Source organism: Drosophila biarmipes, chromosome X (genome assembly GCF_025231255.1).
Source record: "Drosophila biarmipes strain raj3 chromosome X, RU_DBia_V1.1, whole genome shotgun sequence".
In the NCBI taxonomy this organism is placed as follows: Eukaryota; Metazoa; Arthropoda; class Insecta; order Diptera; family Drosophilidae; genus Drosophila; species Drosophila biarmipes.
The window spans coordinates 15,843,535-15,985,375 of NC_066611.1; the positions used below are offsets into that span (position 1 = coordinate 15,843,535).

At 41.0% G+C, this 141,841-nt stretch overlaps 13 protein-coding genes and 1 long non-coding RNA gene across 16 annotated transcripts; 7 read left to right on the forward strand and 7 right to left on the reverse strand.

Moving 5' to 3' along the window:
* Window positions 1-9,506: 9,506 nt before the first annotated feature.
* Window positions 9,507-10,759, forward strand: LOC108021994 (uncharacterized). The gene is made up of 2 exons (XM_050890493.1): window positions 9,507-9,630; window positions 9,702-10,759. The coding sequence occupies exon 2, from the start codon at window positions 9,779-9,781 to the stop codon at window positions 10,472-10,474; it is 696 nt and encodes a 231-aa protein (XP_050746450.1). The 5' UTR covers window positions 9,507-9,630; window positions 9,702-9,778; the 3' UTR covers window positions 10,475-10,759.
* Window positions 10,760-27,930: 17,171 nt separating this feature from the next.
* On the reverse strand, window positions 27,931-28,832 carry LOC127011079 (uncharacterized). Its single transcript, XR_007764132.1, has 3 exons — window positions 28,465-28,832; window positions 28,135-28,339; window positions 27,931-28,073 (listed from the first exon to the last, which is right to left on the reverse strand). It is a non-coding gene; the product is annotated as an uncharacterized LOC127011079 (long non-coding RNA).
* Window positions 28,833-29,624: 792 nt separating this feature from the next.
* Window positions 29,625-35,131, reverse strand: LOC108022024 (zinc finger CCCH domain-containing protein 18). 3 transcript variants are annotated; one of them, XM_017090871.3, is made up of 7 exons: window positions 34,848-35,131; window positions 34,331-34,731; window positions 32,859-33,685; window positions 31,197-32,772; window positions 30,990-31,130; window positions 30,788-30,925; window positions 29,625-30,289 (listed from the first exon to the last, which is right to left on the reverse strand). In XM_017090871.3, exons 3-7 carry the CDS (start codon window positions 33,639-33,641, stop codon window positions 29,979-29,981), a joined length of 2,949 nt encoding a protein of 982 aa, XP_016946360.1. In that variant the 5' UTR covers window positions 33,642-33,685; window positions 34,331-34,731; window positions 34,848-35,131; the 3' UTR covers window positions 29,625-29,978. The 3 variants fall into 3 exon arrangements, with proteins under 3 accessions (XP_016946360.1, XP_043949124.1, XP_016946358.1); XM_044093189.2 differs by having other exon boundaries at window positions 34,331-34,783; XM_017090869.3 differs by lacking the exon at window positions 34,331-34,731.
* A 432-nt stretch (window positions 35,132-35,563) lies between these two features.
* LOC108021990 (protein ABHD11) lies at window positions 35,564-37,722 on the forward strand. The gene is made up of 5 exons (XM_017090830.3): window positions 35,564-35,975; window positions 36,038-36,211; window positions 37,007-37,236; window positions 37,296-37,433; window positions 37,495-37,722. The coding sequence occupies exons 1-5, from the start codon at window positions 35,706-35,708 to the stop codon at window positions 37,631-37,633; spliced, it is 951 nt and encodes a 316-aa protein (XP_016946319.1). The 5' UTR covers window positions 35,564-35,705; the 3' UTR covers window positions 37,634-37,722.
* A 1,425-nt stretch (window positions 37,723-39,147) lies between these two features.
* On the reverse strand, window positions 39,148-43,010 carry LOC108022030 (protein unc-119 homolog). Its single transcript, XM_017090875.3, has 5 exons — window positions 42,455-43,010; window positions 42,236-42,359; window positions 40,787-41,439; window positions 40,553-40,725; window positions 39,148-40,080 (listed from the first exon to the last, which is right to left on the reverse strand). The coding sequence occupies exons 3-5, from the start codon at window positions 41,287-41,289 to the stop codon at window positions 39,962-39,964; spliced, it is 795 nt and encodes a 264-aa protein (XP_016946364.1). The 5' UTR covers window positions 41,290-41,439; window positions 42,236-42,359; window positions 42,455-43,010; the 3' UTR covers window positions 39,148-39,961.
* Window positions 43,011-65,132: 22,122 nt separating this feature from the next.
* LOC108022028 (alpha-protein kinase 1) lies at window positions 65,133-68,900 on the forward strand. Its single transcript, XM_017090874.3, has one exon. The coding sequence runs from the start codon at window positions 65,671-65,673 to the stop codon at window positions 67,846-67,848; it is 2,178 nt and encodes a 725-aa protein (XP_016946363.3). The 5' UTR covers window positions 65,133-65,670; the 3' UTR covers window positions 67,849-68,900.
* Window positions 68,901-73,710: 4,810 nt separating this feature from the next.
* On the reverse strand, window positions 73,711-87,094 carry LOC108022032 (autophagy protein 5). The gene is made up of 6 exons (XM_017090877.3): window positions 86,859-87,094; window positions 86,686-86,785; window positions 86,505-86,610; window positions 85,142-85,367; window positions 84,922-85,027; window positions 73,711-74,360 (listed from the first exon to the last, which is right to left on the reverse strand). The coding sequence occupies exons 1-6, from the start codon at window positions 87,009-87,011 to the stop codon at window positions 74,242-74,244; spliced, it is 810 nt and encodes a 269-aa protein (XP_016946366.1). The 5' UTR covers window positions 87,012-87,094; the 3' UTR covers window positions 73,711-74,241.
* Window positions 87,095-87,533: 439 nt separating this feature from the next.
* Window positions 87,534-94,899, forward strand: LOC108022016 (uncharacterized). Its single transcript, XM_017090861.3, has 3 exons — window positions 87,534-88,157; window positions 89,698-90,015; window positions 92,322-94,899. The coding sequence occupies exons 1-3, from the start codon at window positions 88,074-88,076 to the stop codon at window positions 93,828-93,830; spliced, it is 1,911 nt and encodes a 636-aa protein (XP_016946350.1). The 5' UTR covers window positions 87,534-88,073; the 3' UTR covers window positions 93,831-94,899.
* LOC108022019 (uncharacterized) lies at window positions 90,390-92,099 on the reverse strand. Its single transcript, XM_017090863.3, has 3 exons — window positions 91,024-92,099; window positions 90,755-90,966; window positions 90,390-90,702 (listed from the first exon to the last, which is right to left on the reverse strand). Exons 1-3 carry the CDS (start codon window positions 91,981-91,983, stop codon window positions 90,465-90,467), a joined length of 1,410 nt encoding a protein of 469 aa, XP_016946352.3. The 5' UTR covers window positions 91,984-92,099; the 3' UTR covers window positions 90,390-90,464.
* A 633-nt stretch (window positions 94,900-95,532) lies between the features above and the next one.
* On the forward strand, window positions 95,533-98,391 carry LOC108022017 (malonate--CoA ligase ACSF3, mitochondrial). Its single transcript, XM_017090862.3, has 3 exons — window positions 95,533-95,745; window positions 95,802-95,991; window positions 96,705-98,391. The coding sequence occupies exons 1-3, from the start codon at window positions 95,668-95,670 to the stop codon at window positions 98,243-98,245; spliced, it is 1,809 nt and encodes a 602-aa protein (XP_016946351.1). The 5' UTR covers window positions 95,533-95,667; the 3' UTR covers window positions 98,246-98,391.
* A 63-nt stretch (window positions 98,392-98,454) lies between these two features.
* On the reverse strand, window positions 98,455-99,504 carry LOC108021995 (antigen 5 like allergen Cul n 1). Its single transcript, XM_017090835.3, has 3 exons — window positions 99,378-99,504; window positions 98,809-99,230; window positions 98,455-98,745 (listed from the first exon to the last, which is right to left on the reverse strand). Exons 1-3 carry the CDS (start codon window positions 99,483-99,485, stop codon window positions 98,529-98,531), a joined length of 747 nt encoding a protein of 248 aa, XP_016946324.1. The 5' UTR covers window positions 99,486-99,504; the 3' UTR covers window positions 98,455-98,528.
* A 7,676-nt stretch (window positions 99,505-107,180) lies between these two features.
* On the forward strand, window positions 107,181-112,902 carry LOC108022026 (uncharacterized). Its single transcript, XM_017090872.3, is given in 4 exon segments — window positions 107,181-107,704; window positions 110,280-110,501; window positions 111,301-111,609; window positions 111,713-112,902. Coding segments are annotated over 4 exon segments (1,692 nt in total). The 5' UTR covers window positions 107,181-107,563; the 3' UTR covers window positions 112,733-112,902.
* A 4,254-nt stretch (window positions 112,903-117,156) lies between these two features.
* LOC108022006 (uncharacterized) lies at window positions 117,157-117,851 on the reverse strand. Its single transcript, XM_017090846.3, has one exon. The coding sequence runs from the start codon at window positions 117,699-117,701 to the stop codon at window positions 117,387-117,389; it is 315 nt and encodes a 104-aa protein (XP_016946335.1). The 5' UTR covers window positions 117,702-117,851; the 3' UTR covers window positions 117,157-117,386.
* A 13,010-nt stretch (window positions 117,852-130,861) lies between these two features.
* Window positions 130,862-132,127, forward strand: LOC108021996 (myb-like protein P). Its single transcript, XM_017090836.3, has 2 exons — window positions 130,862-131,027; window positions 131,221-132,127. Exon 2 carries the CDS (start codon window positions 131,225-131,227, stop codon window positions 131,894-131,896), a length of 672 nt encoding a protein of 223 aa, XP_016946325.1. The 5' UTR covers window positions 130,862-131,027; window positions 131,221-131,224; the 3' UTR covers window positions 131,897-132,127.
* The last annotated feature ends 9,714 nt before the right edge of the window (window positions 132,128-141,841 follow it).

The following is a 141,841-nucleotide window of genomic DNA, read 5'->3' on the forward strand; positions in this document are numbered from 1 at the left end:
ATATCAGGTATTTAAGTTGATCTTGAAGCCATATTTATCAATTTTAATTATTCGCTTTAATAACCCAATGATGTAAGATTTTGACCCTTTTTATTTCAGGTCTTGATGCCATTTTATATTTAATATAATAAAAACACAAATTGAATTTTATTTCATAATTATGGTTCGTTTATTTTAATCTTCCATTTAAAATTCTTTTTTTGTTAAAAGTGAAGAACCCTCTTCCTGTAGGTGAATTTTTATAGGTAAGCCAACAGTTTACAAATAAGCAAATATTTACATAATATATATATTTATATATTTATTTCAATTAAAATCTATTTAAGATATATGTTACAGCAGTATCTCACTTGCCATTCAATGAGTTCTCTACCACATGACCTTTCCTTCAATGGGGATCAGCGCTTCGAATAAAGTTCTTTGGACTTGAGTTGGACAATCTGGATACCGGATTTTCTCGTGCGATTGGGAGTGGGAGTGGGTGGCTTTTCCTGGGCCGCGGCAAACAAATAAACATGCTGTCAACTGCCGTCTGACATCGCACGTCCCTGCCACCCACCACCCGCCGCCCGGCGCCACCCCCTGGCCCCTCCACCATTTATGCCATTCCCATCGCAGGACACAGCCACATTTGCATACGTGCGGCCAATGTCCCAGGACAAACATGTATGGGAAAGGGCCATGGAAAGTTTTCGGGAAAGAACTTTCATTAAACAATGCGACTCAGCCGCCGAAGGTCCAAAAACTCCGGAACTCCAGGACTCCAGCGCGCATTCAATTCCATGTCCTGCTGCTCTCTCCTGTTCTCCAGGCCTTACACTGAGAGAAATCAGGCTGTAGGTGTTAAAACATTTTAAAAAATATGTAATGGAAATCAAAGAATTTATTAAACTTATTCATTATTATCGACTTGCTTTTTAAAGATTTAAATTGGTATATAAAGTAAATTCAATAAATTTAAATAATATTATAATTTACTTATTCCAATTATAAGGCAATAGAAAAAAAACAATGCTTATTAAAACATTTAAAATTACAAAAATTAAATACATTAAATAAAGATTAAAAATTGTATTTTTTAATACCAATGCTTAATTTCTTTCAGTGTTCAAGTATCCAGTGCGTGATTGTTGATTGTGCGTATATGTGAGTTGTGTTTTGGTCTGTTTTGTCAGTTTTTTGGGGGAAAAGCAGGGGGGTTTGGGCTTCGTAGGTGGGTGGGAGCTTTCCGCGGTTAGCGCCCAGCGCCATTCAGTCTGCCCTCCCCACCGCCACCCCTGTCCCACATACTACTCAAAAAAAAAGAATGATTTTAATATTAGCTAATGGATATAGCGCCAACACAAAACCCAGCCCACACATGGGCGTCCGTCCATGGGTCCTGTTCCGACCCCCTTTCCATCTCCCCCCTTTCCATCTCCCCCCTTTCCATCTCCCCCCTTTCCCGCATGACGGTATGATATTTCAAACGCTTAATAATAGCACTCGAAAATAAGGAAATGACACAGCCATTATTTCGTTGGGCTCTTTATTTATTTTTTATTTCTGCTCCCACACACCCACATTCATATTCATATTCATATTCATATTCAAATTCAAATCGCTGACAGCGTCGCGCTTTTGGTGGCCCAATTATTTTGAAATTGTCTGCGAAATGCAAACGTTTAGTTTTCGCAAATGGTTGCACAGGATTTTTGGATGGGGGACTCGCGATTTACCTCATCAGTGGAGGGAAAAGTTATTTTTTGAAGAAATGCAGAATGGGAAAGGGGGTCAACTTAAAGGGAAGAATCTTAAAAGCAAGCCTTTCATTATATTATATACTTTGCATATTTATATTTATCAAATATTACAATCATATTAAATATTAACAATATAAGAAATCATTCTGAAATCATATTTAACATTCTTTAATATTATAATTAAATTGCTGATCAAACTATTATACATTTTGAAGAAATGCAAAACGGGAAAAAATGTAAGCCAGCTTTTAATTATGTTATAAATTTTGTATATTTATATTTATCAAATATTATTATCAAATTAAATATTAAAAATAAAAGAACTCATTTTTAAATCCAATTTAGAATTCTTTGATAAATTAATTTGTTATCCACACATTTACACAATTTACAAACCATTTCACCACAATTTAGAGTTTTAAGATCCCCAAGAAATCATTATAAAATCAAATTTAATATTCCCTATAAAAGGCTATCATATAATATTATAATTAAATAGTTCACCACACTGTCATACATATTGCAAGCCATTTCCGCACAATTTATACCTCCAAGAGCCCCAACCATTCAGCCCACAATGGAGATACAAATGCGAAATCCAATCGAGCGTATAAATTATGGCTAGTTAACCTCTTCGCAGGACCTGCAGGACCCGGACCCCAAAGTCGCACTCAATCATGGTCAAATCTTGACAAAAGTATTTACTCGCATGCCCCGAATTATGTTTATCCAGCATGCATATTTCATGGGTCTAATGGTCGTCCTACTCCCGCTCCGAGGAATAAAAAACAGGCAGTGTGTGGTATCAGGTGAGTGGAATGCAAACAAACAGATGCCAAAGGATCCGGGAATCAGGGGATCCGGGGAACCGGGGAACCGGGGATCCGGGCACCGAGATCCGGGACAACTTATTCCGAATGCTAAATCGCTCGAATCCTTTTTCCGGCACACTCCAGCGAGCAGGAGAGCTCACGCTCAATAGCACAAGGACAAATGCAACTGGCCCTTGGCCTCCCAGCCCAGGCCCACACCCGGTGTCCTCTTGGCCAGCCATCCATTCAGCCATCGGCATTCTGGGCAGGACCAGGGACCAGGGACCATGGGCCTCTCCGCCCCAACGACACATGTCCCATCCATCATCACACAATCACAAAATGAGTATCATGAGCCCAGTCCGGTCGCAACCCCCCCTGCTAAGCCCCCTTTGAAGCCCAGAGCCCCCCTCTCGCCGCCCCTGCCAGTCGCACACGTAGCATTCTAAGGGCATAAAGCGTACTTATCGGCTTTTCCCCGAGCTCGTCCGAAGACCGACTAAACAGGAGCTGAACTGCTCAAAATACCCAAAACCAAAATCTCGAATGTCCATTAGCATACGACGAATCCACCTATACAGGGTTTTCGGTCCTCAGGGGCGGCGAAAAAGCGCTTTCAGGGGGGGGGGAAATAAAAGTAATATTTAATATGCCATTTTCTAGTTCCTCCTTAGTATAACTTTGTATAACCTTTTTATCTAGGAAAAAGGTTTTACTTTATAAAAAAAACTAATAAGATGGTTTTTTTCTGATTTTAAATTATTTTGTATATTGCTTATTTAAGTCCCTATTCATAACTCGATATAAATTAGTTAAAGAAGCGCTCTAAAATATTTTATATTTATTTATTTTTATATTTTATTATATTTCTTTTTAACATTTCTTTAACATAAAATTTATAAATGAATAAAATTATTTATAGTATTTTAACCCCTTGTTGCCTACGCCCCTGCACGCCTGCAACTGCCCCCGTTAGCCCCCCGAACGCCTTAACCCTCCTGGTTATCCTGGCCACGTCTGCAGCCTTTGGCTGGAAGTTTCTTTCGCTCCTTTCTGCCATCGAACCACTCAGCAACTTACCACCCACACAGATGGTTTTCCAGTTGGGGGCTTGGGGCAAAGGTCTTCGGGTGGCCTCCGCACTTGGCCAGCACACGCAGACACACACGGTCAGGGGAAAATCCACACCATCTGCCACACCTTACACCTAACCCAACAATCCAATTCCGAGGCAACAATATGCTCGGCAGCTTCGTTTTCCCTGGCAGGGGCGTGGCGTGGGGGCCACGGGGTCAGGGGTCATGGGTGTGGGGGAAAAGGGGCCGCTGGTAAGCCGAAGGGGCAGCCATATTGCAATGTATGGCCAGGGCGCTTGGAGCACGCAGCCAGCGAGTGTGGACGTGATGCTCGAACCTGAAAACCAAGCCATCCCCTCTCTAAGACCGCCCTCGAGCAGCAACCCCTTCATCATTTCAAATTTAAATTTAACCTTTTGTCTTAATACGGCCAGGCGAACAACGAGCACGAGCTCCTGTCTTGGGCATCATAAAAACATCGTCAAGTCGATGGGATAAGACCTCGGTCCGCAGTCCGGAGTCCGGAGACCGAAGACCGAAAAACCGGACCGAATAGAGACGTATGTAGGTATGCGAGGCGGTGGGCGGGGGCCAGCTTAGACCCGTATTATTGGGGGAGGCAACTAATTTACGGATTTGCCACCCACACCCGACAAGCGACTTAAATGCCGGCGAAGAATAGGGTTCAAGGGGCTCGGGAAGTGACCAGAAGGAGTTAGGTCTTAGGAATAATTATACCATTTTCCATATTGGTGTAATCGTTTGAAGCATACATTATCCAATAGGTGTACAAAGAATACATACAATACTATTTGAAAATATAATAATTGAAGTTATGAATAAATCATATTTTACCTTATACTTATATAGTTTAATAACACTAAAAATATATACCATCTTAGGATACATATATTATATTTACTTAATACAAATATTTTCCCCAAGTGTACTATAGGATTTATAGGGTTTATGGTCTTTAAAAGTATTTTATTATTAGGAAACTATGTATCGCGAAACTAAAGGTATCTGCGTGTTCCTTCTACTATAATATTATATATATATATTTCATTTATTATTGTAATAACAACAGAATGTAGCACCTTAAAATTCATATACTGCATTTACTACATAACAAGAGTTAACCTAAGAATTTATCATCAATAAAAATATGATTGTATTCCATTATATTATATCATATCCATACGAAAGTCTTACAGGTAAAACCCTTGCTCTTCTGTTAATAATATCTTTCATAATACCTTTGTTATTGAAATAATTGGATGTACCATCTTAATAATACATTTTCTAAATCAATAAATACCCTAAATGCTCTATTTATTATAAAACACCTAAATTATTATAGGTTTTTCCTCTGTGTAGTATAAACTTGAAGGTGGTCAGCTGAATGAGAGGGCTTAAAGTCGCGCCCAAAGTTACCTCAATCAATGAAGTGGCAACAAGGAAAAGGAGGATCCTGCGGAGCACTAAGAGTTGGATAAATAGGGGGGTTTAAGGGGGTTTTTAGGGGGCAGCGTGGGCGTGCCAAGGGGGCGAGGAGTGGGTGGTTGGGCAATGTCCAAAGGGAATGCCAAGGGAAATGGCCAAAATTCAAAATGGCCACTTGAGGGGTGAGTGGAGAGCCAACGGCGAGTTCTCTTCTGTAGTGGACAACTTGTACAGCACATACAAACAAAAAGGGGTAGGGGGTGGCACATGGACGTGGTAGTGGGGGTGGCCGAGAGGCAGCGGGAACAGAACGACTCCGGAGTTATCAACATAAAAGTCGATCTGTTGAGGGGTTGAATGCGAACACGGTCCGCAAAAGGGCTGAGCAGCAGGGGCGGGGGTGAAAAAGGGGTGGCAGGGGCTGGAGGGGATGGTAGGGGGTGGAACGGGTGACCAAGGGGGTGCGGAACGTAGTGGGGCAGTCACAGCCGTTAAAGCCCCCCTTATTGACCCCTTTGTTGGAGCGCTAAAACGCAAAACCAAAGCCACAGAGAAAACAAATTTAACTTTTTCTTGACTTGCGTTTAACAGAAAAATAGTTAGAGATAAGAAATATTTAAATTGCTTTTACAACAAAGAAAATATAGGTGATTGATATAAATAATCATATTTTTTGTACCTAAAACCTAAACAAAAGTGGATTAAAAAGTTATAAAAATATATCAAGTTCAAAGATTTAATGTTATTTAAATTATCATCCTCCAAATATTATTATTGCCCACTCAAATTTACATAATTTACTGTTAACATTAAAAGCCCAATTTATTTTTTATTTTGATAAAAGTTTAGTAAAGTTGTAATAAACTTTTTGAAAATGAAACGTGTAAGATGATGGTTGATTTAAAATCAAAGCTCGTATCGTATACGTAGTTATTATTAGGTGTTGGTTTTTGAGTGAAATATTTAAATTCCCTGTTGAGTTTATTTTACAAAATATTTTAAAAAAAGGCTTATATATATCTATGATTTTTTTAAACATTTCCTAATGAATTTTTGGATTGTGATTCAAAATATTTCTTTCTCTGTCCAAACTGGACTGGCTCGCTCTCTCCCCCCTCATTCCTGACCCACCACCACCCCCTCGCAGGACTCGCAGGACATCGAGCGGGCTGGTCGTTAGTGCTGGTGGCCCCGTGATGGACGGCCCACGGAGCTGAGCTGAAGTGGCTGCCTGTTCCGTAGTTGTTCGTGGATTGAAATCGCACATATTTCACCTTGTCTGCCGTCCCGCTCACACCCCCCGGGCCGGCCATCCCGGACAGGTCCTGAGTGTCCTGAATGCTCCGAGTGTCCTGCGTGGCGTTGCGTATCGCTTCGTTTTCGAATAAAATCGAAAAGTCCACCCCTAATGGCCAGCAGCCAGCGACCAAAAAAGCTCACGACTCCTGGACCCCGGACATCGAACGGACCTGGAGCGGCCATTTGCCATTCAACCCTATGCGGCCGGTGTCCTTGGAATGGGACAGCCCACAGGACACAGCCCACAGAACACAGCCCACTCCCACCACCCCTTCTCACTGCGGCATTTACACAATTACATTTATAAATGCCGCGCTGCGATATCAAACAGGGCGACATGGAAAAACACACTGAAAACGGGGCAGCGAGGACAATCGAGGGTCTCCAAACTCTTGAAATTTCGATTGGGGGCTGTTCCACCCACTTCACCCCTTCATCTAATGGCTAATTTTTGCCATTGAAAGTCTATAAATTCCCCATTACCGGGAGATCTTAAAGCTACCAATTAATCTTGGTCAGTAGACACTAGATACAATAGAATCTATTTAAACTTTAAAATCTGTTATTACAGGAAAGCAAATAAAAATTAAATTATACTAATTTAAAATAGGTCAGCCCTAAGAGTTTTTACTTTGAAAGCTTTACAATATGTTTAATTTAATTTGAGTTACACGCTTACACACTATACTAACCAAAACATTCTGTCTTCTGTATTTTAGCCACTAGAATCATCATTTTTTCGCCAAAATCGGAATTTCAAAAAATTCTGATCCAACCCCTTACAAAAATTGAAAAAAATTTTCAAAAATTAAATTTTTCTATTTTTGATGGGGATCGTTAGCAGAGGTCGCCAGCTGCTCAGAACAGTCGGTCTTTTGGCTGTACGCCTTGATTTGGCTAAGCTACGACCAAAAAACCACTAAAAAATCACATTTTTTCGCCAAAATCGGAATTTCAAAAAATTCTGATCCAACCCCTTACAAAAAATGAAAAAAATTTTCAAAAATTAAATTTTTCTATTTTTGATGGGGATCGTTAGCAGAGGTCGCCAGCTGCTCAGAACAGTCGGTCTTTTGGCTGTACGCCTTGATTTGGCTAAGCTACGACCAAAAAACCACTAAAAAATCAGATTTTTTCGCCAAAATCGGAATTTCAAAAAATTCTGATCCAACCCCTTACAAAAAATGAAAAAAATTTTCAAAAATTAAATTTTTCTATTTTTGATGGGGATCGTTAGCAGAGGTCGCCAGCTGCTCAGAACAGTCGGTCTTTTGGCTGTACGCCTTGATTTGGCTAAGCTACGACCAAAAAACCACTAAAAAATCACATTTTTTCGCCAAAATCGGAATTTCAAAAAATTCTGATCCAACCCCTTACAAAAAATGAAAAAAATTTTCAAAAATTAAATTTTTCTATTTTTGATGGGGATCGTTAGCAGAGGTCGCCAGCTGCTCAGAACAGTCGGCCTTTTGGCTGTACGCCTTGATTTGGCTAAACTACGACCAAAAAACCACTAAAAAATCACATTTTTTCGCCAAAATCGGAATTTCAAAAAATTCTGATCCAACCCCTTACAAAAAATGAAAAAAATTTTCAAAAATTAAATTTTTCTATTTTTGATGGGGATCGTTAGCAGAGGTCGCCAGCTGCTCAGAACAGTCGGTCTTTTGGCTGTACGCCTTGATTTGGCTAAGCTACGACCAAAAAACCACTAAAAAATCACATTTTTTCGCCAAAATCGGAATTTCAAAAAATTCTGATCCAACCCCTTACAAAAAATGAAAAAAATTTTCAAAAATTAAATTTTTCTATTTTTGATGGGGATCGTTAGCAGAGGTCGCCAGCTGCTCAGAACAGTCAGTCTTTTGGCTGTACGCCTTGATTTGGCTAAGCTACGACCAAAAAACCACTAAAAAATTTTGCAAAAAATCTGAATTTCAAAAATTTCTGATGTATCTTCAAAAATTAAATTTTTCTATATTTGATAGGGATTGTTAGCTGAGAAATGAAGAAAATTTTTACAGCATTATAAATGCTATAGACATATATAGACAAAATGCAAAGCGTTCACTTTTTAAAAACTATAAGTATAATGAAAGGTGTTTACATGGCCTTAGCATAAGCTAACAATTGACACAGGACACTCATGATATCGTAAATATTGATAACATAAATAACAAATATGTAACAAAATAGCTAAATAAATGAAATAGCTACGGATATGTATCTTTCGGATAATTATTCAAGAATCTGACCGCAAACTACTGGGAATATAAACGTTTAAGGTCCTCGTGCTCCTAAGGATATTCACAATTAACACAGGCAAACCCCTAAAGCTCTTGAGACCCCATGAGCAAGGGCCCTATCTGCGATCTCTACGGAGGTGATCAGAGGAGCGGGCAACAATGCGAATCGGCTAATTGATGGCACTTCGGCGGACCACTTGACTGGACGGGATCGCTGCGTCCGATCGAGGACCTCGAAAAGAGCAAATCCGATCGAGGAGCTCCGATAGCGATGGGTGTCGGCCGATAATTGCGGATCGTCGGGCGTCGAGCGATAACGCGACCATCCGATCTTCGCGGCAGTCGATCGGCATGTGAGTGCGGCCGGATGACTCGCGGATTTGCCTATTCCGCACTTATCCAGGGGTTAAACAGGCACTTCCCTACCCCAGGACGGGGTTGCTGGGCCGTTCTCCCCTCGGCTCGTTTCTACCTGGCAATGGGAATGGGAATGGGGATGTGAATAGGACACTTTATTGGGACATCTTCGGATCGCGTAACCCTTTCGGGTAAATCGCGTTAATCCCGCCGCCAGGTAAGCGAAATTATCATTTTTCATTCCTGCTGCCTGACATCTGGCTTCCTCGCGGGCCAAGGGACAGCCCGGCCGCCAAGATCGGCATCCTGAAGTGCCCACAAAAAGGAAGGAAGTGCAAAGGGGAGAGATGTCAGCGCAAGGACTCAGCGAATAAAAAAAAACCAAACGAGAAGAGGAAGTGGAAATGTCACACGGTCAGAAACTCTGACTTATTCAACTCGCCTAATTGAAATCACTCGTCCTTTGTTTTTCTCCTCAACAATGAGCCCGGCCTGTCACATGTCAACGTGGGCAAACAAATAAACGCAGGCCGAACAATAAACCACTCAGGGCCTACTCCAGCAGAAATGCAAGGCAAAAAAATTAAAAAAGAAATATTTTAAATAGTAGTCCTTGAATATAGCCTAACTTTCAGTCAGTCTTATTGGTTTGGTAGGCAAAATCAGAGCTGTAAAAGTCACCAAAAAGTTCAGAAGCAATTTTTCTACTTACCCCATTTACAGGACCAAAAAGAGAACCAAATTTGGAGCTAACAAAATTTTAGGAAAATTAATATTGGAAAGTATTCTTGCTGGCAGACATGTCGAAGGCCACGAAGCTGCGCTTTGCCCTGATCACCGAGGATGTGCTGGACAAGCTGCGGCCGCGATCCCAGTCGGAAAATGCCAGATGCAAGTACATCAACGAGATATACACGGTCATCAGGACGGCGGTCAACGAGGCTGTGGACGAGAAGCTGCAGCAGCTGAGCAACACCATCGGTCAGATGGTCGAGGAGCGGGTGCTCCAGCTCCTGGAGCAGCAGGGCTTCCTCAGGTCGGCGGCGGGGGGCAGTGGCGCAGCGGGAAGGAAGAGGCAAAGGGATCTCAAGGATGTCCCGGAGAAGGAGGCGTCTAAGGGAGCAGGCGAGTGCTCCAGTGCCCTAAAGTTGGCCAACCTTAAAGGTCGGCGACCCAAGAAGAATAGTAATCCATCGAAAGACCATGTCAGCTTCGCCGCCGAGGAACAGCCAGCCAGGAAACCGAGGTCCAAGGCCCAGAAGATCACCGTAATGCCCATCCATCGGGAGAACCAGGTGAAGAGCTCTCCCTCCACTGGCAATAATGCACCTTCGCTGTCCACTCCACCACCTCTCCATATGGATCACAACGCCCTGGACGATGGAGACGGCGATGATGATAGCTTCTTGGATGTGGAGGATCCCTCCTTCCTCACCATCGCCGCCAAGTATCTGAAGAAACTCGAGGATGCCCGTCGTCGCAAGCTGCAGCATTAACCCTGCTTCCTTGCTCCTGAAATTGTTGGTCTGGAAAAATAGAAACCCATCTATATGGCAGTTTTCTAACACCTTCAAGGCCCCCAATTTCCGGGAATGCCTTCCGTCGCATTTCTTTAACCCATTCGATCTGGCGATCCATCGGCTAATGGAGTGAGTGATTTTATGTGGTCTAAATCTAAGATGTGAGATGCAAAAACCAAATGTAAACTATGGGAATTATCATTTAGTCGCTAAATTTGTTGATTTACATTTTAATAAAAAATGTTTTCCAAAGAAATGAAAGGTATTTTTAATTTTAGTAATAATTTAGTGGTTTACGTATAGCAATATGGCAAAAACGCCACAAATATCGGGTGTAACGACTTGTAAAATGAATTTTCCGTTCCGGTAAATTTAAAACTAATCAAAGAGCTAAAACAATATGCATTTATTATTTAAAATGCGCAAGAAAATAAGGTGGAAACCATAAGAAAGGCCTCTGCAAATGCGCTGCCATTGGCTTAACCCCCGGCAAACCAATTTCCATTTATGCTAGTTTCCATATCCATCGCAACAACATCCGCTCCATCCCCTTGGCCGCAGCAAAAAACCCACCGTTGAAGTCGTCTAATCCATGAAGTATGTAAAGTGAAAAATTGAATCGCAAGCAATTGTAAAAATCAGCCTGGTTACGTTTCCACGGGCCGCGAGGGGGGCCAAGGGGGTTGGTCGATGGACAGGGGCTGTGTGGGGTTAAGAGTCGCATAGTCTTTGCCGCTTATCAACGAACTGCAGACAAGGCCAGAGCATCAATCAAGAGTTTCCAATGAATGGCTATCGACTGAATTAGACGACCAGCTAGAATATTCCCAGACCCCGTTTGCCAATCTCCTTTTACACGGAGAGAAAAGGCCCAGAACTTTGTATAATTGGGCAAAAAGATAGGTGAATTTGTGCGATAATTTAAGAATATTTGTTTAGTTTTCTGAATCAAGCAATTTACCAATAGAATACACATACTCCAATGTTTTGCCAATACTTAAACTAATATAAAATTAATTAATTTAACTTTTTTACCTATCAAGTTAGGTGAATTTGTCTGATAATTTGGGAATATTTGTTTATTTTTCTGAGTCAAGCAATCCACCGATAGAATACACATACTCCAATGTTTTGCCAATATTTAAATTAATATAAAATTAATTAATTTAACTTTTTTACCTATCAAAAATTTAATTTAACCTATCTAAATGTGTAAATATATATTCCTTATAATTTTTTCAAGTGCTTTTCCGGCACTTTTTGCGTCTTTTGCAAATTCTGGACCACCACCCGAAAAAAAAGATGGAAGTGGAAAGGACAGGCAATATTTTTGCGGCTTAATATGTGTTAAAAAAATGGAAATAAATAAATGCGAACCGCTGGCGAAAAAAATGTTTTCCTCCAGGCTGGCTGGGTGGCTCGCCCAGGGGGAGGTGCCGGGCGGTGGGTGGTGTTTAGTGGGTGTGGCTGGCTTATCGCTATCCTTGTAGCCAGTGACAGGACATAACATAACCCCTGGTATCTCCAGCGAGCCATGCGTGGCCGCCTTTTCTCCTTTCCTCGCCCGCTTTCTTTTTCTTTCTCTCGTGTGTGTGTGGTCACCCCGAAGAGGTCAAAGGGGGCGGCAGCAGGGGGACCGGCGAGGCTGGCAAGCGAAAAGGGGTAAAAATTGCTGACTAAGTACTTTGGAAAATTGCTTACATGTCTGCTATCTTCTGGCCGCTGCCCGCCTTCGTTTAGCGCTAATACATTGTCATTTATGTATAATACTGGGCACTGGATGGGGCTTTGGCCTGGGTTTTCGCCTCCCTCATCCTCCGTGGAGGAGGGCAAAGCTCGTACCGTTGCCCAATCCATTTGCCAGGCCAGCGGACAAGTGTTGGGTGCCATGTTTATGTTTTCTCGTTGTCTATCATTCGAGAGAAATGCGCCCGTGTCCCCCGGCCCAGCGAGAAATTCCTTTTGAAGCCAAGTTCGCGTTTCAATTTTTTGCTCCTTGTCGGTAATATAAAATCCACAAACGCGACGAGAACTTCACATATGACAACAGGGGACAATCGAAGGAGGAGGTGGCTGGGGGGAGTGGGCTAAGGACGCAGGACGAAGGACGAGTTGGCCAAAGACACACGCCGCTGCTCTGGATGTTTGTGATTTTTGAAGCGGAAAATCAAAGTTAAGACCTGTTTATACGTGGAAAAGAAATTGGAAAATAAACTACTCGGGAAAGTTTTGAAACATGTTTCAAACAAATAAAAAATGTAAAAAATTTAAAAAATTAAAATCTATATGTTTTATGCATTATCTTTCAAAAATCTTTACAAATACACAGTTAACCATCATTTAATCAGTAGTATTTGTAGTTATACTGAAAATATACATTTAATCAAATGCAGCAGAATTTATCTCGAGTACATCCCTACATTCCAAAAAATATAAATATTTAACATACAAAAATAAATAATAAGTAATTAAAAATGTTAAAATAGAAATTATGCATTTGTTAAGATAATGTATTTAAATATATTTAAGTATTGCCTGTTTTCAACATTTCGGAATAAAAACATTTGAAATTTCAAGACGTTTGTTAACTTATTCATTTGATTCTTTAAGGTCCTTTTCTTATAAGGCAAGGCCTGTGTGAACGGGGCTTAAGGCGCGACAGGACGAAACGGCGCGCCGCTTTCTTAGTATGTGTGCTTCCGCTCCCCTTTCGCTTTCGCTTGTGCTTGTGAGCGTTCGTTCGAGTTTCAGAAAATTGCATTTTTTCATATCATTAGGTTTTATTGGTTTCTTCCTGTTAAATATTCCCAGCTCCTCGCCAACCACTTGCCACGCTCCACGCTCCCAGGACCCTGGTCCATGGTCCTTGGTGTCCTGCTCCTCTTGGCTCGCCCGTTGTCAAAACAACAACACGGCCACACGCTCCAAAAAACAACCTGAACATCACACATGCATATATGTACAGATACGTATGTATATAATGTGTGTGGGTATATATTGTACTATACATATATACTGATACACATGAGGCACGCATCATATCATTCGGAAGCGACGGCACCGCGAGTCCTGCTCCATTTTCCCAGCCCATCCCTGGGCATCCTTTTATTTCTGCTCCTGCGAGGCGACAAATGCAAGTTGGCGATTTCCCAGAGAGCCTTTGTTGTTGCCCGACCATCCCCCCACCCGGGGCTCCCAATAGCACATCCTTAAGCACATCGTCCACCTGCGAAGAACAATGATTGGAAGACCGAATCGATTATACAGACACTATTGCAATTAAGGACCACAAACAGAGGGCAAAAAAGGGCAAGAATTTGGGGGTTTACTAAGGCACTGAAAAAGACAGTTGTTTAAAAATATGCCAGCTTTCTAAATTCACATTTTAAGGTACTTGGTATTCCATAATATTTTACGAGGATAAAGATTTGTATATAAAAATTGTGCTCCTTTTCAACCGCCTGTTTTTACATTTCCAAAAAAATATATTGTTATGGCGCCATTTCATATAAAAATTATATTTTTGCGTTAATTGATTTATTTTCAAGATACATTCAAAAAAGACCAAATAACATAATCTCTTAAATCATTTAAATAAATTAAATCCACACTAAATATCAACTGGACTATTAAATTATCTCTTTAAAATGTTAACTTAATATAAAAATTGCCTAATGTATAACAAAGTTAAGGCTGTAAGGTTCCCTGAGTTATTTTATCCAGTATTTGCCAATGATTTTTCAAGCCCCCCTTGAAGAACTTACAATTGCAGACGTGTCCTGTCAGCTCATCGCATTCGGAGTTGCTCAACTCCACTCCATTGACCAACTTAAGCCACAGACTGCGCAAAATATTTGTCCAGGCAAACACATTATGGCTGGCACGCAATGGGGAAAACTCCGATTTCCATCCACCACGGCCCAGCGCCTGTGTAAATAAAGGTGGTTACATAGTGGGCGAGGACCACGTGATACATATGGGTCCCACATCAACTGTCCTGGCCACAAGGACAACAATGCCATGGGCCGTGGCAGCCCACCTGCGTAAATCAGCATCTGCAGGACCTCTGATTGACTGCCTGACACATGGGTGGGAGCGAGGGGGCGGGCGGGAGCGGTCCTCGAGAGGATAACTGGTCAAGAGGCAAGGCGACCCAGCAGGCAAATGCAGAAGCTCCTGTGTCAGCGCAATATGCCACTAAGCCAGCGAATCAGCAAAGCCACCTGCAGTGGGTGGCTCTGGCAGTGCACTGCACGAAATACTTAGTACTTTCAAATTAGATAGTTAAAAAAAATGCAAATTTAAACATAAAAAAAATAAATAACTATTGGACTTCACAGTTTTTTTTTTTATTAAATTTCTTAAAAAGTAAAGTAAAGGTAAAATAAAATAAGAATTATAGTTTTTTAATTTAATTAGATTACCAAGGTTAATCAGATAGAAGAAAAATTTAAAAATCCTCTTTCATTAAAAAAATATATTCTAATTATTTAAAATCAAACAAAAACCTCTTTCATAAAAAAAATTATGCCTTTGGTAAAATGGTAAAAATTTCAATAAAGTTATAGGACGTAACAAATTTAATTAATTAATTAATTAAATTTTATTTTTTAGAAATATTTCAGAAATCTTTACAATTTACAAAGAAAACCAAATTTTCATTCTAATATTTTAATGCAAAAATTTAATTTACATTTTATAAAGGTTTTTCCCCATTGAGGTGATACTTTTGAGCGGTGTATCCTTAATGCCGAGGTCCTTTTGGACCTTCCCACATGCGTGTGTGTGTGTGGGTGTGCGCTCCTTGTTGATGATGCGCTTGGGTGGACGCCGCCCAGCGGAAGAGGAAATGAAAAAAATGAAAGAGAGAAACAGGACGAACTGTCCGTGTGGCGTTCCGTCGTCCTTGCCGATTCCGCCCGGTTGGATTGCAAAATTTTGAATTGGATACCGCTGGCACTCCCACTCGCCTTTCGCCATTTCCATCCCTTTCAACGGACCTCCGTCGTCTGTCGTCCTGACCAAAAGGCAGGTCCTGCGACTGCGTGTGTGTGTGTGTGCGTCGTATTTGAAATTTTGCATATTAAAATATTGTCGTGCATGCAAAGGTCGCTCCTTCGAAAGGGAAAAAGGAATACGGAAAAAGGAAAAAGGTGCCCGGCGCCGTGCGTCGCTGCTTGTTTCTTCAGCGAACTGTGGTCAAAGGTGTGGGTTTTTACGGATTTTAATTTAAGAAATATTTTAGGAAATAATAAATAGGAGAAAATATTTTTTTGGGTTATATTTCATTAATACTATTAGTGATTATGAGTGAGAAACCCCTATTATATAGTTAAAGGGATTTAAACAAGTTATATCATATTTAAATTTCTTTAAAAAATTGACACAAAATCCATTGCATTGAGACATATTCTTCTTTAAAAGTGATTTAATCAATATTAAATATTACAAGGCAGTTTAAGTGATGTACCATGTCATATACTATATCTATGTGATTAGGCATGATAAAAAGCCTATCATATTTTTTATGGTATTCAGGATATGTTGTGTGGTATTACCCATATAAATATATTTTTTATTAATCGTGATTAATAGGAATATAAACCATAATTATAAAATAAGTGAATGAGCGTAGTTAAACCTATCGTATATTCTGTTATTTTATAATCTGTAGCTTAAAATTAAAATAATAATTAGGTTTACTTACTCAAATTTTCGTGCCACTGTAAGCTGTTGTTATTGGGAACCGTGGATCTTGATGTGGGCGATGGGCGATGGGTGGTGGGGGAGTGGACGGAGGATGGGGCAACATTGGGACACAGACACATCGCCTGTGGTAACACAATAACGAATTTCCGTAGCAACTTCATCGTCGAGTCCTGCTCCTGTTCGCCGGGCCCCCATCCTCTGCCGATCCCGGGCTCCTTGGACCCGATGCCGCTGAAATGTTATCCAGCTTACATGGTCCTGCTTCATTTGGAACTTTTCTCTCTGCTTTTTCGCATTAGTTTTTTGCGTTTGTTACAGCATTCGCCGGCTAAACTCAGCAAGGACCCAAGGACACGGTTGGGGCAGGACACAAATGAAATTATACACTTTTCCGTGGCTGCACTCAGTCACACACAGCCAGACAGCCCATATGCCAATAATAATAGTAATAATAAAAACAACGAGTAACGAGAATAAATACGATAAACAAACAAACTGGAAATAGGAAAAGTTGCCAAACAAACAAGAATCAAACCGAAAAACATTTTGCATCTTGCGGGGTAACTTGATTCAGCCATTTGGACGCAGAAAACACAAACTTAAAGATGTGTTATTGAAATAATGGGGCACTGCAAAAAAAAAGCCTAGAGTAGGTAAGGGAAAAAACTATTTCTCAAAACCCACTTCCCCCCCAATCCCTTGGCTCTGCCCAAACTCGATCGTAAATCCCAGTGACAGTCCTTTGCAAACACTTTTGCCCATTTGTCGAACGTCAGTCAATGGGTTCCCAATTTTTAGGATTTCTTTTTAGAGGTCCGGGAAATCCGTTACATTTCATAACAAAGAATTATTGCACAAGACACTCGCAGTTTTCCTTCGATCCGCTTTAATGGATTTCCATTTGCCAGCATCCTTTCGTTCGCTTTTTTATAGATCGTGAGAAAGTTGTTAACCCCTTCGAGGCCACAGCTATAATTTATAATGATTAGGTACCGTTCGAGGAAGAGGAAAGGTAACAGTTGCTGCTGCAGCGAAAAGACGGACGGACCCTTGGGCTGGCAGAGGGGGGAGGGGTGGTAGATCCTTGCAGATCCCGCGCGGGATAACGGAGGCTGGCGACCGCGACAGGGGCGTCATCCCTCGGCAAGGGGTCGGCGGCGCAGGACCCGGGGTGCCGCTGCTCCTCAGAGGTCCTTGGCCAGCTGTGATCCTTAATTTCACAGGTTCCAGGGGCCGGGATCCTCGCAGGACAATAAAATAGTCCTCGAGCAGACAACAATGACGCAACGGCACATTCCCTAACGAGATGATTGATCCACAATCGGTTTGCTGCGGGGTTGCCTCAAGGAGCTCGTCCCGGGGTGGTAAGTGGGTAGCTTGGGGTGAGGATTACCAGAGGGATTTCCAGGATATACTCAAGAAAGGTAGCAAAATATTGACTAAGCTTAAAACATCTTGAAAAAAAGGTTATAGCTAAAAATGTGAGCTACTGAAAATCATTTAAAAATTTTATAAATAATTACTATTCTTTCTATAAAAGGAAGCAATCAAAAAGGGTTAACATTTATCATCATTCATAACCCAAAACACTTACTTCAAAGTACCAAGGTCGTATGTGTTGACTGATCTTAATGCTTGAGACAAATACATTGAAATAATTAATAATAATTATTATTATTATATTAAAATGAAATATTTTCGATGTCAGTTTCTTCCATTGTGGCTTTAATTAATTACAAAAATATATATATTTTTTATTCAACATTTATAGTCACTTTAAGGATTTTAAACTATGATTTTAATATGAAACTCATTCTCCATTTATATGATTAAAGTATGAAATCCTTTTTTACTTACATCTTTTTATAAATTAAATCCTAAAATTAAAATAATTTTGCTTAATATATATTTCTTTTTATTAAACTTTATAATATTATGAACCATATTTTTTAAATTCAATATGAATTATTTTAAATATTTTTATTTTGTTATTCGTGAGTAATGGTTTAGGAAAATATCTGAGAAATAAAATAAAAGAAGTATATAATATATATCAAATAAAGAAAAAACATATAATGGCCTTATTTTCACCACAGTAATGATCCAATTTAAATTAAATATAAATAAATGCATAGGCATTCATTAATTTGCAGAATAATAAAGTACAATCTGGCCTGCTCCCCCTTCCCTTAATTAGCAGATTATTAATAAAATATAGCCAATCGATAGATCGTAAACCCTCCCCCGCCAAGCGATTAACCCACCAGGGGTCCCCTTGGCGTCAACTGACCCCTGGTCCGCCGAGTGACCTCTCGCCCTCCGGCCAATTCATTAATCAGGCAATTAGCCGCCTTTGAGTGGCCGCTGCCAAAACACACGCACTCCCGGCGAGGGGGAGTCCCTACATTATACCATAAACGTATAAATATCAATTTGATCTGTCAAATATTGACACATCAAACCCTAAACAAACCAATGACAGGCTACCCCCTGCGCCATTTAGCGGCAATTTATGAGCAACAAAACACCCAAAAAAAAGGACAAAAAATTGGTGGAAAAATAATAAATGAAAGCGGCGAGCAGCGGGCCGGGGCAAAAGGGATTTTTGTCAGATCATTTCAAGGGTCCTTGACTTCCCGGCCCGGCCAACGAGCCAATGAATGATGCTGTCTCTCGTCCCCTGAGCCGGCCAATTATGCGTATTATATAACATCATGTTTGCAGTTTAATGTCAAAAACTTTGTTTTTTACCCCAAAAAAAAAAAAAACAAAAAGAAAGGTAGAGGCTAGGGGATGCTGGGCCTGGACCACATCGCCTGAATGCGAATCCTGTTTTCGCTGCTCTCCGGGTTCAAAGTGCGTGTGAACCTGAGGCCGGGCGGATGCTGCCGCATTGTGTGCAAAGGTGTGAAGGCAGCGATTAGGGCCACAAAGCCAAAACAGGAGTCCGTGTAATGCGATAAGGCGCCAAGCCCATTGTGATCGAGTCCCTCCAGCGTTTTGGGTGAAAAAATACTGGCGAAAAATCTGGGAAAATAGGGGAAATCGGGGCAATACCATTCGAGTTATCCCTTCGCCAGCGCCGAGCACATCGGCAATTAGTCAAGTGGTTAATGAGTTGAGCGAAATCGCAAAATCGGATCGGATAAGGTCGCACAACTGTACGCCCAGTGATGGGCTTGGGATTTGGGATTTGGGTTTCCCAAACAGTAACCCTTTCCCTTTTCCCTTTCCTTTTGCCAATTTTTTTTTTTATGCGATTTTGTGCATTTTCCGGCACATTGGCGAAACTGCAGTTGCAATTGGTCTGGGTTCGAGGGTCTCTCGGTGCGTCTGCCAGGCCGATGGGTGGGCATGGAAGGGTTAAGGGTTTTAGAGGGTTACAGGGGACGGGGATGACGGGGACAATGACAAAAGGCGAAAAATTAAAAAATGGCACAACAGGCAAATTTCGCTGATTTTTTCGCTTTGGGGTTGCAAAGCGACGGCAGCGTACAGAATGGCAGCACATTTTTGAAAAACTGTTTTCGAATACACAAATTGAACGATGCTAATGCCCACCGCGATGCACTGGCAGAAATAGTTGGGGGCTTGCAATTTTTAATAATATTTAAAGCAGTTCGAAATTTGTATCAGATTTTAGTAGAGGATTATAATGGAACCTTATAACTTTATCATTTTTAAAAATTCAAAAAAAATATTTTTTTTAGCTTTGTAAAATTCTTAAATTATTTACTACATCATAAAAGTACTTGGATTTAATATTTACAAATATAATATTTTTTGGCCTTTTTCAAATATTTAATTACCCTAAGTATTTTCTACATCATAAAAGTACTTAAAATTTGAGTATTATTTAAAGTTAAGAAAGGTTCAGATATCAATGAGTGAATTTGTTCAACTGATTTCAATTTTGTTGAATGATAGCTACAACATTTTAATCTTTTTGTTTTTAAAGAAAACTATAGTAAATAAAGTCTCTATTAAAGTCATATATTAGATATTGCGAATTTTGGTCAAGATATTTATTATTTTATTTTATTTAAATAGAAAACCCTATTAAATCAAGTTTCTATTCATTAAATTTTAGAAGATTAAAAAGGGCATATTTGCATATTTTTATTTAGAAAGAAAAATGTAGGAAATGTAGCAAATTTTGTAAAGATATATTTTCCGGCCTAATATTCCTATAAGCAGTATTATATTTTCTGAGTAATATAGCATATAAATTATTTAAAAACCATAACATAGTTTTTTGACTATATTTTTCTATCCAGAAGATATGTAAAGTTAGGACGCCTTCTGGCTGTCTCATCCATTCAGATCAATGGAATTCCTTGCCCCCAGCCCAGGGATATAGTTTCAGATCCCGCATCCTCAGCCCATCCGATTGAATTCCGAATTCGGGCTGGCAACTGTCCGCGGATATCGATTGCCGATGATGTTGGCCAGGTGTTGTGCGTTGGGCAGGCCGGGATGCGGCTTATGAGGTCCGGATTCCGTATTCCGTATTCCGGATATTGGCACCAGCACCTACCCTCCCTTTGCCGCTCCCCTAACCCCTTCCCAGAGAACACACAACCCCTAATACCCACATTGTATCTACATACGAGCGCACATTTGCATGGCCTCATTTCTTTTCATCCATAATTTCAAATTGCGAGCGAATTTTCCCCGCTGCCGTGGCATAGTTTTTCCTCTCCACAGCGGGCTGGCGGGGCAGGGGAAAGGGATTATTTATTTATTACGAAATTTTCGTCATTCGATGCGCGGCTGTGGCGCGTGGAAAGGTGGAAATCAAAGGTGGAAGGACTCGGAAAAGGATGCCGCAAATGTCGAATTATTCAAATGATGATTCCAACCCCCTGTGATATGCAAAAAAAATAAAAGAAGGAAGCGAAACCCAAATAGGTAGAAATACGCACACAGGACGCGGGACGACAGGACATACAGGACATGCGAGATACTCGCGTCGCGTTGATTTTGTGTGCACTTTTTTACCTTGCGGCAATCTGGCGGCACACACACCAGCACACACTCGCACACACACACCAACACACACACCCGGTGTGGAAATGGCCCTCATGTTGCCGCGTTGTTGTTGCTGCTCGTCCTTTGTAGTTTGCATGTCCCGTTTCGTCATATGAGATCGCGAGCGTTTACAAATTTTTCATTTTATTCAAAAACAAGAAAGGCGACGAGCTGCCTTCGAAGCACCGCGGCGGGGAAATACCCTAGCCGAGGCTATTTATTTTGCATTTTTAATTAAAAATTATATTTAATTAATTATAAAAAAAAGATAGATCATTTTACATTAGCCTCGGATTTATTTTAGATTTTTAGTTTGTAATTTTGTCAAAGAAAAGGAATGTTCCATTTTCGCAATAAAAGGAAATGAAGTAACTACATTGACTTTAAATTATAGTTTCTCTTTACCCTAGCTTCGGACTTATTTTACATTTAAAATTTTTAAAAATAAATATTATGTATTTATTTCTTTTAATAAATACAGATAAGTATAGTTCGGGGTGTATAAGTAAACTATTTTTATAGAATTTATTTACATGTTTATTATTTAAAGGACAATAAAGAAGTAGTACAGTTAAGGGTAAGCATTGACTTTAAGATAAGGTATAATGTACTAAGTAAATTTTTCAAATAATATTTTAGGTTTTAAACATTGTCTTTGCAATCCCATTTTTCCTTTCATTTTATGACCATTACTACAGTGTATTTACTGCATAATTAAATCACTTACGTAAATTTGTGTTAGAATAAAACAAATTATTAATATATTTATAATAAATAATAATACATAATATTTATTAAAAACATTAAAGTATTAAGCGACATACCAAGACATCAATTGATTCCAAAATTTTTAAATATCACAATTACATTATTTCCAGGTATTTCAATCGTTGAAGACTACATACTAACACACTTTATTTTGAAATATACAATAATTATAATAACAAATAGAATCCCACCTGGCAGGCCATATACCCCGCGTCCTTAAACATCACCTCCAGCCAAATGGACAGATACGAACAGGACTCGCTGGAGTGTGTGTGTAGTAATATATAAAAAGTCGCTTTTAAAGACATCTGTCCCATATGGGTGCATTTCCCCCTGATCGCCCAACTCCCCTTCGAAAAAATAGTGGCGACCGCAGTCGAAATTTGAATTCATTTAATTTGCACCTTGTTGGGCAATTTTTATTTATTATTTGTTTTGTTATCTTTTTTGTAGGTAACTTTATATATTATGCTGGCCAGCGACATCTGTTCTTATCGATGGGGTGTGGGGGAAAAAGGACACGGGTAAATATGCTGGTTAGATTGGTAAAAAGATATCAAGGTGCTGAGGGTAGATAATATAATATAATATGTTTAGAAATTATGATCTAAAAAAACCAATGATATCACAGATTTTACTATAACTTCGTATATAAAATTCTTTAAAATATTTAAATCCATTTTACTTGTTCGATCTTTGCATTATTACCTTTCTCCTCAGGCCCACTGAATACACATTAAACCCAAATCGAATCTAAATCAAACTTGAGTAAAAGCCACCAAATAGGCAAACACACAGACCTTAACCCCCCGGCACACACATTCCCTGGCTGGACCCACATCCTTAACCCCCCACTGGCCCTCGCCAGCCGAAACCAAATGCGCAAAAGAAATGCGAAAAGTTTGCATAAATGTCCACAAACATGTGGGCCAGTCACAGTTGCCTTCGTTCTGGGGGAACCCCCTTCGTTCTGAGAACCCAAACCCTTAACCCCCGATGGCCGCCCCCAGCCCCAATCATAAGCAACTCCTTTATTTTGCCTCCTTTCTTATTTTTCCTGGCTGCTCATTGGCGTCGTCGGCGACTTTATAAAAATGTTTGCCCTTCGGTTTGTTTGTTTGTCTATGCCTCGATTTGTTTGTCTGTCTGTGCAGTGAAAAAAATAATATATATTTAAAATCCAAAATAAAATACCTCAAAAGTTTTGCTGGAAAAAACTTTTTACTTTTGAGCCACAAAAAATATTTATCGAAATGTTTTGATACTACAATATTATTTCTATAATTCGAATTATTTGTTCAGTGTTCATACTTTTGTTTGATAATTTTTTCTTTAATTTTTTAAAGTTATATAAAAGTTTCTTTATAAGGTATATATATTTTTGAACATTTATTGCTAATACTTTTGATTCGATGTCATTATTTATTTTATTTATCATAACAAAGTTTAGCTTGACTTTGGTCCGAACTTTTTTTATAAATCATAAAATTTTTCGCAGTGCATGGCATGCGTGAGTGTGTGCTGTTGTTTGTTTGTTTGCCCGGTTGCGTTTTGTGTCGTAAATTTAATGGGCAGTCGCAGTGGCAGAATCGAAAAGGAATCGAAACGAATTGAATGGCAAACTGGGAGCCATGCATAAAAAATTGCCAAAGCCAACGGGCGTGCGTGGGGTTAAGGGGCTGGCAGCCAGGGGTTAACTTCGATTAGCCCGAAATGTTGTCATGGCCTGTGGTCGCACATATGTGCCGTCCTTCGGTTTTCCCTTTTCCAGGGGGGGGTCCACACACACATACGTGGTCATGGGGCCAAGGCTCAAGTAATAACCGCCCAACACCCCCTGATTTCCCCGTCGAGTTTCTGCAGACGCGGCAAAAATAAATAATAAGAAGCGAGGACCGTTCGAAGAAGTTATCCGCTGCTAGGGGAAATCCATGAAAAGGCGACGAGAAAGTGCCATGGATTTTTTAAAAATATATTAGATACTTTATAATTTGTTATACCAATATTAAAATTCCAACATTCAAATAATTATAATTAAAAACAACTATTAAAAATATATATCCTAAGATATTAAAGAAATTGTTTTTTATAGTTCCAAGTATTTTTAATATACATAATATAATATAGAATCTTCGTTTTACATATTTTAGGTATCGGAAAATTTATAGATTGAAGAGAAGAATTTTAAAAAATATTTACTATATACAACTATAATTTAAACATAATGTTCATTAATTATTTAATTATAAGTAATATTTAAAAAATTTGGAAGACACGAATAATTAATTATTTAATAAAAATATTGTATTGTAATCAACTATACTTCTTAGTTTGTTTTCTCTTTTTGCTGGTTTTGAAAAAGGTTTTTAAGCATATGGGTTATAAACGACAAGTCCAGGTTCTTGGTCCTTCGTGCTTTTTGAGCTGGTGGACAGCGTCCCCCGCCATATAGGGCCATTGATCAAAATTGCTACAATAATGGCGAAAAATCCACCCCGTGTGCGCGGCCCACCCACATTTTGCAGGCCAGTCCGGCGCTTTCCACCCCTGGCCACCCGCCGACCACCCCCTTTTCGCGCCCACTCGCAATTCATTCCGTTTCATGGCGGAAAGGAAAGCAAATATCGCCATTGCCGTCCAACATGGCAACGGGCAAACGGGCAAACGGACAACAGGACTTTCCATGTAGACTCTGCAGGATGGCGAGTTCGACGAGGCCAAGGAGGCGGGGGCGGCGGCAAGTGGGTGGTGGCAGTGGCAGGACCTCGTCTACCATTGAAAGCCCTTTTTGATGGCTGCCCTGGATGCTGGCGTTGTTCAGTTGCTCGGTTGTTCAGTGCTCGGTTGTCGGTGGTGGAAGGTCCTGGCAAGGTAGCAGGCGGTTGCCAACGCGCCTCTGCACGGAATGTCCAAAAGGACCAGGGCACCCGCTGCACTGAGAAAAAATGGCCATTAGTTTTGGGGGATCTTCGAATTTATTTGAATTTATTTTTTGTAAATTTCTTTTATGATGTTGGAAATAAACAACGACTAAGGCTTGCATAGGAACCTAAAGTACCAGCTGTCAACGCTATTAATGTGGGGGACTGTGAGTTAGAAAGAGTTCGTCACCTTACCCTACAACTTTCAAAAGTGAATAAAAAATTGGTTTACGCCAAAAGCTGAAGAATTTGTCTACGCTGGAATTTTATCGAATCTTACTTTTACTGGAATATGCCTTATAGATGTCAGGAAATATTCTGCTTTTAAGCTTTTGAAAAATATAGAATTTTGAAAAAATAACATAAAAAAATATTTAAAATACAAAAAAAAAAATATAAGAGTTATAATAGAGTACATATATAAAGTAGCTAAAATGTGCACCTAAATTTAAGTTTGTAGTACAATTAATATTCCAAATATTCAAAATGTATCAGATAATAAATTAAATATTTAAACTTCAAATAATAATAGTTATATTATTAATAATAATACCTACTTAATTTATTATAACGATATAAAAAATGTCAAAACCTCTCCCCAGTAATAATATTTAATTTTATAGCTTATGTAAATTATTTTCTTACCATTTCACCAAGGTAGCACACCTTTTCTCGCAGTGCACATGTGTGTGTGATTTCGCATCACATGCCTTGGCTTCGTAATGGCCACAGTTGTTGTTATGGCCAAAGTTCGTACGTGAGGGTCGAGTTGCAAATGGAGGGAGGAGGCCGTGGGGGAGGAGGAGCCGGGCCAGGGCCAGGGGCAGGGGCAGGGGCAGGAGCCTGCTCACAGGACATCAGCCATTCGCATTGGGTCCTTTCTGGTGGCCGTTAGCTGGTCGGGTCGTTTGTACATATTGCATCAAAGAAAACTTTTGCCTGGGTAAAAATAAAGCACACCACACGCAGTCGCACTGGAAATGGGCAGATGTGGGCAAGAGTGGGCCGAGCTGGGCAGAAGTGGGCAAGAGTGGGCCGAGCTGGGCAGAAACGGGCAAGTGGGCGGGGAAAAAGAAAACGGCTATGGCAACAAACGGACAGGGGACAACGCCAAAGGACATGGCCAAATACGTGTGTGCAAATCCCCACATGTACACTGTATACACACATCTATATACTGCTGGGTGTATCCAAGCACACAACCTAGTCCCCAGCCACGCCCCCAAACCATTTTACGCCCAACTTTGTTGACGTTTATCAAGTCAACGCGCGGAAATTGGCACTGGCCAGGGCGAAATTCCAATAGAAAAATCTAATAAACTGGCAGTCCACAGCCTTAAATTTTAAAATGTATCCGTGACTTTAAATGGCGTTTGAATAGATCTTGAATTTGTATCAAATATTTACTAAATAAAATAAATCAAAATATTAAATACAATTTTCACCATTTATTTAATACTTTTTCTTTTGTATCACGACCTCGTTCTTAATATTATTTTTACTTGTTAATTTTAAATTCTTTTTTAACAAGTATTTTTTAATGATAATAGTTTAACGAGTTTATAACAAACATATCTGAATAGGAATCGCTCTGAAAATAATAAAATATTTTTAATCAACTTAAATTTACTTATTTTAAATAATATTTATTATAGAATATAAAATATACAAAATAGATCACTAAAAACTTAAAAAATCGTATCTTTGAATTCTCAAAAATACATTATATTTTTTAATATATATTTAACCAATATGTTTTAGCTTATTTAAAATACAATTTTTCTTGGGAATACTTTTAAATATAACTTTAAAAGATATTGAAACACATAGAAAATCTTATCTTCGAACCAAGTTTCGGCAGACAGATCGTATAAAACACCTGCACCACATTTTAAACTATGTTTAAGCAATACTTATTACTTAATTCAAATGCAATTTGTTAAGGAATATTTAAAATTAAAAAAAATAGATGGCAAAACCTCTAAAAATCGTATCTTTCGGCCAACAGATCGTATAAACAGCCCCCGAAAGATAAACCCCACACACAACCGCATCCCCAGCACACACCACCCTGCTCCTCCCCTCCTTAACCCGCTGCAGCCCCCTTCTCAAGCCCCCCAGCTCCCACTCCTCTAAGCAGGCAATCAGAGTCCAGATTTCCATGGGCAGGCCAGCACATGAGGACCGGGGCTGATCTCTGCGACAAAATATTAGTTCTGTCAAAATAAATTTTTTTGAGTAATGTAATCCCATTTTGCGGTCTTCAGGGGCGGGGAGGGGCTCGGTGTGGCCGTGGGAGGGGGAGTTGGACTCATTTTTTTGCGGCCTCCCTTCCCGTTTTTCACCCTCTTGGTCACATTTCGCATCAGCCTGAATATGAATGCGATAAATCTGTTCGTGATTGTTTTTTTTTCGCGCGCACACACATGTGTGTTTTTTCCGCCGGGTTGTGGGTGGTGCGGAGGTGTCCAAAAAATAAAAAAATGGCAGAGGAATTCGCTAATCCCGGCGCAGGAGGCGGAGTTCAGCCACGCGGTCGCGGTCTCAATTTCATTTTCGGCCGAATGTAAATCTGGATCTGAATCTGAATCTGCGGTTTCGACGGCGGCTTCAGCTGGCCTTTATTACACTATTTCCTAAGCAGTGCGCTAGGCTCAAAAAATGGCAGGGAATACACTCAGGAAAATTCCCTAGGGAATATTTCAAAAATAATTTTTAGAAATATATTTATATTATTTAATACAGGTGGAAAATAATTTATATATTAGCAATCAATGAAAATAAAAGTAAATAAAATAAAATATCGGTTATAAATATATTTATTTTAATTATTTACAGCTGTAAAAAAATGTACACATTGACAATTAATGAAATAAAAGTTAATAAGTAAAATTCCAAATATACTAAGACCATTTTGAAAATTTTTAAATGTACAACTTTTTTTATTGTTTGTGAATATAAAATATTTTTAAATTTATTAAATAAAATATTATAATATTTAATTATAAAATTTTAATATCTACTTAAATTTACACAAACCAAAAAGAAAGTTTAATTGTTCCGCCAGTAAATATGCCTAAAAGCAGGCTATAAGAATGAAAGGTCCTTGGAACTCCTTTATATAAATAATGTTGTAGTATACTTTTCTGCAGATTTTCCAGTGTTTATTTGAATATTTTATTTATTATTCATATCCTATAAACTTACCTTTACTTTTCGCCCTGTGTATGATCCGAGCTGCGAACTCAGTCGATTACGGACACATGCATGGTCGTTTCACGCACTTGGAGACGTGACCAGGTGGGTGGATGGCTCCCTCCCCCGGCGGTGGGTGGGTGTTTTCCCTGGGCGGCGTGGCTCTTGACTTGGTCGCTGGATGATGACAATGTCTTGTGACAGCCTCCGCTGCCGCCTGTGATTGCCAAAAATGCGACACGATGACGGGGACGAGGGATTGCAAAGCGAAAAGGAAAAAAATAAACCATAATATATATGTGCATGTATAAAAAATGAAACCCTGAAATGTAATACACTCACACGCACTCCGATCCCCGAACCGCAGACATTGATGAGGCCAAATTTCTGTGATTCGTCATCTAAATAGGTTTTCCCTCCCCACCCACACACGCACAGACACACACACTGCGCGGAATTGCCACGCATTACACACACGCACACACTGGCCGGGGAAAATTGTCCAATCTATGGGAAAAATGCTCCGCAGCTGGGCAGGTTTGCTGCGAAAAGGGAGGTCCACGTTCTCCAAGGGTTCGCCAGCAAAAATTTATTTAAGTCCCTAAGAATTTTTAATCTTAACAAATTTTAAACATTTTTTGAGATATCAAATTTAAGTTTTTTGAAGGTTTTTGAATTTTTACCCAGCGGATATTACGATCTCAGTCTGTAGACTTTTCCGACCCTATTAAGATATACATATATACCTGATCACCATCACTATTTGATCCAATCTAGCCATATTCGTTTGTTCCTCCGTTTCTACATTAAAGTTTTGGAGATAGAACTTTCCCAAACATCTTGTTTTTTCGAGTATTGAATGTAGTATATAAGTCGGAACAAGACGGATGGTACCGCTATATCCTATAAAAATATTCGTAAAAATAAAAAAGATTGCTAATAAAATAATAATATAATATAAAATTCTATAAGAATATTCGAAAAAAAGTTATGCTAATGAAAATAACATCTATAGGATAGGAATATTCAAAAAAATAAAAAAAGTAATACTAATAAAATCTGCTTCCATTATTAAAAAATAATTTACCATTCTGTAAATGGTTTCCTTTATAAAATGTAATATCAATGAAAAATCAATTTACTACTTTGATAAAGCTAATGCTACTGCAATACTTTTAAATAATATAATGATAATAAATAATAGTAAGGTCAATTGAAAAACAATTCATTACTTATGAATTCATTATGAATTGTTAATTTTCCTCACCCAATTTTATGTTAACTCTTTCAGAAAAGTAAGCCAAAACTGAACAAAGCAACTAACTTTTTAAATTCTTTAAAAATGTAGCTTAATAATTATAAAATTACTCAATAATGTGGGTCAGTCTACTTAGTTATTTATATTTAAGTCACCTCTAAATTAAAAATTGGTACCCAAAAGTTGAACCAAAGCTGCTGGACTTTGTGAAGTAATTAAATCAGCACTATTCAGTTGAAAAGCATTGTTCTCAATATTAGTGTTGGCTTTTATTTATCAACTATTATAAACATAGTATTTAATGCTCCATAATTGGCGGTAGTCAGGGGAGGAAAAAAAAGGACATAATGATGTTTTAACCTAAATGCATTGAATTGTATTGCAATCGAGTGGCTGCAGACCGCCAAGGCAATATCGAATACGATGCGAATGTTGCGTAACTTCTAAGTATTGTTTGACGACCGTCCGATGATCTTCCGGCTGTGGGTGGGGATCGGTTGCGGGTGGAGCTGGGAGGCTAGGAGGCTGGAAGGCAAGGAAGACGAGAGCGAGCAGGAGAACCAAGGGGGCGGAGTGGAAGTGATGGAAGCTAGCCGGATCAGTTTAGCTTGGAGCGCTTCTTGGCAATCGCATCCTCCACGGCACGTAGTTGCTTCAGTAGCTCCTCTCGACGGGATTTCTTGCCATCCTTATCCTTGCCGCCATCCTTGTCCTTCTCTTTGACATCCTTTTCCTTGTCCTTGCTGTGATCCTTCTCCTTGTCCTTGCCGGTGCCGTTGCCGTGCTCCTTCTCCTTGTCGGAGTCGGCTGAGTTGTTGGGTGAGGCCAGTGCCGAAACTCCGACCATGTTCGACGTTTTCTTAATCTCAATGGAAATAGGCGAACGCTTCTTGGTTGCTTGTTCAGCGGCTGTGGAGATGGAAATTTAAATGGATTAGAATTACGGCATTTATAAATTTATTAATATAAAAATAATATCTGTGTTAATCCAGATAAGTACCATTATAAAATTTAAGGAAGCTGTTTTTAGAATTAAAGAATAGTCTTAAGAAATGTTTGGAAATTTTGATTAGTCAACGAATCATTATTACAGTAGAAATGACAGTTGTTTAACAGCTGTATAAGCAAAAATAACCTCTTAAGAAATATCAACAAAAACAGCTTTTCACCGATATTACAAATATTTCTTTACACAGATTGGTTAAGATTGCCAAGCTCACAAAAGCCTATATAAATCATGTAAATATATGGTGTTTATAAAAGACGTATTCAAGATGTCTTTATATAGTTCAAAATATAGCACACCACACAATTCATTTAATACAACTAAAATAAATAAATAAAAATCTTTAGACTGCATTCCTTTCCTATTTTTCCTGAATTCTAACTTTAAACTGTGATTCTTACGCTTCTTAATAAGCTTGCGCTCGTTGAGCGCCTTGTCAGTGGCTCTCACACGCTTCTGGGGCGTATCCCTGGATCCAGACGAGCTATCCGACGACGAGGAGCCCGATTCCGATTCGGAGTACGAGGTATCAGATGAGTCTGTGCAGGATTCGAAACCAAATTAGAACAGATAGCTGGAGGGGGACAACACAAATATCCCTACCTGAGTCGGAAGTACTGGAACTGCGCCGCCGCCTTAGCTTGGGTGCCGGCGACGACATCTTCTTTCGCTTGGTGGCAGGACTGAGGCCAGCGCCACGCTTGTCCAAAGCGGGTCGCTTGTACGAAGGCGAGAGGCTTCCTTCTGCAAAGGGAAATCAAGGGGTTAATACCATTTTCCAGGCATTTGGTGGATAAGCAAAGTACTCACTGGAAGAGTGTCTGGGCCGGCGCGGTATCTGGCTGGGTGAGCGGGCCGTCCGACCACCATGGCGGCGCGAGGAAGCGGAGGTGCCGGCCAGCTTGTGCGAACTGCCACCGTAGCGCCGCTTGTGGTCAGAGGGACTGCTCGAACGCGACGAGTCCGAACTGGAGTCGCTCTGCGAGCTGTTCGATGTGGAGTACGAAGAGTTGCTGCTGTAGCTGCGCCTGTCCCTGCGCCGGCGATCCTCCCGATCGTAGGAGCCCCGGCCAATCGACTTGGATCGCATCCAGGGATCACTCCACTCGTCACCCCGTCCGGCGGCCTCCACCCGCTGGACAATCACCTCGCGCGTTGGCCTCGATCGCCGGTCGTCCTCGTAGTGCGGCATCCGGTGGGGCGGCAGCTCGCGATACCTTGTCATCCGGCCGTACGCATCCACATCCTCGTACTGCGGTGGCATATACTGAGAGCGGCCGTAGCGATCTGGCGGCGGTCCGTACACGGAGTACTGCAGGGGCAGGAGGGCACGCGGATTGGCATGGCCAACGGCATGCGGATGCATGGAGATCGGCATGCTGAGCGGATTGAGTGGCGGCTCGCGGGCAGAGGCCGAGGGCGGGGGCGGTGAACGGGCGCTGCTGCCGCCGCGATCCTTGAGGTAGTACGAATCCTTCTCCATTTCATCGGGCGACAGGGTCAGGTTCATTTTCTTGTCCTCAAAGTCCATGTCCTGCTCCTTGCGCTTGTTGGCCTTGCGCATCATCTCCTTGGCGGTGCGCAGGCCGCGCTCCCAGGCATTCTCCACCACCACCGGAGCTCCGTCGGGAAGCAAAGGGCGCGAGTCGTGGACGTGGGCACCGTAAATACTGGGCGCATGAAGGAGCCCCGGCCGGTGGTGCAGCGGTGGACGCTCATTCCGATAGTCATGATAGTCGGCCGCCGCCGAGGGGTGCGCGCTGTAGGCACTCGCTCCCGCCCGAGCAGCGGCACTCGATGGACCCGCTCCGGGGGCTCCGGCTGCGGATGGACCGCCCTGCATTGGCACTGAACGCACCAGGCTCTCGAACATCGTGTAGTTGCCCTTGTCCGTGACACCGGGATGCAGGAAGCGACAGCTCATGCCCCAGGTGCACTGTCCACGAGTGTAGAACCGACACACCGGCTTCGGTTCTGTCTCCTCCGGTCGCTTTTCGTCCTCGTCCGACACCTCGCCCTCTTCCAGCTCCTCCTCCTCCTTTTTCCGCTTGCTGGGCGATGACGAAGCCGAACCCTCCTTGTCCTTGGCCTCCTCACCCTCCTCCAAGCTGCCATTGCCCGCGCTATCCTTTCGTTTGTCCTTGCCCTCGGCGTCATCCTCATCGCAGTCCACTTCGCCATCATCGTCGTCATCGTCTTGCGGCACCTTGGGCGTGCTCTTCGACTGGTTTGTTTCGTTGGCTTTGTTCTCCGACGGTGGCTGCTTCACCGGCTCCGCGCACTCGCCCTCCTCCGCCTCGAAGTCCAAGGCGTCGTCGTCGTGCGTCTTCACCAAGTCCTCCTCCAAAGCAGAGGCTGGCGCTCGGCCATTGGCGGCTTCGTCGGGCTGCAATAAATGCATTGTCTTAATAAAGTTGTCCATCTTCACATAGGGAAATGTAAAACATGTATTTGGATAAAACTAAAGCTTACTTTGGTGTCTTTGGAACTTTTCTCCTTGTCCTCATCCCCGCTGGCCGCCTTGCCATTCTGCTTGGGCAGCTCCTGTTGCACCACATGCTCCTCGTCCACGGCGGGCAGTGAGTCATTGGAGATGGCGCCATCCTCGTCCTCGTCCGCCGGCTGCGGCGAATTCTTGGACGATGATCGCTTCTCCTCCGCCTCGATGTCGCTAACATCGCTCAGATCCTCGTGGCTGATGTTCAGATCCACGGCAGCCTGATTGTACAGCTGGGGACTGTTGCTCTGACTCCGCACGGATGAGATGAAGGAGCTGGGCTGCGACTTGGCGCTCGGCGAGCCGGGTTGCTCCGCTTCGGCAGGCGTTACAGGAGCGGATTCGGATTCCGCTTGGGCGGCCTGAGGCTCAGGATCATTTTGGAGCGCCTGCTGCTGCTGTTGCTGCTCAGGCAATCGCTCCTGCTCCTGATCCGCTTCCTGGTCGGCCTCGTCCTCGCTGGAGGAGCCACTGGAGGAGCTGCTGCCACTGCCACTGCCGCTGCTGCTGCTCGAGCTCTTCTTCTGCTTCTTGGACACCTCACTGCGGCTCGAACTGGAACTGGAGTTGGACGATGAGCTGCTGGTGGAGGGAGCTCGTTCCGATCGGTCTAGAGTGGGACCACCGCCGGACTCCTCGGCCTGGTCCTGATCCGGAGCAGTCTCTTCCTTGTCATTGGTGGGCGAGTTCGACCGCGACTCCGAGGAATTGGACGGGGAACTGGCACGAGAATCGTCCGATTCCATGTCGAGGACCATGGGTTCGCCTTACGCCGGTGCGGGCAACTCGTTCCTTGGCGTTTCTGCAGGAGATTCGAAGGGATCGGTAGTTAGTAAGGCTGGCATGGCAGTGCTTGCTCAACGCCCTTGTCGAAACTTAGACGATAAGAAACCACCACTCCTTGGTGGGGGGAATATAACCGGGGAAGAACTAGCGGAGCAAGTCGAGCATTTGTTGGGGGCTTCTTTGCGAGGATCACCGGTTTCTGAAGCGGACGAACTTTGTAATACTTTTACCGTAAGGCAAATAGGTCACGATGAGTCTAGGATTTATAAACCAGTAAGTTATAGCCTTTAACTTTGTTGTCTACTGTCGAAACCACGTGGTTTCCCTTGTTATCACTCCTCAATTAAGGAAACATTGTCTATGTTTATAGGAAATTCAAAGTTTTTTTTATTTATTTTTTAAGTATCGATAGATCAATAAATTCAGCATCAAATATTTCCGATAACTATAAATCGATAAAAACGGATAAGGGAAACGAGAACCAAGGTCAAGGTCAAGGCCCCCACAAATGACGATAGTCCTTCGACTGCTCCGATAACGCGATGGGGCAAGACAATCGATGTTGGTATCATTTTTATTGGTTGTGGAAATGAGAGGGAGCATAAAAGTTTTGATCGATAAGTTTTTTTTGGTTGCTGTTAACTTTTAGTGGGGTTCTTACCTTCATTTCTTTTATTAGCATTTATCTTTTTTAATTTATTGATTATATTGTGTGTGTGCTACTGTTTTTTGTATTTTACTTTATTTTATTTTTTTTAATTTTTTTGACGCGAACGAGAGAGATGACAGAGAGCGAGGGAGAGAGTGTGAGCAATTGGAAAAATTTCCTCCATTCTCGCACTCTCCGCCTCACACACACAGTTAAGGACACGCACACACACACACAGACGCACACACAGGAGAGAGTTAATTATTTGGATTTTTGCAGACTTGCATTTTTGCGGACTTTTTCGCACTTTTCGCGACCGAAATTGGATTTACTGAACAACTTTGACCACTTTTTCACTTACGGACTGTCGACTGTTACTGTTAACTGTGTTACATTTCGAACTTAACTTTGTACTTTTTCAGTTTTCAGTTTTCATTTTTTTTTTTGGAGGGGAAAAATAGAATACTTGAAAATATATCAATTTGTTGGTCTGGTTTTAGCAATATGCTCGTTTGTTGTTGCTGCTTACCTATGGTTCAATCGTGCGGGTGCGAGCGAGAGCGGCGCTGCGCTGCCTCTGCCACTGCCTCTGCCGACGTCAGCGCCGCGCTTTCCCCTGCTTCTTTCGGTCGGTGGACTGGAAAGCCCCTGTGCCCGGCTGCTTGGCGGCTGGATTACCTGGAAATTCGAGTTGTGGGGCTCCGGAAAACGCTCTGGATTTGGTTTGAGTTAAGAAATAACGCCTGTCTCGAAAATTCTGTGTCCGCCGTAGAAAATATGGCGGCTGTTCGGCTAATGTGACCGTACGCGGCGTGACGGGCAATGCTGTTGGCGGAAAACACCCTAAATAAGCCAAGAGCGTGGCGCCAGAGTTGCCACTTGGCGGTCAGAGGCGTCGCAAAGCAGGGATTTAAAAGCCCTAAAACTAAAAAGTTTCAAATGCTTCCCAAAAAAAATATAGTAAAATCTGCTTGTGTCAAAACTTAATCATTTAATTTTTTAATCTAAACATTGCAAGTTATTTCTTATATTTTCTTGGACATTTTTCATAAATTCTTAAATGCATTTCAATATATTTATATTTGTAATTTTTAGTTTCTTAACTAATCAAATTGTATAGCTTAAATAAACTTTAATAATCTATTATGATTTTAAATTCCCGTGAGCTCTACTACTACCTTGACTACGCCCATGATAATAGTTTGAAAATCAACCAGCCAGTATACTTGACTCTCTACAATTGGCACCATGTTCGAAATGAACCAAATTTTTTAAATTGCATTTCCATTACGCAACTGGACGAACACCCATTCAGCCCCCCTTGGCACCCACACCACTGTCCACCTAGTTTTTCCCGCCGGTGGCGTGTGTACACACTGGCCAGCAGATGGAGCGCCTGACGAAATCGTTACGTTTACTTTCCTTTTCCGCGGGAAAGCTCCTTTCCCCGGCGCCCTGGAGTCCTCTGGCGGCCAAGGTCCTGCCGAGGAGGGAGTACTCCTCAGGAGCCCCAGAGCCCGTGCAGCTGAGCTTCGACCTGTACACCGGGGAGAGTCCGGAGGAGAGGCCACCTCTGGTGACCTACCATGGGCTCTTCGGCTCCAAGCAGAACTGGCGGGGGATTAGCAAGGCTCTGGTGCGGAAAGTGCCCAGGAAGGTGGGTCATTGAGTGCTTAATGGGATCTCCCCTTTATAATAACGAGGAACTCCTTCCTTTAGGTGTACGCATTGGATTGCCGGAACCATGGCGAGAGTCCCCATTCGAATGTGCACACTTCCAGGGCCATGAGCGAGGATGTGCGCCTGTTCCTGGAGCAGCGCGGCCACACGAAGGCCGCCTGCATGGGCCACAGCATGGGCGGCAGGTCCATGATGTACTTCGCCCGGAAATATGTGAGTATTTCAACAGGTTCCACATAGATTGCTCCAAAACAAAGCTCTATATCATGTTGCTAAGGATCAGCTTATCATATCTTCCCACAAATATTCTTATGATTCGGGAAGCTTATAATTTAAATACTTATTATTCAGAAAATACAGGAGTCATTGGTTTTTATATTATATTATTGAATGTATCACTGATTAGATAAATGTTTTTTAAAGTATAACACTTTTGTAAAGCCTAAAAATATGATATAGTATAATATGTTATGTTATATGTTAATTAGTAAGAGTTTTAAATTAATTACAAGAACCTAATATTGTTCAGAATACGCTTTAAAAATTTAGGGAGACAGTCTTTTAAGAGAGGTATACATGTGCATACTTTAAGTTAGAGAATTTCGCAAGGGTTTGGTCTAAGAACCTTTTAAATAAGAGGATATAATACAAAGAAAATGGTAAAATATACAAAGATAATGTACTTATGGAATATTTTATTGTCATTTACCTAGGATGACTGCAGGATTTGATCTAAACATATATAGTCCAAGGTTTGTTTTAAATATTCTATCAATTATATTCTATAATTTATTTAAAATTTTATTTAACTTAAATCCTTAAATCTTCCTTTATTTTTATGTTTAAAAGAAAAGTGCCAATTCTTTAATATACATAGTTAAACATATTTATGTTATTTAAACTCTTGGTAGATCAACAATTTCCCTTGACTGGTGGTTGGGCTTCTTTTCTTTACTCATTTTTTAAGGCATTTTATCCTTTATTAATAAGTATTTAATAATATTCTAGCCCAAGTTGGTGGAGCGCTTGATAGTGGTGGACATATCGCCCGTAAGCGTGCCTCGTTCCACTGGGGAGATGACGCAAATCTTCGATGCAATGGTCTCCTTGGACCTCTCACCGTCTTTGTCCATGTCCGAGGGCCGAAAAATCGCAAGGGAACAACTGCTGCAGGCCACCGAAGACGAGACCGTGGACTTTATCATGCTGAATCTGCGAAAGGATTCTCGTTCCGGCGTGTAAGTTGTGAAAAAACCCATATTTTGTAATCTAATAGTACAATTTAATTGCCTTTTAGATTCTCATGGGCCTGCAATGCCCTGGTTCTGCGAGACTTCCTCACCCGCTTCGACAACTACCAGAACACTCTGAACGAGCTGCCCCCCTACACAGGACCCACCACGTTTATCTGCGGAACGCGTTCACCCTATATGAGGTACATGAGGTGCTTTTCTACGGGTTTAGCGTGTAATAATATAATATTTCCCTGATTTCAGACGCGAACAGTGGCCGCAGATTGCGGAGATGTTCCCCAATTCGGAGATCCACTGGTTGGATGCCGGACATCTGGTGCATTTCGAGCAGCCGCAGGAGTTTTTAACACTAGTCACGGAGTTCCTAAACAGAACTGACTAGACCAAATAGGATTTGTTAGCCAATTGTACAAAGAAGTCAATCGTAGATAGACTTTAGCTAAATTAAATTCGAATATTGTTTTCATTGGGTTCGAGGTGTTCTTTCTCAAGATCTCTACCGATCAAGAACCTTCGCCAAAAAGAGCAGGATAGCAATAGTTTTAGAATCATGAATTCCATTGTCGAGGTTTCCTTTATTCTAGATTCCATTACTTGGGTAACTGGATCCCGACTTAGACGTGGGAAACCTCAGTAGCTTTGGGGTTAAAATCCAGAATATTCCACTATACTGCATATTGCACTTCCAACATCCATAACTCGGGTAATTGGGTCCCGATCTCGAAGGTTGATGTCTCTACGAACTTGCGTTTGATTTCTCTATTATTCTACATTAAAATATTTCTGTTTAACGAGGGTCGAAATTTTAGCCCATTTTCATGTTCGATTTTTGCGTAATTCCAATGGTTTTCCAACTGGGGACCCAAAACTGCACTTCCAATATCCATAACTCTGGTAATCGGATCCCGATTTCAAAGGTTGATGTCTCTATGAATTTGTGGTTAAATTCCCTATTATTCTACATTTAAATATTTTCCTTTAGCGATGGTCGAAATTTTAGCCCATTTTCATGTTCGATTTTTGCGTAATTCCAATGGTTTTTAGTATGGGACCCCAGAACTGCTCTTCCAAAATCCATAACTTGGGTAATTGGATCTCGATTTCGAAGGTTGATGTCTCTATGAGTTTGTATATGAATTCTCTATTAATTCACATTCAAATAATTACTTTTAAAGAGGGTCGAAATTTTAGCCCATTTTCATGTTCGATTTTTGCGTAATTCCAATGGTTTTCCAACTGGGGACCCAAAACTGCACTTCCAATATCCATAACTCTGGTAATCGGATCCCGATTTCAAAGGTTGATGTCTCTATGAATTTGTGGTTAAATTCCCTATTATTCTACATTTAAATATTTTCCTTTAGCGATGGTCGAAATTTTAGCCCATTTTCATGTTCGATTTTTGCGTAATTCCAATGGTTTTTAGTATGGGACCCCAGAACTGCTCTTCCAAAATCCATAACTTGGGTAATTGGATCTCGATTTCGAAGGTTGATGTCTCTATGAGTTTGTATATGAATTCTCTATTAATTCACATTCAAATAATTACTTTTAAAGAGGGTCGAAATTTTAGCCCATTTTCATGTTCGATTTTTGCGTAATTCCAATGGATTTCATATGGGGACCCAAAACAGCTCTACCAAAATCCATAACTCTGGTAATCGGATCCCGATTTCAAAGGTTGATACCTCTCTGAATTTGTGGCTCAATTCTCTATCATTCTGCATTTAAATATTATGCATATGCATTTAACCCACTTTCGACAAGTTCTTCAAGGTATTCACCCTCTATACTTACCGTGGCTGCACTTCTAAGCACTTTCAGTCACGAAATGCACTCCCAATGACGTCAGCTTCGACCGACCCTTCCCCAAAAAGTTGGAGCAACTTCAAGTGGTTGTGGTGTATGTACATTTAAAATGTAATTTAATTTATCATTCTTGTTCGGCGTGTGATCGTTAGACTCTTTAGATTTTCAGAATTCCATTTTCTTATGCGTTTTCTTTTCTCATCTGGCTTTTGTTGAAAAATATACATACACAGACACGAAAAAAAATGCCATGAAGAAGCTGATAGATCCGTGTGATCGTATGCTGCATACAAAAATTGACGGCAATTCTCAATTTTTCGAAAGTTCGCAATTCGTTTTTCTTTGGTTTCGTGTGTGTATACGTACGTATTTATATATATATCTATTTATATGTATGTTTCTTGTTGGGAGTGTGTGAGTGTACTTACTTATTAGGAATAAATAAACGTGTATAAATACAGATATAAATCAGGGGAAATCACATTGCACTTAAAATTATATAGTCAAAGTTGAAATCATTGATAAATGAACACAGTCCGCGTGCTTCAGTGTGTGTTTGTTTGTTTGTTTCGTGTGTACAGGAGTTATTATCCTTGCTAAATACATCAAACAGGAATGGTGGGTAAAACTCTTGTGCTAAGGCTAAAATGGCTGTGATAATATTCCTCGATTCGATTCGATGTGTTTTGTGAGAGTGTGTGATTGTTGATTTTCAATTTTCCATCTTAGGTTGTCGTTTGGAGTGTACACCTTTCAGTTTTCGAGTTTTGAGTGGGTGTTTCGAGTGTCTCGAGGGTGTTGTGTGTTTGACAAGTCATTGATTTTGTCTCACAGCATTTGTAGTTTTTAGTTCTTTAGTTATTAGTTTTGCTCTAGTTGCAGATCCACATTAGTTGGGCTTCTAGACTATAATGCCGCCGTCGTAGGCGTAGTCGGCTTTGTTGTGCATGACGAGTCGGTTTTCCACAAAGTAAAAGCTGTCCGAGCGCGTCTCAAAGGGGCTCGATATCATCTCAGCCACTGAAAGAGGTAAAATAGATCCATAGATTAGTGACTTACTTTTTTAGATGGAAAATTACAACAATAATATTTAAATCATACTTTTTCACTGCTCAAATAAATACAAATTTGTAACAAGGTTTCCAGAATATTCTTAAAACAAATGTCCAGAAAATCCATTAGTAGTAAAAAAAAACATAAATGTATAACAATTTAAAAGACAGAGTAAACAAATCTGCATATTGAGCCCAAATAACTATGCTACATTTTTTACAATCATAAACTTACAATTTGCTTAATAAATATTTAATAAAATTTAGAAAAGAGCTAATATTAGATAGATACACATTCAAAGTAGCCTGACAAATAAAATCTCATTAATATGCCTGGGACAATCTACTCGCAGACACCCAACCAAAACGACCTTGACCCACAAACCCCTTAAATTTTGGCAGCCACTCGCACTTGGCTGAGATTATGTAAAATGGCTCACCTAGGTCGGGTGGAAGGTTAGGAAACTCGTAGATGTGCTCGCACGTGTTCTTCGAATATGGAATGCAGTAGCCGAACTCAAAGTCGAAGGTCTTTAGCAGGCGATCGCGGAAGAAGTGGCGTTCGATCATGCGGAAGTTATTGACAGGCTGGCTGCCCACAGTGAACTCCACGCTGAAATGAGGGAAAACAAATTAATAAAGAGATATTTAGGCTAAGACAGGTTACAACGCACGTGGCTCCCACTGTTTTGAGGTTGAGAAATGCCGGTGTGAACTGATAGCGCACATAGCGTCCGGCATTCGGGTCGGCAGTGTCCTCCAGCGACAGTTCCTCGGCTGCCGCCAGCATGGTCTCCTCCACGGACAGTCCGTCCGGGTATTGCTCGCTCGGCGGCTTGGCGATCTCGAAGAGCACGGCGCCGCTCTCCAGGTCGCGGATCTTGAACCGCGTGAAGTCAATCTCGAACACATTTGCATTGGCGGAGCAGAGATAGTCGTCCGTGATCTTGGTCAGGTGGAGCACCTCGTCGGGACTCACGCTGGATGGCTCCGCCGCGCGTTTCGAGTCATTCGAGGCGCCGCCCGAGGCGGCAGCTCCCGCGGCGCCACCACTGCCGCCGTTGGCCTCCACACCGCCGCCGGCCGAGGAGGAGCCTGCGGCCGAGGAGGACGCTGTGGCCACGGCAGCGGCACTGGAGGATTGCACGGGATTCAGTTGCTTGCCCACCACACTCATTTTTCACGGCGCTTTTTGGTGGTATTCTTTGTGTCTATGGGTCGTGGGATCGGCTTCTGGAGCTGAACAGTTTCTGGTGGAGATTAAGGCCTGTCTGGCTGGCTGCAGCAGTGGTGTCCTCGCGATTTCAAGCTACTCCGCAGGGTCACTCTGCAAGAAGGAGGTTTTATGAGTGGTATTCTATATAAAAACATTCATTTAATGGTTATAAGAAGTATATGTAGTTAGAGCAAAGAAACACTACGAAAAAATGGAGTATTAATCAATTTATTTACACAACAATATTTTAATATGGCTTTAAGAAGTTCGCTTCTTTTTTAAGTAATAAATATATCAAAAATATATTTGTTATTAAACTTAAAAGTAAAGGAAAATTATTATACAGATTGATAAGTATTATCAAAATTTGCAGAAAATAAGTAAAATGTTTTCCAACAAATTAAAATATTGTTTTAACAACTAGAAAATTAGTAAGTATTTCAAAAACTTGTAGCAATATTCGAAATGTTTTTCAACAAATGTAATTACTTTTTTATTAAATAGAAACAAAAAAGAACAAGAAATATAAATAATATATATAAAATATAAATAATATATATAAAATATAAATAAAGAAATATATATATAAAATATAAATATAAAATATAAATAATGTATATTAATTATAAAAAAGAAGTACGCGGAGAGTTAAAAAATATATATTTAGCAATATAAAAAAATATTTTTTTAACAAATAATTTTCATATTTTTTTTTTCATAAATTAAGCATTTAAAAATAAAACAAAAAATGTAGGTTAAGTATTATTAGAGCAAGAAAAGTGGATTTTAATCAAACAAAATTAGTTGTAAAATAACATAGTAGTTATTTTGTACTTGCATAATAAAAGTGAACAATGAAAAATGCGTTTTAATATATAATTTTTTAAGTAACAAATTTAGAACTCACCCACACAAGCACACAAGCGTAGGGTTGCCATAAAGTGTGCCAGGATATTCTGGTGGAAATCTAAGGCTTCCCTGTGGTTCGCCAACTATTATGGGTATTATCCTTTCGCTTTCCACTTCTCACTCTAGAAAAACAAGAAAAAAGCACAATTTTATAAAGGAAAACCTTAATTAAGGGGAAAGTAACGTAAATTCGGTAAGGAAAGAAAACACCACTCACCCACACCAATGCAGGTTGCAAGTGTTGCCATAACATTTAGCTGCCAGCAGCAACAACAACAACAAGGCGACGACGACGACGACGACGGCAGCAACAAATGCACACAGCACAACAACAACAGGGGGCAGGGAAGTGCGTGTGAAAATCACCAGCAACAACAACAACAGGCCAAGCTTGCAGGCGCGACCTAATTTCTGGAAAAGCTGATTTTCCCTTTATCCGCTGCTGCTTCTTCCTCTTCCAGCCTTCTTTGTGTTTGTTTTTCCCTTTTCCGTTTGTTTTTCGTCCTTTGTGTTAGTGCCTGTCCGTGCGCGCTGGTGTATATGTGTTTGTGGAGCTTAGTTTATGTTTTTGTTTTTGTTGTTGCTGCTCTGCTGCTGCGCTGCCGGAGGGAAAAATCGGTTGAATCACTTAAGCGCCGGCATTCCACACTGCTGCTGCTATTGTTGTTGTCGTCCGCTAGGCAACTCCACTTAACGCATTTAAATTACGTTAAAACATTGCACCTTTTTGCCCACTTTTTGCACCTTGCCACTTGCAATCGATGGCGCTATCGATAGCCTGACGTTATCGATGGTGGCCAGGTGAGCTGGGGTGTGACCGTTTTGCAGTTGAGCAACAGCGCTGCCACCCGCCAGTGTGTACACACTTGAGCTGAGTTGGCGCCACTTTCGAAAAAATAATATTACTGCCTTTACAACTGCTTATTAGTATTTATTATGCATTTGTTTTTATAGATGTATAGTTTTGGGCTATGTTAAGGGTCACAATATCTAACAGCAGCTGTGGTGACACTTTTGGCGCGCCTTTCAAAAAATTAGAAACGAAAAGCAAAACGATAGACTAAATAGAAAATGTGTTGAAAAGGCAAGGATGTATATAATATACACAAACTATTTGTGCTTTTGTAAATAATTTATGTAATTCTATAAAAAGTATAACTCCAAATCAAGCCAATGATACCTTTGTTGCTCTAGAAAACACCATTGAGTGCAGAGCAAACTCGAAGGGAAATACTTTTGGAGCGTGCAAATGTGTTAAATGGCGTGTCGATCGCTTCCCCAGCATTTCTGCGGCCGACAATTAGTTAATATCCATGCAGCCTGCCTGCTTCTCCTGTTCCCAAGTGCTGACGAGCGCCCTTCGAGTGGCTTCCCTTCCTCTCCCCTAGGACAGCGATAAGCCCGGCCCAAAACTCAAGTGTCCTATCCGTATCCCATTGCCTTTTGCAGCGCACCACCATGCCATATACCACACCATACCGAACCCATTTCGATTTCCATATTCAGACGCACGGGCGCCAATGCCGGATCATGTTCGTGCACTGCAAAAAATGCAGCTTACATCTGGAAAAACACCAGGAGCATTTTTAGGGATTATTCGTCTATACAACTATCATTTATCTTAGTATTAACATTTTTAAATGCTATATTGAATTATAAAAACCGAAAATGAAATTAAAAAATTTTTTTTTATTATTATTTAAATGGAAAAATTTTGTTTTCCTATATAGATTTTTATAAAATTAACAAACCTAATTTTTTTGAATACTTAATACTTAAGTAAGTAAGTATTTACTTTAATATAGCCTATATAAATATGCCATTTTAAACATTTTTTGTTATTATTTTTTAAATGAAAATTTTCTTTACTTATAGTTTTTTTTTATAAAATTAAAAACAAGTTTTTTTTTAATATTTACCTATGGCATAGCTCTTGCTTTAAATTTTCAACTGAAGCGAGTGCGATTCTTTACCCACAGTAATTTACCCAATTATTTCTTGCCGTGTGGGAGGAAACTACTTGAGTTCAATTCCAGCTCCTCCTTTTCACATTTTCTCTGCCTTTGCTGCTGTTATTGTTGGCCCTAAGTGGGTATTTTAATATTCGCAGCCGGAGCCAAAGAAGTGTTAAGTTTCAGGGGCCACATATGCACTTATCCCCCGACCCCCGGACCCGACCCCCGTCCGCCGGGCTCTGCCCCCGCCCCTGGGCTCCTTCTCCATGGGCGTCCGCGTTTCCTGTGTTTTTTATTTTTTACTCGTTTGCGCTGGTGTGCATCTGTGTGCCGGCACTGGGAACGTGTTCGGCTCTATCTTTAGTACAGTTTGGCTGGAGCTCTCCAAACTGACCCCCTTCGCAGCGCCGAGCCCCCTCTCACCTGATTTACCCCCGAAACTCGCATAAAATCCGCAGACAGCCGGGCACCTGAGGAACATGCCATCTGACAGGCCGAAGGGGTCGCGAAGGATCCGAGGAATTCGCGGGATAATCCATCTCTTGGATCGGCGGAGATGCCATAGGCAGGATTCGGTTTCGTTTTGGCTAAAAATCGTTCCTTCTTCGAGATTCGAGATTTTTGGAGCCACATTTTAATTATAACAACAAGAAGTGACCTCTTGAAAGTGGTTGCTTTGCAAAGATTTATATTTAAAAATTAGTATTGATATTTACTTTGTGTTAATTCCATAGGATAAAAGCATAATTTTTATCCTAATATAGTATTTTTTGTAACCTCTAAGAGTTTTAAAAGCCATTTTCTGTAATTCCATAAGATAAAAGCATAGTTTTCATTCGAATATACAAATTTTTTATAGCTTCTAACAATTTTATAAGTAATTTTCAGTAAAGCCAAAAGATCGAAGCTTAATTTTCATCCTAATATAATTTTTTTTATAAATTTTTACAATTTTAGAGTTATGTTCAGTAATTCCATAGGATAAAAACATAATTTTCATCCTAATATAATACTTTCTATAACCTCTAACAATTTTAAAAGTAATTTTCGGTAATTCCATAAGATAAAAGCATAATTTTCATCCTAATATAATATTTTCTATACCCTCTAAGAATTTTAAAAGCTATTTTCAGTAATTCCATAAGATAAAAGCATAGTTTTCATCCGAATATACAAATTTTTTATAACTTCTAACAATTTTAAAAGTAATTTTCAGTAAAGCCAGAAGATCAAAGCCTAATTTTCATCCTAATATAATTACCCTACCCCTTCAATAGGTAGCTCCCAATCCTCCATACCTATAAAACTTTCCATAGTTATAGCCACTTTAGACCTATCAACATCGATTGGCATTGACATGGCAAATAAAACCCAGCGTTCGATTGTTAGTTGGGAGAAATTGTTTGAATATTTATTTCTTCCATGGGCAGGCTGGGGAGGGGTTTTTGAACCATAGACTCAAGTACCCCCTGTGCACTTCAATATGAATATGTGTGTGAGTGTGCCTGGGTATCGAAAACAAACAGTAGAGCAACAACAACCGAAATCGTGGGCGATAAAATTCGTACTAGAGTGGGGGAGCAGGGGCGCAGCACCAAGAGGGGCTCGATCGGTGGGTAGATTTCGATTTTCCTCAATATCCTGGATATCTTATCTATATTATAAGCCTTTAAAAACTATATATGAATATTTTTTTTAGAGTGCAGCATATGATTTTAATAATTTTGATTTTTTTATTTAGCATGTTATACAAATAAATGTAATATTAAAAAAAATTTTAATTAATTAAAATGTTTTCAGCCTTTTGTAATTTTTACATTAGCTGTTTTTATTGCATACTTTTTGGAGCACAAAGTCCCAGACTCTAAATCTTTACAAAAAAGAAGGATGTATGGTAGTAAATAAAAAAATTGATTCCTTTTAAAAATATTAATGAAAATATATTAAAAAAAAAGTACATAGCTAAGTTGATACGGGACCAACATTTACTGAGTTTTTCTTTAACCAGCAAAGCTGGTTTTAAGTCTGTTTTTACCAATTCATATTTTTCATATTTTTTTAGCAACCCCCCTTTGAGGAGACGCCCCTGAGGCAGTTCCAAGTGGCGATGACGTTATGCGCGCCGGACGGTCTGGCAATGCAATGCGCAGTGCACTCACACACACACCGGCACACCTCGCTCGCACACTCGCACACACACTCCACATCGAGTGGTCGCTGCGGTGTGTGCGTGTTTCTGGGGTTCATTCCTGTGTGTGCTTCATACCCTATAGAGTAACACCTCCCAAGCAGCGCGTTCAGTTCGTCAAAAGCGCCAACAACAACACGCCTAATACACTGCACACAATTTTGGAAGAGAAATTCGTATCGTTTTTTCGGAAATGTTGGTTTTGGGACCTGAGTTTACCTTGTACACTGAGGAATACGAAATATAAATGCCTCAAACAGTCACACTTTGCCCCTTTTGACAAATAAAAAAGGAGTATCTTTACATATGGTCATACTGTTTATTTTCTAAAGGGTATTTTCCATTTAACAAAGTTGGGTATGTTAGAACAATTTCTTACTTTATAATTTTTACATTTTGAAATCATTTATATTTTTAAACAAACCTAAATAAATTGATAAATAAATGAATATGGTCATACTTTTTTATACGAAGGTGTAAATTCAATTTTAAAAAAATCACTATATATTTTTTATAGCACTACCAAAAATAAAAAGAAAATTACTAAATAAATTTTGTTGCACCCAATTTTTTTCTATGTGCACTCCTAGCAAGCTGTACGTGAGGTCTCAAACTGCACTTTATTTCATTTTTCCCAGTGCAGCGGGAAGAAGAAGCAGTGGAGCCACAGAGCATAATCTAAATGGAATTTTGCTTTGCTTTGCGCTTCGCTTTTTCGAGCGATTTCTCAACCGAGATACAACAACAGTGGGCAGCGACGTCGACGCCGACGCCTCCACTGCCCACTCCCCCACATCCCCCCCTTCCGACTGCCCTTCGCCCACCCGCCGTTTCTCTCAGTGCACGGCCGTGTGTGTGAGTGCACTGCTTGCGTGTGTGAGTGCGGATTTTTCTGGCGACAGACTGTCTGGCCTGACTCTGCCGACGCCTCAGCCCGCGCCGCTGCCACCGCAGCCGCCGCCGTCGACGCCTCTGCCACCTCCGTCTCCGTTTGCTCGGCCTGCCTGTATATGGCGAGTGGGAATGCGTCAGTGTGTGCAGGCACACACCACAGCCCACGAAAATAGCTCCCAAGAGACCAATTTAATGTACTTAGCTGCAAAAGTAAATGGCTTTTTTGTTCTAAGGAAACACTAATTGGTATTTCATTTAAGTAGCATTAGCCAACAAAAATTAATCAGTTTTTAAATAATAGTAAAGTATAGTAAGGCATAAAATCTTACTGTAAAGCAGAAACATTTTATTATTTCCAGAAAATTCCCTAATTTTGTATTAGCACTTGGAAAGCATTTATATTTATATTTTATATTTATTTACACTTTATTGATAATTTTTATAACTTTTTTAATTGTAAAAATTATTTTTTGGCAAGGATTTCTCTTTTTTCCGTTTTATTTTTAAAGCTTTTTAATGTGACAAGCCAATTTTAAATATTTCAGACTGATTTTTTCTTCATTCTAAGATAGTTTTCGTGTAATAATAACATTAAATATTTGTCTTAGACCTGAATAAATCGAATAAAATTGTTAATAAGTATAAAAGTAACATCAAATATGTGTAATAAATATGAGAAAATCTCTTGTAATGGTTTGAAATTTGACTCTTTCCTACAACATGCTGGAGAAACCAGTTTGGTTGCCTGCCCCCGTAACTTGGTGCCATTTCCTTGTCCTCCACTGTGGCTGCCCGTGGCTCTAAGAACGTAGGTGTGCCAGTGTGTATGTCTGAACTTTCCGTCCGTTCCGTTTGTCCGCTTGTCCGCTCGTCCGCTTGTCCGTTTGTCCGTTTGTCCGGGGCACGAATGTTTTGTTATTGCGGCGTTTTGTTATTGTTCCTCCGTGCTGATATGGATTCTCGATGGGCTGGCGTGGCTTGGTGTTGGTGAGTGCATTATTGTAGGACTGCTGGAACTGTCGGATTGTAGGTATCTCAAAACCGAAACTCGACCCAAGCCAAAGACCAAGCACTCACAGTCGCAGTCGCAGCCACAATCACACGTACAGTGGGCATTGCCTTCGCAGAGCTTGAACTTTACCTTCCAGAGGGTTGCTCTTGCTCCCTTTCGCCATTCTGACCTTCAGGAGGAAAAGGAAACCCGGTGCTCAAGTCCCGGAGTGCTTTAATTGCCTGAATTCTGGGCTACAACTGCCAGAATTCATTCCGACGATTTAGCTTTACTGTACAGTAAAGGGGCAGGCTGTAAAAAAAACAAAGAGTATTCACTTTGGAAACTACTTTTTATGCCTAAAACCTAGTTTTAGCTTAAGATTCTATAGAGAAACTGAAAAGTAGGGGTTAAATTTTAAAATTCTATGGGATTTCTTGGTTTTAAATCATAGTTTTATTTTAATATGCATATAAGAAGCTCAAAAATACGTTTTTGACTTCAATATTCTGAAAGTTTTCTACCTTAAAAACCTACTTTTATGTTTATATATCACCTTTGAAAGGCGTTTTAGCTTCTTGTAAGCAAATATTAAAGAATAACTTGGACTAGAACATACTTTAGCTCAAAAAACATACACTTTCAAAGGAAGAATCCCAAAAAGCTGCTATTGCACTCGAAAACTGGAAGGCATAGATTCAAACCCGAAGACACACAAACAAAAAACGCACATAAATATTCCGAAATAATTTATCTACACATATTCAAAATAATGCGCACATAATGTCTGTCCGCGGGCAGGGCCGAAAAGTTTATTTGTCCGCCCTCCCAAGGAATAAACTTTTGTTTTCCACCTCCCCCAAGCCAAACACCCCAGCCACCCAGCACCACCCACCGCCCGCTGTATGTGCAGCATGCTTTATGCCCCACATGTGGAGTGCGCGCGCGTTATCAGACTCCAAATATTGGATTTACATAGATAGTTGACCTCAGACCTGTAAACAAACCCCATTTCGGGGCTCGGTTGGGTGTCCCGCGTACAGTAGGCACTGGAGAAGTGTGCTCAGGGGGCGGGTGCGAGCAACAGCGGGGGTGAGTCGAGTGCCAGGCAGATCCCAAAAACGATCTGTAGTATAGTACAATCCCAGGCAGTTTGACATTAGATCAGCTACCTTCTATAGACTGTCCAGATTTCTCATTCATAATGTTTATAGATACTGTTAATGTATTATAAATTATTATAGGTTTTCAACAAATGATATACTATAGGGTAAATATTCTACAGCATATAGATCAGTATATATAGATTATATATGATATATAAAAGGTTTTCAAAAAATGTTATACTATAGGGTAAATATTCTACAGCATATAGATCCGAATATATATATTATATACGATATGTTACAGGTTCCAAAAAATAATATAGGGTTAGTCAAAAGTGATATACTATAAGGTAAATATTCTAAAAGACCTGAATAGACTGTCTAGATCTCTCATTTATATAATATAGATCCGAATATATAGATTATATATGATATATTAAAGGTTTTAAAAAAATATGGGGTTAGTCAAAATACTCTATAGAACATGAAAACTGAAGAAAATTATAATGATTTGGTATTACAAACCTGGTACAAATCTTAGACAAAAGTTTAGAAAATATTAGAAAAATAAAAAATGTAAAAAAAAGAACTTTATAAGGAAAATACATATATGGTAAAATATTATTTTCAGATGATCTTCCAATGATTGATCAAATACGATGTAATACAAATCAAGGCTATATCTATATTATATTATTATATATTATATTATATTATTTATAATATATTTCTAACAGAATTGAAGGCATGAATCATTACCACCTCAAGATCGAGTCTGCTTTAAATTCCAGTCTTCGAGGGACAAAGAGACAAGTACTTCCTATGATCCCCCCACCGCAAAGGGCCACAAATCACACCGAAGATCTGGGGGTCCTCAAGGTCCAAACACAGTCCTGGGCGAAGGGCCTCTTCCTCACTAATGCGAAGACCCGTTGACATGGGTCTCCAGTCTTTGGTATGCCAGGCCATCCGACCTTATCTCCCATCTCGGCCCTTCTTTTTCGGAAACCCGAAATGGAACTTCGAGCCTAGGTCTATGGGTCCCGTGTAACGCCTGCGGGCGGAATTCGAATTTGATTTACGACGCCCCATGGATTCCATTGCCATAATTAGTATTTCGGCTGCGTCCCCCTCGTGCTGGGCCTAATGCCATGGGTCTGGCGGCCCGAGCGATTTATGGACAGGTGGCGATGTCGGCTGGCTACTGTGCACCCGATTTCCTCGGCCGATTGCCCATGCCACGCGCGTACATCGCAGATATAGAAGTGTGCATACGGATAGACGGATTGATAGATACGTAGATACGCAGATACGCAGATGGGCTGACACGGAGCCAGGCGGAGACGGGGGGTGCGTATCTAATGAGGTCTCCGGCGGCTCATTTAACTTTTAAACGAGAGATACCGCCGCCTGAATTATGGCCACCTGCGATGTCCCCGCCTGAATCACCAAATATCGCCAGATACTGACTCCGACACCGGCGTCGTATGCATAAACATGACCACGTAGCCCACAATCTCGCCGGCTACCGGATATGGATCCATTCATCATCCCAGGTGCCCGGCGGAGCCATCCTCATTAGACGGCGATGATAAACGAGCGAGGCTCTCCGGGATGACATCCGAAAGTGCCACTACAGGTGATAGATGTCAATAAAATGTGTAAAATATTGCACTGCCGATCGATTGTTGGCATACTAAAACGATTCCCTGTGCAATGTTCCGAGATTCATGGGGACGCCTGCAAGTAAAAGTCAGGAAATTAGAGATATGGCACTCCATTCGCTTGCTAAGCTTGGGATCTTTCCAATTACCGTCTTATAACACATACTTTAAGATTTGCATAATGTTTGATGTGGGAAGGGAACAAAAATAAGGATACCAAGCTACTATATCAGTTTTCCTTAACTTAGGATCTATTATATTTCAGTTCTTATAGGATATATTTAGAAATATAGATGAAAAATGTAATATTATTATTTAATACCAAATATTTCATTGAATTAAAATAAAGATATGACCTATATTTCTTAAATTTCTTAAACTTAGGATCTATAATATTTCAATTCTTATATCATATATTTAAAAAATGATGATGAAAAATTAACATGATAGAAAAAAAACCATTGGTAATAATTCATTAAATTAAAATAAATATATCAAGCCACTATATCAGTTATATTTAAACCTAGGATCTATAATATTACCTTTCTTATATCATATATCTTAAAAATATGGCTGAAAGTATAATATTTAATATAATAGATAATATTTCATTGATTTAAAATAAAAACATTAATCAAAAACATCAGTTTTTTTAAACTAAGGATCTATAATATATTGGTAATATTTAATAAAATAAAAAAACACTATATAAGTTTTATTTAAACTTAGGCTCTGTACTATTTCCATACTTGTAACTACAAATGTAGTTAAACAATGAATATGATCAAGAAAACCATTAATAATTCATTGAATAAAAATAATGATACCAAACGACTTGCCAGTTTTATTTAAATTTAGCATCTTGAAGAGTGCATATGATCAGGAAACCCTTGATAATATTTCATTAGATTAAAATAAAGATATCACACCACTATACCAGAATTAATTAAACTTAGGATCTAAAATATTTAAAAAAATGTAGCTGAAAAATGGTTATTATCGCATTTGATTCATTCATTGAATCACTATAAAGACCGAATTAATTCCCGAATCTGAGGAGATTGGCCAGGTAGGCGATGGCTAGGTGCGTGTATCTCGGATCGCCGTGGTTTATGGTGCGACCGTAAACGCAAGCCAAGTTCTTTACGGCCTCTCCGACACAAACCCTAAATGTGGATTACGCTAATATTGCCCCCTAATAAAGTGGCCGTGGCTCAGGGTCGAGTGTTGCGTCTGATTGGTTTTTCCCACGATTACAATTAGCCGGACGGACGGTACGGACAGGCGGACGCTGACGCGGACGCGGACACGGACTGACCTGCCCCTGACCCGAGCTGACCCTTCGCCAGGCGGAACTGAGAGGAAAGGAAACGGGCCGGCAGGTCGGCGCGACGGATTGTGCACTAAGTTGCTTAATCCGACGGGAAATCCAAAACACAGCCCGCAGCCGATCCTCCGCTCCCGCGATTTAAGCCAAAGTTAGAGGCACAGGCACAGGCTCAGGCCCAGGACAGGCACACATGTGTGTTTGCTGTGGCCGGGAAAGCCCCAGTTTAAAGCTGGACCAGCCACCACATGTTGGGCTGCGTACCTCACAGGTTCACGTTCCCGGGAAGCGAGGGCCTCTGGGAGATTCCCACAGCCCGCGGGGCACAGCCCGAGGCAGGTCACCTCCTCCCGGCCGGCGAGGGAGCCACTTGTCGAGGAAAATGCCAGAGGCAGCCATCAAGTGGCGTCTGAGGAACCTCCTGGGCCATCCTAACGCCACACAATAAAACAGCAAGCTGAGGAGGATCTACCATAGATACAGAGAGCAAAGAATCTTTAGGGGATTACTTGGTATTCCTAAGTAGATATCTGTGCATATATCTTGTAATATAGAGATCTATCCCAATGGCATGCCAAGAACCTTATGTATGTGGATCATGATTTTAGAGATATATAATGATATTAATAACAATTGTAAGCCATAAGTCTGTTAATCTTACTTCCTGGGCTATGTAAAAGTCGGTATTACTAAAAAAGACTAGGGAATCTATAATAATAATCTATACTACCTTGAGTCTATATAATGTTGTAATAAGTATAGATCTTAAAGTTCATCAGGATGCCAAAGTGTTTGTCTGGAAAATAATCTCCCAGCTTTGTGGGTTAGTTAGTATTACTAAAAAACAAGGGAATCTATAATAAGTAGCAATAAAAAACGCAACCTTATATAATAATATAATAAGTATAGATCTTAAGGTTATTAGGATAAATGCAATGGAACCTATAATAACTATATAAAATAATATAATAAGTATAGATCTGAAAGTGACCAGGATACCTAAGTATTATATTAGGCTGAAATCAACCTACGATCTTTATGGGTTAGATGGTATTTCAAAATTAAGATGAGAACCTATAATAACTCTTAATATAAAACTCAATCTCTGTAACTCATATTTAAATCTTTAGTATTATAATAGAATAAAATACCATTTTCATAGTCCTGATTCTCTATAATCAAACGATCAAAAAGTTAAGAACAGCCACCAACAGACTTCTGTAACACCCCTCAGACATCCAAGGATTAGAAACCAACCCACTGATCCAAGGAGAGATCACCCGTTGGCTCTGTGAGTCACAGTTTGCGGTCGGCGATGACAGGGTTCCCAAGACATGATCACCAACTGATCCCCCGACTTCGTAAGCCCCCCGGGCACTCACTCCGTCGCTCCGCAGATTGCACAACTGCAGGGCCTGGTGTTCCAGATGCCACATCTGAGTTTTCTTCATGCACTTCGATCTTCAGTCACTTCAATTTGATCGACAATCGACGATCCCCGATCCCCGATCTCCGATCGCCGAACGACGGTCGATGGCTGTGTGAAAACAAGTTTCGTAACTATGTAAATTAACCTCCATGCAGCCAGATCACGCGTTGCCAGTTACTTTGCCGACTGATCACGAAAGTGCAGGCCGCCGAAGAGGGAGAAGCTCCATATGGGGACACCGAAGACTGACCATACTCTCCGCCTCTTTTAAATATTTACTTTAGGGCGGAGTTTGTTGACTTGTCATGTGGCCAAGTCACCAGCTAGTGACAGTGGGATGATTCCTAGTTTTGATAGGATACCTATGCATAGAGATACAATTTGTATGGAATTCGTAACCCTTAAAGTGGTATTCCTAAAAGATCTTTCAAAATAACCTCAGATATCATAAGATGTGTACTTAAATTTCTAGAAATATTTCATCGTTTCTTGTTTTTCTCTGCAGTTCTTGGCTCTAGTTCTGCTGTCAGTGCACCCAGAACCAAGGAAGTACAAATGTGGTAACAAACCAAAGCAGCGACCCATGCAAAATCGGTAATTTCTTCGACTTTTAGCCCCGTGGAATAGATCAAAGCACTGCCAAAAAAGATCGTTGGCCAGGCCACCCACACGCGCTGTCGAAAAGGCCTGAAAAGTGCTGAGATCACGGGAAAATACTGCTGATCAAAGTGGGAAGTTCGGGTTCGAAATGCCAGTGCAGGGGCGAGTGAAAGTGAAAGAACTTCCACACAAACGAACGAACTGCACAAGCAAACATATTTAGCTAATTTTATGTTGACTGGGCAGAAACACTGGCAATTATGGCCGTCGCGAATACACAAGTTCATTCAGAATTTGTGAGTATGCAACGATCTGGCTATATGTATCTAAGAGACCCCAAAAGAACTGCTTGGCAAGGGCCTTATATGGCCACCCATTTGGCAACAAAGTGTACGAACTTGGAGTGGGTCTAGAAAACCATACATATATATCTCTTTTCCGCAAGATACAGAAAGAAAGTCGTAGGCAATACACTACTTGTTTCGATGATCCATATGGGTAAAATGCCCTTCTTATCGGGGCAACCATTCGTATATATAGTACAACCTGAACTGGTTATCTTGAGCTTTTTATAGAGCCATTTTTGCAAATAATCTTTGAAAACATTCCGGATTCAACTGGTTCCCACAGCTATTTATTGGTGGAACATGGACTTCTTATCCCAGTGGCTTTACATGCTATATCATGTGGTCGTAGTCATCGCTGTAGTCATACCCCCGAGCTGGAAAAGTACCGGGCCACATTCCAAGCTCAGTAGTTGGCCGCCGATTGGTGGTTGGTGGTTACGTGGTGGTGCAGCAATCGATCGATCGATCAGTTCGCCAAAGTCGAGGTCGCACTACAAAGGGGCACACACTGGTGTGCCGATGTGTGTGTTTCAATGAAGGGGGTACATGGGGTGGCATGGGCATGTGCGCAGAAACAAAGGCCCAAGGGGAGCCGAGCTACAGTAGCACCTCTGGGGCAGACGATGTCGTATGGGCCAAGTGGAATTTGAAACCAGTTCGAAGATATTTTATAAGAAATCGAATTATTAAGAGGGCCTGACTCCAAAATGAAGGCATGTAAATACCAAAATTACCATCTTAAGTCTAGGTACTACTTAAAATATAACATTTTTCTTAATATATTCCTATTTTATATTAATTTTTATGTAAAATAAACCAGAAACAGCATCCCCCGTCCGTACTTGTGATGTTTCAACTGAGATCTCACACAGTTTTCTAAAATTGCTTACAAAAGATACAAAAAGTATCTGAAAGATAGACGTTTTCCATACGGATTCCAGCGAATCGATTGGAAATTATTAGGGGGGCGGGGGTAATGAATCAAAATGGTTTGTGGGGATCCCGGGTAAAAACCACTTTTGGAATTTCGCCTGTACCGGAGCGTCGAAGTCGACGTCGGCGGCGGCAGCGGCGTCGACAGCGACGACAGAGTGTCTGGCGGCGTAGCAAGAACTGGCGACATTCTGTCTGGTGGCGATCGCCGCAACGTTGCCGCTTTTCATGGGCCTGCTCTCTCTCTCTCGCTCGTCAACGTACCTGTTTGGGCGCTCGCTCTCCCGCTCTTTCGCCTCTTGGGGCAGACACAGCGACGTCAGCGATGAATGTGGATGAACGACGAAATGAATGTGTGGCAGCGCAACTCCGGCCCCCGCTCTGCACCGCGCTCCCTCACACTCTGCTCCTTCTATTCATTCTCTCTGCTGCGGGGTTCATCGAGACACACACACACACACACTTGCGCGCTTTGGCGCTTGCTGCCCACGTCCGCTTTTCTATGTGCCAGCCCGCTCCAACGCGCCGCCGTTCGGGCGCAATGTGTGAATACGAAAATAAATTAAATAACATTAGCTTGGTACACCTTGCGATTGCCACTGTGCGGCTCTCTTACTCCGCCTCCGTCTCCCTCTCTCGCTAGCTGCCTATCTCTCTCCCACTGCCGCCAACGCAGACATTGGGGCGCCGTTGTTTTGTTGTTGCTAACGTGGCAAAAGCCAAGATCCTGGAAAGCTCTGCCTTTACTCCTGGAATATCTGTGGAGAGAGAGAGAGAGCGATCGAGAGAGGGAGGGGCGCGATCTCGGCTATTTCCTGTGCGCAGCCACCAGGGCTGGAGAGCCAACGTGGAACATGGCGCCAGGGCTGGCATATTAAATTAGCCAAGCTCCCGCTGCCGCGCTCCCCTCTCTCTTCATCTCTCTCTCCCACTCACTTTTTCATTCTTTTTTGCTGCCGCTCTGTCTGTCTTTCCAATTGAAAATCGACAACGGCGCAACAACAACAAAGTGTGGCGCTGCAAAAGAGAGAGGGGGCGGGGTAGTGCCCGGGGCAGTGGCAGTGTCAGGAGAGGGGGGGAGCTCGACAGACGAGTTATGTGTGGCTGGCGGTGTAAAAAAAACCTGTTTGTTTAAACAACAATTTTGTACTAAAAATACACACAGATACACACACAAAAGCTGTGAAGTGCAAGAAGAAGACCGGCCGCAGAGAGACCGAGAGGGAGAGAGAGAGGGAGAGCGGTGCGGGAGCAGGAGAAAACCAACGAGCACGAGTGCGAGAGTGAACTCGTAATCGCACACACACACACTCACACACACATGGGGGAATAACACTCACACACGGTGTGGCGCTTTATGCTGCGCTGCTTGGGGCGCAGCCGAAAGAAGAAGAAGACGAAGAGGAGCTAAAGAAGCCGAAGCAGCGGCAGAATGCAAAGGGAGTGGGGTCGGGGGAGGGGGAGAGCGCGGCAGAAGAGGAAGAGCCGCCTGCCAGTTTGTCTGCCAAGAGTGCGCCACACAGTCTTCGATTGTGCCTCTGCCCCTCCTCTGCCGCCACCGCGCTCCTTCCTGCGCTGGCCTGCCCCCCTTTATCACGCTGCCCCCCTCCCACACTGCCCGCTGTGCACACAGCTGCATCGGCAGAGGCAGCGTTTCGTGCGTTGTTGTTGTTGCTGCTGGCCGAGCACGTAGGCGTCCGCTCGTCTGTCGCTGTGGTCACAGTCTCAGGCACGAAAATAGCACACCCGAAGGGGATCGCAAAAATATGTTATAGACAATATATTATCTTTAAAAAAATTTTTTTTTTTAATTAAAAAAAAATAAATGAAAAATCTTTAAAATGCTTCTTAAAAAATATATTTTTATATCACCTATAACAGTATATGTATTTTTATAGTTTCAAGTTTCAATCTCTTAAAGCTTTAAAACCCTTAGTATAATTATAATCTCAAGTCTAAAAAAAAGTCACTTTCAAAAGAATCCCTTACTTCTGAAATTATATTGCCATAGAAATATCAATTAGATTATCTAACATAATCACTGAAATAATACAAGAAGAAAGATTGAAAGTAGAAGTAGCTCCAGGTCTAAAGTATCTTTTGAGCATTTAAAGGAATTTCATAGTTGCTTGCAATTTTAAAATAGCTCTTTTTCATTTTTGATAAATCATTTATAACCATGACTAGAGCTTTGGACATGGGTAAATCACAAACAGTGCGATAAGATAAGTTCTCTAACCAAAAATAAATAAATACAGGGTATAACGAAAGCTTAGGTAATACAAGAGGTGTATGATTTTAAGAAATGCATATATTATTGACTATATCTGGCAGAACTTATATTATTTTGGCCTGGACTGTGGGCTTGCTGCGTTCCGTGGTTCTATTTAAATGTGCGTGTGTGTGTGTGTTTGTGTGTTGGCGTTGGAGGGCCCCCAATAATTTTTTTGAGGCACAGGCCCCAGGCAGCGCCTTCCTCTGCCTCTTCTTCTGCCCTCCTCTTCAGGCAATACATTTTTGTATTTTCACGTTTTTATGCGCTTCGTTCACGTTCGACTGCAAAACAGAAATTGACTCAAATCGACGGCGAAGCCCCCTTTCGAGAGCCCCCCTTTTAACACCGCCCCTGGACGGAAAAGTGCAACCGCAAAACTGCGACGCCGGCAGCGCAGTCGGCGTCGGCGTTTGCTAACTAGCCAAAGACCAAAAAAAGGATGAGAGGCTTGGCAGGCAAAGAGAGAAGAGGAGCCAAAAGGAAGAGCACGGCGACGGCAAAACACCTGAAGCTCAAAGGCTAAGCTTTGCAGCGGTGTGTGTGCGAAGGAGTGAGCGAAAGAGAAGGAGCCGAGGAAGAGGAGGAGCAGGAGGAGCAGGAGGCAGCGCATTAAAAGTCAGGCGAAGCGAGGCGAAAACAGGCAACACAAGGATCCAAGAAATTCCAATTCTCGGAAAAGTTAATAAAAGTTTTGCCTTCGCGCATTGCCTTTCTCATGTGGACACTGCAACAAAAAGTGGGGAGTTCAGATAAATTTTAAAAAAATATTTAAGGATATGTAAAAATAGTATTAAAATATGTAGAAAAATGTAATGCATAATGTATTCTATGATTCATAAATGTGAATATTTAATATAAAAATAATTTAATATATATATAATACTGATAATACTCGAAAATATCTATAGAAGAATGTATATTTATAAATTTTTTAAACTTTTTTAAGGCCCTTAAATTGTATGATCCCAATTTGAAAAATCTAAATGTATATTAAGCGGGTTAATCGAACTGTAGGTTCCTTAAAATATTATTTCAATTTAACTAAAAAATTTCCCTTTAAGGCTTCCTTAAAATATTATTTCGTATTATATTATTATATTTCAATTCTAAAAAAAAAAACTCCCTAAAAGGCTGAAATAAATTGGGTCTAAAGTGAAGGACACATATAAGAGGCACCTCTTTCATCACAGTGGAGCCCTCCTGACCACTTCCCTCGGCCTCCTTGTGTGTCGTACACATATATATTTATGTGGCGCGGTTTTTTCCTTTGTATATGGTCAGCGTGCATTTTTATGCGCCTTCCAACCGCCGAGGCGGCCCAATGTCTGGCCCATAGGGGCCCCAAGCAGTGGTGGGGACGACGGGGGTCTTGGGATTCGAGGGGCGGCGGGCAATGGGGGTCCGAAGGGGGCCGGGGACACTGGGGATGGGACGACGACAACGTTACTTTACCATGACGCTGGCTTTTTGGCTCGCAGCTTTGGCAGGCCGCTTTCTTTTCCGAGAAGAACTATCCATTAGGCGCCTGAGTTCGCTTCGGTTCGTAGTTACCTGGAATCGGACTTGCGAGTCGATTCTTCGAGAATCGAGAATCGGGAATTGGAAATCGGAAGAGGAGGCTGGGGTGTGGGGCGGTGGTATGGTTGGGGAACCAAGTAGAAACGATCGTGCAGCGAACGATCCTTAATGCTGCCATTGGAAGTCGTTAAGATTGGGCAAACACCAGGGCCCGAAGAACGGGAAGAAAAGGTTCGAGAGGAGCTAAAAATGGATATTTCACACATTCCCAGTAGCCCGGCAAATAATGAACCGGAAAATCGGAAAAGGCAGGCGTCATTCGAAAGAAAATCATTCGGGGAGCATAAGCTGTGGACTCGTCTTAATTAAACTGAAGATTTACTTGTTGAAGAAAGGAAGTTAACCTAGAAAATCCCAAACTCCTTGAGAAGAAAACGAATCCTCTACGATTATATCTCCAAGTGAAGCTTTAAATATAAGATTGCATAATTATGCACTCTCTATAAGAAAACACTTTTACAGCACTTTGGTTTCATTAAAGATTTGCTTGTTGAAGAAAGGCTCTTGACCTAGAAAATCCCAAACTCCTTGATAGAAAGACTAATCTTCTAGTATTAATAAGATTTTATATCTCTATGTGGAGCTCAAAATATAAGATCGCATAATTATGTATGAAAACACTTTAACAGCGCTTTGATTTCTTTAAAGATTTGCTTGATGAAGAAAGGAACTTAACCTAGAAAATACAAAACGCCCTGAGAAGAAGACGAATCTTCTAGTATCAATACGATTCTATCTCTATGTGTAGCTCAAAATATAAGATCGCATAATTATGCACTCTCCATAAGAAAACACTTTAACAGCACTTTGACGATCCATTAACAGTTTGATATGAATTAATCTAGAGTGTGCCAGAGACGTGATTTAGTCGAGATCGCTTGGCGTATCGGTGCTAAAATAAGAGTGGAACCTGCACTTTGTAATGCCTATTCATACGTACTATATCATTTAGGCCTTCAGCTGATATAATTCACCGCTCGCACCGTGTTTTCCTGGATCTAGTTTTTGTTCGCCGCCCGAAACGTGATCGACCCACGTGGATCGGTGGGGGGGCGCAAGCGAATAGGGCTTATTCGAGGGGTGACGTACCCCAGAGCCCCATAAAGATACCGGAGTGGTCAGTGGCGAAGAGATTGCAGCAGGGGCCCCCAGCCGATAACCCGGGGCACTACGTGTTCAGATAGATAGTGGCGATATGAGTGTGCGGGCGCACATAGCACACACATGTGTGTGCGTTTTCTATATATTTAGGAGGAGTATATTCACGATTCAGATTGTGCATGACACCATATAGTGCACTTTGTAATTGCTCGAACCCCATTCCGTCGAAAACTGTTTACAGAATCGACTTTTATTGGCCGACAAATAGAACTTGGCACTTGAATCGCCTTTGTTTGATCTTATCGCCTGATAAGGCTCATTTATATATGTACCTATGTTTCAGTTCTCTTGGGGTTTAGTCATAGGCTAAATGAGCGCGCCTGCCTTCATAGTTAAGGAATTTCCTGTTGTTTCTTCTTATAATTCTTAAAATTTTCTTATGGATGGTGGTCGTTCTGCCAATGAAACATACATAGGTGTTCTATACAAATCTTAGGATCTGTGTAGGTTCGAAAATCTCATCACTAAAAGTTGTATAACTTATGGATTGATATGGGTAATGGTTTCTTTTTCAGGTTCTTTGGGAAGATTTGGTTTAGTATCATACATTTCCGAGCGTATCCTTATAGCGTAATATTGATTCTCCAAAGATATCCTGGAAAGGAATCAGAAGAACGTCTTGCTGAAGCATCATATGATTCTTCTGTATTGATGGGTTCACTTTTGGCTGCTATTCTTCTTCGGTAAGATTTGGGAAGATTTGGTTTAGTATTGTACAATTGATACTCCAAATATCTCCTGGAAAGAAATCAGAAGAACGTCTTCCAAAGCACCAAATGATTCTCCTGTATTGATGGGTTCACTTTTGGCTGCTATTCTTCTTCGGTAGATTTGGCGTATCCTGGCATTTGTGTTTCTTCTTCTCGGGGCTCCATCTTGCGATTCTCCAGTCTTCGGCCCCGTCTTTCTTCTCTCCCGGTGTCGCTCTGTCTCCGTTTGTTTGTGTGGGCTTATTCAAACGCAGACAGCGCGGCGGCAGCGTCGTTGGAAAAAAGCAACTTGAGGCTCTCCGCCTCTTCCTTCGCCCCGTCTTCCCTCGCCTCCTTCTCCGCCAGATTGGAGATCATAAGTGCCCCAGCACGTCGTTCTCCTCCTTTTCCAGCGGCTGCCGCGCCCTTTCCCTTTCCCAACTTTTTATACCTCTTTTTTTCTCAACTTTTTAATCAATTCACGGGTTCGGGTGTATGTGTGTATGGGTTTCTTCGATTTTTACGTTACCTTTTTATATTCAATTTTTATCTCTTTGCCTTCGTCTTTTCCGCTTCTTTTTTGTTTTGTTTTTGATAAATCGATTTAGAAGCCGACGGGGTCTAAATAAAAAAAGTGGAATTCTTTTGATTTTTATGTGCCAGTGTGTGTGTGTGTGTGTTGCTTTTGAACTTTTTTGTCGGTTGAATTTTTGGTTCTGTGTGCGTTTTTTCGGCATATTTTTGGGTTGTTTGTGGCCGCTTTACTTGGAAATGCAATTCAAAAATGTATTTCTCTCGCCTTTTTAAAAAGGGTTTTTTATTTTTGTTCGCGTTTCTTCCACATTTTTGTCATTTGGAAATTTATTTAGCTTGTATTTAAGGTTTATTTTTTAAAATGTTTATTTAAAAGTAATTACTTTCATTTATTTGTAACTATGTTTATATGGGAATACTTTTTTTTTAAGTGTTAGGATTCTTTGATATATTTTTTTAATACAATTTTTTTCATATAGTTCTATGTGAACATTTTTTTGCATTTCAATTTATTTAAATCTTTCCTTAGCCCAATAGCAAGGCTTATAATTTTCTGTCAGTGCATCAATATTTTTTTTTGTATTTTTCCCAACTCTTGTCGTTTTTTTCGTGTGCAGGCGCTTCGCAGGCTCCATCTTGTCTTGCCATCCCTTTCCCGCTTCCTTGATCTTTCCAGACAGTCCGTCGTCGGTTTTTTATTCGTGGGTGCAGTGGCGGTGGGGAGGGGGCCTCTGGCTTGGGCACAGTGGGGCGGGGCAGCAGCGACGTGGGAATCTGGACCCCAGAGATCTATCATGGGTTTTTGTGTTGTTTTACTTTTGGAGAGCTAGGTGACTCAAAGGTCCGTCGCCGCCCGTCTCTGTCGCACTCGATCTTACCATATCGCACGCGCAAATTGATGCTCAACAACAACACCATATACATTCGATTTGTTTTATGTTTTTTATTTATTTTTTATTTTCATAAATTTGCATACACACGCAAGCTAAGCAGCCCACTGTCGGCGACAAAAACACACACAACCACAGGCGCATGCAAATAGCGAAAGAGAGCGAGGTGTCGGCGTGTGTGTGCGTGTTTCATTCATGAATTCCAGATTTTGCCGAAGCAGGAGAACAAAATGAAGGGGAAGAAGAAGAGGCTGGCGAAGAAGAGGCAGCATTTTCGTTTGTCATTTGCAACAAGTGCGGAGAGGCTCTCTCGTTCTTAGTTGCACTTATTGCATGCCCTTTATGCCATTCTTTTGTATTTCTATTTTTTAGGCTTAGACAGAACGGCGACAACGTCGACAGAAATAAGCCATAGCCATCCATATATATATCTATATAAATGTATGGTATATATGCACCCACGGCCATAACAACGAGTAAAAAACAAAACCAAGATAGTTGGAAACCGCTCTTTGTGTGTGTGTTTGTGTGAAATATAAAAAATGCAGCAGTGCATTCAACAGTTGATTCAAGGGAGAGCGAGAGAGCGGTGCCCAGCGAGAGAGCGGCGCTCAACAAGTTCGTTCGGCGATCTGTTGCGTCGCGTGAGTTCGGTGAGTGTGTGTTTGTGTGTGTTTTGGCGGGGGGCGGGGGCTCAAAAGGAGTGTGGGACTGGCGGCGGGGTAGGGAAAGGGGGGCGGGTGGAGTGGCAGTGCCAGAATGTCTGGCAGCCACGACTCTGGCGCACACTCACATTACTCAAGGGGTGCCTTCGTGTCCGCGTATCTATGTGAGCAACTGGCAGAGCCAGCGAATTTGTAGCGCAGCCAGAAACAACGCTGGCAACAACAACGCAACACGGCAACAGCAACCGCAGCCGCTAACGAAAGTCGCAGCACAGTGGGGCAAAAAGCTGTCGGCGACGGGGCTGTGACTTAAATAATTACTTTTTTAATAGTTAAAGCTAGCTTGAATTACATTTTTAAAATAAATATTTATTGCAACAAATTTGGGAAATGATGCCACACTTATAATTATATTTTATTCAGTTTTGAATAATATCTATAGATTTGTACACACTTTTTAATTGTGTGCTTACTCTTTTTGTTTTTTCTGTTTAAAATTAATATAATTGGCTTAAGTTTATTTTCAGATATCAGGCAGTCAATTTCGTTAAAAATGGTTTTCTTATATAATTTAGCTTACTTTTTTCAAAACGCTTTGCATATAATATCATCTGAAAGGAAAGGGAATAGAGAATTTAAAGCTGGAAGAAATAATAATATTTAAAAAAAGAAATAATAATATTTAAAAAAAAATAGTTCGCACTAAGCTTGTTTTTAACCTGTATAAAAAAAGCCCGTAAAATGTATTAAAAAAAATATAGCTTTATAACCAAGTCATACACTTTTTTTCTAGATAACTAACTTTAACACTTATGATTTTCTTTTCAAAAAATAGTTAAGCTTCAAACCTATTATACTTAGCAATATTTATTATCATAATCAAATAAATTATTATTATTTTTAACCATGCCATAAACTTGTTATCGAGATAACTAACTATACCACATGTGCTTATTTTGCCAAAATATATTTAAGATTCAAACCCATGATGCTTAACAATATTTGTTATCATTGCCCCACTGTGCCGTCGGCGGTGTTTGTCAGTTAGTCAGTCGTCGGGTGACTGTGGCAGTGGCTCCGCAGGGGCAGGGGGGCGTTGTTCGGGGGGAACGGGAATGGGTTGCTGTTCCGTCCCCTGGTGTCCATTCGGTCCCACCGTGCACACACAGCGGAGCAACAACAACAGCAGCAGCAGCAGCAACACGGCGAAGGAACGGGTGTGTGGCCATCCCGCTCGCACCTGCACTGGCCCTCGCATACGCCACGCACACATGCAAGCGCAGACACCTCGCGACACGATTGTCGTCAGTTTGTCTGCAATGCTCAATGCCTCAGCGCCATGCGTTGTGTTGTTCCTGTTGTTGTTGCGCCGCTGGGCTGCGCGCTCTCTCTCTCTCTCTCTCTCTGCCTCGCTCTCCCGCTTACGCTCTGCCTCGTTCGTTCGTTGTGCTCTCGTGCCCCGTGCACGCACACGAGCCGAACACCCACACGAAGGCAGAGCGGCGAGAAAAGCAGAAACAACAACAGCGGCGGCAGCAGACAGGCAGGCATTTTACGTCTGTGTGCGCCGCTTAGCGAGTGAACTGGCGCGCGCAGTCGACGGCGGCGCCGGCAGCGACGGCGGCAGAGAGCGGGGCAGTGGCAGTCTAGAACGTATCTTCGAACTAGAACGCCGAGGGCAGAACAATTGTGTTTTGGATTCCTTGCCGTGCGGATCGCAAGCGCGAGAGTTATGAGAAGAGCGTAGCAAAACGTACGAAGTAGTAGCCAACGAAATACAAAAGATACAAAAAAGCGAGCAGAGTAAAAAACAGCAGCAGCAGCGACCACAAACGTTATTTTTTTAACTGTGCCTCTTACGCCCGATCCAAATACATGTTCCAAACGGATTTGAAAAGTGCTTTTCGATTCTATAATATAAACTCCAAAAGTATCTGTGTGTGCGCGCGAGTGCCAGAGTGTGTGTGAGTCGCAGTCGACGTCGCTGCTTTGGGGACAGAGCTGCCAGATCGCGAGTTATGAAAGCGCAAGCGTCGCACGCCAGTAGCAACAACAGCTACAACAAAAGCACCTAAAACTCTAGCCACAAGACGCACGCACTCTTCTCTTTGTCGGCTGCCCCAAAAAGAGTCGCATTCGCACTCGTATCCCAGAGATCGCCGCAAAAGGGAGCCCCATAGAACCCACCCCCACCCCCCAAAATCACCATGGATAGCAGCAGCGAGCAGTTGAACGGCTCGGGAGCCCTGAACTTCAAGCGGCCCAAGGATTCGGCGGAGAGCGCCACCGGCAACGGCAGCAATGGCACCTCCTCGGGCAGCCCCAAGATGGGCAGTCGCCGCATCTTTACGCCCCACTTCAAGCTGCAGGTGCTGGAGTCGTACAGGAACGACAACGATTGCAAGGGCAACCAGCGGGCCACGGCCCGGAAATACAACATTCACCGCCGGCAAATTCAGAAGTGGCTGCAATGCGAGTCCAATCTGCGCTCCTCGGTGGCCAACAACCAGCAGCAGCAGCAACAGCAGCAGCAACAGCAGCAGCAGCAGCAGCAGCAGCAGCAACTACTCCCGCAGCAATCGGTCTCGCCCACACCGGCGGTCAAGGTGTTCCACCAGCTGAGCCATCCGCTGGTGCACCAGTTGCATCACCATCATGCCGCTGCCGCCGCCGCGGCGGTGGGGCATCATCATCCCCTTCATGGGGCCCATCACCATGCCGCCCATCACCATCATGCGGCGGCAGCGGCGGCGGCAGCAGCAGCGGCAGCGGCGGCAGCGGCCCACCACCATGCCGCCCATCATCTGCTGGCCGCCAATGGCATGGTGCCACACCCCCTGGCCGCCCATCCGCACTTGCATGTCCCGGTGGCAATGCATCCCCAGCTGCAGCAGCACCAGAAGGAGCAGCAGCAACAGCAGCAGCAGCAGCATCAGCAGCAGCACTTGCAACAGCAGGAGCAGCAGCAGCAACAGGAGCAGTTGCAGCTACAGCAGCAGCAGCAGCAGCCAGAGCCAACAGCAACTATTGCCTCCAATGGCAGCAGTCAGGGATCGCCGGGCGTCCTCTCGGCGGCCAAGATAGCCGCTGTGGTGGCCGCCGCCATGGCCACCAGCAATGGCAATCCCGCGCCAGCCGCCATCCCCGCCAGCAGCAACAGCAGCAGCAGCAACAACAGCAGCTGCAACAGCAGCAGCAACAGCCACAGCCACAGCAGCAACTGCAACAGCAACCAAGTGCCAATTCAAGTGCCAATCCTGAGCGGATCCCCCGTATCCTCCGCGTCCGCCTCAGCCAGCCACATTCCACACATGCCCTATGCCTACCACCACCATCACCACGGCTATCTGGAGAGCCGTCTGGAGGCGGTGGCCACCCCGGCGCCCATGGACCTCTCCCTCGGCTCCTCCGCCCGCCGTCAAATGCAGCTGAGCGAGAAGGATCCCTCGGGGGTGGATCTCAGCTTCCGCAAGCGCAAGGTCGTCAGCCATCCCGTGCAGCCGGACAAGATGAGCAAGCTGGAGGAGGTGATCAAGAGGGAGCCCGACGCAGAGCTGGAGCCGGAGAACGAGGATGTGGAGGTGGAGGTGGACGTGGAGACGGAGCAGCCCGAGGAGCACAAGCTGCCCTCCAAGCAGGTCAAGCTGTTCAAGCCTTATTTGCTGGACGCAGATGAGGAGGAGGAGCGCGAGCCGGAGGATCTGGACGAGGGGGCTGGCGAGGAGGAGGAGGAGGAGCAGCAGCAGCACGACGATGATGAGTACCGCGATGCGGACGACGACGAGGTGGACTCGAAGGAGGCGGGCGACAAGAAGCAGAGGCGCCACAAGAAGAAGCCAGCGGTGATCAGCGAGCAGCGGGAGCCCATCATCTGGAGCAATCATCCGTATCCCGGTGGCTGCCTGTCGCCCGGCAGCTCCACGGCCAGCTTTCAGTGCCCCACGAACGTGCTGCAGCAGCAGCAGCAGCAGCAGCAACAGCAGCAGCAGACATTTCCCGTCGGCGGGAGTCCTCATCAGCAGTTTCAGGATAGCAAAGCCGCCACGCCCCTCAGCCCCTTCTCGGCGCCCGCCCTCTCGCCCACCGGCTTCTGCTGCCCCAAGGGATCGCCCGTTTCCGGCTACGAGAGCAGCTCCTCCACCTACAGCGACAGCGGCAGCAGCTACAGCCTCAATCTCCAGCTGCACGCCGTCTACAACGACAATCTGATGTACTTGCAGCAGCAACAGCAGCAGCAGCAGCAGCAGCAACACCACCTGCAACACCAGCAGCACCTGCAGCGCTGGCTGGACCAGGAGTCGCTGACGAGGACCGCTGCGTCCGTCGGCCGACCCCTCATCCTGGTGGCGGATCCCTCGCCCACGAACCTGACCCTGGTGGCCTAAGAACACACACACAGACACGCGCGCAACACGCAACACGCGACACGCAACACGGAGTAGCAACTAAGCAACTGAGGAAGCAGCAACCCCACCAATCGGATGTTACAACGGCAGTCACTGGGCCTGGCCTTTTAGTTCCCTAAGCCATATTTAAGCTCGTAATGGTTTTTTTTGTCTAGCTAGCCCTACCACCTAACGACTTACCTTAAACACACAAAAACAAATGGTACACCTAAGCGCAAACATATATCTTCCAAGCATATCAGCAAAAAAAAGCCCCAATCCTAGGTTTAATCCTCTTTTTTTTTGGTTACCTATTAAGAACAAATTAAGCTTAAGTTTGGATATTTTTCTTTTTTTTTTCGTAATTACATAGCATGTGTAAATAGTTGTGTACAAATCTAAGGGAAACATTTGGATTTGCTTAAGAATTTCAAAGGTACATTTAGAGGGGGAGCGTGTTTGGGGGGGAGGAGAGGAAAATATGTGAAAAATGCAACTGGAAAAACTGAGAAAATTGTTAAGAGTAAAGCTTTAAATACGAAACAAAAACACACCTTTACAATACACACACACACACACTTTTATTTGGAAATTGAAAATTGAAAATTCTTGTGATATGAACAAACAACAAAACAAAATTCTAATAAAATTGTTGAAAACTGAAGCTTAATGAATATATATAGCTATATATACTTACATATATATATTTACAAACGCAAGAGAGAGCAAGAAATTAAACGTACTTCTAAGGGTTACATCTAAAAGTTAATTCTAATTATATACAATATACATATATACAATATATTTATATACAAGCAAGAGGATAACGTTTTTTTTTCATTGCCAAGGGAACTCGTTGATGAGCCTGCTTTAGAGAGCGCATATACATAGAGAGATATATACCTATATATACACATATATAAAAATCAGTATTTTTATATATAACATTTGACAGCAGCAACAATAATTGTGTGACCATAAACAACAGCAACAAGAAATCAGCAACAAAACGAATTGATTAAATTAACAACAGAAAACTAAAAAACTTTAAATTGAACTGGTTTTATCACTGCATTTGGGTGGGGTTTCGAATCGAGGCATGATCGTATTTCGTTTGGATCAGAAGATATGCTTGAAAAACGGGAATTCTTGAGGATCTGGTATTTTAATACTATGGAAATCTAGGAGTTAAAAGAGGAATCGAATTGCAAAATCTTAAGATGTTGCGTACCCTCACAAGAAATCTACTTTGAAGAACTAAGGATTGCAGATGGATTATGCTTAAAAAACGGAACTTCTTCAGGATCTGGTATTTTAATACTATGGAAAATATAATTCTTTGGAAATCAGGCCCTTCTGGTTTTAAAATGTTGTCCAAAAGAAATCTAGCTTAAAGGACTACGGATTGCAGAGTGGTTATGCTTGAAAAACGGGAATTCTTGAGGATCTGGTATTTTGATACTATGGAAAATATAATACTATGAGTATCTAGGAGTTAAAAGAGGAATCGAATTGCAATATCTTAAAATGTTGAATGAAATAAACTTTGAAGAACTAAGGATTGCTTGAAGAACGGAATTTCTTTAGGATCTGGTATTTTAATACCAGGGAAACTATAATACTATGGAAATCTAGAAGGGGCTGGTTTTAAAATGTTGAGTACCCTCAAAAGAAATCTACCTTAAGGACTACGGATTGCACATTTATAATGCTTGAAAAAACGGAAATTCTTTAGGATCTGGTATTTGAATACTGTGGAATATATAATACCATGAAGATCTTGGAATTAAAGAGGTATTTCAAGGCATTAAAATGTTTAAAAATCTACCTAAAAGGATTCGGCACTGACATTAAACTTCAAAGCTTTTCGGCTACTTCTCGTATATTTTCCAAATACCCCTAATCAATTAGCGTAATCTAGATTCTAGAAACATCTCCCTGCTTTCGGCTCGCTGATTCTTGGCTGACTGTGTGAGGTTAAGGCCCCATTTATAGAACCGATCGCCGTTTGATCTCGGCGATCATACGAATGTGCCATTCAAATGTGTGCGTTATTTGCGTGCCCCATTGCGACAACTCACGGGCTGTCGGTCCACGAGTCAGTCACTCAGTCGGGGCATAGCTTAGGGCTTTGGGAGCCACGCCCCCCCGCAGCCCGAGCCCCAGCCACGGACCACCCACCGCCCTCCCCAAGCCCCACGGTTTCTGGTCAAATTCGCCTGGCACATTTCGACGGCGGGGTATGACTAAGCCGCAAATTCTATAATGATCGTATTTTTAAAACGTTTAAAAATAAAGTGCTCTCGTTTGCCAATGTGTGCGCCAATCACGAGCCCCGAGCCGCAGCAGTCAGCACCACCGCGATCCACGTCCACATCAGCAGCGGGCATCAGGCATCAGCATCAGCCTCAGCATCAGCCTCAGCATCAGCCTCAGCACCACCGCAACCGCCACCGCCGCCAGCTATCGCATCGTATCGTATCGGATCGGATCGGATTGGGGATCGGTTCTCGAGACAGGGCGGCATACTCATTGTTTTTCACTTGACGCGCTTTCCCTTCTGCGGAGCAAGAAGGCAAATCCCACCGTTGGCTGCCAAAGAATTTTTGCGACATTTGCGGACAAAACGGACGGACAAAGCGACCGCAGACCCCATGGGATACCCTAGTCATACACGGCACCAAAAATCATCATCGCCAAGCATGATGTGAATACTTCCAGAGCTCATTGAACAACCTTCAGGTAGTATATGAAATCATTTCTCTGATAAGGGGTTCCATCCTCAAGAACCTTGCCCTGAGGGCATAATATGATGGTATATAGGTAGAATGATGAGCCTATAGGTATTATCTCAAACTATCTTTAAAAACACTCCTTAAAAATATTAAAGAAAAGGCAAATATTTTAATGGGGATCCTAAATTTCTTTAAGTGCAGAAAAGGGTAGGGATAGATGGGGCTGCGCGATCGGAACTGTTGGCATCTATGCGATTTGATCGTTCAGGTGATCGTTCCCACGTAGTCAACTTAAAATAGGGGAGAGGCAAAGATAAAAGGGCAAGGAACGGAGGGAATGAGAACGGGGAGATGGGTTCAGTAGGACCCTAAAGATCGACTACTCCAAAACAAGTAGAAACAGCGAAATGAAACATCGAAATGGAATTGGAAGGGTTTTTATAAGTCCAAAGGAACCAAAAAAGTAAGAGGAAGCTTAGCATATGATAATGGGAATGGAACAGGAAATAATTGTAAAGGAAATGGAATTTGGGGACTTGGAAAGATAATGAGGTAGAGGGACAGAGAAAAGGAAACAGTACAGGAAAGTAATACAGACTGAAAGAAATAGGAAACTTTAGGGGTAAGATCGGGAAACAGAAGAGATATGGATAGAGAAAATGGGTAAGACTGGAACACTTCAAGAGGAACTGTAGGAAAGGAACACAGAGTAAAGCTCAGTTCCTTTCTTCCAGAAACGGAACAGTGGAAAAGGGAGGGAGTCTAGGTTTCTAGAGATTGGAAGTCCCTCCCAAGAGGTGGGTGGATGGAGGCACCCAGTCGCTCCTCCGCACCGCAGATGATTGCTAAATTTCGATTTATTTTCGTGTTGCTTTCTTCGAACCGCGTTGCCGTGTAAACTTTTGCTCGCCTTTTTTCCCACCTTCCCAGAAATGTGCGCTTTTTGTTGCTGCCTTTAATGCCACGTGACAAATTTCGATCGCTCGGACGTAACAGGGAAAATATATATTTTGTGATCTGCAGCCAGCCAAATTTTACAAAGTAAATAAAGGGAGGAAGGCAGATAGAATTCACCTGAGTCCCGAGACCCGAGTCTCGAGTGCTTTGCAGATGGCGACCGTCTCTGCCAGATATGTATCTGTATCTATATGTGCGATCTTATGTAGCTTGTTATTGATCAAGCGAGTTTTGCGCACTGTCCGATGTTGTAATCAAGGGAAGGGATCTCGCGCGATCCGATCGACAGTCGTGACATAATCTCTTATATGAATTCTTTCGGTTCCGAACTGTACCGATCGGTGGGGCATATCTTTTGCTTTGTCGGGTACCAAAATGACATGATCTAAAGGTTACTAAATAAGAATCGAGAAATTGCAAGATAATAAAGTGAAGTTATCAAGGGGAAACATAAGAAAATATATAGAATAAATATAACTCGGAAGAGATTGAAAGAAAGGGATAAAGAAAGTCTTGAATGAGCAATGTAATAGAATAAGCCAATTGCCAGATTATGAATAAAATATATAATAAATAAATAATAACTAAGCATAAGAAAATATAAGAACAATATAAATTAAAACATATTAAAAGATAATTTAAAAAAGGATTTTTCTGGTGAAAATGTAAGTCTTGATATTACAAGATAGAAGATATAATAGGTCGTAATACATACAACATGATGTAAACTTTATTAAAAACCACACTGTTAAGGGAAGTTATCATTTCCTAAATATAAGAAAACACCCATTTGATATATGGAAAATTTTTCTAGTGATATAGTAAGGGTTATAAGAACTTATAATAGGTCGTATTGTATTAAAATGATTTTAATTTGAAACCATTTGTGGGGAACCATCAAACCTTATAAAATACTTAGCCTAGTAAGACACTTTTTTTTTTAATAATAACACCACTTAAGCACCCGAGAAGCCTTAGATCCCTGATCGATCAGAGCAACTGGCCAAGGGATCCATCAATGTTGCGGGACCAGTTCGGCGGATCCATCAGACGCCCGATAGTGCTAACCCCTTGCTGTCCTAACAAATAACTCAGAGGCCCCTCTACCACCCACCCATACGATTTGCGCTAATAACTCATACCAAAATTGATTTTAATTTGGCCCGGCTTTTTATCAGATTTGCAGTTTATTTTCGGACCAGCCGGGGCAAACGTGCCCAGACAAACGATACAAATAACAATCGAATAAATCATTCTCGAGTGCCGCAAGAGCGTTACCTAATTATAGACCAGGACAATGTTCCGCTGACAGTGTCAGATGGGGGCTCTTCAAATGGAGCAGGCTCGCCGAAGATCGCCGATTTCGGGGTTGGCCAAAAACATATTGTGCAAGGTCCGCCCGCCGGCAGGGCAAACATATAGCAATCGGGGGAAGATATGGCTCTGCCAGTCCAGACCCAGTTTTCCGTTCCAGGCGCTATCTTGACAGGCGGATAAATGGCGACCGAAACTGATAACCTCGCCCTGGGGTTCTTTACATTTTCTGGGTGCAGGGCTTGACCAGTTTCCGGCGGCTTAGAAGTATCCAAAGGAGGTTGATCGATGAACACGGCGGTTGAGTGATCTACCGATCCGTCCTGGAGTTTCTCGATCTTTTCAACACAGATTTTAATAATCAAATCAATAAAAAACAGATCAAATTGTTCTTCAATTTTGACCATAGTTTAAAGATAAGTTATAATCTATATAACTAAAAATTAAAAGTATCTAATGTGGGTTGATCGATGAAGATGGAAGATAAACAATAAGTTTAAAGATCTAACGATCTATTCTGGAATATATGTAGGAGAGGTTCTCGAACTTTTTAATCTATAATTTTAAAAAAAATTTCGACAGATCTAGCAAATTATGATGTTCTTGAAGAATATTTCTTACCATATTTAAACACATATTATTACCTATTAACCTTTTTTATCTATTTTTTAAGCATAATTTAAAGATCTGTTATAATCTATTAATCCCTTAGGTAAAAAAGTATATAGAGTCGAGGTTTTCGAACTTTTCTATACAGATTTTTATAGATCTGTAAAAAAGCTTACATCAAATTATTATTAATTTTTTTAACTATAATTTAAAGTTATTTCAGATGCCCAACACAAACAAGTGCTACCACTTTCCATAACTTTCGTATATATATTTTTGATTAGGTCAATACAAAATGGCTTTTCATAAATCAATAGTGCGGCGTGATGTTGTTCAGTGTACTAAATAATAATAGGACTTAGGCATACCTCGAAACATACAAAATAATTCATTTCAATTAAACTTTCCGCAACTTAGGCTAGCAGACAGTGCTCCGAAATAAAAAAAGATATAGTATATGCTCTAGTTAGGGGGTAGTTCCAGTAATCGTTTGGTTTGCGCTGCTCGCTGCTTTAAATGCTGGCATATATCGTAGACATTACATATGGGTTAGCTTAACTAGAGACGCGTACTGCCATATAGTATATATAGTACATATATATATGTTGACTGTAAACCGATCGTTGGAGATCGCCCTGGGATTTGCTGGAATCGAAAAATAGAACTGCACACACACACAATCACAGGCACACACACACGGAGACAAGCACGGACACACACACACGCAGACTGGGCAAAACATCGGGGATATAGGTGGCTATATACATAGAGTCGGGGGCTAGACATCCTTGAAGTCCACCGATAAATGCAGAAAATTGTCGGGGTAGCTCAGGTGCTCGGACATCCACTGCAGCTGCGTCTCCTCGTGCAGATCGATGCCATGGGTGCGGCAGCCCACTGGAAGAGGAAATAGTTCAATTATAGTTAGTGATATAAAATAAAATAATATTTTTACTAGCAGGTTTGATTTGGTAAGCCAACAAAGAGGCACTCTAAAAAAAACAACCGCCAACTTAGAGCCTTAAACTTCCTTAATTCAAAGCCCCAAGTAAGCGTCTATATTTTATTTATTTTCCCTAAACTCATAATACTCAGATATACTTAGTCTTATAGGAATATTTTTTTTTATTTTTCCAAGTATCATAATGACTCTTAGACTTTAAGGGGGCTTATTTCGATATAAAACCTAGTATACTTCGCTTTATAGGAATATTTTTTTTTATTTTTCCAAGTATCATAATGACTCCTAGACTTTAAGGGGGCTTATTTCCATATATCAGCATAGTGGAAAAAAGCTGGCTATGGTAACCTATAACTAATCCAATTATCGATCATTCCAAAGTCTGCCCAAACCAAGAACAAACATAATCGGTCTTCATAAAACTTAATGAGATCACTTAAAGTTGAAAGACATCATGCCGCTGCATAGTCTGGTTAAAGTTAGCATAAATAGTCTTTTACAATGACGGTTCCCTTTTGGTATCAGTAAATAACACCCACTATATAAGACCGCAAACTGTTACCAGGTAACTGCAAAACGGAAGTGATATAAAGATTGTTTTTATCAGGTAATCTTAAAAACGCTAAAAAAAAAAAAACGCTACTTAGAGACATATTTGAGGATCGATCATGATGATCACCTAGTTCTCTTTTGGAAAATATTATTATATTATATGAAACCCAAACATTTTATCAAGTAACTGCAAAACGGAAGTGATATAAAGATTAAAATACCAGGTAGTGTTTATAGAGTATCGTAGTATTATTGAGTATCGATCATGATCACTTAGTTCTCTTATGGAAAATACTATAATATTATAAAAGATCCCAAACTGTTATCAAGTAATTGCAAAACGGAAGTACTATAACCTAGTACTATAATACCAGGTAATCTTGAAAGTGTTTCTGTACTTAAATATATATAAGGATCGATTATGGTCACTTAGTTCTCTTACAGAAAATACTATTATATTATAATAGATCCCAAACTGTTATCAAGGTAATCATTAAAGTGTTGGTGTACTTAAATACCTATTTGGGAATCGATCATGATCACTTAGTTCTCCTATGGAAAATATTATCATATGTTACCAAGTAACTACAAAACGGAAGTGCTATAAAGATTAGAATACCAGGTAATCTTCAAAGTGTTTCTGTACTTAAAGACCTATTTGAGGATCGATCACCTAGTTCTCTAATAAAAAACAAAATACCCATTAGGAGCGCACTTTAACATTATGTAAGTGATCGCCAATCAATATATTTCATTAATGAGAGACAGCCCACACATAGGAGTGCCTATATTATAATGAATGAGATCAGCCAGCTCCGTCGCCTCCATGTACATCTGATCATGATCAATTGGCGAGCCATAGAGATTGCGGACTCGCCTGGAAATCAGAGTTGGCTTATCTACAAGTGTGTGTTTTCCATTCTTATTTCTATTTCTCTTTTTCGGGGTACCTATGCGTATCGTGACAGATTTCGTCATTTTTAATTTTAGCACAGGAATTGTAATTATAGATTGCCGATTGCCAATCGTCCGCTGGTTATGGCCTCCCGATCGCGGCTTTCTGCGGGTAATATGTGCTCCACATAGCACATGCCATCTGAGGCAGATAGGGAGTGTGTGATAGTGGCCGATCACGGGCGGTGGCAGGCGGCGGGAGGCGGTGGGAGGCGGTGGCAGGCGCTGGCGATAAGATTTGTGCAACGGGCTGGGGTTCAAGTGGGGCGCACGGCTCCTCGCAGCTCTATGTGGCTCTACGGCCCCATGGAGACCCCGCTCCATTCCACCTCGATCCGTTGCGGTCGGGCGAGTCACGAGTTTAATGACCAGGCCCATGGCGCTACCCAAAAATATTAAATGGACGGCATCCGATTGCCTCGAGTGGGAAGCGAATCGATTGCTGATACGGGGGGCACTCCTCAGGTGGTTGGGGCTGAAGAATTCTTCACTCATATGGATATTACTAGGCTAATTCAAAGGCCCAAGTAATCCAAGTAATACTTAGATACTTAGATATACCTAGTCTTATAGGAATATTTTTTTTTAATTTTTTTAAGTATCATAATGATATTACTAGACTAAGAGGCGGGTTTGTAGGACCAGTCGATGACATAGCTGGGCTCTATTAGGTTTTCAAAGTAGGTATAATTATAAACCGAAAAGGAAACAAACTTGCATTACTGAAAAGTATCAAGCCGAGACATAAAATGGGTCAGGGCAGTAAAACTATTGTTTCAAAGTTCAACTGTGGTTCAACGAAAGTTAGCAATTAAAATACAAACATTTTATAATAACCATTTTAATGCTTGTTGTCATAACTAGGTAATGTTATATCACAAAAGTGATCAGTATAATTATTAAGTATTAGAGCTTTTCCAAAAAAATAAAATAAAATCAATGATCCGAGTTTGGAAAGGGTTTATTTGAATTTAACTTTTAGGGGGTTTCGGGAATTTAAAAATCCAAAAAAATATATATATATAATAAAATCAATGATCATTGAGTTTAGAAAACGTTTTTCTGAATTGAACTTTTAGTTGGTTTGGGGAATTGAAAAATCGTACACCTCTGTTATAACTCGTAAAAATGTTATTTTTGGCTGGAATAGCCCTACCATTCAGATGCACTGCCAAAATATCCCTCAGCTACCATTTTATAGTTCCGAAAACTGGAACTCCAGAACACTTAAACGTAATATCTCCCAAGGTGTCGCTCGATCCGGCGATTCGAGGGGCCACCATCAAAGCGGAGACACCTCCAGAGCGCCGAACAGATCGTAAATCTTGGCTACGATGTGGACTATTAAATGGGGGACAAGCCCGCAGACGGGCATCGTATGTGCACCTCTGATCTCGGCGATGAGATGTGTGTGCCCCACAGCGGGAGAAAGAGACGGGGCGACGACGGCGCGAAAGAGAGGGGGCGAGGGAGCGAGCGCGAGAGTGGCGCCAAACAGTCTGAAAATTTATTGATCCCATTTTTATTATCGTCAACGTGGAAAGCGGGCGACGGCCTAGCTCATGGCTAAAAATACCCGCGCCCCATCGCCCCGATAAGGCGCCCCAATCATCATAATCGCCCAATAGATTGTGCCCCATAAAGCCATTAAAAAACCGGCCAAACTGGCCAACGTTCCGCGATCATTATTGCACTCGGAGACGCCGATTTCTGCAGTTCAGTGACGCCATTAAAGAGTGCGAAATCGAAAAGTGCTAATCAATTGTTTTGCCTTCGTTCGCCTGTCTTTTCCCCGCTTTCTTGCTTCGGGGGCCCCATAATTTCAATTTTAATTTCGGTTTATTTTCATCCAGCTACAAAGTACGGGGCCCCGGCGATCAAAGGGGCTGGGCAGGGCGGCGGATGTTTAGCGAAAGAATAAATCGGATTTCGTTGACGGTGCAGTTGGAGGGTGAACTGGAGATTGCAGCCGATAATGGCCGATCCGCCAGACAGGAGGAAGCAAACAAACAGCAAGGTGGGCGGCTAAGTGGCTGCCCGGGAGAGGGGCGTGGCAGGAAGTGGAGCGCCCAAGTGACTTCTAACTGGGACAGGCCAGGATGTATTAGTATAGCAGAGGTAATGGTTGATAATAGTTTAACAATGGTTTTTTTGCCCTATAAAAGGGGTCAAATATTTAAGTATACCTCCAAATTCACCTGTTTCCAAGTCGGCTTACTTACAGACTGTTTCTTGGTGTTCCACAAACTTAAAAAATATGATTTTTGGCACTTGCATAAACAATAACTTCTATATTTACCTAAATTATTATTAAATACTCTCCTCAAAATCAGGGCTACTACGACAATGTCAGATTGATGAAAGTTACTCAAATAATAACATATTTATAAGATTTATTCTCTATTTCTAGTATTTTTCTCTCTTAATTTAAGAACATGTTGAGTTTAATTGGTTTTTAGGAACAGATTGAACTTGACTTAAGAGCCACATGCTAAATTATCAACATTTTGTTCTTGTTTTGAGAACAATTTTGACATAACTAGATTTTAAGAGCTATTTTAGCTTGATTAAAGCATGCTGTTCAAGAACTTTTCAGCTCAAAAAAAGTTCTTCCAATTTTAAGAAAATTTTCAGCTCAAAAAAGAGAACAATTTTGATTTAACTAGGTGTTAAGAAACAATTTAACTGGATTCAAGCAAGATGTTCAAGATCATTTTGAACTTAAAAAATTTCGTTTAATGTTTAAGAACGTTTTCAGCTCAAAAAAGACAAAAATGTTGATTTAACTAGATTTTAAGAACCAATTCAACTTGATTCAAGCACAATGAGTACGTGTTAAGCTCATAAAATGTAGTTCAATTTTTAAGAACAGAAGACTTTCTCTCTACATAGACAAAAAACGTTTTATTGCTACACATATTATTAATAATGCTTAATTAAGAAATTAAAATTGATCTTATACATTAAAAAAACGAGTTTTTGGGAAAAATACTTAAATTTTTGTTCGCTTCTGAGCCCATTTAAACGACGTATGATTGATGATCGCCAGGTGTTAAAGAAGGTAAATTAAAATAATGATGCTGCGAAGATCAACACACAAACACTCGCACAAGGCAGCAGCCCACCCAAAAAGCGGGGCGTGGCACCGCCAATTGTCGCACGAACACGAACGCAGACCAGCCACACACACACCTGCCGGGACACACACTCACGGGCACGCACCCATACAGGGGCAGTGTCCAGGTTGCATTTTGCAGGCTGGCATTGGTGTGAGTGTGTGTGTATTGTTTGTCTGATTGACGAAATGCAAACGAAAATGTGTCGAAATGGGACTAAGCAAATGCGCCGGCGAAAGAGCGAGCGAGAGGGGGCTGTCTTTCAGCCGAGGAGCAAGGGAGAGGGGGGGCGAAGGTGATAAACACTGAGGTGCGATTTCCGTGCGCCGCCGTTTTCACCGGAGTTTTGTTGGAGTGCAGCGAAAAAGGCAGAAAAAATGAGGGAAAAGCGGAGGAAGGAGGGGGAGGAGTGGAGGGAGCAGGGGCAGGGGGTCGAGGTGCTGGCGAAGGTGTAAATACAAATAAGCGGAGGTGATATCTCAGAACTTCCTTTTCACACATTCGGAGCACCCTACACAAACACAAGCGCAGCCAGCATGCCACACACGCACACACGCACACACGCAAGCCCCGCCGCAGTAGCTCAGCCAGTTCTGGCTTTTTTCGAGCCAGTTCCAGCTTTTTATGCACAGAAAGAAAATCTGACCATCAACAGATGTTTTTCCTATTTTTAGTTGTACTGTAACTAGAGTTCAAGTCAAACTAAAGCCCCTTGAATGAATTTTTAACTTTGTTTACACTTTTTATAATTTAACATTTTCTGCAACTCTTAATAAGAAAGGTATTACAGAGAGTTATTAAATTAAAAACGCTTGCTGTGATATCTAAGTGAAAAAGCTAAGAATTTAAGATGAGGAAACTTAAAAAGATGGCAAAAATAGCTAGATTTCTGGGAGATTTTTTCTTATATTCAGGAAATTTTTTTTTCGGATTCAGTTTTCGACGTGAGTGTTCCTAAAACTAAAGACTACAAGAAAATTTTAAATAAAATAAAATATTTGTAAGCAGGTAAAAGTCCCTAATCGGATTCCAAATAATCTAATTCCTACGAAAATAAATTAAACTAAATATTAGGCTTAGGTCAACAGGGTATAAAATATAAGTATACATATTATAAATTCTTTTCTTATTAAGTTTTTTTTTAAACCCCTAAATTGATCTAAAATAATAAAATATTGAATGCGGACTACAACAAATTGAGCTAAATATTAGGCTTAAGTCAGAGGGATAGAAAATGTAATAAAATCTACTATAAATCACTTTCTTATTAGGTTTTTCTGCAAAAATACGTTCAACACGAAAGCAGCTTTTTGAAAACTTTCAAAAGCCTGGCAACACTGAAAGCCACTTGCATTCATTGCTGCTGCTTTCCGGCGGGGCAGCGCAGTCGGCGTCGCTGCCGGCGGCAAATCATGAAAGCAGCAACAACAAATGAAGCGAATGCCAATGCACAAGGAGCAGTGCGGGTGCGAGCGAGAAGGGTGGCCGGCGGGCGAGCGAGACGGCGATAGCCGGAGCAGGAGCCAAGGCAAAGCCAAAAAAATGCGTTTCTTTTATTTTTGACGCGTCTTAGATTCTTCCTCTGCCGCCTCTTCTTTCGTCTTTTTTTCGTTTCGTATTTTTTTTTTTGATTTCTTGGAATCGCATCTACTTTGAACCTTCCACGTTCCGACTGAGAACTCCGGGACCCGGCTGCATTGTATATTTGAATTTCATTTCAATTTAAATACGATTTTCTATGAAAATGCACGCACCACAAATACGTGCAATCGCTAACCAAACCATCGCTCCCCCGCCGTCCCCTTCGCCTCCGCCGTTCGTGCCCCATCCACCGAACCGATCCCAGCCGATCCCATGCCATCCCATCCCATAGAACACCATCCGAGTTTCATGAAAAACCCGGGGCAACAAATTGATCGTGCTTTGAGTACGTTTCTGTTTGATTTCGATTCCGATTTGTGTACTCTACTTCAGAAATGCAAAAGATTCTGGCATGGAGTTGGGGAAAAATGTGGGAGAGTTTGGAGGCGTGGGGAGAGTCACATGAGATCTTATAGGACCTATCCCCCTATGCTGTGTTTATGTTATTGCCAATAATGTATCTAGATGTCTAGTAAAATGGGATACTACGAGATACATAGTTATTATCGCAAAAAAAAAAGAGCCTATAAAATGATATAGGGAATTATAGACAGAAATGTGTAAAATATAAGAATGATATTATGATTATGATATTAAATGAAGTACATTTGGTATAAGTTCCAGAATATAACTAAGAAGAGATATACAGGCTATATTATAATACCATTAATATATAAAATACACAATTTATTTTTTTATATAACTTGGAATCAAATAAAGTAACTTTTACACTGCAAAAAAAATACGTGACTGGAAAAAGAAAACAATTTCTCGCATCAAAAAAGTCGTATTATAGGATATAGATAAAGTATGTTCTTTACTGCAATACAAAAAATATGTGACTAAAAAAAAAAACTTGGATCTGAAAAGCAATTTGTCAAGTTTGAAAAATTTTTTAACTACTACTAATTTTGAACCAATTTCTTTTACTAATTTTTAGACAATTATTAATTTTTTTTATTCTATTACTATAACTAATATACTATAGCACTTACAAAATAAAATAAATTGTGCATAACTTTCCAATATAAATTAAATTTAAAAAAAAGTGTTTTCTACACTGGGAACAAAAACTTGGATCTAAAAACTACTTTCTCAAATTTGTAAAATATTGAAATTACGTCATATTTTAATTACTTGCGATTATTTATATCATTTTTTATCATACGGCAAGGAAATGAGATATTTTAGAATTTTGATCCGAATCAGGTGAACCCTTATACCCTTTGGCATCCCCCAAAGTCACACACACTGATTAGCGCAACCTGCCCGAGTCGCCCGCCCGAGATCCCGCCAGACCACGCAACATCCTCTCCTGATCCCATCCAAAACCTAGGGGAAGCCCGAAACCGTCATTGGATTGCCTAGGCAGGCCCACTTAAGCCAGGCGTGCGGCTAAGAAGGAGCCGAGGCCTCCTTGCCGAATGCCATAGCCATTCCTGCGCCGAATCCGAGTCCGAATCCGCCGCCAAGGACAACGTGCCGAGTGACCTTTGGGAAAGTACGTGTTGATCGACGTCCATCGGCCATTGTTTGGGATCGTCGGAAATCTCTCACCTTTCGAATGGGAATTTCCCTGGGATCATCGGGTGTGCGGAGAAGGCCGTCCGTAAGCATGCAAATAAAGATTTCACACCTTGGCCAGCGCGCTGGGGTGCATGCTGCACAGACCCTCATGGTGCACAGGGCACAGTGCGCAGTGCGCAGTGCACAGGACACAGGACAGAGGACTCGAAATGCAGCGAGATCGGGACACCTGGGAAATACCCAACGTGGCAGGAACATATGGACGCGCACAGGAGGGATCTCTGTGCCGCTCTGTCTGAATGGAGAGCACTGGCCATGGGCCAGGGCCAAGTGGTTCCCGAAAAACCCTCACAATATAATTCGTAAATCCCAGCCGCAGGTATTTAGTTCCGCCTTTTGTCCGTCTTTGGAATTCCCAATGCCATTATTGCACCTAAGCCACTGGAGCGGGAGGTTGGCCGTGTTGCTGCCACCGCTACCGCTGTCTCTCTCTCGCCCCGGCCTGCCGTCTCTGTCGCGCCCTGCTGGCGCTGTCTCGCTCTGGTTCGTGCTGCTCTTGTCGCCGGCGCCGCAGGTCAGCAGCAATGCCTGGCATTTGCCAACAGTGGCTGGTGCGCCTTTGTTGCAGGTTCTGTGCCGGGGCTTCACGCCGCTGTTGCAGGTTCCACAGCTGGTGTTGCACCTTCTAGTGGCTCCCTGCAAGTCGATAATGTTGCCGTTGCAAGTCACAAGCATGCATTAGCTTTTCATCAAGCTGTAGCTGTCGGTTTTCGTCGATGTTGCAGGTTACATAGCCAGTGTTGCACCTTCTATTGGCTCTCTCTCAGTCGATAGTGTTGCTGCGACAAGTTAAAAATTGCTTATAGGTTTTTATAAGGTTGTTGCAATGATTTTTATTTGATGTAGCAGGTTCCACAGCTGGTGTTGCACCTTCTAGTGGCTCCCTGCAAGTCGATAATGTTGTCGTTGCAAGTCACAAGCATGCATTAGCTTTTCATCAAGCTGTAGCTGTCGGTTTTCGTCGATGTTGCAGGTTACATAGCTAGTGTTGCACCTTCTATTGCCTCTCTCAAAGTCGGTAATGTTTTTGTTTCAATTTTAAAGTCTGTTATAGGTTCTTATAAAGCCTTTGAAGGCAGTTATCGTGGACGTTGCAGGTTCCATAGCACATGTTGCACCTTCTATTGCCCTCCAATTTCAACCTATTAATAGTTTTGTGGCTGCTGCAGGTTCCATGACTTATTTGTAACCCTCTTGGTGTCGCTGCAGTCACAAATTCCATGTTTATTAAAATTATTTCTATTTTCCGTCTATGTTGCAGGCTTAAGGCTAATGTTGCACCTTCTATAGCCTTTCTTATAAATATTTCTGATGCTCCTACACGTTTTTCCCTGATATTATAATCTCAAAGTGGTTTTGAGATTTGTAGTTATATATTTTTAAATTGGAATATACGATTCATTTGTTATTTTTATAAAAATAAACCATAACAAAACTTCTATATATTAAAAATGATAAATAAAAATTGAATACGAATGTTTTTTGATCACAGATCAAGAATATGTTTGTAGTATACCAAAAAAAAAATTAATTTTGCATCTCAACTTTCAAGATGAATAATAAAAACTAATAAATAAAAATAAATTTTCAATCGTTTAAAAGATTTTTTTAAATAGCTCGCTGTTATAACAAGTTTAAAAATATTATTTAAGACAGCAAATACCCAGAAACAAAATAGTTTTTCCCCTGGACGTGTACTATTACTTTTCTTATAGCTGGGCCTATTTCCGCAATACGATTTTTGTTATTTTTTAAAACGATTCCCTAAACCTCAGCCACGTTTCGAGACTATTTGCTAATGCTGTGCGGGTATTTGCTAAAATCGCTTATGGTTTTTCGGCTGTTGTTTTTCCTCAATTGCTGCCGTTTTTGTTGCATTTGCAGGTTTTCCTGCCGCCTTTGTTGCTGCTGTTGCCCCGAAAATCCACACGCACATTTTCATTGTCGACAAATTTCCAGCCGGCAGACAAAGCATTCTCCATTCGTTTTTGTTCCACACTCTCGGTTTGAATGGCCCGGGAAAATGCGACGGGCTAGAGGGAAACAGGGCGCACTTTTGGCCAGGTTGCCGAGGCGGGGGCAAGCGAGACGGCCGAAAAGACCTGCGATCCGCTCCGATCCGATCCGCTCCGGGTCGCTTTTCCACCCCGGGGGCATTGTATTCAGCGGCCCAGGAGAATCGGGGAATCGGAGAATCGGAGAATCTCCTTTTCCACCTTCCATTCCCATTTCTATCTGTTTTGTTGTTATCTTTTCGGCTTTTTGTTCGCCTGGGACATTGATGAATCGAAGAATGATTGCCGGAGAGTGCCGCTCAGGGCGGATTTCTCGGCTCGGCTTGGCTCGGCTCGTTTGTGTTATTCAATAGAAAAATAAATAAGTCAGGAGGGGTCAGCGAAAGAGATACAGCGATGCAGCGGCGCAGCGACGCAGGGCGGTAGACATGCACTTGGCCATGCCAGACTGACTGGCACCTTTTCCCTAATTTCCAAGAGACGCTGCGTCTGCGCAGACAATGGCCTCCGCCCGTTTCCATTTCCCTTTCGAGACTCTCGGCCTGGCCTGCCTATTCTTTCCTCTTTTTTAGAGTGCCTGCGGTAATTGATAGCCAGCTAGGAGGGCTCTAAGATCGGAGGTCCCAACTCACCCGCTTTGCGCACAGGTGTCGATAATTCGGCCATCAGGTCCGCCAGGCTCTTCTTTTGTCCGCCCTCGGCGATCGGCGAAATCAGTTTCTGGCTGTACGTGAAGTCCTGCCAAGAGTGGAGACACAAAACCCATAAATTTGAGCTCAACTAAACTGAACTGAACTGATCTGATCGCGATCTTGAGCTTCGTCTTGATCTTGATCCTCGCTTGCCACTCACATCGTCCGTGTAGATTCGCAGGGGAATGTTCTTGAAGGACTCCTGTTCGCCGTAGGGCTCCATCAGGCGCCGATTGACCGCCCAGAACTGGTCGAACTTGTCGTTGACCAGGCCCAGCCACAGCTGGTTGTGGTCCTTCTTCTGCATGGCGGATATCACCAGGCCGCGGTGCTTCAGCACGTCCGCCTCCTTCAGGCAGGACATGTAGTGCGACTCCAGAAGCTCCCTGAAATATGGGCACTTATCAGTATCGATTGTCGTTTTTAGAAACAAGGAAGAGGTTATTTGTTTATCTTAAATATTTGTTGAAAAAATATAATATTTCCCTAAAATGTTGAAGCTCATACTAATAATATCTTTAAGGGTTATGATAGAGTAAGATAAATTATTAAGCCGCTGCGAAGGTCCTTAAACTGTTTTCTTTAAATTTAAAACCTCGGACTTATAAAATATACATATATGTATGTATAAACATAGCCCTATTTTTAACAAACCTAATTTACTTGTATTATTTAACAATGTATATTTTTTGGGCCTTATATTTAATGATATTTTTAAACTCGTAAACTTGATAAACAAAGGGGTACGAAAAACTACACTTCTAGAATATAAAGCCTAACCCATCCCTTTTTTAATGTGGTATATATATAAATATTTGTGGAATAATTTTTAAGTACATTAAATTTAATTGATTGATATGTTTGTTACCATTTAATAGGTAACCCTAAACTAATTTATGGGCAAAGAATAAAAAATACAATATAATAATATTACTGAGAATTGATTGTGATTATTAAAAGGGGTAAGGGGGTGAGTATAGATGCAAAACTGCACTTCTGGAATTTATAGCTTAATCTATTGGAATTCATCTTGAATGTGGGATAGTTATAAACGTTTGGAAATTATTTTTAAACGAATAAGAATTAATTAGTTACTATCAAAATTGGTATGTTAATTTATAATCCTATTGGATTTTAATAAAACTTCTGTACGTTACTAGAACCCAAAAGTAATCCACCCTTGGGCATAGCTATGATGATAAAAACAACTAAATTAAGTTAAGTTCTTGGATAAACCTTACGAAAATAGAAAGAAAAATCAAGAAAGGAAGCCAACATCGGCAAGCAACAAAATAAAAAATTAATACAAATATAATATACAAATATTCTATAAATAAATGTTATTAATTAACTGCGATGCGGAAGTAATAATATAATGTGACAATAAGACTCTGTTTGGCCTATGCATATCGCCTTAAAGACGGGTTTTGTTGACCCAAATTTAGTAATTTAAACATTGTTATTATTCGGAAGGGCGTAAGAGCTTTGAATTAGCTCTTAAGCCCAATGATTTTGATAGTTACTTGGAGTTGAGCTTGACGAGCGTGTCCTCGGGGAACTTGGAGAAGTGTATGGTGAGGCTCCAGGGCGTGCCGTCCTCCTCGGGGTGCAGCAGATCGTACAGGACACCTAGCAGGGATTCGGATTGATAGGTAATCAATAAGAGGGCCGCGATATCAGCGTCGTAAATGGCGAAAAACCCACCAATTGGATAGTGCAGGCGCAGGGGCGTTCCATTGAAGTCGAACCACACGGCTCCGTCCTGATGCTCGGCGCTTATGTACCGCGAGAAGTACTTGCGAACCTGCCCGGAAGCCGAATACCACAAGGGGATTATCAGTAATGCAGTCTATAGGAAGGATTTGGCAATTGTTTACCTTGTCAGTGACCAGGGGCAAGTAGCTGAGTCGCGAAATCATCAGATAGAAGGGCTCCGGCTTGATCCCCACGATCTCGTCGCGGTCCGCCTGGAAGCAGATGCCTATCTGGCCCTCCCAGATCATGCGCAGCACCTCGCGGTCGTGGGCCATGCTCCTAATTTGCGCTTTTGTTTTGATTAAAATATTATTTCCTTTTTTTGCACTTGGGAACTTGGGCTGTTATCGATAACGGGGGTGGAATCTATCGGGCAACAGCTGTTGGCCTAGGAATAGGCCGGGTGGCAACGCTGCGGGTGGGTGTATTGGATATATGGGTGGGTGTATTGGATATATTAGTAGGACACCTTCCAAACAGGTTAGAGTGACCGTTCGTCTATTTTGTGATGCACTTTTGGTATTAAATTAGCAAAGACACGAGCCCAACACAGGGCGTTATTTCATTGCTGGTGTGTGTATCGGCTAAATTAGCAAAGGCATCACCACTAGATTTAGAGTGACCGAGTCTCATTTACAGTATATTTGCGGTATTTCTCCGAAACATACTGACAAATACCAGCAAAATATGCGGTGGCTGTCCTGGCTAAGTTAGCGGAGGCACGTGTCCAGCCCTTAAGTGTGACCGTACTCGATACCACGTCATCGAATTGCCGATAGGCCGACAGTCGCGATCTTGTCATCGATCTTGCTCCACCTCTAGATTATTTGTCTTTTTATTTGACTAAAATAAAATAATCAAAGCAAAGCAGACGCGTCGCAGGCACTCCAAACGGACTCGCATTCGATCGGCTAGTAAACGAAGACCGTGCAACTAAAAGAAGCCAAGTTCTAAGCCCAACTACGCGCAGTTCGCCGCCCAGATCGGCCCGATCGCAGTTGTTTTCCCCGCTCGCTGTTTACCTTGCCTGCCCCCCCACATGTGGGCTCACACTTTGTTTGTTTGCGAAACTCTGGGCGTGAGTTAGCCATGCAGTGAGCGCACGTCCCCGGGAAATCGGAGGAAATACGGGAAAACTCCAGAAATCGCAGTGCTGACTCCGCCAGCAACAACAACTCGGTCTCGGAATCGGAATCGGAGGCGCATTGTGCGAGCGAGAGGCGGCGACAGAGTGAGAGTGCCAGTGGCAGTGCGAGTGCGAGTGCGAGCGGGACGGAGAGCAGGAGACGCAGGCGAGTGGGCAGCAGGAGAGGCGGGGAGGAGGAGCGGTGCACAGAATGGATGTTGAAATACCTGTTTTGGCTGGATATCTTAATGTGCCGACCCAAACTGGATTTTCGCTAAATCGCATCTCGAAAAAGGTATGAAAATTCACCTAGCCGCGTTTCCGCCCCTTCTGCGGGCTAATTTCCATTTCCAACAAATGGAACGCATCCCGAACAGCGACTTTATTTGAATTGGCCCACAAGTGCGTAGTTTTCGATAAGCCAAACAGGACTTCGGGGGCTGGCTGTGTGTGTGTGTGTGTGTGTGTGTGTCTGCATACTTGTTGCATACAAATGAGGCCCACTGTGCGAGTGGGAGTGGGAGAGGGCATGCGCCGCAGAGGGAGAGAGCGAGAGAGGGGCCGACAGCACACAGTCATGGTCAACGAAGTAGCTCTGGAGAAGTTTTCCCACTTAAATTCTATGTTCGTTATATTTGAAAGAAATTACATTTTTAAACCTTTTTTTTTATTTGTATTCCAAAAATCTGATATTTCTCCAATTGGAAATTAACTCTTGTCAATATCAAATTGTTAAAATAGTTATTTTTTTTAAATTTAAATTTGAAAAAAACTTTTTTTCATTAAAAAAATAATTTTTTTAATATCAAATTATTGAAATAACCATATTTTTTATTTTTGTAAGTTTTTTTTTTTTAATTTCGATTGATAATGGCCATTTTTCAAGATCAAATTGTTAGAATAATCTTCGTTTCAAAATTTGGAGTTGAAATAACTGTGTTTTGTTATATTTTTTTAAATAACTATTTCAAGATCAAGTTGTTAAAATAACAATCTTTTAAATTTTTGAAATTTTTATTTGCAGAAATTCCACATTTTCTTTGAAAAATCACTAATTTCAAGATTAAATTAGTAATAGTTTAAAATTAATTGTTTTTGCTTAGAATTTCATGAAACACTAGCTTTTAATAGGTGGAACATACAACAAATTGCCTCATTTTATGCTTTTACAAAGTATAACACTTAATTTTATTCTGGAAATATCTTTTATGGTATAACTCCACTGAGTGCTAGCTCTCTGACCGCCAGCGTTGGAGTTTCAGATGGCACACACAGCTGGCGATTCATGCGACTTCATGGTATTTGTGTTTATGTGCGACAGGAAATTCTTGAGCCAGCAGAAAAGTGGGGGAAAAGAGGGGCCACAGGGGGCGCTCGGAAGGGGCAGTGGGGTGGATGAGTACTCCAGGGCTTAGCCCATTATGTAAGTCAATACCCATGCTTGAGCACTGAACCTTAAGGGATTTTCGGAATATCAATGTAGGATTGCCTAAAAATACGTTGAAGAATCTTATATGCAAGGCATGGGATCATCTTTATGATTTATTTACACAGAAAAACATGTTTATTATAGAGACCTCTTGAAAATTCACTCGAGAGTTCTTAGAAACTTCTTTTTTTATAGGCGTGTAGTCGAAGTGATCTTATAGTACATAGAAAAATTGCATAATAAGCTCAATAGATTCTCAAACCTAAGCTAGATCGCTAATATATACATATAAATCTATTGAAAAATACCATAGCCTTTAGTAATACTTTAAGATTGCATTCCCCAAAAATCTCTGTTTTAATGTTTATACTCGAAACCCATCTAATCGCCTCCCCATCCTTTGCAGAAAGCATGCAGTCGCTACTGTTTGCTGTTCAAGGCCAGTCGGCACGGGATCGCCCGCCTGGAAATGTGCGAGAGCAAGGAGGACCGCAACCCCAAGATCTTCACCCTGGAGAACTGCGTAAAGATCACGCAGGAGCCGCCGCCCGACCGCCTCATCCACATCGTCAAGCATCACGTGACCCTCACGCTGAGCACCAGTAGCGAGGAGGACCTCAAGGACTGGATCACCGCCCTCCAGACGGTGGCCTTCTGCGACACCTCACCGTCGGGCGGAATCGGGGCCATCGAGGAGGACAACGACCTTTACTGCAGCTCCTTTGTGAGTGATCACCTCTTTATGCGCGAAAACTCACCGGGGTGTGTCGATTATATTGGAAATGTGCTAAATTAAAGGGGAATCCTCTCCCAATGAGTATTTTTCGATCCTTCTCCAAATCACTTTCCAACTAAATACTTGTAAATTGTAATTTCAAGAGCTAGTCAAAAGGCATGACTAATCTGGTTAGAATTTAGAACGTATTTTTTTGATTGTAGGCTGGCTCATCCCATTATACACAGCCCAATCTCTTTAAGCCACTCGAATATGTATTTTTTACTACATATGCAAAGGTCTGCCAGGAATCTAGCTTTTATAGAACCCTTAAATTAGCTGGCAAAGCTGATAAAAAGGGCTTCTCTCCAGCCAGTCTAATCTTACCATCACAATTAGTCGCTTTTTATTGCGAGTCACTAGAATTTGTACTAGCTAGCGTAAAGATTATACAATAACTAGCGGCGTTGATAGAGAGGACAGCATCTGACGTCGGGATCGTCGATGACGCGCAGGGAGAGCCAGTGCTTAGCGCCGGCGGTCTGCAGCCAGGCCACGTAGCGCACAAAGGAGTCAAAGTCGACGAACTGGGCCCGCCGGCAGTTGGCCCCATGATGATGGAGCGCCCGGCGGTCGTAGATCCAGGTGCGGGAGCCATCGCCGCAACGTCCCTGATACCTGGTCCTCGACTGCTTTCTAAATGGGGCTATAGTTGATCATTGATCAGCAGTTACTAATCCGAACTTACATTTCTTTCAAGGCCTTGAGTACCCGCTTGCGCACCAGCGGCGTATTGGCCAGCATACGCATCACGGGCGGGCCATCTCCGCCTCGTTTCAACAGGCTCATCAGGAAGGCGAATGGCATTTGATTAAAGCGTATGGAGTTCATCATGTTCAAGGCGAAGTGCTTGCGCTGGGGCCACTTGTAGTCCAGCCAAATCATGGCGGCTAGATAGACCTGAGGAGGGGTTATAAAAGACAGTCGCTGCATCCTCTAGAGCTGGATAAGACCCACCTCCATTTCCGAATTCACCGCCAGCGAGGAGAGCCCCAGCAGCCTCCTCACTGTGCCCGCTGCCAACATCAGGAACTCCTTGCAGGCGATGAACTGCAGGAAGATGCTGCCCAAGCGCGACAGCAGGCCCTCCTCCAGATGCAGACCCATCAGCCTGCTGCAGCAGTACAGGCAGAGTGCGCGATCCGGCACCCGAGAGCCCTCGTCGATGCCCCGCCAGCAGTTGCCGATGAGCTCCTGGCAGCCGAAGAACCGCGCCGCCCTGAAAATCTGCATCAGCAGGCTGGGCGACAGCCGATGCGCTGGCTCCAGAGCCCAACGATACATGGTCACAAAGGCCCGCGCGCTGACCATCGAGCTGGGCAGCTGGAAGACGTGCGACATGGCGAACTTGGGGCGGCGGAAGAAGCTCGAGAGCACCTGCAGCACCATGGCATGGCAATGGAAATGATGCTCCTCGACGACCACTATCAAGGTGGGCCTTAGGTTCTTCTGAAAGGCTACAAGCAGCTCCTCGGCGATCAGCAAACGCTCCGGGCCCAAGGAATCAAGCCAGAGTTCATCCAGTTCCAGGCTAATGATGTTCTCTGGGTCCAAGTTTTGCGCCATCGTTTCAACTGAGATTTTCGGGATTTTCCGAACGGACATGTTCGATTCGCTGCTCTTGAGTAGATCCAGCACTTCGTCAAAGTTGCCCACCCGCAGGTCATAAGGTTTCCCGAGGGGAAAAGTTCTCTCGAGGGATAGTTCCACGGATTTGAAAAAGAAATTTTCGCTGCTCTCAGCGCTTTCGGTGACTTCGCTGCTGTCACCCTCGCCGTTCATCAGTCTGCGATCCCTTTCCTGCAGCTCCTCACAGGGGGTTTCCTCGCCAGGACTCTCCTCATCGGGCGTGTCCTCCTGGAGGAGGTTGCCTCCTTCACCCGTATCCTCATACTCCTTTAGGTCTTCAAAAGACATGGTTCTTTTTTAACGTGGGATTTTGAAGGGGTTTTTAGGTTTATAAATATCAAAAAACTGGTTTAGCTTAAAGTATAAAAGTAGTGACTCCAAAAACTTCATTTTTAATGTGATTGGAAAAGCAAAGGCCACTTTTGTGTTAAAACAAAAGTTTTTAGATCTAAAAAAATATGTATTTTAATAATTACATAAAAAAACAGTCATAAAAACTTGAACATAACAAAGTTAATGCGTTAATACTCCCAAAAAAAACATTAAGAGTGTTAATTAATGTGTTAAAAATACATTCCCCCTTATTGTTTCCTAAAAACTAATAAATCATTTGTATCTACTTCCAGGATGGCCTGTTCATCATCACGCTGATTCCCTCCGAGGCCTCCATTCGCTGCTGCATCGAGCCCAAGACGTACATGCTCCAGATGACGCCCACAGAACTGCAGCTCAAGTCGGAGGACCTGGGTGCCACCATCGCCATGTGGCCCTATCGGTTCATCAGGAAGTACGGCTACCGCGACGGCAAGTTCACCTTCGAGGCGGGCAGAAAGTGCACCACCGGCGAGGGCGTCTTCACGCTGGATCACACCAATCCGCAGGAGGTGTTCCGCTGCATGTCCGCCAAGATGAAGTCGATGAAGAAGCTGATCAGCGGCGACAGCCTGGGCACCTTGGAGTGCGGCGAGAATCAGTTCAGTGCGGCCGCTGGCATGGAGCCCGGCTCGCGCAGTCCCCTGCCACCGTCGCCCTCGAGCAATCCCCATGGCGGAGAGTTCGAGATCAATTCGACGCAAAGTTGCATTTCCCTGAGGGGTTTCATCAGCTCCAACGATTCCCTGAATAACTTTTCGGCGGGTGGCGCTGGAACTGGAGCAACACCCGGTGGCGCAGGAGGCGGAGGAGGAGCAGGTGGTGGCGGCGGCGTCGTTGGCAATGCCGGTGGCATCACCCTGTCCGTGCCCGCAAATAGCAATAGCAGCAAACACATTCCCAACAAGCCGCCACGCAAACCGGGCGGAGTCAGCCCAACAACCCATTGTGATAAATACAGGAACATTGTGAAATATGAGCCTGTGGCCATAACGACGATATCCTCGCCCTCCGCCAGCGCCGATGTGAACAGCTCGGTGATACTGAAGCCGCTGGAGGGTGAATCGATATCATGCCTGCCGGAGATGTCACCCGATTTGCCGCCCGACCTGCCGCTGCGCAACGAGAGCGTCCCGAAGGCGCCGCCACCGGAGCGCGACTACGAGTGCATCGAGAATATCACAGAGGCGTGGCGCACGCGGGGCGTGGGCGATGTGAGGCACTGCGAACGCATGCCCATACTCTGCGACACCTCGGAGTTCGTGCGCCAGCGATCGGTCACAAAATCATCAGCCACCTCATCATCGGGTGGTCAGAACACACCCAAGATCATTGACATCGACATTGGCGAGGGCTGTGCGAGTGCCACTTCCCTACCCGATTCCAATTACGATCGTCTGGACTTCCTGTCGCCCAACAACAAGACTTCAAGTGGCTACAAGACCATCGTGAATGTCACACTGCCCGGCAATCCTCGCAATCCTCCGCCGCCCAATGAGTACGAGTTGATCGCTAGTCCCGACACCGAGAGCTTCCGCAAGGCCGACGACAGTCATCTGGGCTACGGGGTGCTGCGGAAGGCCAGTGGCACGACGAGCAACAACAATAATCTGGGAATCTCCAACTGCAACATCAGCGGCGGCGGCAGCAGCAGCCTCACCAGTGCCACGGCCAACAAGAGCAGCCTCGAGGCGGCGGCCATCGATCATCGCAGCTACAACGGCCTCAACTACACGATCGTCAGCAAACCCAAGCGGGTGTAGAGGATGTGGGAAAGTGGGATAGGGGATCCAGAGATCCTGGGATCGAACCAGGTGCAGTGGGGTTGGGGTGGCTCAAGGGGAGACAATCCAAGTTTTAACTTTACTACGCCCAGAACTGTTACTGTTTCCAATTTTAAGCCAGCGCATCATTGTTGCCATTTTAAAGATCCATATATTTTTAAGAACTGCGTGAGATAAACAGCAGCGAACGTGCATTGTATTTGGTTTACCAAGTAGTCATCTTCATTGCTATTTTTATATTTTTTGAGGATGAATCTGTGTGTTGCAAAGCTTTTCCACATAATTTGTAAACGATAATACTTTTTTTTTAAAGCCTTTTATTAAATTCAGGGACCTTACATAAGAGTGGTTTGTGATTTTTACTTTAAATGGCATATGCATTTTTTTTAAATTATATGTGAACTTTGTAATCGATTGCCAATTGTTTTACACCTTTAAATTCCAAATATCACAAATAACTCTTATTTACGGTAGCTGTTTAAGTTAAAATACTTTTTTTTACTGAGTAGTGTCTACTTTATTTAACTTATTCACTAAATTCTACTTTGCTATATCAAAAAAAAGTTTAAATAATATTTTTTTTTGTAAAATTTAAGAACATTGGAAACAGTGACAGACCAGTTACATTTTGAATATTTTAATGAAATGCATTTCGAGTATAAGTGAAAAAGAAGAGACTGCCGAGTGCCTTACAGTTCTACAAAACAAAAAACAGGCTGGGGTCCGAGGAAAGGGAGTGCTCCGAATCTCCAAGTCCCAGAATCTATCCTTCCCTCCGACCCCCAGCCAAAAACCATTCGAATCGTTCAACTTTTGTATTTGTTTTTCGTTAATTATGTTAAATTCGTAAGCTGTGATTGTATTGTTAATTGTGAAACTGTTAAATTTTAGCCAGCACTGCCCGCCACTTGATCGCACTCGAAAGAACTCCCCCCGGCTCATACTTAAAATTGAAAGTGAAAAAACCAATTCGAGTCCTGGACGCAACGAAAATTTACAAAGTGTGTGTTGAATTTGTGTTAAATATATGTGTTTTTGTATATTTCAATGAACTAGATTGTAAACGCACTGCAATTGTACTGGTTTCCGTTTGTCCGTCCGTCCTCTCAAGGTCTTGCTGCCATATGAATCGGTTATAGAACCCCTCGAATTGTTATTCCTATACGTTTTTGTATTTGACTCATATAGCCTGCCATAGGAACAATCGGCGTAATGCCATGAACTCCAAAATCTCTTTTTTTGTTCGATCCTAGACTGTAAATATAGGTTTCCTAAGTGTTGTTTTCACAAGCACCCCCTCTCATAACCCAGAAACACAAGAACACCCACATGATCGCCCCAAGCACGTTCGAGTTCTCAAGCCAGGATCGTTGTAAACGACATTTTTGAGTATTATGCAAAGGTCACAAACAAAAAAAGAACAAAAACATACAAACGAAAGGAAAACGAACACAAAAAAATACCAAAAGAAAACTTGTGACGTACATTTTACTTGAAATACATCATTTTTTTACCTACTTTACGTTTACGATTACGACTATTGTAATTATTATTTTTTGTGTCTGCAAACTATTATTGTGTAAATAAAGACCAGCAAAAAGCAAACCAATCGAATCAAATGAGTTTCCCTTTGTCTAGACTCGGCAAATTTGAGCTGTCAAGAATGCCATGATGTAAACCTCAGAATCGTTTTGGCTTTTCAAGCGATAGCAACTGAAAATCGGAGCTAAATTCTGCTCTACGTAGCATATACTCTAATTAAGTGCTTTCGCGTCCACACCACTTAATAAAGTAAAATAAAAAATATTATAACAAGATGCTGCTAATGCGACGTTGCCACAAACTAAAGCTGCGCCCATGGATTCGCCTCTGCTCCGCCGAGTTGATACATAAGGTGGGTCCAAATACATATCATTTGAAAATCTTATATTTTAAAATCCCTATCCGCAGGATGGCTTCATCGAGAAACTGCGCCACAGCTTCGACGAGGACGAACGCAGCAATCTGGTGGTGCCCACGTTCAAGAAGGCCATGCTCTACCCGGACGAGATCGCCGTGAGGGACATCACCGGGGAGTACACCTACTTCCAGCTGTATCTGGCCGCCAAGCGCCTGGCCATTCAGATCTCCAATATATGCGGTGAGTATACGAATGAGAAACTAAACCATGTTGTTTTTGTTAAATTAATCTTGAGAATCAGTTTCCGTATTTAAATCAACGTGCTTCCTCTAATATTTTCTTTAACATCTTTATTTAAAATAATTGTTTTTAAAATTTTACACTTAATATTACCTAACTTAATATCATATTTCTATAAAAATGTTAATAGCAAAATCTGAATCCAAAAAATCCTGGTACCTTATAAAAAATCAAAAATGGGTCAAAAAATAAAAAAAAACAGTCGGTCTTTTAGTTGTACGCCTTGAATTGGCTGAACTACGATCAAAAAACCACTGAGGAATGATCATTTTTGGCAGAAATCTGGATCCCAAAAAATTCTGATATACCCCCTTACAAAAAATCGAAAAATGGGTCAAAAAATAAATTCTCCTAAAAATGATGCAGATCGTTAGCAAATTAAGCCAGCTTTCTAAAACAGTCGGTCTTTTAGTTGTACGCCTTGAATTGGCTGAACTACGATCAAAAAACCACTGTGGAATGATCATTTTTGGCAGAAATCTGGATCCCAAAAAATCCTGATAAACCCCCTATAAAAAATCCAACATTTTTCAAGTTGTTATGTCTTATTCAAGGTAGCATTCCTTAATTTGCTATGATAGTTTACTGGGCTTTCATCTGTGCTATGCTATTCATGATTATAATAACTAATTTAACTAATTTTCTCCCCGCAGGCAGTGCCTCCCTATCGAATGTCACGTACTTGTGCTCGAACAACGCGCTGTGGGTGGCCATCCAGTGGAGCTGTTGGATCTCCGGCCAGGTGGCGGTGCCCCTGGAAACCGGCCAGGCCATCGACCAACTGCGTCGCCAGGCGTCCAGCTGCAAGACCAAGCTGCTGATAGCCACGCCCGAGTTCGAGCCCCTGGCCCAGGAGCTATCGCAGGGCCTGAAGTCGGCCACCATCATACTGGATCACGCCTTTGTGCCGACGGCGGAGAGTGTGTCCTCGACCTCGATGTACGCCAAACAGCTGGTGGGCACCCAGGGAGTCATCCTCACGGAGAGCACCCTGCCCAGTGACTTCTATGCCAAGGCGCCGGCCATGCTCATCTACACGCCCAATGCGGTGAACAGCCCCAAGTCGGTGCTGCTGAGCCACCGCAACATCGATGCCCAGGTGCGATGCTTGATCGGCAGTTGGCGCCTGGGACCCACGGACTGCATGCTACCCATTCTGTCCATGAATCGAATGCACGTTGCCCTGGGCGCCGTGCTCAATGTGGGCGGCAACGTTATACTGCAGCAAAAGTTCGATGGTCACAACGCCTGGAGTGCTCTGCTGGGCATCAATAGTCCGTCCAAACAGCGGGTCACCCTCTTCCTGGCCATGCCCATTGTCTACAAACGACTGATTGCCGAGTACGAGAAGATGTTCGCCAAGGACTCGAGGATGGTGGAGTACATTGTGAACCATTGCCGGCACAAGATCCGCTTGATGGCCACCGCCTTTGCCCTGCTGCCGGATTCGGTGTTCTACCGGTGGCGCGAGATTACGGGTCAAAACATCTACGAGTACTATGGGATGATGGAGACGGGCTTGGTCCTGGGTCATCCGCTGGATGAGCCCCACCGCGAGGGTTCCAGTACCACGACTCCTTCAACGGCGGGCTCTTCGTCGAGTCCGACTAGTGCCGCCCTGAATGACTATCGTCCGGGCACCTTGGGTGCTCCTCTCAAGGGAGTCACAGCCCGTTTGATCAGCAACAAGGGGGCCGAGCTTATCACCTGCAAGAACGAGCTGGGCGGCACTGTGGACCATGGCCTCATCCAGGTGGAGGACATCGGCGGAGATGCCTCACTAAGCCAGACGGTGATTGGTGAACTTCAGATAGCTGGCTCGCATTTGGTATCCAGTTCGCTGGCCAGCAGTAATCAGCAGCCGGAACCGGATGGTGGCTTCTATAAAACCGGCGACATTTGCGCCTACCAGAATGGCCACTTCTACTTCCTGAGCAAGACCAGCGATGTCTTCACAGTGGGCGGCTACAAGGTCTACGGGTCGGAGATCAAAAAGGTGCTCATCTCGCACCCTAACATCAACGACGTGGCCGTCTTAGGCATACCCAACAAGTTGTGGGGCCATCGTCTCGGCGTCATATGCATAGTATCACCGGATGCCGACATAGATTTGGATGCCATCAAGACGTACTGCTACCGCCACCTGCCGGCCCACAAGTGCCCCACCGTTTTCAAGACCCTGGTGTCTAAGTAGAAAATATAATCTAGTCTTAAGTGCTCTTTGTCCTGCCATTAGCTACAAATTCATGTGATTTTCGGGATGTTTAACTGAAAAATACCTTTCTTTGTGATAGGAAAATTAATAATAATAATTTTAAATATTTTCCATTCAAACAAAAAAGCAGTAGTTATATGATGATATGATATAGGATGATATGATATGATATATGATAATAACATGTCTTTCTAGCTATTATATATTTTTAATGATATTTACAAAGCCCTTAGATAATATTATTAAATAAGAATAATAATTTTTAAGCACATAGTGGTGGATACTGCTTGCTCAATCCCTTGGGACACCCACTGCCTGCTTTGGGGCATTCGCTGTAGACACTTTTACCCAAGATATTGGCAAACGAGTAGTTACAGGCCACCAGGTACTTTCGGCCGCCGCCCTCTTTATAAGTGGTAATGCCACAGCCCACTGCAGAGCTTTTCTCGTTGATCATAACAGTCAAGTGTCCAATCACCCTGAAGGGTAATAAAAGCCAGCCGTAACTCAAGAAATATATATAAATTATAAACATAACTTACTTCCTTTGACGTTTGTAACTAGCTAAATCCTCGGGCACTACGTCCCTTTCTTCGTCTGCCCAATTTTTGACTGCCATTTCTAGGAGTTGAGTTGGTGGTATGTCTATATTCGTTCCGGCAGACTGCCAAATTGCCGCCAGGTATATATTCTGACCGGAATACGGAAACCTTTCGGTATTGCGACAAGCATCATGCCTAAATAGGCAGGTTTTCGCATTTAGCAATGCCACCTTTGCCAAGTCATCGTCCCATTTTACGGTTGCCATTTTGCAGGCGATCCTTGAAACATTCGCCTTGCCACTGGCCCATCTCTGTCTCACCAAATTGTGGGCCTTGGCAATACCATTTTTAAGATCCTTACTGAGCTCTATCACTTTGGCATCTTTGGGGCAAGAGCTATTAAAGCCTCCGTTTGGATATTCCTGCGTATAGGAAATTCTAAAATGTTATTCAAGTAAAAGGAAAATATATATATATATATATATATATATATATATAAAAAAATAGTTTTGATTTCTTATAAACATTAATTAGTTTTAAAACTTTTTTATAATACATGTAAATCTTACACACGCAATATGGGTTGCTCCCCGACAAAGATCGTTCCTACAGAAGTTCTCGGCCAGACAATGGATCCCTAGAGATAGAACTAGTAATAATACCGCATGGCCTAACATTTTGCAATTTTTACAAACCTTTAACAAATGCAAACTGCTTTTATATGCAAAGTTAAACTATAATTTTGTTTACTTTATCTCTGAACAATTTGCACGACAAAGGGCTACAAACACCTGCTGTAATTAATAAGTTATGACCCATTTACATTTTGAGAATAATATTTTTCGTGGCGACAAGAAGCATTGAAAAGTAATAGTTTTTAAATGGAAATAAAATAAAAAATCAATGAGTCAACGAAATTGCATTGAAATACCATTTTCATATTTAAAAGTTTGAGCAGCTTAATTTTGTGAATGAATTTTCCATCAAAAATGTTTGTTCGGTATTTATTAATATTTTTGAACTATTTTTCTTTTCAAAAAATAAACCCTAACTAAACTAGCAAAAATTTGAATTTTATAGAAAAATATTCGAAATTGATAGATAGTCTTGTTCTCATAGTATATCGATAACTCTTCGTTCCAAAAGTTAACTGCTTTACAACACTGTAAATGGCGCGCATTCAAATGTTAACTAATACTGGGCTAACCTCAATTTGTGCGATCAAGCGTTCATTACATAAATGGTCTCTTTATAACCAAATGCAGAAATGCCTATCAAAATATGTACTTATCCGCCCCCTATCAATATGTCCAACATTTTGTTAAGTTTGCGATAAGTTTGTTGATGTTGATGGCTTGTTGTTGTTTACTCTTTTTTTTACAATTTTGTTTACGCACAATTTTTTGTGTTAACGTGCCGGTGGCAACGTCGGCGTTACAAAATTACCCTTTTTTTTAGCTCTTCTTCTTGGGAGCCAGATAAAGCAAAAAAATTCTATTTGGCAGCTAAAAATAGCAGGCGGCAGCAAAACAAAAAGCAATTTACCATTATGCTGAATGGGAGTCGTTGCTGCACAGGGAAAAAATGCGTGTTGGTGATAAAAATATATTTAATATAAAAATGCAATTCTATAAAATAGATATTCTCTATAATACTCGAATGAAACTGGACCATTTTCTTATGTTTGTAAGCAAACTTTTCCAAATGTATACTTCCCTCCTTTTTTTCAAGAATTTTTTTGAGGATTAGTAAACTTTGTATAATCTTTCCAAGTCTCATAAATCCCTTGTGGAATCAAAGGCCAGGGTGTATTATCTTCGGTCTGCCGAATTCAGCTTATTTTCTTAATAGTTATAAAATAATTAGCGTAGAGGGACATGCTAAATATACATAACTGAATAAAAAAACACCTTAAAGAGAAATTTAACACTTTATTTAAATTATTAAAATATACTTTAACATTATAAATTGCAAAACATCTATTAAAATGTCTATAGTATTCATTAATATTAAAAACAAAGATTTAAAATCTGTAATTTTTTGTTACTAAAAAAATTCAGTTTTATAGATAAAAAAAAGGAAATGAGAAAAATACTAGAACATTGATCTTCTGTAAAGATGAAACTATATCTTCTTTTTCCCAGTGTGGTGGATCTCCACTTGGCACTTAAGGAGCTTTCAATCGGCCGACATCAGGGTTATATGTTATGTGCCGGTGTGGATTACACCAAAGAAACTCACATGCCTCTTGTGTTTGTTTAGATTTTTCACATGTTTTTGTTTTGGCTTCTTTTTTTTTTTTGTTTTTCTGGGCCACGTTGTTGTTTTTTGTTTTCCTTCCCTTTTTCAGAATGCTGTTTGTGGTCGAAGGTCAATTGCACAAGCCCTAAAAGTGTGTTTATTGGTCATAAATAAAAGATTAATTTAATTAATTTATCATTACCGCCGAGGGCGAATGGAAGAGCCATAAATCTATCAGTTTTTGACCTTATATTGATTTAATTTTGCAAGAAATGGCCATTTTTCCTAAGTGGTATCTTCAAGATTAACAATCTTTTGTTTAAAGTTCATCAGATATAAAGCACAAAATGAAATCTGGGTGCTTAACTTAAAAATTTATTGAAATTACACTATTGAAATTAATGAATTACAAAAAAAAAAGTTTTTTAAGATTTTCTTTAACGCATTTCAAAATAATTGAAAAAAATATTTGAAAGAAGTGGCTCTCAAACTGTAACCAGAAATCAACAGCCTTGTTTACCCGCCAAATTTTTGGGGCCTCTTGTTGACCGAAGATTTTCGAAAAGCAATTCCCAATTTCCAAATCTGTTTCGTGTTTGCCCTTTTCATTTTCGTTTCGTATTTGCTTTCTGGCCTAATCTTTACACTAAAGTTGGGCTGGCTTTTATCTGTCGCCTTTGGGTTTTGTAACCCGCGCGATGGTCAGAAAGTCATGTGTTGTTATTTTTATTTTTCGGTGTTGCTATTGTTTTTGGGGTTTTATCAGCCATTATAAGCAGGTCGCTGATAAGGCGGCCGTCAGCTGTAATTTAATTTGTTACACGACAAGAAATTGTTGTAATACATTGAAAATAAGAGGTTAAATCCGAAAAGATTGAATGTATCCATGAGATACTTTTTTCAAATGGCCATATCCTAAGATAAATTTTATATTATTTGTGAAACATTTTCTTTGAATGATTAGGAAAGAGTTCATTTTTTATGTATTTCTGTAAATTTATTAAATTTATTATATTTAAAATATATTAAAACCAAGAGGTTTTATTAGAAACTATTGAATAATACCTATAAATTATTATTTTATTATGATCATATCTTTAAAAAATTTTAAAGTGTTTTTCAAAAAAAATTACAAATATATATGTATTTATGATTGTGCTTCTGTAAGATTCCATATTTAAAAGAAAAAAACATTTAAGACCTTTTTGTTCTTGCTCTTTGATAAGCACAATTTAAAACAATAAGTAAATATAATCACCATTTTTTTCTGTGCACCAGAGTACTTTCAAGAGGTTTCTAGAGTTTCAAAGGGTTCCCACTTAAAAATTAAAATTTGTTTATCAACTAGGAGAGTGGAAAGCCATGTGGAAAACCTACGACAACATTGAGAAAAAGGATGCGTTGCAAGTGGCACGTAGTCTCTGTTTTTTTCTAGTTTTTTGTTTTTTTTTTTTTGTGGTGGTGCAGGCAACTGGAAAACTCACACGCACACACACCACTGCACGACGCAATTAAATTTTATGTCATTTTATGAAAAGACACAGCACGACTTCGCTGCCGACGTCGACGCCGCTGCCTCTGTCGCCGGTGTGTCGACGTGCCAAAATCCGCATACTGAGAAAAAAACTAGTGAGCCTAGTGAGCCATGAACAACCCCTCTTGCTTAACCCTTCGAAGAGCCGTGTGAAAAACTCTTCAATCAAATGGAAAATATATTTGGAGATGTAAAAAAACAATAAATAAAATAGGAAATATTTCAAAATACTTTCAAATTTTAAAAGAAATTTTTGGAAGGTTTGGGTATTAAAAGTAAAATAATTGCTGTTCTAAGTATTTTTAACTATTTAGATGTACTTTGTACATGAAATTTTGTATAAAAAACAAATTGTCTTAAATATTTCCAATTTTTTTGGTAGTGCTATTTAAACATACAATTTTTTATAAAAATCCAATTGGTATTGGCAAATACCTAGCAAATTTTTGCGAGTGTAATTTAACATAAATTTTAAAAAATAATACTTCAAGGAAATGTAGTTTGTCTTATTTAATTATCTTTTTCAAAGCTATTTATTGCATATTTATTATTAAAAAAAGGAACACATTATTTTCGATAATAATAAAGTTACCTTTTTTTAATTTAATTTAATTTATTGCAAAAAGTAATAGCACTTTCTGGTAATAATTAAGCAAAATCTGTATTTAATAGTTTTTATTGGAGGGGCTGAAACAGCATCCCACATCAGCAGATAGTATTTTGGCTCACATGTTGCTGCTGCGCTGTTGTTCTGCATTTTTTTTTTTTCCTTTTATAACTTTTTTTCTGAGCCGGCGTTGGGGCGCAACACGTACGCCAAAAACTGAAAAGCAGGGAAAACAACAACACCCGACTCTCGCACGCCGCACACACACGCACATCGATTTAAATGGCGTTGCGGAAATCTGAAATGGCATCAAAACTGTGGAGCCGCGGACCTTGAGAACCGCGACAAGAAATACTAGAAACGCAGAAGCAGAATTCACAAAAAAAAAACAATCAAAACTCGAAGAGCATGGAGCACAAGGCTTCCCTTTCGAGACGAGACGACGATCTTGTCCAATATTCTCGGGTACTTCGCCTCGCACACGTGTGTGTGTCAACAACGATCCACCCATTCCATGCCCATGCCGATTAGACCCCCGGCACACGCCCAAAAAACATATGAAACAGTAGCAGAAACTTGGCAGCGGGCTTACAATTTACAATACAGTGGGCCCTGGCTAAGGTGTTTAGTTCAAATAAAATACATATATGATTCTATGGGTTTTCACCCATATATAAGGTTTCTTAAGAAACGGAAATTCTTTATATAGGTAATTAAAATCTGCACCATGTTTTCGTCCAAAAGAATCAAGAACAAAGTCTTCTTAATTTTAAATTGAAAGTTTTCTAAAAATACAATAGGTCCTGGCTAAGATTTTTAATAAAAATCTATAGAATTATCTTGGTTTTTACCTCTATATAAGGTTTATCACTTGAGACTTCTCTAAAAATGAAAATTCTTATGAATCCTAAAGATTCAAGAACGGAGTATTCTTAAAAAGCAATTCTGAAGTACTCTATTTACAATGATTATGATTAATTACAAAGGTTTTATAAGTTTGCAACAAACCACCCATATAAAAGTACCTAATTTAAAAATAAAGAATTCGAAAGTGATAAAAGTCCCATATCTTCCCGGAAAACATTTTAGAAAATTGAAAATCGCGACTGTCTACTGTGTTTAGTACACCTTTTTCGCGTGCGCCTTTTTATTACGCATTTTAATTTTCGGCAATTGAAACTTGTGGAGCTACTTATGTATATATTAGATGTCATGTGGATCGTGGGTGTAATGCTAATAGCTCCCTTTGACGTCACTGGACAGGTCGTGTGGCTCCAATTTTCGTTGTTTACTCTTTTCCATTTTCCCCTCTATTTGGCTCAGCAGGTGCAGCACCCAGGCGATTATAATTTATGTATTTGTAGCGGGCGCATGCTAAACTGCACACACTTCTGTGTATACTATGTGGCGGAGACCCTGTTTTGGTGGTCATATGTTTGCAGTTGTTTTGTGTTGCCTTTGTTGTCCCTGGACCTGGCGTTACGTGACGCTCGGAAAGTCAGCAGACAGTCGATGCGCCGGTTGTTCTCCTCCAAGCACACGTCCACCCCAAAACGAGTGACGTTTATGCGTGTTTCAGAGATACCACGATCAGTAATTCCAATTTTTTTTAGACATTGTTTCCAGTTAAATGTTCTTAAATGGTTTTATAATGGTTCGCCCTATAGGATTTATAGGGTTCCTTGTAAAAAAAATAAAAAAATACATTCTATAATAAAAGAAAACCAACTAGGTGGTTAACCTCAAACTTTTTTTTCTAATTATATAACATATTTCTATATTAAACAATATGATAGGACCTAGATATTCTAATAATCTTACCCGTATCAGAATCTCGAGATCACACTAGAATTGGAGCTTTCTAGATACAAAAAATTCCATAATCTTCGAAACCGGATCTCCAAAGTTGCAGACATCGTGATTTCACCTTCGCATAAACCGCCTTGGAAACTTCCCGGCCAGCTCACATGTTTCGCTTTTCTGCCTGTGTATCCAAGTTTTTGCCTCCGCAGAGTGCAGTGCACTCCGTTGCCGCATTCGAAACGGTAAAGTGGGGGGCCTTCGATTTGTATTTTCCACACAAAATGTTGCACTTCTTGGCGGGACCAGTGCCCGCCAAACTGTTGAGGAGGGGCCCATGGAAGCATTGATCTTGATGGCCAGTGAATGCGATTAAAGCGACCGAGATAATCGGGAATTAGTGGAGCCGATAATTCCCTTTAATTTTCACCGGCCACTGATATATCCATTCAAATCACTTCTCCTCATTAATTTTTTTTGTTGGCTCGTTATTTTTGTTTTTGTTTTCCATGCAATGTTTTTTTGGGTCCAAGTCCACTGGCGCTCTATTTGATCAAGACTATTATACAATCTCACACGTACACCTATGTAACAAGTGTGTATGGGTGTCCACAGTGGAGGTTCGGATACTAGGGCTTGTAACTTTGTTTTACAAATAATAAAAAAAAATTGGGTTGTTCCTTAAAGAATTTTTTTCTATGTTTATATTAAAAACCTCTGTGACATTTATGTTGAGTTCCTGTTTTATTGGGGTTTAAATTCTTTTTAAAAAAATGTATCAAAAAATTGGGTAATTTTTGAAAAAGAAAAACACTCTTATGTTATAAAATACTTTGAATTTTATGAAAAATCTGAGTTACATTTACGTAAAAATTCATGGTATATTTTAAATATTTATTATTTACATTTAAGGACCTAACAAAATCCTAATGAAAATAATGGGAATAGCATGAACTTTTTACGTGTTTATAAAAAAAATCATTCAGAATTTCGAAAATAATGTATATTGAGATTTTTTTATGATTCCTTGTTTTATGTTCTGGAAAACCTTGTAATGGAACTATAATTTTAACCCCAAATGTGTGTGTAAACATGCGTTTTCTGTGGGGCAATGAAGTAGAACAGAAACGGAAAAACATAGACTAGTTGTGCGTGTGTGTGTGCGTAGGGGGGGTACTTTTTGGGGGGAGGGGAGCGAAGGGTGCATACTGTATTGGAACGACAGTTTCTCACACGCAGCGACCTAAATACGCATTTTTATGACATTTCGTTTTTGAATTTTCCGTTCTTGTTTTTGTTTTCGTCTTCTTTCGCTGATATTATCAATGGAAAACTCTTGGGCAAAGGTGTGCGTGTGAATCCAGGTTTATGTAATGCATTTTCCTTTGGGATAGCCCGTGAAACTGAGTAAAATTCAGCACTTAAGCGAGGTTTGACAAGCACTGGGTGTTGTTTTTGTTTGTTTTTGCTTCTGCTTATGCTCCTTCTTCCTCTTCTTCTTCTTTCTCTTCTTCAACCGGCTTACATGGTCTGTGAGTGTGTGTGTGCGTGTGTACACTTACATACAGCCATGGCCATATTAAAAGGAACAGAGAGTTAAAACGCGAATTCTTTAGGATTTTTTCAAATTAAAAAAAAGAGCTTGAAAATATGGTCCTATTTTAATATACATATATATACATATAAATGTATAGAGGTAGTATTTTAAATAAAATCAGAATTGAAATTAAAAAGAAAATTCTGTAATAGCTTAGGTAAAGTTCTCAAAATATTGTTATTTTACTGGATATTTTGAGGTTGTTCTACAAAGATTTTTAAGTATAAAAAACCTTAACATTCTTTTTAAAATAATGGATTATAGTGAATTTTTTAAAAATATTTTTGGGACTTCCCAGAATTTCCAGATTTTTAAGTATAAAAAACCGCCACCTTCTTTTTGAAATAAATGGATCATTGTGATGTTTTTAAAAATATTTTTGGGACTTTCCAGAATTGTAACTACTTACTATTGTCTTGGCCGCCATTGCGTGTTGATTGTTCCAGGCAGCAGCTGTTGTTGTCCCCGCACCCTTCCTATGCTGCCCTCTCCCTCACTCACACACACACACACACCCGCACGGCCGCTCACACACACACCGAAAGACCGCTCTGCCTTTACAGGCGTCGACGTCGACTTCTTTTCTTTGCGCAGCGATGGTTTTCAAAACGAATTCGAACGCTTAAGCGAACGGTTGTGTTTCCTCCGAAGCAAAAACAAAAAAAAAAAAATCTTCCAAAAAGTCAAAACACCAGAGAAATCGAAAAAAAAACTGTTACTGATACAAAAATAAAAGTGTAATAAATTAAGGCGGACTAAGTAAAAAAGAAAACATTTTTTTGTGGTGCATCTTCCAAAAAACCGGTTGTTAAATGCGCGCCGCAACAAAAACAACAAAAAGAGTTCAACAACAAAAACCTTAAGGAAAAGGCAACGTTGCACATTTTCTGGAGTGCAGATCAAACTGTAGGAGAAAAGAAGCGAAAATTGGGGAAAAATTAAGGAAAACCCAGAGACTCTTTGAACGAAAAGCAAGATGGCATTCTCGATTGTGAGCCGTGGTATTCTGCGCACTTCGAGAGAAATTCTGGAACGCAACATGGCCGCAACTGTCGGCGTTCTGCAGCAGACCGCCTCCCCGCCCCCGAACACGCCCATTTCGCACAGCGATTGCCAAGTAAGTGCACCTGTTTTTTCTTTCAGTGTGTGCTAGTTTTAAGTGAGTCTAATTCAATTGCCAGAAGAGCTCTAAACAGCGGGGCTGCAAAACAAATGGCTAGAAAAAGAGCTTACTCAAAGGTGGGGTTTCAAAAACAGTTTTCAAGCAGAGTTTTTAAAAGATTTTTTTGAAATATTCGTGAAAAAGAGTTCAAAACCAGGTGCTTCTTAGAAATTCCAAAAGAACAGCTTTTCCAAGAAACGAATTCAAAACAAAATCAAAATAGAATCGCAATTCCGAAGACAAGGGGTGGGAAAAGAGATGGAGTGGGAAAAACAGAGAAGCAAATGAAAATTTGGAGAGGGGTGTACGAAATGAGGCCAGTGCCAAATAAACTGTAACAGTGACTCACAAACTGTAAGTAGGAGTTCTTAAAAACAGAAAACTTTGTTTGGCTATATCTTCAGTTGTATCTATAGAATTGAACCCATTGTTTCACCGAATGAAAGGTTATAAATTAGCATATTCAATCACCTTAAAATATACATTCATATTTGTTTGATATTGAAATAAACATGCCTACACTATAGGCAGCACTGAATTTCGCTTTCTTGAGTTCTAATACCTTCAACTAATGGCAAGTGTCTTAAAGATCAATCACTAAAGGGCGCAGCCATTCAATCAATCAATAATACATTTGAAAACAGGCGCCGAAAGACGCATTTCCCTCAATAAAATAAATAAAGCAAGAAAAAAGTAGTGCACAGAAAGAAAAATACACATTAAAAAAAGGTGTAAATTAGGAAAAAATATTTGTTTTCTTGATATTTGTAATCATTACTTTGTTGTTTATATTGTGGAGATAGCTGTGACAATGCCGGCGAATGAGTGTAAGCTGTATTTGCATAAATGTTTCGGTTTCGAAACGAAATTTATGATATTATGCTGCTGGTGTGTTGACTTAATATAAAGTGTAGCCAGCTATGACAACACAAGATTGGTATTTTCCCCCGTGTATTCAGGTGAAAGCTAGTTTTCCAGGCCCACCAACAACAACCCCCGCGCTTCGAAAGTCGGTAAACTGCGCAAATTCTGTGGCAGGAAAATCTTGCGCAAAAGCATTGGCAATAATATCAAAAGCAGAAACGTCCTCCCCCTTTTTTTTGGCCCGCCGGAAGGGAGAAGTTTGAGAGGCACAGGAAGTGATTTTAGTGATGGATTTCGCTTGTTTTTTATTCGCGAATTTTCCTGTTTGCTGCTTATTAACATTGACCTGTTGCTCGACTTTGGTTTTTATTTGCCGACTCTCTGCATCTTCTACATAAATCACTGTCGGTGTTTTTTTTCTCTTATTTTCTTATGGTCAAAACGTGTTTCTTTTTGTTTTCGAGACGCTCAGACATTTAAATGAAAGGAGGCCCGTTTTTCGCATTCATTAATTCGTTTTTTTTTTTGGAGAAACTTGTTTACGAAAAGACAAAGCAAAAAAAAAAAAAAAAAGAGAAACAATCCAAAGTTCGTTTAACCAAACGAAGCAACTGGAACCCGAAAAGGTTCCAAAACAGTCCAATAAGTGTGCGGGCTTTATGATAATGGTATAAATGGTATATGGCATGATATCATCGTCGTCGGTGGCTGGCTGGGCTGGCAACATCTGTAGTCTCGTTCCTTCTTATCGAGAGAGCCACCGAAATTCAAGACGCTTACAAGAGTTTTCGGTCTCTTGTAATTAAAAACGAACCAACTCTTTGTCTTTCTTTATCTTTCCTAATGACATTGATAGAAGCTGAGGGAAAAAACATTTCTCCGAACTGGTTTTTGGCATCTATAATTATATTTTCTTTGCTTTTCCATGTTGCAATGCTGGCTGGCATTTGTACATACATACATATATTACCTAACCATTTCTTAGGTTCTTATTTTGCTGCAGGAATTAAAATTGTTTTAAAATATTTTGTGTATAATTTTACATATTCATTTTATTGTTATAAAACCTGTGTTTTCTTTTTCGTTTTTTTTACAAGTTTTTACCTCAACTGGTTTACATTTTCCTCTAATAATTTTGTTACATGATCGCCACGTGGTTTTCTACCACTGCCTAGAGCCTCTCAAACTGTAAAATGAACTTCAAGAATTCAGAGATACATTTTCGACAGTCACTCAGGGCACTTTTTTGTGGAAACACTCGTAATAAAACAGATAACGAATCGGGTTTAGAATGGTTTTGTGAGTAAACAGAACTGACCTTAACAATGGGAAACTAACAACCAAAACAAAAATAGGAGCAGTGCGCTGAGTTGTAATTAAAAACATAATGATTGCTTGTAGGCCGAAGGTTATATGGCAACCGTATCAACAAAAGAGCTCATAGCATGGGGTTATAGAGACACAAATAAATTAAACAATAGCATGCAGATTGGGTAATATTGTAGAGCTAGAGTACAGGCATATATTAGTGTAAAAACAACTAAAATCTGAATTAAATACCAAAAACAAATGCAGAAAGAGAAAAATTATTTTCTTGATAATATAATAAAGTTAACAAGATATTCTATTGATTTACTGACTTGTCTCTACCATCTGCTGATTTCAGCGCCTCTTGCTGGCCTCTGGTGGCAACATCTGTGGACATGGAGCACACTCACTGCTGTGGCATCAAATGCCCACCGCCGTGGTCCAGGCTGTCCGTCAATATTCCAAGAAGTCCGCCGGAGCGGCCAAGTTGCGCCGGGAGGTGGAAAGTGATAGTGATTCCGACTCGGACGATGAGTTCGAGCGACGTCGCCAGAAAATGGACTCCAAGCGCAGCGAACGGGTGAGTGAACTGCTTGAAAAACCGCATCATACACCCATTTCGGACATATAACCCATAAAAGAAGCCCCAAACAAAACAAAAACACACACGCCACCTCCACGTGGCTGAGAGATTTCAATTGTCTGCGCCTGGCAGGCCGAGAAACGTGTTTCGAAATTTGGTTATCGGGCTCAATGCCGTTTTTTGAACCTGCTCTGAGGTATTTTCAAAATAATCTAACATTGTAACCTGGCTAACAGTGGTCAGTTAACAGTTAGCCCTGCTAACTGGTTTGAAACACGGTTTATTTTAAGATCAAAGCTTTGGCTCGGACTTACGAGTGCCAAGTTACAGCTCTCCCTTTGAAAATGTAGAGTATTTGCAAGCTTTAAGATTATCCTGAATTTACGTGTAAACAAGCAGTTCTTCTGTGACCTTGTAAAGCTGTTCAGTGAAAGCTATATGCATGTAAGCAGTGCTTAAAATTGAGTCCTTTTAGAGAGCTTTTTGATAAATTCATGAAAGCAGTGTAGACATGTCCTTCTGGAGCCTTAAAAGTATTTATGCAAGCAGTTCAAGAAAACAAGCAGCACAATAAAGTCCTGAAAAGCTCTCAGCCTTGAACTTTTAAGTCCTTTAAGCAGTATCAAAAAGCAAGGAAGCTCAGGGTCGGTAAAAGGAAGCAGTTTCGAGTTTAAGTTTAAAAGGGCTTCCCTGGAGTCCTGTACAATATCATAGTACATAAAATATTATCATATCACAAAAACAAAATATTTTACTTAATAATAAATAATAATAATATTTTTATTTTTATTTTTAGGGCGACTCAGCCTTCTGGCGCCGCAAAATGCGCACCCTCCACCGCATTTTGGACGTGAACCACGACGGTGTCGTGTCTTTCGACGACTTCAGTTTGCTGGCCAAACGCTTCAACGATCTGGGCCACCTGACCCCGGAGGTCGCCGCCGAGTTCAACGATGTGATCAAGCATACGTGGGAAGAGCAGTTCGGGGAGATAACCCCCTACAATCTGGTGACTGCCGAGCAGTTTCTCACCGATCTGCACCATCGTCTCAACGACAAGAAGATGGCCAAACGCATCGGCCGCTTCCTGCCCTACTTGTTTAAGGTGAGTTAAAAAATATCAATATCAAAAATATCAAAAATGTTATATTATATGATTGCTACTAAGGTTCGTTGCTAATTAAATGGTTTTTTCCTTCACCTTTCAGGCTGTGGACTTTGATCACACTGGCCATTTGGATCTCGAACAATACAAGCTCTTCTTCCGCTGTCTGGGACTGACCGAAGACGACGCTGCCGTTTCATTCGCTGTGATAGACAAGAACGGCGATGGCCAATTGTCGCTCAAGGAGTTCGTGCATTTGGGCCGCCAGTTCTTTTTAACCGAGGACGACTCGAAGATATCGAAGATGTTCTGGGGACCCCTGGTGGCCGATCATTGACGGGGTGCAGTCACTGCTGTAGATCACAATCCAACCAAAACTATCACAACAATAATAACCCCACATACATTTCCGATCAACTACAATCAAGATTATCAAAAACAACAACAACAACAACAACAACAACAAGAACAGAATGTCCGAAGCCGAAACATCGGCAGCAGCAATAACACCAATGAGCCAATGCTAAATACATTTAAAACGACAACGACGATGGCCAATGGAGATGCTAGAAAGCTATTGGCCACATCGTTGCCAACTCGCGTGCAGGCGGCAGGCGGCAGTTGGCTTAATCTACAGCATGTGGCGCCGCATAAATCGGGACCGATGATAACTACCATTAGCAACAACAGCACCACCACAACGATCGTTATAAGGAACATGAGCATTTACGACTATTTACGGCACACCCTGAGCCGGTCGAAGCGTCAGCGCTCGACCTTCGAGCCCCATCCATCGCCCAACACGTGTCCCGCCTCCAAGTTGCGCAAGCACAACTTCAGCAACTACCAGAAGGAGCGGGAACGGGAGCAGCGGCATAAGGATAAGAACCAACGAAGCAAGGGCAAACCATCCATGGATGAATACGATATAAGATTCTTTTTCTACCTTAACTCGCTAATTTTATTCACCATGTCGTGCAGCCGGCAATCGGCCGCCGAGGGCGATGACCTCAAGCATTTCATTTGCGACCGGATCCGGAAGTTCGATCGGCTGCGGCGAAAGGCACGCAAGCGCCGCAAGCGAAGGCCCAAACAGCTGGCCGAGGATCAAATGCACCTATAAACTCTGAATAGTGGAGCTACATATTAATCACACGGTCACCCTATCTACCATATAACCGATTATTTTTTTGCCTAGTTAAGAGTTACGTTTAACTGATATATTAAACCATACAGCAAGCATGATATAACGGAATAAAACTGATTTTTAAATGTACGATTAATTACAACAAAGCGCTCTTATTTATTGGTTCCTCAACCTTAGTAATATAAATTGTTAATGTGACATTTCCTTATGGACGATTATGTGATAAAGCTGGTCTTTGAAAAGATTTCATCAGATCGAAGGAAGCCCTTCTCCACACTTTGCGCAAATCGCATGCAAATGCAAAAACGCAAGCAGACGGTGCTTCCTTCCACAAATTTTTTATTTTATTTCATATATTTTTTCCTTTTCCCTCACTGGGCATCTGCGGCCACATATCATTATGTAAGCGCCAGCGAAAAGGATTTGCGATATCAACTGAAAAGTGTTTAGCTGGATGTTGCGAGGCTACAAAAAATGGTAGCTGAAATAGGAGCTGCTTTTGAGCGAAGTTTTTAATACTCTGAAATACCGCCTAAGCTGCGACATATATAAAACTATTTTGTTAATAGTGGACTATAAAAATATTAATAATGATTACAAGTTAAAAACTTGGCAAATAGTATAAAAAGCTTTGAAAATTTAGTCATCTCAGAGATACTTTCAAAGGAAATACTAAAATAAAATACTAACTGGACAGTAGTATTCATTTAGATGCCAAAGCAGTTGTGCCAGGGTTGCCAAGCTGCTGTAAGAATCCTTAGACCCCATGGATAGGGCATGGAAAAGAATTACGTTGTGGAAAAGGGCAAGAAAAACTTGTCGCGCGTAAATCTCTGCGATGGCAACCTCCCACGGCCGTCTAGGCTGGCTGACCAGAGCTCATTATGCGCATTTGTTGCTGGGCGGGAAAACGGGAAAAAATTAGGGGGTTTCCAGTTGCCCCTTTGAAAGATGATGGTACGCCCATTTCTTCCCTCTACTTCTAGTCCTTCTCACTAATTTTTTCCCAACAGCCCCGCAGCCCCATTTTCCCCGCTCCCCAGGTCGTTTTTTATTCATTTGTAGCTAATAATTTTAATGCTATTCAAAATTATGTTGGACAAAAAAAATATAAGAATATAAAAAGGAGGCAGGCTGGGTGGGCGTTGGAAGCCATGTGAAAGCATTTTTTGGAACACCCCCACACACGAGCTGGGCTCTTATAAATTGCATTTGTATCTAAAAGGACATTAATTTTGGTTGCACGATGGAAAAATTTGCCCACTTCAATTTGTAATAATTTATATATTTACCTATATATTTTTTTTTATTATTGTGGAACAAAATAGCGTTGAAAAATTGAGTCCATATTTTAATAATTTTATGATTTTAAATGTTTTCCTGTGTGCTTTTTGGAAACATTTAAGGACTTCAACGATCTAGAAACTATAAAGATCTTTTTATCTCTCAAGTATTTTTTCCAGTGCTTTGTGGGCGTGTTAGCAAGCAGTGCAGCCGCCTTTCTGTCCCTTCTGCGCATTTCTTACTCGCTTCAATATTTTATAATTTAATTTTTTTCCTTACCCCCATATTTTTTGTACTTTTTTTGGTTGTGCCACGCACATGACGTCCATCGCTAATCCTTTTGCCTCACATACACTTTTGAAAAAATCACACACACTTGCACTGCTACATCTTTCATTATGTAAATGCACGCTTTACACATTTTTTTCAGATGCACTGTCCACTCTGAAGACCCCCAGTCCCCGCTCCAACCATTTTTTACCATATTTTTTATTCCCCAACTTGGGATTTTCTCGTGTGTGGGTCGGTGTGTTCGTATGAATAAAATATATATATCACACACAGGAACACACACATGTAACTGGCTAAGTACATATGTAACTCGCCTTCGCCGTCTCCTCTACTAATTTTCATCTTTTACTCTCCTTCGCTTGATTTTTTTTATGGTCCACCCTCCTCCGACCTCTATTTGCCGTTTCAACGTGTTTTATCGCGTTTTAAGAGCAGTTTTTAAAAATTAAAAGCACGTCCTAAGTCCACATTTGGTCAACAGCTGCTGCCCAAGATGGAAAAGCCACCCACGTTTTTCCTCCCTCCATCACTCTTTTTTTCCCCTGGATTTTCATTTAAATAACAGTCGACCAAAGCTTGATCGTATCTATATGTGTACCTACAGAAGTGATTCAGATCGAAGGAGAACTTGGGCGTTTGAAAAGATTTAAATAAAGATTTATATAAAAATAATTGCTTAACATATATTTCCTATTTTTTTGATAAGCTCATCTGCTATCAAAAGGCTTCCGGTTATGCTTCTTAATTCAAGTAACGTATTTTCCAAGATAAATACGCATTGCAGGTATCGCTGTTTTAACTGCTTGCCGCAAAATACCTTTGCGGCTGGCATAAATTTAGCAGCTAATCATAGAAAAAAGAGACTCAACTGGCGGGGGCTTGGAGGACACATACGTATCCGGCGAAGGCCATAAAAGTGCGCTAATGTTAACCCGTTGCGTTGGCTCCTGTTTGAATTACAACACCCCCAACACTGGCGTGGGGTTAAGGCGGCGTTATGCTGTTGGCATGATAATTTAATTACAGCTCTGGGATTGGGTTTTGCGGCAAAGGCGGCATCAATCTGGAGCTTAGACAAGACAATCTTCCACATGTGTATATGGCATCTTCGTCTTAACACCTTTTGGCCAACCTTCGGAGGCAGATAAAAAAGCGGGAACGACAAGGTGTACAACCGAAACCAAGGAAATCACTCCCGTAGTGGGCGTCAAGGGGCTAACACTGGATGACTGCGGAATGCTCTAATTTAAAACTTATATCAAGAAGAAAAACAACTAAGTAAAATTTTAGGACTGCCCCAGAAGTTTGAGAATCGCATAGAAGGGCGCTGTAATAAGGTACATTCGTCTGTATGAGAATCGCATAGAGAGGCTCAAAAATGGCCTCCGCAAGGTTGTTCGTAAGATTTGTAAATATACTTGAATAAATATAGAAATATAAAATACAGATATACCCTTACGGCCCCTAGCTAATACGGCCCTATCTTCTGCGGGCGTCTTCCTGCGTTGTCAGGGTATAATTATATATTAAATTAAGCCATTTGCATGCGCGTATTTTTGGGCGCCTCCCCCTTTTTGGCCACCCCTTTTGTGGCCGGGCTGTGTTGTAGATTATTAAAAATTATGTCTCACAGTACGACATGCAATGCCGGCAACCCTTCCCCCACATAGCCACATAGGCCACATTAACGTGCCTGAGATAAGGAGCAGGCAGCAGTTGCAAAAATTGTTTCGGCTTTTTTCGTTGATTTTCTTTTTTTTGTGGGGGTTTCAAGCCCCCTGACATTTATTACTGTTGCTGTTGTTGTTGGGCCAACGCAAATCCACGCAAAAATTATATTTTGACGTTTGTCAGCGGTTGGCGGCGCGGCAGCGGAGGTGGGAAATACGAGCCAGAGAAGCCTACATGGCAAAAAGATAAAGAAGCAGAACAAGAAAATGCAAGAGGAGAGGAGGGTGGTATGACGCAGGGGCAGTGGAGGGTTAACCCTAACCCTAAAACGAACCAAATGCACTTTGGGGGTCTGGAGGTCGAAAGCTTTGCCAATGCGCTACAGTTGGAAATTTGGGAGCTCCTTAGTTTTACAAGGTGTATTAATCGAATGATATTTAATTATGATATTTTTTGTCATCGATAATTATCGAAAATAATGTGGATTTTAAAATCACGAAGCGGTGATGGTTTATTGTCCATAAACACCTATTACAAACTTTTGCCTTTAATCAAAGTTTTGTCTTTTATCAAAGTTTTGAGGTTTTTTTGGACCACCCTAATATTTTTTTTACATTTGTTTAATAATTTTTTAATCCCAATTTCGTTTTAAAAATTAATTAAATGATAGTTATTACAGACAGAAAATGTGTATTTATTATAAAGATTTAGCAGCTCCTCCGTTTTTGCGCAGCGGATTCATTTTGCCAGAAAACTCATACATGACGGTAGCAACTCTGGCTGCATTCGTACCTTGGGGAGGCCGCCTCGTCCGAGATTTGTTCAACTAAATTTATATTCTAAATGTCGTCTGTCCTGCGGTTCTGCTATGCTTTTTGTGCCTCTTTGTTTTGTCTCTGTGTGACATAAGCCGCGCTGCTTAGTTTCAAAAACTTATTTTAATGTTGGAATTTAATTTTTTTCTGCGCTTAGTCGCCATTGTTGTTGTTCCAGTTTGCCCGGGCGGCCTTCTGCGATTTGGGCCTGGCCAGATGTCCCAACTCCACTCTTAATACATTTAAATTGCTCACAGTATGTAATGGTGTCTAAATCCTTGGTTAATGTAGCGGTGTTGGACTTTGTGCAACAGAAATGTATAGCAAATAAAAGTAATATTTTTTTTTAAACATTTTTGTGTATATATTTAAAACGACGTCATATTATAGATTCGATATAATATGTACATATGTGATCGATTTTAGGGGATAACATCGTTTGCGGAATCTAAAATCGAACACAATTTAAACTTGTTTGATGGGGATTTTGAAAGTGGACAAAGAAAAAGTAGGCTCAGATAGGTTAGGAAACGGCTCAGATCACCAGTGGCGTATCGTTGATATATAAACTAGATTCGTTTCTTGAGCAGGCGAATGGCTCGGTCCCAGAGCTTCAGATCTTTCACCCTCCGCTGAAGATCCTGCACAATCGCGGCCATACTCTGGGCCTGGCTGTGCGGCGGCATCGGCAGCATGGCATCATCGGGAGCGAGTTGGCGACCCCGATAGGTCTCGACGACCGCCCGACGGACTCGTAGATTTGCCGAGGACATCTGCGGCACTGGGATTAGGGGTTCGACCAGGGGCACTGCGATCCTGGCCACATATTGCTGGGTGTAGCTTATCTTGAACTGGTTCTGGTTTTGGTTCATCTTCATCGCCATGACATTAATGGGAACACTCCGGGATTTCCTTGGACGGAGTTGGTTGAAAATTTAATAGAGGAAAATATTTGTATAATAAATTTGATTCTCTAATTTTTTGTTGCTTTCTGTTTGCTGAGCCAGATATAACTAAGTTGTATTCGAATGTCTGGGACTAAGGGCTTAGAAAGTTAAGTAAAGTTTAACGCTTTGGTATCTACGTTGGTTATGGAGATCTATGATATAGCTACACATCTTGAGAATCGCGTAGAAGGGCTCATTATTGTAATGTTTGTAATTATCTTCTTTTGGTTTTAAGTTTCCATTTAGAAAGCATAGAATTTAATTTTGTAATAAATATTTACCAATGCGATTTAACAAGTTTGAGAATCGCATAGAAAGGTCCTGTTAATACATTTTAAATAGAATAAGCAAAATTCTGGTTACAATGTAATTTAACTACTGTTTTTGACGATATTTTATTAGCACAATACAATGCCAGATTATTTTTTGGTTCCCACCATTTCCGTCGCCTCTTTTGTTGACTTATACATGAAATGTGGGTTCTGTTTTATTTTGATTTCATTACCCTATAGTTTGTTAGATTTTTATAGTTCTGACCTAAACAAATAGGCTAAAATCGCGAGCTCAGACCACACAAAGGGACGATAGGTTGAACGGGGGTTGGGTTGAGTGGGTTAGCGTGGCATTTGGGTTCATAAATTTGCAGCGCAGGACGCCGTTTGTCCGCTGTTTGCTGTGGATGCGGTTGTAAAATCGCCGCTGCCCTGTTGTTGGGTTATTTGCTAATTGTTGGCGGATTTTAAGGGCGCTTTGCACTAAGCGATTTCAGATTGAAAATTGTCCAGAATTTTGTTTTCAAAAATTCCTAACAAATAATGATATAAATCAATATTTAAAAACTTAGTTTACCTTCTGTTTAAATAACAAATATTTTCTTAAATGCTTAATATTTTCTAAGACGTGTTTATAAAATTCTATTTAATTTTTTAAATATTTATTTTCGATGAGATTTCTTAAGTTTGATCGTGCAGGTGGGGCCCAAAATGCGCTGGCATTAGCTAAGCTCGAGTTTCTTTTACTTCCGTTCTGTTGGCGGTGCGTGTGTTTTTGATTTTTGCAGGTGGCACACGGCGCAAAACGGAAGCGAAACGGCAACGACACCTTTGAGTGAAATAAATGATAATGGCCTCAATGATTATGCATCGGCACGTTTCTCATCGCGACAACACACAGATACACCACTCGCACACACACAAAGGCTGGGGGAAAGGATCCAGGATTTCAGGATTCAGGGGGCCGCTGGTTTACCGTTTACCCGTTAGCTGTTTTTAGCTTTGTGGCTTTTCTTGTTGCTGTTGCTATATCGGTGCACTGAGAAAACTTGTATAAGTTATATATATAACTAAAAAATAGTTAAAAAGATTTTTATTGAATATTTAACAAAATCATATTATAATAGTTATATGAATATAAATTACGCAAAGTTGTGTAATAAATCCATAAACTTGCTTATTAAAAAATTGTATTGCCTACATTTAGGCACTTTTCTAAGAGATTTCAAAAATATGATGTTCTTGTCTCGTTTTTAAACATTATAAAAAAATGTTTTAATTTTTCAAGGTGTTTCTGCTCTTCTACCGCCGTTCGAGCGATTTGCCAAACAAATTACAAATTGGGTTTAACTACTATTTTTTCGCTTGTTTTTGTTTGTGTATGTGCGAGTGTGTTTTTGTTGTTTTTTCCTGCTGCCATCGCAATTTTCCTGGTCCGGTTTTGTTGTTGTTGTTTTTGCAGCTACCTTTCTGCGGTTTTCCCCTTTATTTTTTATTGTTGTTTGATTTTCGCGGTCGCGCGTTTGGCTTTTCATTTCATTTAACACGCCCGCCAATGTTTTTGCGGCGTTGGCTGTGTCAACAAATCGCAACCGCCCCCTTTTCGGGCCCCGCCCCCACCCGCCTCACCTTTGACCCATGTTAGAAATGCATTAGAGTCTGTTTGGCAGGTGGCTTGATATTTTTGGGGTCTCGTTTTGGGGCCATAAAATATCAGTGTTCCATTCCAAAAAAAAAAGGTTATCCTAATAAAAGGAGTGGGAAAAATAAGCACTTGTTTGTTGATATTACTCCAGACTTTGACTGGTTAAAATAAATGCCAAGAAGTCGGCGTTGAAATGAGGCGAAGAAATTGTAGACTAAGCTAAGGGTAAAATATATATATTTCCTAAAGATAATAATGTAAATCAGTGAAATACGGAAACTACCACTGTTGATTTGCAGGGATTTCCATTTGCACCCACCCATCTGTATTAATCTCAATTTTCAGGCAAAGGATTTCAAAAAGAACCCGCACACAAACAAATATGAATTTATAAATACTATAGTAATTTGCGCATTTAATTAAAATTATGATAAAAGCATGCGAAATATTTCACAAGCTGGCTGACTTGTGTGTGACCAAGTGCTGTATACGTACTTGCATATCAGAGGGTGCATATAGGGCAAAGGAGAAAAATTAAAAAAAGGACGAAACGAGCGAAATAAATGAGTGGGGTAATGGAGAGAAAGCAGGGGCCGGGGTAAGAAATTAAAATAAAAATTGCTCATAGCAAAAATCTTGCGCTGTAATTACATCATTTATGCAGGACGAATATGTCGTTTTGTTCCTCGCCTGCAGGATAAAAATAAAAAAAAAAACACTCACACACACACACAGATGTGTGTCCTGCGCGCCTGCATGTGTGTTGGTGGCTGCCGGCAAATGCCTTTCAAATAAATACGAAACGGTCAGCGGAATAATAATCAGCAGGCGAGTCTCAGTGTCTCGGATATATAACTACATGTGCAATATATATAATATATGTGTGTACTACATGGTGACAAGGCGACACGTACTGTCAACCAGGGGGATAGTGCAAAATGGCTGAAAAGAATACCAGAAGAATAAAGCGGAGATATCAGCGTTACTTTGGCCACAAACAGGAAACGGAAATGGTCCTTATATAGCGGGAAAAGGATGGATAGAGCAAGGGGAATTGGGCTTACAATAATTTTTGTCCGTTTTGTAAAATCATTATTTTCTAGGTTTTACAAAGAAAAATTATAGTAAAATGTAAAAAAAATACTATTGACTTGCAATAAACATAATCTATAGGAGTATCATAAAAACATTTGATTATTATAAGTATATTATAAATATAGTACCATTTTTAGGGGTGTCAATGCCATTACTAAGGGAATAATTTCTAGTCCCCTAAATTATTTTGATTTTAAAAAGTATTACTTAAAGTAATGTTCGAATATTTTATCATATCGATAAGGATAATCTGAAATGCTTACTTATCGAACGACCGTTTTTACCCAAGTTCCGCACTGCTTGCGTCCAGATGCCAGCGCTGTCCGATGGGGGGCGCCACGCTCATTATTAACTGCTGCTGCCACGCCCCCGGCCACCACCGCCTTCTCGGTCGGCACACATTTAATATGAGAAAATGGTTTCCATTTTTTATACGCTCACTTTTCTATGCTTTGCTAAACACACAAAAAACGCATAATGCTCGAGAGTGTCCTGTGCAGGAAAAAAGCTGGGTTTGGGTTGGTCAACAAGGGGTTAAGGCAGTGGCGGGCGTGGGGCTGGGGGGTTGGGTGGGGTCTATTCGTGCTGATGTCGCTGCGATACTTCCGCCAAAGTGGCACAAACAGTTGCAAAAAAATATAATATTATATATCAGCTTTGCGATTGCCGTCCGGTCTTCCGCTCCTTCTCCTTTTATTTTTTAATTTTTTTCCACAAATTTTTTTCTATTTTATGCTAAATGTACAACCGAAAATAATGTACGAGTATTGTGAAAAAAAATCATATATATCTGGGATAGATGCATGTGTGCATATGAATGTAGAAGAGCACTAATTTTGTAAGGACACGCGCTCCCTTGGACAACGGACTGCTCACGTAGCAAGCGGGAGAAGACACTGCAAAAAATAGTTCTGAAAATGTAGGAACTATTGTTTTTAGGTCAGCGAAAGCCATGTTTATGAGATCTTAACTTGGCTTCTTAGAGTCAGATTTATAATGCCATATCTTCTGTACTTAAACTCAACTATTAAAAATAAATATTAATTATAACCGGATATTGATTGTAAGAGAAAAACATATAAAAAAAATACTTAGGTCCAAGCTGGAGGATTTTTAAGTGAAATTTCAAATCCTTTTTTATTTTCATTAAATTCTTTCCTATTTTATTTAGCCTTTCAAATATTCCCTTTCTAGGCACATTTACAAATTTTATAATTTATCTAGACCTCTATTTTATCATTTAGCTTAAACCTATCGCCCTAATTTTATTAAGTCTTCTCAAAATTCTTTTAAATTATATGAACAATTTGTACAATTTTTATGAATCTCAATTTTATTATTAAGATTAAAACCAATCGACCTAATTTTATTTAGCGTTCAAGTAATATTATTTTTATAAGCTTAAAGAATATTTTTCAAACGATCTTTTATAAAATCCCAATTAATTTATTTTTTACATTATTTTTTCCAGTGAGAGGCGAAGCATGTGGCACATAAGTAGACGACGACTAGGACGATGACATAAAAAACGCCGGACTAAAAAATGTAAAAAAGACACCAGGACACGCTCACACACACAGCCAGTTGCGTATGCTAAATGGCCAGCGGCCCTGGGTTTTGGTCATCGTCATCTCTCCGTGGCGTACAAATGACGGCTTCCGCTTGTGCATATTAAGCGTGAAGGATAATAATTTTACACACACCACCCACAGCCCACAGCACACACCCCACTGCCCAGCAACCCACACATAAAGTATACTCCTCACTTTTTTCGGTTAACAAAAATGGGTATTAATATTACTTATGGTTAAATATACGCGAAGTCTGTCTGCGGTCTTTGTGGCACAGGAAGAGAATTTTCCGAGGAAGATAAGTAGTGGAAAGTCAGGGGGAGGCAGGCAAATAGATAGGAACTCCCCATAAAGTAGGGTACTTTTCATTTGGAGAGTAAATAATTAATACAATCATAAATAAAATATATTGTTTATGTATCATTTGATTAACAAGAAATTATTATTATTTTAAATACTTTTTAATTATCTTTTTTTTTTTATTATTATCTATTGAAATAAAAAATAATCATTTATTAAACCCCCAGTTTATTTAACCATGAGGGGAACATTTCCCTCACAGGTACAGTTGTGCTGGGAATATTTAGGACAGTCTCGGCCGAAAATCCTTCAGGTGGAAATCAAGCCTGCCTCCTGTTGCTGCTGCTGTTTAACCAATTCGAAAATGCTGCAGCTAATCACATACAATTCAATTCGTTTTACAATTTCAACTAATTTCCATTTCAATTAACTTGCTAAAATGTAATTTAGCAGGACCAGCAGGCCAGGACGAACCCATCTAGAATCCAGGTGGTGAGCTGGTCGAAAACCGCGTGCAAACCGTTCGGAAGGAGCATGACCGACTGAGGACGAGAAACAAGGACGAAAAGGACGTTGTTGCAGCGCTGACAGACAGTTACCAGCACGCACACGTGTGGCCACAAAAATAGTGGTATTCGATATTTAAAGTGAGGGTTCTCTAGAATTTTAATGGGGACCCAAAACTGCTCTTCCAAAATCCATAACTTGGGTAGTTCTTTCCCGATTTCAAAGGTTGATGTCTCTATGAGTTTTTCTATGAATACTCTATTATTCTACATTCAAATAATTACTTTTAATGAGGGTCGAAATTTTAGCCCATTTTCGTGTTCGATTTTTAAATATTTCCAATGGGTTTCGTATGGCAACCCAAAACTGCACTTCCAAAATCCAAACCTTGTGTAATTTTATTTCGATTTCAAAGGTTGATGTCTCTATGAGTTTGTCTTCGAATTCTCTATTATTCTACATTCAAATAATTACTTTTAAAGAGGGTCGAAATTTTAACCCATTTTCATGTTCGATTTTTCCGTATTTCCAATGGGTTTCGTATGGCACCCCAAAACTGCACTTCCAAAATCCATAACTTGGGTAATTGTATCCCGATTTCAAAGGTTGATGTCTCTATGAGTTTGTGTTTGAATTCTCTATTATTCTACATTCAAATAACTACTTTTAAAGAGGGTCGAAATTTTAGCCCATTTTCATGTTCGATTTTTCCATATTTCCAATGGGTTTCGTATGGCACCCCAAAACTGCACTTCGAAAATCCATAACTTGGGTAATTGTATGCCGATTTCAAAGGTTGATGTCTCTATGAATTAATAGTTAAATTCTCTATATTTTTACATTCAAATAAATTTTTTTAAGGATGGTCGAAATTTTCATCTTCAATTGTAAACATTATTAGAAATTAAATACTTGAAAGCTATTTTCGTGACCTCAATTGCGGCCGTACACACATAGCTGAAGGCAGAAATCTGTGCGGTTGGTATGCGCTCAAAATCGTAATTGGACTACAACTGTAAAATCAAACAACTGACTCGACGGACAGACTGAGTGGGTGGTGGTGCGCTTGGGTGGTGCTGATGGGCGGAGCTTGGTGGTGGGCGTTGGGCGGTGGCTACTTGGTCAGACAGGTGCAGCAAACTGCCGCTACCACATTTCTACCGCTTTCACTTCTGCTCACTGACGAACCTGACAAAGGCATAAACGAATCATGCACATGGCTGAATTTTGGTCCCAGCAGACCGAGGACTTTACTGATCGACCTTCGGATGTCCTGGACACTAGAAAATATTTGGTGAACTTGGGTCTAAACTAGTAAAAACGTTGCAGAAGCCTTTAGGGTTTTTAAATCGCCTCTAAAGATGTCTAAAAGTATGCTTCAAAAATTAATGTATGTAGTTGCATAATTTTAAGCACCTTTAAGTATTTGTACATATTTTTCTTAGTATAACATTTCTAAGAACTTTAAAGTAAAATTAGAAAGTTAAACATCTCTGAAAAAAACATACCCGAAAATCAAGGAAAACTCGAATTTTCATTTCTGAAATTTATTTCATTTTACCAGTAGTTTAATTTTCGTACTTCTCCGGCGCAACAGTTTGAAAATGGTTATTTAGTTGGACACTCAGTATTTTCCACTGATCAACAAGCAGTTGGTTACTCGAATAAGAAGTGCAGACAGGATAATTCCTGGGACTTTTCGGTGGTGGCAGAGCAGGGCAATTTCAATAAATCAACAAAATTTTGCAAATAATTCAAAAATTTGTCTTCAACTCATTTGCGAGCACATTAAAATGCACATTTCACAATTATGAAATTTATGAATCCTTTGTGTGTGTGTCTGTCTGCCCTTCCCTTAGCCTCCTCGCGCTTATGTATATTTATGCCAGAAATATAAAAAAAAGACACACAGCTCAGAGAGGACTGGGGGCCAAAAGTTTATTTAAGCGTTAAAATGGGCAAAGCAAAGTCTTGCGCAGGTGAAATTTTACGTGTAATAAATTTTTTGGCTTTGCCCAGAATGTTACAGCGAAAATTGGCGGGCGGTTGTTTTTTGGGGCGGAGGGATATATATATATAAATAGCGGTAGGATAGGATATGGGGGAAGGATAGTCCCAGACGCAACAACGGATGCGCCCGTCCGCCAAAGTTACGAACGACAAATTTTAATGCGGCTCGGCTCTAGGAGCGAAAAAGCCCGGAATGTCGAATGGTGACCTCGACAAGAAGAAAATACAGGGTTGCCAAGTGATTGAAAAATATTATACATATAGTAAATGAGGCTTAAAAAGCTCATGTTTTCAAGGGTTTTCCTTAAGTTTTAAGTTTATGAGCTTAAATCATCTAATTTGTCTTAGTTTAGTCGAATGGTGACCATGACAAATAAAAAGTAGAGGGTTGCCAAATTGTTAAAAAATTTTTAAATATTAAAAGAGCCTTGGGCGACTTATATTTTTAAAGGTTTTATGTTTCAATTTTAGAATAAACTATTGTAGTCAAAATGTTCGAATCGCACTTTAGAAATTTCAAAGTTAATTCTTATCGAATTAATTGAAAGGTCACCAATTTACAGGTACAGTTGCTACCATTCGGGCTATTTTGATTTTTGGAGTTGGCTGCCTTTCCTTGGCTTTCCCTAAGAAATATGAAAAGTCAAAGTTTCCACGGCGCTGGCAACGACAACGCCAGCAAGCAATGACAATGTTTCCGCTGCGAATAACTTTTGCCCAAGGATTTATAGTTCAGCGAGTGGGAGAAGATGGCGGAGGAGCAGGTTGGCCGGGATTCTGGGATCCCGGGAAGCTGGGCTAACACCGAGTTGTCATAGAGACGGAGCAGCACTTCCATAGGCCAAACAGGCAGGAGAGATGGCGGGGGACCGTGGACCGTGGATAGAAGACTCCCAGACTCCAGGACTACGTGTGCCCGCCTCGAAAGCCATTTGTGCTTAATTGCGTGTAGGGCAACTAATGAGCGGAGTTATATACCCAACCAGGAGTCGTAACTGGCGGCAAGGACACCCGGGGACAACCGACTGTTTATAATTTTTACGAAAATGCGAAAAAGAAGCACACGGGGCTTCACACTCCTGCGCCGCCTGGCAAATTTATTTGTAGCGCTGCGAAAAATATTTATATTTTCTTCTTCAAATAAAACGTAACATTAATTTGCAAATGAGGAGCGGGGTGTGTTTTCTGAACTTTGTGCCGTTTGAATTATGCGTGCCAAAGGGTTTGCCAGTTTGCCAGTTTACCAGCTTTGCCGGCCATGGCCAAAAGAGTCTGGCTGCGAAGAGGCCATTAAGCGCGAATTATATTGGCCGAAAAAGTGCTGTAAATTGCCAGACAAATGACTCGCCAAGGTGTTAATATTGATCACGATTGGGGGTATGGGCAGGCTAAAGATTAAGAAGTGCCTATAAAGACTTTTATTCCCTTAAATATGATCAAAGAATAAAATACATATTTTGTTGCATACTTTTCGACAGTAATAAAAGAGATTTTAAAACTAAGCGACTTATTTTAGACACTTTCTTCGTTCCTTGGAATTTGTATACATTTGATCTATATATATTTTATGTAACGAAATTACCTTCATATTCGAAATACTTTATTGCATACTTCTAGACCCTATAAAACCAAATTGATAGAATTTCACCAACCGATTTATACTTTACTCTCTGTGGGCTAAAACTAGTTGACAGCCTGCATGACTGTACTTAAAGCGGCAACGACAGGAGCAAAAAAAACCGAACATCCGCCCAGATCCAGCGGATGGAACCCAGAACTTGCGGTCACTGATTCATGTGACCCCCATCCCAAACTGGGAACAAAAAAATGGGGGAAAAACTCGCTATACGCATAATGTCCGAGGATGGGGACTTAAGCAGATGCTGTCGCTGCCACTGGAACCTTCTTACGAATGTAATTTTTATTTACACAATTTTAAGCTAATATTACGTTCGAGCCACGCCCCAGAATATCCGAGCCGGGATACAAGAAAAAACAGAAGCTGAAGCCTGAAAAAGAACTAAAAGAACAAGGGGGCAGCAAACAAAACGCGAACCCGAAAATAAAAAAAAAGACAGAGAATTTGTCCCAAAAAAGGATTAATGAAATAAAATTATCTCTTTTTCGGCGTAACGTGAGCCACTGGCAAAGGGGGCGGTGGAATTGAGGGGCTTGTAATGCGCCACCCCCTTTCCATCTCCACCCCTTGTCTCATGTACTCCACTTCTTTTTTTATTTCAATGCCTAATTTTGCACAGGAAAAAAAATATAACAGCAATTCGAATAAAAATATTCAAAAATAATTTTAAACATTGAATATATTTGTAACTCTGTGAAAATACACAACAAATCATGCGCCGAGTAAAGCTAAAAAGTTATAGCATACTTTTGCGTTCAAAGAAAAAAATAGCTCAGTTTTTAGCGCTCGATGTACTGTTTTAAAATCCCACATAATAAACACTAAAGGAATGATGATTTTATTTTCAAATACAAATCGAATAATATAAACATATTTTTTAGGTGTACAACCTTTCTTGTTCCCTAGTCCTTATCCTCGCCTAACTCTTATTCCTTCGCTGTGTTTGAGAGCTTTTTTGAAGGAATTTTTTCGCGTAGTATTTGCTATGGGTGGGGGGTTGATAAAGATGGTTTCGGGGGGTGTTGGCCTCATCAAGTGGGAACACGTACAAATCTTTTGTGTACCGAGGCCTGCCCAAACTAACGTTCAAAGTGCGTGTCTCTGCAGATAAATTCAGCCTCTTTTTTCCTTCGTCCTGGTAATTCTCATATTTTAACATTTTTAAATGCATTCAAATTAGGCAGAGAGGGAGGGGTGCTGGGCCCAAAAGGGTTGCACAAACAAAAACTGAAGAAAAAGGCAGAGGAAGATGGCTAAATTGCATATAAATAACAGGAGGGAAAAAATAACTTCTATTATCCTGCACATTCCATTCCAGATGTTCCACGAATCGACGTTAATTGGTTGGTTCGGGGATTATTTCGGATCTAAAGCAGCTGCTCTTTAAGGTAACAATCCTTTTTGTGTTGGGGGTGGTGACATTTATCTTTGGTTCAGTTTAATCATTTTAAGAAAGTCTCTGGTTTTTAATATATTTTTGATGAAAATGTAACTAGATTTCTTAGCCTTAAGAACATCCTCTTAGATTCCTTTCTCCAACCTTAAAGTTTAAGCTCTTATAATTAAGAATCTTTATGTTTATCCAAAATCCTTTCAAAGCCCTCCAGCCATTTCACTTTCAAGCCGCGCCACCGTAAATGTCTGAATTCCATTTTGGAATTAATTCAATTATGCACAAATGTCAAGATGAAATTGTGGTTGGATTGAAATTTTCGCTGACACATAATGGGTTAATGGCACGACGAATTCACCTGGACTCATCCCTCGTGCCACCACTCATTTGTCCAAAAATGTTGGAGCAGCGCCGGCAAAAGTTGATCAAACAAAGGACATAAAGATTTGAAAAACTCGCGCATCATTTCAGACAACCAAATGGCCTCCGACCCCTTATTACCACCTTACCGGCTTTCACAACCTTACCACCACCAACCAGTGATGCCAGATTGGGTTATTTTTTTAAACTTAATATGTACAAATTTAAACCAATTTTTTTTTACTAGGATGAAAAACATAGTGAAGACATTAAATGATGTATGGCTTTCTTATGGCTCATGGTGTTTATTACGAAGGCCAAGTCTGTGAGCGAAGATAAACGCGAATTCTTTGGGAACAGGTACTACATTTTGCCATCTCTGGCATCCCAGGTACCACCTCTCCTCCCTGTACGACTCTCTTATCCATTCTTTGTAGCCACCGTTCAGCTTCTTAAGTCGACTCCTTGGCTCTGGCTAAATGAAATACATAAATGTCATTCATTCATTTATGCAAAACTTGTAATAATGACAATCGTCTTAGCCAACGAGACGTTGCAAACTCCGCGCTAAAGAAGTAAGGATGTAGCTCTCTACGAAGCCCCTCGCAACCCCTAGGAAGCCATACCCTTTCGCTGACGCGTACCAAATATCCACGCGAAAATAAAGTAGCGCAAAAAAAGAGGAGAAAACAAAACCAATGAAAATGAACCAAAATGAAAATTTTCTGTTGACACCGAAAGATTTTCATGGCAAATGCCTGTCAAAAATTTTGTGTGTACGCGCGCGAAAAATTTTTCACTCAAGGTACGCCTTCTTCTACAGCACCTTTCGTACCCCTCCCACAACAGCTTCCGAACCCCTTCCCCAGCAGCTTCCTTGGCCCTTCCCCTAGAATCCTACCACGTTGTTGTTGGGCGGTAATAAAATTCTTAATGTGCCATTAAATCCTTCCACTGGCAACGTCATCAGCGCGTCATGACTTTTGTCGTCGCCAAAAAACCAAAGAAGCCAGTGGCGGAGAAAACCCCCTTCGGGTAGGAAGGGGTGCCCTGAAAAATTTGGAAAGGGGGACAGGAGTGGGGAACTTGGACCAGTCCTGGAATTCCGCCAGGCGAATGGGGAAAATCTAACGAAAATGTTCGCTACGAAATGGCACGTAAATAAATTGCAAAGATTTGTCGTTCTCTCTTCTTTTAGGTAAGAAAAGCAGGGAAATTCGGAATGGGGAAGGCCCCCTCAATTTTCACCTGCCTTGGTGTGCGGTTTTCCTCGCTGTCAGCGGGCCAACGGAAAAAGGACAACAAATGAGTTAACATTTTTGGTGGATAACAATTTTCATCAGCCCCACCCACCCACTGTCATTATGATTATTGTCATTTGGCTGAGGTGATTCAATGCATTTAGATTGCATAATTAAGTTATATCCACCAGGAAAATGTTTCCTTTTGAAATGGCCGGTTGGAGATCAATGGAAGTCCAGAAAAGGGTTGGTCTCTAGATAAAATAATGGTATGTGGTTATAAATTGGGAAATGCCTAATTCTACATATAAAATTATAAAATAATAAGGGTTGGTCCTTAGATAAAATAATGGTATGTGGCTATAAATTGGGAAATGCCTAATTCTATATATATAATAATAATAAAAATATATATTTGTGAAAATTATATACTTTATAAGTCAGAATTCCTCGAAAATGTTTCATATCCAAGGGAATTATACCCATTTTTTCCTGCACAAATGCCAGGTCCTCAACCTCTTTTTTCTGAGCATTTTCCCATTTTAAATTGTAATTCTTTTCGCCGAGAATTTCGATTGTTGGTGGCCGCCCACGAGTGTTTAATACTCCCCACAACAAAAGCGGCGGTTGGATGGCCACTTGTCGATATTTAACATAATTGTGCCATTGTTCAGGAGCCACGCACATATGCGAAATCAAAAAGAGTTCAAGTGTCAACGTTTAAGTCGAAGAAGGGTGGCTCCAGAGTGCCGGCTCAGGCAGTTAATGGTCGCCAGTAGTGCCCAGATTCAGTTGGAATTCCCCAGGCGGATGTGGTGCCACAAAATTGCAATTGCTTCAGGACCCGGTCCCTATAATTATACCTGCATACACGGCCGAATGCATAGAAATAATCATTGCTTTGTTGTGGAAATATAAGGGACTTGAGAACAAGTCAGTGCTTAGTACCAGCAGGGTTTAATGCATTTCTATGTTAAATTAATTTAAGAAAGTATTATATGGCATGCCTAGCAGCATTTCTCATTCCTAGATAGCCTTGACTTTAGTGTCACTTCGCTTTTTAAGCCGGTCAGTTGAGGCACTGGGTTTTCCTCATTCAACATTAGAAATTTCAACCGGCAACATCAGACCCTAAATCTTATCGTAAAATCCTTAGCAAAAATTCCAAATTTAACAAGCATTTGCTGACTTTAGGTTTTGTATAACAAATCTATAGTGTTTTTTAAATAGGTAAGTTTTTGTTTTGCGTTTTTTTTTGTTCTGTCAAAGTCAAGAATATTGTCGTGATTGTCTGAGTTCAGCACGATGGCAACATTGGCTGCGTGGGGTGGCCACTTAGCGTTGCAGTGGCAACATTTAATAAAAGAGTGGCAATATTTGTCTTGATATTTTATTATATCAGACTTTGTTTTCCGTTTTATAGAGTCATGCAGCGCTCGACTTATCCACTGATAGTTCGTAACCTTGTGCAGTCCCGCTTAGATGGGTCGATTGGCGGCGTCTGGAACGGGTTCCGCAGGACCATGGCATCGGATTCGTGGGGCCAGGATGGCAGTGGGAGTGGCAGCAGTGGGTCCAAGACCTCGAGGGTGGCAACACCGCGGGCCAGTGCCACATCGACGGTGATCAGCGATGCGGGCTCCTATTCGCGTGGCACGAATACGGGCGCCTTCGAGCGTCGCATCAACCGGGAGGATAATATGTGGCGGGATCGCAGCTACATCGACACGAAGTGGCTGAATCCGCGCGATCCGACCGCCTATCGGCCGAATTTCCGCCAAACTGAGCCGACATCGCTGCGAAAGCAGTTCATGCGCAGTCCGGATGAGGTATCGCGCGAGGTGATGGGTCGCGATTGGGAGGAGACCGTGAAGACCTACAAACGCACCTCCACGGCCATGAGCGGCCAGAAGGGCGGGACGCGCAACGAGGCGTGGCAGGCGGCGGACAGCACACGCAACCGCCAGCAGCATTTGCAACTGATGCACATGCAACAGCAACAGGAACAGCAGCAAAAGCAACAGCAGCAACAGCAACCCAAGAAACAGCAGCAACAGAACTACTGGGGCAGAGGCCCAGAAGCAGCCCAAGATCAATAATCCCCGTCCATGAGTCAACGCCTAACATGCCAGACGAAACAGAATATACCCGCACACACATCATTCATCGCAGTCAAGCAGAGTCGTGCCAAAGATCCAGTATATTATGATCTTGTATTCCGATTCCGTCACAATTGACATATGTTTCATTCACAAGAATGTGATAACCGCAGGGCATACTTATTTCTGGCAAGCCAATCGAGTAAATTGAATAAAATTATTTGGAATGTAGTAAGGTTTCAGAAAATTCGAAGTTTTGGTTAGTGTTTTATTTTTAATCCATAAAGGATGAGCCCGCTTTCGAGGTGACTTTACAGCCCGGATAAACCAATCATCCCCGTAATGTCATCGGAACTCAATCTACTATTCCCGAAAGCGCCTCACCAGGTGGATTACCTTCGAGACATCAGCAGCATCATCATCATCCTCATCAGGCACGTCCGCCTCGGTACGCCCATTCGGTTATATTAAAACCATTTTTCGCTTATTACCAAAAAATTTAAATATTTTGAAAATAATAAACTGCGGGTGAGTTACTAAGTGGCAGCAGCGACGCCCACAAAAAAGCAAACAACCCCCCACTCCGCAAGGTAATGGTATTTGGATTGGGTTGAGGTGGATGGTGGATGGTGGGTTGGTATCGTCATCAGCACTTGGTATCATCAAAATGATGGCAGGAGCATGAGCCGAGCTGCTCCTCTGCCCACCTTCAGCCCACCCAGTTCTGGCCATTACTAATCCTCCTGCCCAACGGAACCGAACCCGGAATCCAAGTAGCTCCGCACCCGAACCACCCAAAATCCACCCGAACCACTGCTGTGCGATATCAGCGCGCCTCGTGTTGATTGTCGCGCATTGCCATCAATGGAAACCCCCTTCCAGGGTCCACCCACCTCAAGTCCTTGCCCCTTTTCCATAGCCCCCCCGTCCCCTTTTAATGAGCATCATGCGTTCGTCATCATGATGATGATAGTGGCCAGTGGCTCGAGAGGCGAAAAGGGGTTTCCCAAGGCAGCGAAAATAGTAAAAGCTTATATATAAGGTGTAATATATTTATAATATCATGGTTACCTATTTACTTTATCAAGCTAAAAACTTACTTAATTAAAAAAACCATGTAAAGTTTGGATTTTTTTAATGCAACATTTATAAAAAAGCGAGTTCTTCAGAATCCTACGCTTATAAAAGTACATATTTTTTAGAAAAATGTTGTATTTCTGATTTAATTTTTAATTATAATTGAACTAAGTTCTTAACTTTTTTTTTTAATTCCCCAATATATATCTGCTTTAAAAAATAACCCTTTACAACATTTATAAAAACGCGAATTCTTTAGAATTCAGCGCTTATAAAAGTAACATTTTTTTAAAAATTGGTGTTCTCCTGATTTGCTTTTTAAATACCATTTCAAGTGCTTAAATATAATTAAACTAAGTTCTTCATATTTTTAAAAATCCCAAATATCTATTTGCTTTATAAAAACCCCCTGCTCGCCGCCCCTGTGAAAAATGATAATGCTGATGGGCCATGGTGGCGTTGCCCTCCCATAGTGTCATATTTTTATGATTTTTATGTTAATTCATAGCCAGCGACGACGTCGCGGTTGCCAGTTCTCGAAACACCCCATCTCCACCCTTTCGCAGACTCCTGCCTCTCTGCCAAATGCTTTTTAATCCTTTTAATGAAAATTAGTTCCTCTCAATAACATTTAATATATTTTCCTTTGCTTTCGGCGACTCCTTGTTTCTATCTCCCGTGCCCGTTGTTTTCACAGGCATTATCATAATTTCTGTTTGCAACCCTAAATCAACACTGCTGGTTTTCGGAACACCCCTCCACCCCCAACTCGATGAAGGGTTACTGGTCCTGACCATTTTCGGGGGTTCGCCGGCTTCCCGGATTTTCTGTGGGCGCTGTCGAGGAGGGCTGGCGGCAGGATAATGGCACAAGATGATGCTGCAGACACACAGGGAGATACTCCATTTTTGGCATATATCACAAGGTGATAACCTAACCCCAGCCAAGCGCCCACCCACCCGTAAGCCCCGTGACCCCGCCTTTGTCTTTGACCTTTCGCGTTTGATTTCCTATGCAGCGTTAAATGGCATTCTGGTCCACGTGGCTTTTCCGCGGGCTCGGGAAAATTGAAAACCCAAAAGCAGTAAAAATTAATGGGCGTGGCGAAGGTGTCTGCCATCTCATAGAAGCGATTCTCGTATAGTAAAGCCCTCATATCGATAATTAAAGGCGGCGCTAGGAGTTGGGATTATCTCGGTAGTAATCCTTAAATGTAATAAAGCAATTACAATAAACCATTTTTAAAGTATTTATAGTACTATGATTAGTACTTGGGCATAATCTATACTTTTTAATGTATTTCTATAAAAAAAAACAGCAAAATATAAATAACATTCTACAAGAAAAAGTAATATTATCATCATAAGTTTTCATATATTTCCTGTTAAATAGATCAAGCCTTCTTACTTTAACCTCTCTCCTTTCGAAGATTTTTAAACTTTTTGCTTTGTTTTTAAGCCATGGATTCCTTTTAAATTGTACCTTTGAGTTTCGCCCACTTTCGCTGGCATTTTCGAACTGAGTTCGTTAAATTTCGCCTGCAAACTGGGCGCCATAGACACTCCGCATTAGCTATGCGAATGATGCAGCCATAAAGAAGTTCATTAGATGCCAAAACAGCGGGGGATGGGAGCGCCGCGGAGTCCATGGTTCGATAGACAAAGGACGGCATCTCCGGGAATATTTTGTTCATGCATTATAATCATTATCATTATTAGCATTATTGTCAGGCAGGACAGACTTTGCTGAATTATGCAATGCAGTCCGGGGGGAAATGGGGCGTGGGCGTTTGGGCTGTGGGTGGTGGGTGGTGGTTGGGGGATAGTCATTTTCATTTTGCACGATGGAATGGCGAGAAAAACCCAACTCGTTCATTTCATTTTCGTTGTCAAATGCAAAAATCGCGAGCCGAAAGGCAGCGCTTCCTTTTCCTTTTTCCTCTCTCTCTCTTTCTCGCTCTGTGTTGGAAAATTTTCCAAAAATTCTATTATTATTAATAGAGGCAAAGGGAGGAGAAAGGCAAGTCGGCAGCGTTCAGCGAGGCGACCATGACGACTGGCTTGGCTTTTGGATTTTTGGTCCTTGTATTTGCTGCCTTGTTCCGTGTTCCTTGCCGCCGGTATGCGTTTGTCTTTTGCGCCCGAAAGCCGACTACAATAACCCCGAAAAATGCACACAGTTTGCATTATAATGCGAAATTTTCGATTGCTCATTTGTGGCATTTACTTTTTACTATAAAAGTTTTATGGCCAACCGGAGGAGGCAGCCGCGAATTATGCACGTTGGGAAATTTGGAAAAATATTGTTAATTTTACATAAAATAAAAATATATACATTTAAATTTATGGAATAAAATAATAAATATTTTTATAGGATTTGAAAGCTATTTTTCCCTTTAAATGAATATTATGAACTATTTCCGTTTAATAAATTACAAACTGAATGTAAAATAGTAACAGAAAGATTTAAAAACGAAAATTTTGCAAAAACGCGAGTTCTTCATGAAATCTTTTGCTTATATAATACTCCTCTGTTTAAATTTCCCGCATATAATTATTAAAATAATATAATACCATTATAGTTTTTCAAAATAGATAAATACATAATTTTAAAATATATCTATATATTTTTTGGATGATTTTTGTATGCGCCACCAAAATTTAACAAAAACGCGAATTCTTCAGGAAGTCTCTAGCTTATACTCCTCTGTTTGATTTTGCCTCTTAGAATTATAAAAATAGATTGTTGTTTTTCTAAATATATAGATATATCGTTTTCAAATGTATCTATATATATATTTGTGTGAATATTTTTTCATGCGCTACGAATATTTAACAAAAACGCGAATTCTTCAGGAAATTCCTTGCTAATACTCCTCTGTTTGATTTTGCCTCTTATAATTATTAAAATGAATTATTTTAAATTCAGCATGGATAAATACATCGTTTTTGAATGTCTCTATATATTTTTAGGCAATATTTTTCCATGTGCAACAGCCGCAGCAACATCAACGACAACGGCAACACGAAGCGACGACAGCAGCAACAAAATTTTACACAATGTCATCAACGGTGGCTGACAATGTTGGATGTGGGCTGGGCCGTGGGGTTTCTGGGATGTGGCTGGCAAGCAGAGGAAGGACACTGAGACTCCGACAATTGTGTGCAATTTTTGGGCACTAAACTTAAAGGATTACTTTTGGCTAATTTCGCACTGCTTTTTGCCAATGCCCGAGGGCCGGTGGACAGCCTCGAGAACTAAAGGCTCTCTTGTTTAGGCTGCTGCACAGAATCTTTGATGTTGCCTTGCAGAAATTCTTTGTCTTCAACGAAAAGGGGAGCTACGAGTCCCAGGCCAGCCGAAATAGAGGTGAAATTGGGTGGGAAACTCTGGACACAACTCTTTGGTAACATCGAAATTATTTAAATTGCTAGACTTGTGCAAGAAATCTTTAGGCATTTTCTTGGTGTATATTTTTTTGGCAAAGAAATTTGTATTTCTTTTGTTACTTATATTTTTTTTTTTACTACATTTTATAACAAAAATTCCATTTATATTTTCTAAGTTTTTCTCAGCGGAATTTGAGGAGAAGAAAACATTTTATTAATATTGATAAATTGATTATTTTTTATTGTGATTTTTAGAGTATAAAATTCCACTCATAATTAAAAAAAAATGTATGGTACATAAAATTCTGGAAAACAAGTGGATATATTTTTAAATATTAAAACTGAAATATATGTCCCGCAGACCTCTTAAGCAATATGAAAGCCCGGCAATGTTTTGGATATGGAAATTACTCCGTCTGGGAAACTTTTTCGCCAACTTGAGTAGAGTTTTTCCGCCCAACAGCTGTGGGCCACCACCTGACCCCACTCCCCATTCCCATTCCCATCCCCCAGCCACTTGGCCGTTGCCACCTCGGTGTCTGTTCATAAGCCATAAAAATGCCAAAAACTCATTGACTTATGAGGCATTAGCTGGGCCCTAGTACCCCCAAATAAATTGGCAGAGTTAGGCTAATATTCAAATTGGATATATATATGTACACGGAGATATATATTACTTATTACGGCAAGCGCGAGAGAGTACATCTATCCATATATAAATTAGCATTTTTGGACGACCGACGACCGACGGTCGCCTTGGAATGGTTTATTAATGGCAAATTAAAAGCAATAAAAAACAGATGTGCTTAACGTGGCACATTCCACGGAAAAAAGTGAGTGTGGGGCGGGCGAATTGGGGATGGGTTTATAATTCCCTGGACTGGGTTGCAGCTCATCAGGAGATTTTGCTGTGCGCACCTTTTGCCAAGTTCGGCGACTTTGTTGTTGTCGTTATGAAAATTACTTTGCTCTTTGCTGCCGCTGCGGCATTTATGGAAAAGAGGCGGCTGGGAAAAGGGGGCGGGGCCCCCCATACACACCGTGGTGAGCGGGGGGTTGGGGTGTGTCGAAAAAAGAAAGTTTTGCATTTGAAATTCTGGTTCTGGCTGCCTTTTTGCCTCATGCAGTTTATCATTTTTGCAACGCGCCCCATTATCCCCACCCACTCTATCCATTCAGGTGGGTAATTTTAATTTTAAGCTTGAGTAATGACAATATTTACTTCCACTTCACCGTTATAGTCAAGCGGTACACGCTTTAATGGCATTTTGATTTGAGATTTTCCACTTTGGCCCCGGCTCCTCCCTGGCTTTTCGTCCTTTCTTCTCCCATAGTTGGCTCCAGCTGTCGTCCTGCCCCACTCCTGCTGTCGATTTTTGCATGTGGAAACCTCGGAATTTGGCGAATTTGCAAAAATATAACGTCTTGCAAGTGGCTGGAGCTCTTAAAGTCTGCCTGCTGTGCAGCCAAGCTCTGCCTTTATATTTAACATTAGTATAAAAACACCAAAAATTAAAAGGGATTATAATAATAATATTTTAGTACTATAATCTGATATTAATATATCATATATTTAATTCAACATTTTATGAAAAAGTAAAACTATAAAAATTGAAATATATTATAATGAAATAATATTATAGTACTATTATATAATTTTATTTTATCACATTTTTCAGTCCACATACATATATCATATTATTTTTTATATAAATATTATAACCCCATAGCTCCAATGGAAAAATCCTTGATTGCAGTTAAACACACAATAAAGGAAATAATTTTTATGTCCCAGCATGAGATATATATCCTCCGACTCTAAACTTGTTCCGCCAAAACTCTTCGCCTTCTTAAACAATGAGATGCATCCGTTCTATAGAACTTCTGATAGGGATTGTGGAACATAAACATGCCCCCCAACTACACCCACTACCACCCTCTTTGGAAAAGTGCCCTGCGCTGCCAAGATCAACAGAAAGTCATAAAAAATATAGATATAAGAATGTTCACTCATATATACTCGTATGTGTATAAATTCGGGGCTGGAACGTAGGACACTCGAAAAACGTCGACATTGTCTATAGAAATTTTTGTGTCTAACAGAAAGATGAGAAAAATTTCTGCGCTTGTTAACAATGCAAACATATATGTACACATCTATGAGTATAACCTTGCCCCCACAACAATTACACATCCCAAGGGGTTGAGGCAGGGGCGTGGGACGGGGGGTTGGGCTATGAAAGGGGCTGGCAGGTCGGGGGAAAAGTTCAAGGCGAGTAAAAAACAAAAGCAATTGGCGCCCAACTCCTTCGCTTTTTTGCCATGTTTCTGAGTCGTATCTTAGTCAAGTCTTCATGTCTACTGAAAATGTTTGGGGTGGGCCACGTTATAAGGGGGAGCTGGCGCAAAGAGGCGGTTCGAGTGGGTGGAGTTTGGTAATAGAGGTGGGTGAGTAAGCCAGAAAGAGATTTTTGATATAACAAGAAAATAAAACAAAAAATTCTAGAAATACTAAAAATACTAGAAAGAAAATTAAATTTATGGTAAACATTTCGGTGAAGAAATTATTTAATATTATAATTTTTAAAACCTGCAAACTCCTCTATTAATACTAATCAAATAAATATAGGGTCCTAATTTTCGGAAAGACTTATTTTAATATTATTTAATTTATTGAAACTGAGTTTGGCACATCTCTATAAGGTTTGCCATTTCAGTTTCTTCACAAATGCGAGCACTAATCTCGTTTATGTTGCGTAAAATGCATGTAATTCGTGTAAACAAAACGCTCTTCGTCGTAGGCTGCTCCTTTTTGTCTTCTATTTTATTTTTGGTGGGCGGTGATGCATAGATACAGCTTTGATAATTGTGTGACATATATGTGAAATGAATGGAAAGAGTTGGATAAGTTGCAAACTCAGTCCTGGCTGTCCTCGCAAAGTACTAAAAATGTCTTAATACTCTACAAAAAAGTTTTACGATTTTTTTTCTTTTAGAAAATGGTAATAATTTAGAAGAAAAAATAATTTTTAAACCATTATGGGAACTTGCAATCATTTTAGATTTTTTTCCTTTCTTTTTCCATTATTTGTTTACTATTACAATTTTAATTCCTTTATTTATTTATGCATTATTTTACAATTAAATATTTTTTAAATTTATAAAAATGATCAGTTTTGCTCAGTTTTTTCTTTGATAAAATTATTCCCTTCAATGTGATATGAGTAGCAACATCAATGAGCAGCAAAAAATTATGAAGCTCATCAGAAATGTGCGCTGAATTGTAAAATTGCCGCCTTCCTGTCAGAAAGTGCAGGGGGCGGGGCAGGGGGCGTGGCAGGATTAAATGTTGGGTGGCAGAAAGTTATGTGTACTTCTTATCTGAGGCAATTAAAAAATGTTTTTTTTTTTTTTGTTTTTGCGAGCATTTTTGTTTCTGACTTCCGTTTTGCTGGAGACGACATCGTCAGTCGTCCAACAACAAAGAAGGCAGAAATCTCACATGTGAGTTCCTTGCGAAGGGGTTAAGGTTACCGGGCGGGGGTGCCTTGGAGGTGGGCTGTTGGGGGTTAAGGGGGAGCCGACGTTGCCGGCAGGCTGTAAAACTTTTGCCTTTTGTGTTGATGTGTTTATTTATGCCGACTCCTTCACTCATGATTTTACTGATTTGCAGAAGCATTTTACAGGACCACAGAAATCTTTGGCTTTCTTGGCTTTTCCTTTATTTCCCATTGTTTCGAACATTTTTACGGCTTTTTAGTGGCCAGCGAGGGGGGGAACATTTTTATTGGGGTCTCAAAGGGGATTTTGGTGGAATCAAATTATGTGGCACTAATAGAACTGAGTTTTTAGCACCCAAATAAAGAAAAAACAATATCTGATATTCTATGGCAAATTTATAAATATTTTAAAATTTACGAAATCCCTTTCAGAGCAGACTTGAAAATTTTTATTGTACTTTAATACCCCAAGTCCCTAGGATATTTTTAGTTACTTTTGCCCTGTGTGAAACCTTTTTAAAATAAATCGCAATTGCATCCTTAAAGCCCACTCAAAAAACAGGCTCAACCAAGGCTCCTGCTTCTGCCCTTGGCTTTTAAAATTCTTTTATTTTTCCCTCACACTCCAGGGCGACTCACCCATGCCATTAGCATTTTTTCGGCCATCTGAAGGTCCTGACACGGCCATAAATCTGGTGTTTAATCAAATCGCCCGACCGAAGCCAGCTGATTGATTGAAATGTCACACTAAATGCGCTGCCGCTGTCGCTTAGAAGAACTGAGATGAAAAAATTGAAAGGAAAAAGCATCAAAAATGCCAAATGAAACGTAAATGTCACCGGGACTCGGAGGGGGTTAAAGGGCAACCGCAACCCGTAGAAACTGACACCCTCCGCCTGTCGTGTGCGTTTGTTTTGCATTTGATAAGCATGAAAAAATGCACAAAAAACGCAAAATTATTTTGGATGCTGGGCTGCAAAAGGGGGAGGTGTTACGATATGGACCGGCCTGATGGACGCCCAAAAACGGAATCCTTAAAAAATAGTGCTACTTAAAAGTGAAAAGTGAAACAGAAACAACCGAGGAAGAAATGAAAAGTGGCCGTGGGGTGGGTTTTATTTTATTTTCTATTTTTTTTCGGTTTTTTTTTGTGGGGTGGCAGTGGCCAGCAAATGTTTTATCGCTTATACTTTTTATTTCTGCGTTTGTTAAGTTGGAAAAATGAGCGTCGATTAATTTAATAGAGACAAAAAGCCTTCGCACACAAACGAGCCTCGAGTTGGCAACCGTAAGCGAATGAAATGGCATTTCTGGGGTGGGGTTTGGAAAGTAAAAAATTATGAAGTGGGAAATCTGTATATGTAGATGTGGCCTAGAGTTTTTCTATGCCTCTCCCAAAATAAGACTTATTTCAAATGCCAAATCGGAAAATAATTCCATATTCATATCATATTAAAATTTTTCAAAATTGCTGTTGATCAATTGAAGATTAATTTATCCATAAATTATAATATTTTTAATAGATCAGCTTATGCAATGTATAAATACAAAAATATAATTGCTTATTCCAATTTCCACTGCTTTTTTAGTCAATTAAATATAATTACAATAAGTCTTTAACCTATTTGTTTAATACACCTGCACAAACTTATTAAAATATCTATAATTCGGTTATTAAAACCTAATCCCATTGAAATCCCAGCGAAAACACAAATCCAAATTCGGGTTTCCCGGGCCTCCCTCCATAACGAGCTGGGGGACTTTGCCCAGTTCCATGTCCGAGATTACCCAACTGACCGCTTGAGTGGCGAAAGCTCCCAGCAGATTTTCGTCCGGGCCAACTTTTCATATCAAACAACAGCGATAATACAAAATAACCGACATTTGTCCAAACGTTTAGCCATTTATTAGGGGCTTCCCCGGCCCCGGAGGATAATAAAAAAAGGCAACAAAAGTATCGACCCATTAGGGGGCATATA

Coding starts and splice junctions, on each gene's coding strand:
- LOC108021994 (XM_050890493.1), top strand. CDS start 9,779: ATGTCGAAGGCCACGAAGCTGCGCTTTGCCCTGATCACCGAGGATGTG.
- LOC108022024 (XM_017090869.3), bottom strand. CDS start 33,641: ATGGTCCTCGACATGGAATCGGACGATTCTCGTGCCAGTTCCCCGTCC. Junction 32,773..32,858: donor AAAGTTCCAAAGACACCAAA/GTAAGCTTTAGT, acceptor CATTTATTGCAG/CCCGACGAAGCCGCCAATGG. Junction 31,131..31,196: donor CCGGCCCAGACACTCTTCCA/GTGAGTACTTTG, acceptor TTCCCTTTGCAG/AAGGAAGCCTCTCGCCTTCG.
- LOC108021990 (XM_017090830.3), top strand. CDS start 35,706: ATGGAGCGCCTGACGAAATCGTTACGTTTACTTTCCTTTTCCGCGGGA. Junction 35,976..36,037: donor TGCGGAAAGTGCCCAGGAAG/GTGGGTCATTGA, acceptor TCCTTCCTTTAG/GTGTACGCATTGGATTGCCG. Junction 36,212..37,006: donor TGTACTTCGCCCGGAAATAT/GTGAGTATTTCA, acceptor ATAATATTCTAG/CCCAAGTTGGTGGAGCGCTT.
- LOC108022030 (XM_017090875.3), bottom strand. CDS start 41,289: ATGAGTGTGGTGGGCAAGCAACTGAATCCCGTGCAATCCTCCAGTGCC. Junction 40,726..40,786: donor CTCAAAACAGTGGGAGCCAC/GTGCGTTGTAAC, acceptor CCCTCATTTCAG/CGTGGAGTTCACTGTGGGCA. Junction 40,081..40,552: donor TAACCTTCCACCCGACCTAG/GTGAGCCATTTT, acceptor TACCTCTTTCAG/TGGCTGAGATGATATCGAGC.
- LOC108022028 (XM_017090874.3), top strand. CDS start 65,671: ATGGATAGCAGCAGCGAGCAGTTGAACGGCTCGGGAGCCCTGAACTTC.
- LOC108022032 (XM_017090877.3), bottom strand. CDS start 87,011: ATGGCCCACGACCGCGAGGTGCTGCGCATGATCTGGGAGGGCCAGATA. Junction 85,368..86,504: donor CTCGTCAAGCTCAACTCCAA/GTAACTATCAAA, acceptor CCCATATTTCAG/GGAGCTTCTGGAGTCGCACT. Junction 85,028..85,141: donor TGCGAATCTACACGGACGAT/GTGAGTGGCAAG, acceptor CACTCTTGGCAG/GACTTCACGTACAGCCAGAA.
- LOC108022016 (XM_017090861.3), top strand. CDS start 88,074: ATGGATGTTGAAATACCTGTTTTGGCTGGATATCTTAATGTGCCGACC. Junction 88,158..89,697: donor TAAATCGCATCTCGAAAAAG/GTATGAAAATTC, acceptor CATCCTTTGCAG/AAAGCATGCAGTCGCTACTG. Junction 90,016..92,321: donor ACCTTTACTGCAGCTCCTTT/GTGAGTGATCAC, acceptor ATCTACTTCCAG/GATGGCCTGTTCATCATCAC.
- LOC108022019 (XM_017090863.3), bottom strand. CDS start 91,983: ATGTCTTTTGAAGACCTAAAGGAGTATGAGGATACGGGTGAAGGAGGC. Junction 90,967..91,023: donor CGGTGAATTCGGAAATGGAG/GTGGGTCTTATC, acceptor ACCCCTCCTCAG/GTCTATCTAGCCGCCATGAT. Junction 90,703..90,754: donor CTCAAGGCCTTGAAAGAAAT/GTAAGTTCGGAT, acceptor AGCCCCATTTAG/AAAGCAGTCGAGGACCAGGT.
- LOC108022017 (XM_017090862.3), top strand. CDS start 95,668: ATGCTGCTAATGCGACGTTGCCACAAACTAAAGCTGCGCCCATGGATT. Junction 95,746..95,801: donor CCGCCGAGTTGATACATAAG/GTGGGTCCAAAT, acceptor CCCTATCCGCAG/GATGGCTTCATCGAGAAACT. Junction 95,992..96,704: donor TCAGATCTCCAATATATGCG/GTGAGTATACGA, acceptor TTCTCCCCGCAG/GCAGTGCCTCCCTATCGAAT.
- LOC108021995 (XM_017090835.3), bottom strand. CDS start 99,485: ATGTTAGGCCATGCGGTATTATTACTAGTTCTATCTCTAGGGATCCAT. Junction 99,231..99,377: donor GAGCAACCCATATTGCGTGT/GTAAGATTTACA, acceptor TCCTATACGCAG/GAATATCCAAACGGAGGCTT. Junction 98,746..98,808: donor AGTTACAAACGTCAAAGGAA/GTAAGTTATGTT, acceptor ATTACCCTTCAG/GGTGATTGGACACTTGACTG.
- LOC108022006 (XM_017090846.3), bottom strand. CDS start 117,701: ATGGCGATGAAGATGAACCAAAACCAGAACCAGTTCAAGATAAGCTAC.
- LOC108021996 (XM_017090836.3), top strand. CDS start 131,225: ATGCAGCGCTCGACTTATCCACTGATAGTTCGTAACCTTGTGCAGTCC.